At 43.0% G+C, this 142,011-nt stretch overlaps 1 protein-coding gene across 1 annotated transcript; it reads left to right on the top strand.

Moving 5' to 3' along the window:
* The first annotated feature begins 24,450 nt into the window (after window positions 1-24,450).
* On the top strand, window positions 24,451-123,068 carry SLC8A2 (solute carrier family 8 member A2). The gene is made up of 8 exons (XM_063431277.1): window positions 24,451-24,915; window positions 39,205-41,022; window positions 78,430-78,533; window positions 79,452-79,469; window positions 80,276-80,400; window positions 113,698-113,797; window positions 116,146-116,421; window positions 117,119-123,068. The coding sequence occupies exons 2-8, from the start codon at window positions 39,275-39,277 to the stop codon at window positions 117,493-117,495; spliced, it is 2,748 nt and encodes a 915-aa protein (XP_063287347.1). The 5' UTR covers window positions 24,451-24,915; window positions 39,205-39,274; the 3' UTR covers window positions 117,496-123,068.
* The last annotated feature ends 18,943 nt before the right edge of the window (window positions 123,069-142,011 follow it).

Here is a 142,011-nt window from a genome sequence, read left to right as displayed (position 1 = left end):
CCTCTAACATGTAAACTCAATGAGCAGGGCCCTCAATCCCTCTGTTACTGTGTCACTATACCCCACTCCCTCTAACATGTAAACTCACTGAGCAGGGCCCTCAATCCCTCTGTTACTGTGTCACTATACCCCACTCCCTCTAGCATGTAAACTCACTGAGCAGGCCCTCAATCCCTCTGTTACTGTGTCACTATACCCCACTCCCTCTATCATATAACCTCACTAAGCAGGGCCCTCAATCCCTCTGTTACTGTGTCACTATACCCCACTCCCTCTAACATGTAAACTCACTGAGCAGGGCCCTCAATCACTCTGTTACTGTGTAACTATACCCCCACTCCCTCTAACATGTAAGCTCACTGAGCAGGGCCCTCAATCTCTCTGTTACTGTCACTATACCCCACTCCCTCTAACATGTAAGCTCACTGAGCAGGCCCTCAATCCCTCTGTTACTATGTCACTATACCCCACTCCCTCTAACATGTAAACTCACTGAGCAGGGCCCTCAATCCCTCTGTTACTGTGTCACTATACCCCACTCCCTCTAACATGTAAACTCACTGAGCAGGGCCCTCAATCACTCTGTTACTGTGTAACTATACCCCCACTCCCTCTAACATGTAAGCTCACTGAGCAGGGCCCTCAATCTCTCTGTTACTGTCACTATACCCCACTCCCTCTAACATGTAAGCTCACTGAGCAGGCCCTCAATCCCTCTGTTACTATGTCACTATACCCCACTCCCTCTAACATGTAAACTCACTGAGCAGGGCCCTCAATCCCTCTGTTACTGTGTCACTATACCCCACTCCCTCTATCATATAACCTCACTAAGCAGGGCCCTCAATCCCTCTGTTACTGTGTCACTATACCCCACTCCCTCTAACATGTAAACTCACTGAGCAGGCCCTCAACCCCTCTGTTACTGTGTCACTATACCCCACTCCCTCTAACATGTAAACTCACTGAGCAGGCCCTCAACCCCTCTGTTACTGTGTCACTATACCCCACTCCCTCTAACATGTAAGCTCACTGAGCAGGGCCATCAATCCCTCTGTTACTGTGTCACTATACCCACTCCCTCTAACATGTAAACTCACTGAGCAGGGCCCTCAAACCCTCTGTTACTGTCACTATACCCCACTCCCTCTAACATGTAAACTCACTGATCAGGCCCTCAATCCCTCTGTTACTGTGTCACTATACCCCACTCCCTCTAACATGTAAGCTCACTGAGCAGGGCCATCAATCCCTCTTACTGTGTCACTATACCCACTCCCTCTAATATGTAAACTCACTGAGCAGGGCCCTCAAACCCTCTGTTACTGTGTCACTATACCCCACTCCCTCTAACATGTAAACTCACTGAGCAGGGCCCTCAATCCCTCTGTTACTGTGTCACTATACCCACTCCCTCTAACATGTAAACTCACTGAGCAGGGCCCTCAATCCCTCTGTTACTGTGTCACTATACCCCACTCCCTCTAACATGTAAGCTCACTGAGCAGGGCCATCAATCCCTCTGTTACTATGTCACTATACCCCACTCCCTCTAACATGTAAACTCACTGAGCAGGGCCCTCAATCCCTCTGTTACTGTGTCACTATACCCCACTCCCTCTATCATATAACCTCACTAAGCAGGGCCCTCAATCCCTCTGTTACTGTGTCACTATACCCCACTCCCTCTAACATGTAAACTCACTGAGCAGGCCCTCAACCCCTCTGTTACTGTGTCACTATACCCCACTCCCTCTAACATGTAAACTCACTGAGCAGGCCCTCAACCCCTCTGTTACTGTGTCACTATACCCCACTCCCTCTAACATGTAAGCTCACTGAGCAGGGCCATCAATCCCTCTGTTACTGTGTCACTATACCCACTCCCTCTAACATGTAAACTCACTGAGCAGGGCCCTCAAACCCTCTGTTACTGTCACTATACCCCACTCCCTCTAACATGTAAACTCACTGAGCAGGGCCCTCAATCCCTCTGTTACTGTGTCACTATACCCCACTCCCTCTATCATATAACCTCACTAAGCAGGGCCCTCAATCCCTCTGTTACTGTGTCACTATACCCCACTCCCTCTAACATGTAAACTCACTGAGCAGGCCCTCAACCCCTCTGTTACTGTGTCACTATACCCCACTCCCTCTAACATGTAAACTCACTGAGCAGGCCCTCAACCCCTCTGTTACTGTGTCACTATACCCCACTCCCTCTAACATGTAAGCTCACTGAGCAGGGCCATCAATCCCTCTGTTACTGTGTCACTATACCCACTCCCTCTAACATGTAAACTCACTGAGCAGGGCCCTCAAACCCTCTGTTACTGTCACTATACCCCACTCCCTCTAACATGTAAACTCACTGATCAGGCCCTCAATCCCTCTGTTACTGTGTCACTATACCCCACTCCCTCTAACATGTAAGCTCACTGAGCAGGGCCATCAATCCCTCTGTTACTGTGTCACTATACCCACTCCCTCTAACATGTAAACTCACTGAGCAGGGCCCTCAATCCCTCTGTTACTGTGTCACTATACCCCACTCCCTCTAACATGTAAACTCACTGAGCAGGGCCCTCAATCCCTCTGTTACTGTGTCACTATACCCCACTTCCTCTAGCATGTAAACTCACTGAGCAGGCCCTCAATCCCTCTGTTACTGTGTCACTATACCCCACTCCCTCTATCATATAACCTCACTAAGCAGGGCCCTCAATCCCTCTGTTACTGTGTCACTATACCCCACTCCCTCTAACATGTAAACTCACTGAGCAGGCCCTCAACCCCTCTGTTACTGTGTCACTATACCCCACTCCCTCTAACATGTAAGCTCACTGAGCAGGGCCATCAATCCCTCTGTTACTGTGTCACTATACCCACTCCCTCTAACATGTAAACTCACTGAGCAGGGCCCTCAAACCCTCTGTTACTGTCACTATACCCCACTCCCTCTAACATGTAAACTCACTGATCAGGCCCTCAATCCCTCTGTTACTGTGTCACTATACCCCACTCCCTCTAACATGTAAGCTCACTGAGCAGGGCCATCAATCCCTCTGTTACTGTGTCACTATACCCACTCCCTCTAACATGTAAACTCACTGAGCAGGGCCCTCAAACCCTCTGTTACTGTGTCACTATACCCACTCCCTCTAACATGTAAACTCACTGAGCAGGCCCTCAATCCCTCTGTTACTGTGTCACTATACCCCACTCCCTCTAACATGTAAGCTCACTGAGCAGGGCCATCAATCCCTCTGTTACTGTGTCACTATACCCACTCCCTCTAACATGTAAACTCACTGAGCAGGGCCCTCAAACCCTCTGTTACTGTCACTATACCCCACTCCCTCTAACATGTAAACTCACTGATCAGGCCCTCAATCCCTCTGTTACTGTGTCACTATACCCCACTCTAACATGTAAGCTCACTGAGCAGGGCCCTCAATCCCTCTGTTACTGTCACTATACCCCACTCCCTCTAACATGTAAGCTCACTGAGCAGGCCCTCAATCCCTCTGTTACTATGTCACTATACCCCACTCCCTCTAACATGTAAACTCACTGAGCAGGGCCCTCAATCCCTCTGTTACTGTGTCACTATACCCCACTCCCTCTAACATGTAAACTCACTGAGCAGGGCCCTCAATCCCTCTGTTACTGTGTCACTATACCCCACTCCCGCTAGCATGTAAACTCACTGAGCAGGCCCTCAATCCCTCTGTTACTGTGTCACTATACCCCACTCCCTCTAACATGTAAACTCACTGAGCAGGGCCCTCAATCCCTCTGTTACTGTGTCACTATACCCCACTCCCTCTAACATGTAAACTCACTGAGCAGGCCCTCAACCCCTCTGTTACTGTGTCACTATACCCCACTCCCTCTAACATGTAAGCTCACTGAGCAGGGCCATCAATCCCTCTGTTACTGTGTCACTATACCCACTCCCTCTAACATGTAAACTCACTGAGCAGGGCCCTCAAACCCTCTGTTACTGTCACTATACCCCACTTCCTCTAACATGTAAACTCACTGATCAGGCCCTCAATCCCTCTGTTACTGTGTCACTATACCCCACTCCCTCTAACATGTAAGCTCACTGAGCAGGGCCATCAATCCCTCTGTTACTGTGTCACTATACCCACTCCCTCTAACATGTAAACTCACTGAGCAGGGCCCTCAAACCCTCTGTTACTGTGTCACTATACCCCACTCCCTCTAACATGTAAACTCACTGAGCAGGGCCCTCAATCCCTCTGTTACTGTGTCACTATACCCACTCCCTCTAACATGTAAACTCACTGAGCAGGGCCCTCAAACCCTCTGTTACTGTCACTATACCCCACTCCCTCTAACATGTAAACTCACTGATCAGGCCCTCAATCCCTCTGTTACTGTGTGTCCAACTTGTCTCGTTACAAATACGTGTTTGTTAGTCCACATATTGTACATGTTGGCGCTTTACAAACAAACACAGAGCAGGAAGATCTGTATTATACACAGTGTAGGATTTATGTTCTAATTGTTGTTTGTAAGTGTATGATGTGGTGTCCACCAGAGGGCAGTACATGTACTTTTATTGTTGGCTTTTAAGTAAGGCCAACAGATTTGCAGCAATTCTAAATATTAAGAAGACTTTAGCAACAAGGCACAATATTCGACATTTTGATAGGAATATGTAATTTTTTTTTACGTATATAAAATGATATAAAATGTATTGGTCAAACAACGGTTTGTGTTATCTAGAGTAGAGCTCTGGCTCTCTTTATCATTAGAGATTGTATAAAGTCACCTAGCGGAGAGCTCCTGCTCTGTATCATTAGAAATTAGACATGTGCATTTGTTTTGCTCCGAATGCAATTTCGGATATTTGGACTTTGGATGCTTCGGAATGTCCGAAATGCCGTACCGAATTTCTGAAGTGCTTCGGATTTAACACTTTTAAACAGTTAACACTAACCCTAAACCAACCCTACACTTAACCCTACCTCTAACCCTACACTTACCCAAAGTGTCGAACCGAAGTCCTGAATTTCGGAATGCCGAACAGTACCGAATATTTTTCCCATGCACATCCCTATTAGAGATTATATAAAATCACCTAGCAAGGAACTCCTGCTCTCTATGTCATTAGAGATTATATAAAATCACCTAGCAAGGAGCCCCTGTTCTCTGTATCATTAGAGATTGTATAGTCACCTAGCGAGGAGCTCCTGCTCTCTGTGTCATTAGAGATTTTATAAAGTCACCTAGCTAGGAGCTCCTGCTCTCTGTGTCATTAGAGATTATATAAAATCACCTATCAAGGAGCTCCTGCTCTTTGTATCATTAGAGATTATATAAAATCACCTAGCAAGGAGTTCCTACTCTCTGGGTCATTAGAGATTGTATAAAGTCACCTAGCAAGGAGCTCCTGTTCTATGTATCATTAGAGATTGTATAGTCACATAGAAAGGAGCTCCTGCTCTCTGTCATTAGAGATAATATGAAATCACCTAGCGAGGAGCTCCTGCTCTCTGTGTCATTAGAGATTGTATAAAGTTACCTAGCGAGGAGCTCCTGCTCTCTGTATCATTAGAGATTGTGTAAAGTCACCTAGCGAGGAGCTACTACACTCTGTGTCATTAGAGATTGTATAAAGTCAACTAGCGAGGAGCTCCTGCTCTCTGTATCATTAGAGATTATATACAATCACCTAGCCAGAAGCTCCTGCTCTCTATGGCATTAGAGATTGTATAAAGTCACCTATCAAGGAGCCCCTGCTCTCTGTATCATTAGAGATTGTATAGTCACCTAGCGAGGAGCTCCTGCTCTCTGTATCATTAGAGATGATATAAAGTCACCTAGGAAGGAGCTCCTGCTCTGTGTCATTAGAGATTGTATAAAGTCACCTAGCTAGAAGCTCCTGCTCGCTGTATCATTAGAGATTGTGTATAGTCACCTAGCAAGAAGCTCCTGCTCGCTGTATCATTAGAGATTGTGTATAGTCACCTAGCAAGAAGCTCCTGCTACCTGTGTCATTAGAGACTGTTTAAAGTCACCTAGCGGGGGAGCTCCTGCTCTCTGTGCCATTAGAGATTTTATAAAGTCACTTAGCGAGGAGCTCCTGCTCTCTGTGTCATTAGAGAATGTATAAAGTCACCTATCAAGGAGCTCCTGCTCTTTGTATCATTAGAGATTATAGAAAATCGCCTATCAAGGAGCTCCTGCTCTTTGTATCGTTAGAGATTATATAAAATCACCTAGCCAGAAGCTCCTGCTCTCTGTGTCATTAGAGATTATGTAAAATCACCAAGCGGGGAGCTCCTACTCTCTGTGTCATTAGACATCATATAAAGTCACCTAGCGAGGAGCTCCTGCTCTCTGTCAGAGATTGTATAAAGTCACCTAGTGGGGGGGCTCCTGCTCTCTGGAGATTGTATAAAGTTACCTAGCGGGGGATCTCCTGCACTCTGTGTCATTAGAGATTGTATAAAATCCCCTAGCAAGGCGCTCCTGCTCTGTGTCATGCATAAAGTCACCTAGTGTGGAGCTCCTGCTCTCTATGTCATAAGAGATTGTATAAAGTCACCTAGTGAGGAGCTCCTATTCTGTGTCATTAGAGATTGTATAAAGTCACCTAGCAAGGCGCTCCTGCTCTCTGTATCATAAGAGATTATATAAAATCACCCAGCAAGGAGCTCCTGCTCTCTGTGTCATTAGAGATTGTATAAAATCACCTAGCGAGGAGCTCCTGCTCTCTGTGTCATTAGAGATTGTATAAAATCACCTAGCAAGAAGCTCCTGCTCTTCATGTCATTATAAGGCCACCTAGTGGGGAGCTCCTACTCTCTACGTCATCAGAGATTGTATAAAGTCACCTAGCTAGGAGCTCCTGCTCTCTATGTCATTAGAGATTGCATAAAGTCACCTAGAAAGAAGCTCCTGCTCTCGATGTCATGTATAAAGGCACCTAGTGGGGAGCTCCTACTCTGTGTCATTAGAGATTAAATAAAATTACCTAGCAAGGAGCTCCTGCTCTCTATTTTATTAGAGATTGTATAAAGTCACCTAGCGGAGGAGCTCCTGCTCTCTGTGTCATTATAAAATCACCCAGCAAGGAGCTCCTGCTCTCTGTGTCATTAGAGATTGTATAAAGTCACCTAGTGGGGGCCTCCTGCTCTCTGTATCGCTGGAGATTGTATAAAGTTACCTAGCGGGGGATCTCCTGCACTCTGTATCATTAGAGATTGTATAAAGTCACCTAGCAAGAAGCTCCTGCTCTCTGTGTCATTAGAGTTTGTATAAAATCACCTAGCAAGGAGCTCCTGCTCTCTGTATCATTAGAGATTATATACAATCACCTAGCCAGAAGCTCCTGCTCTCTATGGCATTAGAGATTGTATAAAGTCACCTATCAAGGAGCCCCTGCTCTCTGTATCATTAGAGATTGTATAGTCACCTAGCGAGGAGCTCCTGCTCTCTGTATCATTAGAGATGATATAAAGTCACCTAGGAAGGAGCTCCTGCTCTGTGTCATTAGAGATTGTATAAAGTCACCTAGCTAGAAGCTCCTGCTCGCTGTATCATTAGAGATTGTGTATAGTCACCTAGCAAGAAGCTCCTGCTCGCTGTATCATTAGAGATTGTGTATAGTCACCTAGCAAGAAGCTCCTGCTACCTGTGTCATTAGAGACTGTTTAAAGTCACCTAGCGGGGGAGCTCCTGCTCTCTGTGTCATTAGAGATTTTATAAAGTCACTTAGCGAGGAGCTCCTGCTCTCTGTGTCATTAGAGAATGTATAAAGTCACCTATCAAGGAGCTCCTGCTCTTTGTATCATTAGAGATTATAGAAAATCGCCTATCAAGGAGCTCCTGCTCTTTGTATCGTTAGAGATTATATAAAATCACCTAGCCAGAAGCTCCTGCTCTCTGTGTCATTAGAGATTATGTAAAATCACCAAGCGAGGAGCTCCTACTCTCTGTGTCATTAGACATCATATAAAGTCACCTAGCGAGGAGCTCCTGCTCTCTGTCAGAGATTGTATAAAGTCACCTAGTGGGGGGGCTCCTGCTCTCTGGAGATTGTATAAAGTTACCTAGCGGGGGATCTCCTGCACTCTGTGTCATTAGAGATTGTATAAAATCCCCTAGCAAGGCGCTCCTGCTCTGTGTCATGCATAAAGTCACCTAGTGTGGAGCTCCTGCTCTCTATGTCATAAGAGATTGTATAAAGTCACCTAGTGAGGAGCTCCTATTCTGTGTCATTAGAGATTGTATAAAGTCACCTAGCAAGGCGCTCCTGCTCTCTGTATCATAAGAGATTATATAAAATCACCCAGCAAGGAGCTCCTGCTCTCTGTGTCATTAGAGATTGTATAAAATCACCTAGCGAGGAGCTCCTGCTCTCTGTGTCATTAGAGATTGTATAAAATCACCTAGCAAGAAGCTCCTGCTCTTCATGTCATTATAAGGCCACCTAGTGGGGAGCTCCTACTCTCTACGTCATCAGAGATTGTATAAAGTCACCTAGCTAGGAGCTCCTGCTCTCTATGTCATTAGAGATTGCATAAAGTCACCTAGAAAGAAGCTCCTGCTCTCGATGTCATGTATAAAGGCACCTAGTGGGGAGCTCCTACTCTGTGTCATTAGAGATTAAATAAAATTACCTAGCAAGGAGCTCCTGCTCTCTATTTTATTAGAGATTGTATAAAGTCACCTAGCGGAGGAGCTCCTGCTCTCTGTGTCATTATAAAATCACCCAGCAAGGAGCTCCTGCTCTCTGTGTCATTAGAGATTGTATAAAGTCACCTAGTGGGGGCCTCCTGCTCTCTGTATCGCTGGAGATTGTATAAAGTTACCTAGCGGGGGATCTCCTGCACTCTGTATCATTAGAGATTGTATAAAGTCACCTAGCAAGAAGCTCCTGCTCTCTGTGTCATTAGAGTTTGTATAAAATCACCTAGCAAGGAGCTCCTGCTCTCTGTGTCATTAGAGATTGTATAAAGTCACCTAGTGAGGAGCTCCTATTCTGTGTCATTAGAGATTGTATAAAGTCACTTAGCGAGGAGCTCCTGCTCTCTGTATGATAAGAGATTATATAAAATCACCCAGCAAGGAGCTCCTGCTCTCTGTCATTAGAGATTGTATAAAATCACCTAGCGAGGAGCTCCTGCTCTCTGTGTCATTAGAGATTGTATAAAATCACCTAGCGAGGAGCTCCTGCTCTCTGTATCATTAGAGATTATATAAAGTCACCTAGCAAGAAGCTCCTGCTCTTCATGTCATTATAAAGCCACCTAGTGGGGAGCTCCTGCTCTCTACGTCATCAGAGATTGTATAAAGTCACCTAGCGAGGAGCTCCTACTCTGTTACTTAGCAAGGAGCTCCTGCTCTCTATGTCATTAGAGATTGCATAAAGTCACCTAGAAAGAAGCTCCTGCTCTCGATGTCATGTATAAAGGCACCTAGTGGGGAGCTCCTACTCTGTGTCATTAGAGATTAAATAAAATTACCTAGGAAGGAGCTCCTGCTCTCTATTTTATTAGAGATTGTATAAAGTCACCTAGCGGAGGATCTCCTGCCCTCTGTGTCATTAGTGAGTGTATAAAGTCACCTAGCAAGAAGCTCTTGCTCTCTGTGTCATTAGAGATTGTGTAAAGTCACCTAGCCGGGAGCTTCTCCTCTCTGTATCGCTAGAGACTGTATAAAGTCACCTAGCGGGGGAGCTCCTGCTTTCTATCATTAGAGATTGTATAAAGTCACCTAGCGCGGAGCTCCTGCTCTCTGTGTCATTAGAGATTGCATAGAGTCACCTAGCAGGGGGAACTCCAGCTCTCTGTATCACTGGAGATATGTTAGTAAATCAATAAACACTGCTGAACACTTCCTGGGTGTATGTGGTCCTAAAGGACCAATGTTTGACATCAATTCCTGTAAAGAATCACTCACTAATTCGGTAAGAATTCGGTGATGAATTTGAGCTGCTTACTAAGTGTTTGTTTTTTAACTCACTCCATGACGAATCCCAACTGGTTACAAGTGGTTTTGTTTCTTTAAATCTTTAATTTATTGAGACAAAGTGCAATATGGTACAGAAGAGAAAATTGGAGTTACCGCAGTAATAAACAGTAATCATGAACACCATTTGTAGGCTTTCTCCTGATTGTTGTCTCAGTTTTTTTTAAAGTAAATATGCTAATCGTACATGTAATTTTGACTAACCATAGTTGTTTGTTTTTGAACTCGCTCTGTGATGAATCCGAGCTGGTTACTAGTAGTTCGTTCTTGAACTCACTCTGTGATGGATCCGAGCTGGTTAATAGTTGTTTGTTTTTGAACTTGCTCTGTGATGGATCCGAGCTGGTTAATAGTTGTTTGTTTTTTAACCCGCTCAGGCCCTGGGGAGATAGCGCAGCTAAGCGGACAAGGGCACATGTAGGAGTGTGGGGATAGATGCAGGGGAGGGTCTTTGATAGTGGGTGTATTGTGTGGATGGGGTTAGGGCTATATGAGCTAGCAGGGGGGAGGTCTTACCTCAGTGCCACTTGGGATTCGGGCCAGTGAACAGCTTCCCGCCCGCCCACCCCGCGTAGGTTTAGTTAGTCACAGCGAGTCGGGGGTATGTCCTTGCCAATTAAGTTTGGTTATGTTAAGGATGGAATAAGTTCCTCATGTTTACAGGTCTCAGCCTCCCCTGCTTCAAAAGGTTTAACTTTAGGTTGCCTGAGGTCTCGTGCCCATCGAGCGTGGATAAGGTCGGCTGATGGCAGGCATTGGAATATGTTTTTTATGACGGGGGGAGGTGAGAGGCAGTGGTGTTTAGGAGCCACTGCAGGTTTTTATTGGCAAGGACGGGGGGTTCTCTGTATAGCACTGTATGTTGAGTTGTTTATATATATATATATATATATATATATGTTATTTATGTTTATTTGTTGCTAACAATTTCGTTACAGAAAGAAGAGTTTAATATATGGAGTTATGGGTGTGTTATACAGTAATTTATTTATGTTATAATAAATGCTGTGGCCTGTTCATCCATACCACGTTGTCTGTCGTTATTGGGGGAGGTTGAATGGGGTTAATTATGTTTATGCTTCATCGTAATTCCCCACTACGTACCTACATGTGATGGATCCAAACTGGTTACTAGTTGTTTGTTTTTGAACTCGCTATGTGATGGATCCGAGCTGGTTAATAGTTGTTTGTTTTTGAACCCGCTCTGTGATGGATCCGGGCTGGTTACTAGTTGTTTGTTTTTGAACCCGCTCTGTGATGGATCCAAGCTGGTTACTAGTTGTTTGTTTTTGAACTCGTTTTGTGATTGATCCGAGCAGGTTACTAGTTGTTTGTTTTTGAACTCGCTCTGTGATGGATCCGAGCTGGTTACTAGTTGTTTGTTTTTGAACTCGCTCTGTGATGGATCCGAGCTGGTTACTAGTTGTTTGTTTTTGAACTCGCTCTGTGATGGATCCGAGCTGGTTACTAGTTGTTTGTTTTTGAACCCGCTCTGTGATGGATCCGAGCTGGTTACTAGTTGTTTGTTTTTGAACCCGCTCTGTGATGGATCCAAGCTGGTTACTAGTTGTTTGTTTTTGAACTCGCTCTGTGATGGATCCAAACTGGTTACTAGTTGTTTGTTTTTGAACTCGCTATGTGATGGATCCGAGCTGGTTAATAGTTGTTTGTTTTTGAACCCGCTCTGTGATGGATCCGGGCTGGTTACTAGTTGTTTGTTTTTGAACCCGCTCTGTGATGGATCCAAGCTGGTTACTAGTTGTTTGTTTTTGAACTCGTTTTGTGATTGATCCGAGCAGGTTACTAGTTGTTTGTTTTTGAACTCGCTCTGTGATGGATCCGAGCTGGTTACTAGTTGTTTGTTTTTGAACTCGCTCTGTGATGGATCCGAGCTGGTTACTAGTTGTTTGTTTTTGAACTCGCTCTGTGATGGATCCGAGCTGGTTACTAGTTGTTTGTTTTTGAACCCGCTCTGTGATGGATCCGAGCTGGTTACTAGTTGTTTGTTTTTGAACCCGCTCTGTGATGGATCCAAGCTGGTTACTAGTTGTTTGTTTTTGAACTCGCTCTGTGATGGATCCGAGCTGGTTACTAGTTGTTTGTTTTTGAACTCGCTCTGTGATGGATCCGAGCTGGTTACTAGTTGTTTGTTTTTGAACTCGCTCTGTGGTGGATCCGAGCTGGTTACTACTTGTTTGTTTTTGAACTCGCTCTGTGAAGGATCCGAGCTGTTTACTTGTTGTTTGTTTTTGAACTCGCTCTGTGATGGATCCGAGCTGGTTACTAGTTGTTTGTTTTTGAACTCGCTCTGTGATGGATCCGAGCTGGTTACTAGTTGTTTGTTTTTGAACTCGCTCTGTGATGGATCCGAGCTGGTTACTAGTTGTTTGTTTTTGAACCCGCTCTGTGATGGATCCGAGCTGGTTACTAGTTGTTTGTTTTTGAACTCGCTCTGTGATGGATCCGAGCTGGTTACTAGTTGTTAGTTTTTGAACTCGCTCTGTGATGGATCCAAGCTGGTTACTAGTTGTTTGTTTTTGAACTCGCTCTGTGATGGATCCGAGCTGGTTACTAGTTGTTTGTTTTTGAACTCGCTCTGTGATGGATCCGAGCTGGTTACTAGTTGTTTGTTTTTGAACTCGCTCTGTGATGGATCCGAGCTGGTTACTAGTTGTTTGTTTTTGAACTCGCTCTGTGATGGATCCGAGCTGGTTACTAGTTTTTTGTTTTTGAACTCGCTCTGTGATGGATCCGAGCTTGTTACTAGTTGTTTGTTTTTGAACTCGCTCCATGAAGAATCCGAACTGGTTGCTAGTTGTTGCTCTTTAATGTATCTCTTGTACATTAAATGCAAGATCACTGAATCATTTATAGGACAAATCATGCAACACACTAAGGATGTTGCTGTGAAGCTTTGATTTTGCAGATCGTGTCACTTTGAAGACACTGAGATGATCTTTAAGATATAAATCGCTGGCATTTGTTGCATTAACTCTTTTTCTTGTTCTTGGCTGCAGAAAAAAAATTCATTTCCTTCACTTATAAGATCAACAGAAATATCTGACCCCCCCAACTTCCCAACAGGGAACCTTCCCACCAAGCAACTTCCCACTTTGCCTACCAGGAAACCCCCCTACTTGCCTAACAGGAAGGGTCCCCACATTCCACACATGGCAACCTACCAACCTATCCACCACAGATACTACCCACTTCCTTACCTGGGAACCTCCCTTCTTTCCGACCAGGGTACCTCTCAACTTCCCCACCAGGCAAACTTCCCACCACTGAAACCTAGCCACTTCCCCACCAGGAACCTCCCATCTTCCCCACCAGGGAACTTCCCACCTTCCAGACCAGGCAACCTACCTTTCCACCAGGGATACTACCACTTCCTTACCTGTGAACCTTCCCACCTTCCGAACAGGTCTCCAAATGGCAACCTACCTACCTTTCCACCAGGGATACTACCCACTTCCTTACCTTGGAACCTCTCCACTTTTCAACTAGGGAGCCTCCCAATTTCCCCACCTGGCAAACTTCCCACTAACAGGAACCTCCCAACTTTCCCACAGGGAACTCCACACCTGGCAATCTACCCTCCCTCCCATCAGGGGAACTACCCACTTCCTTACCTGGAACCCTCCCCACCTTCCCAGCAGGGGAACTACCCACTTCCTTACCTGGGAACCTCCCCACCTTCTCATCAGGGAAACTTCCCCCCTTCCCATCAGGGAAGCTCTCCACATCCCCACCAGGTCTCACATTAGCTTATCTGCCCAACCTTACTTGGCTCACCAAGTGCAGGCAACCCCCCTGCTTTAAAAAAATGATCAAACATTTATCCAGACAGATCCGAAAATTGCAGAACATAGGTGAAAACTAAGGTTGCTACCTGATTGCAATAATACCGGCGCCGACCAATAGGTGGCGCTGTGTGTATGGAGAGAGGCAGGTATAGGAAGGTAAACCATCTCCCTCCCTGCCGCTATCTATTTACTGATCCGCGGGGGAGCAGCACAGATAAGTGAGGGATGGGGGGAGACAAAGGCAGTCTATAACAGGTAACACAGGGGGATCAGAGACACATAGACTGGGGGACACAGATACATGGGGCACTGAAACACTGTTAGGCATGTGGAAACTGGGAGACATGGGGATCCTGGGAGACACAGACATGGGGACACTGAGACACTAGGAGAGACATGGGGCACTGAAACACTGTGATGCATGTGGAAACTGGGAGACATGGGGACACACATTGGGAGACTAGGGGACCTGGGGACACTGAGACACTAGGGTAGACATCGGGACACAGACTCTATTAGGCATGTGGAAACTGGGAGACATGGGGACACTAGGGGGATCCTGAGAGACACAGACACGGGGATACTAGGGGACACGGAGACATGGGGACACTGAGACACTATGGGACACTGGGGGACATGGGGACACGTGGCTTGCTCTGTATCAGAATTCCTCTCCCTGGTTTAGCAGAATGACGTCAGAAGGAAACTGCAACATTCCCATGAGTGATATCACGCCCTGTCTCTAAGACAATATTCTGGAAAATAAATTAGGTCTTACCTGGCAGAGTTCTTCCTACCTGTCAGAGTCAATTATTTGCCAGGTCTCTGGGGTAATTCTGATCTACAGCTTCATCGGCAGGTTAAATAGTTATAATATTTCATTAGACACCAGGCAATACCTTTTCATTTCTGCCACAGCCTACAGAAAACCCTTCACTAATGCCAACTTTCACCATAAACATATATAAGAGGCGCTCAACCCCAAATCATTTAACCTCACAAAAAAAATACATGCAGAAAATGTTATTTGAGAAAAATGTCATTGTCATAAAATAAGGTGATAGTAAGTGCGAGGGTCTACTTTAAGTCAAATATTGCTCCGAAGATTACAATTTCAAATGTATATTTCATCCAAAAACTAGCACTATTGGTTAACTCTACAAGGCGTCACAAAGCTCTACATTAATTCATTAACCTGAAACACCACTTTGGATACTGACAACCAATAAATATTGGCAAGAAGGACAAAGGAAAAAAAAAAAATATATATATATATAGCGAGAGAGAGGGAGAACTACAGAGAGAAATACTTTAGACTTGAGAAAGGGAGGTTCTCTTGAAAGCTTGTCATTTCAAAATTCTGTTGGTCCAATAAAAAAGTACATGATAGTAATTATCATATAATGTATAATTATTGAGGAGTGCTAATACAACAGTCCCATTATGTCTTGCCTGTTACCTATAAGTACTGTACAGATGGAATAACTAATTATCTAACTAATTATCCATTATTTTGTTGCATTTACAATAGATTAATTTCCAGTAATACCACCAGTTAGGTAAGATCTGCTCTTTATATTACCGATGTACCACATGAACAAATTCTCACTATATAAACAGTTTAATATAGTACCATTTGCCAATATTAAAATTTGTCATTGATTTTACATATACTTACCCTTTGATTTAGACCATGATGGGGGATGCAAGGGATGTTAACGTAACAGTGCATTCCAATTATCCAGAATTGTTTAAAGACTTTGGGTCTCTTTGGATGTCCATTCCTCGCGTTTTGCAATATAGCCTCCCAATGCTTTCCTATAACTGCGTTATATTGGCTTTAATTCCAGTGAGTAGTAGATTACTTTATAATTTATCTTTTTAAAGGATTCTAGTTTTGATAGTTTATAGTTTAAGAAGTGTTACAGAGTAATATTGGCATTTATATATATATATTTTTTAGGAAAAATGTCAGGCATCCGGATTTCTGAGATCAATCATCTTTTATAAATTGAAAAATTAAAGGTTATATTTAAAAACATAATTTTTCCCTTTGACATCCCACTTTTCAGTAAGTTACTCTAGGGGTTATCCAATTATTTAGGTGGTGTGTTAATGAAGTCATTAAACTATACAACAGTTGCAATCAAACTTATGCAACCCCCATTTGATATCGTTATTTTCGTTTTATATTTTCAGCTGTTTGCAATGAACAAATCAAACAAAATCAATTGAAATAGCTCAATACAACAAATGCTTTAAGTGGTTTCCCCAAATTCAGCTGAAAAATGCAACTTATGACTGCTCCAGTCTCAATAATCTCTTCTCTTAACTTTGTGGATATTTCTTTTGACTTATTTCTAACATGCAGTCAAACTTTACACTCTACAAACCCCTAGCCAATTCAGCTATTTCAAGTGTTCCTGCTCAAGCACACGTGGTGCGACTAATGAAGCCCTTGATTAGTTGCATCGGGTGTGCTTGAGACACCTGTTTTGTTTTGTTGTTTTTTGTTTTTTTTTTATATTTTTGTGGTGCATACGACTTGTACATACAAGCCTGAGGTACCCCAAAGGCAATCCTCAAGCGCGATATCATGCAATACAATTGGGGTAATAGGATTATCGTGCACCATTTTTTATATTATAGGAAGATTAACATGGGATGACTCTAGAACACAGACATGTTGGGTGTGCTTGTGCACATGGCCGTGTGTGGTGGGGCCTTGTGCGTCCTCCATCTTGGTTCCCTCGGCTCCCTTCACTGCAGGAATAGTACAGGGTCAGCTGAAACGCATTAGGCTGTGGTATGTCAGATCAACGGGGACCGAGATAAACCCCACCGGTCCATGGGGGGAGAGGGGTAAGTCTCGCACAGTTGCATTTTGAGTCTGCGGAAGGAAAACGGTCGCCTTTCCCCGACGCCGTCTCTGGTAGGCCGCAACTTACTGCCGTGGTTCCCGGGCTCTAAGGCCGTCTGCTGCGATGTTGGAAGTAGCGGGGTGATTACCCCCATTAGTAGGGCTCTTTGGGTCCCGGATTCCAGACCTCCAGCCCGGAAAATCTACGGTTTTGTCTCTGTGTCATGGGAGCTCATGTAAAACGCGTCTAGCTTGCTCTCTGGTTCGGCTCTGCCCCCCCCCCCCCCCCCCAACACCTGTTTTGCATATTTGTGCTGTTGTGAGGGATTCTAGTCAGGGGTTGAATAATTTTGAGACCGGAGAAATCTCTATAAGTTGCATTTTCAGTTGAATTTGGGGAAACCAGTTGAATTATTTGTTGCGTTGAGCTCTTTCAATTGCTTTTGTTTTGTTTGTTCTGTACATTTTGACAATCAACCTGATTTTCAATAGGGGTTGCATGATTTTTATTGCAACTGTATATGTGTGCAGCTTTTATTTAGTTCTCAAAAAAACATAAGATATCCAATATTGTTAGCTTACAAAGTGTCATATTAAGTAATACATGGTAAAATATATACACGGAATGAAGGTCCTTTGCGTGTGAAATGGGAATTATTGGCAAAATGTGCTTAACGAACCATCAGTTAACAGTGATTGCTGGCTCCCAAATGTGAATACAGTATATTGAAATGTTGTCAATCAGGATTATTCACTAAAGTGTATTTGGACTACAAACTCCAGAGTTCGGAGACATGCTGGGGAAACCCAAATTATATAATGGAAGGTGGACAGGCTACTGCACCCGCCATGCCCAGTGGGTGGGAGATATGTGGACTAATAATAAAAGATACGACAATGGGTTAGATATACCACTGTTTGAGCTTAGGGTTCCCCCGCCAAAAAATCCTGCCTACCCCTTACTCCACCCCATGGGAAGGGGGGGAAATAAATCTAGGAACCCGTAACAAAAATTCCACTTACCATCAGATGTTTTCATTTTTCTAAAGTCTTCATTTCTTCAGCCACCCTAAATCCATGATATCCCTATGCTGCTAATGAAAATAGTGAAAAGGACCAAACTGCATACATACCAGCAAAAAAACAATACAAATTTGACACACAAAAAATACATCCATCTGTGCAGAATGAAGTTTCAAACTGGATATGTCTTTATGAAGCCAACCAATCAGAGCACTGACGGCAAGTCTCCCCTCCCGCGATACAGACAATACTGATAAGTATCCCCAGCGTTGGAAGGTTTCTCATTTATAGTGTTCTATATTATAGGCCAGAAACCTTGGGGAGAGCAGGAACCTGCGGATTCCCCCCAGACTGATATAAGTGGATTTTTAATAGATCCCCTGCCGTACAGAGATGCCGTGGGATGTTGTAAAAACTCTACCGTGAGGATAACAAACTTGAATCCACCAGCAGTCACAGGCTGGCAAAGCATCCTGAGAGCTGAGGTTCTGGAGGCTTCCAGCTAAGCAGCCTGGGAGTTAAAGTTCTGGAGGCTTCCTGCTAAGCAGCCTGGGAGTTGAAGTTCTGGGGGTACCTGCTGAGTCTGTAACAAGAAGCTGTGGCTATAAGTGTCTCAGTCCTGGCCGCCACATGTTGCTATGGAGCAGAGATAATGTGGAGATATGTTAGTGAAACGGGAGAGTTTGGGCATATCATTACCTTGACTCGGATTTCTGCAGTCTAACGCACTCTCTTCGCTTTGTAATTTTACATAATGTATGGGAGAGGTCAGGGGGTCAGCGAGACGAGCAGATTTCTTCCCTATTCATAACCAGTGCATTTCCACAGCAAGAACTCATTATTATTACTGTATACCAATCCTCTCTATTACTCTATATATCCTCCATATAACCCTCCCTATAACTCCTCCTATTACTCCCTATAACTCCTCCTATTACTCCATATAACCATCCCTATAACTCCTCCTATTACTCCATATAACATCTCCCTATAACCCCTCCTATTACTCCATATAACCATCCCTATAACTCCTCCATTTACTACATATAACCCTCCCTATAACTCATCCTATTACTCCCTATAGCTCCTTCTATTACTCCATATAATCCTCCCTATAACTCCTCCTATTACTCCATATAACCCTCCCTATAACTCCTCCTATTACTCCCTATAGCTCCTTCAATTACTACATATAACCATCCCTATAATTCCTCCTATTACTCCATATAACCATCCCTATAACTCCTCCAATTACTACATATAACCCTCCCTATAACTCCTCCTATTACTTCCTATAACTCCTCCTATTACTCCATATAACCCTCCCTATAAATCCTCCTATTACTCCATATAACTCCTTCTATTACCCCATATAATCCTCCCTATAACTCCTCCTATTACTCCATATAACTCCTCCAATTACTCCATATAACCCTATTACTCCATATAACCCCCCCTATAACTCATCCTATTACTCCCTATAGCTCCTTCTATTACTCCATATAATCCTCCCTATAACTCCTCCTATTACTCCATATAACCCTCCCTATAACTCCTCCTATTACTCCCTATAGCTCCTTCAATTACTACATATAACCCTCCCTATAAATCCTCCTATTACTCCATATAACTCCTTCTATTACCCCATATAATCCTCCCTATAACTCCTCCTATTACTCCATATAACTCCTCCAATTACTCCATATAACCCTCATTATAACTCTTCCCATTACTCCAGATAACCCTCACTATAACTCCTCCTATTACTCCCTATAACTCCTTCTATTACTCCATATAACCCACCCTATAACCCCTCCTATTACTCCATATAACCCTCCCTATAAATCCTCCTATTACTCCATATAACCCTCCCTATAACTCCTCCAATTACTCCATATAACCCTCGTTATAACTCCTCCCATTACTCCATATAACCCTCCCTATAACTCCTCCTATTACTCCAGATAACCATCACTATAACTCCTTCTATTACTCCGTATAACCCTCACTATAACTCCTCCTGTTACTGCATATAACCCTCCCTATAACTCCATTTAACCCTCACTATAACTCATTCTACTACTCCATATAACCCTCACTATAACTCCTCCTATTACACCATATAACCCTGCCTATAACTCCATATAACGCTCACTATAACTCCTCCTATTACTCCATATAATCCTCACTATAACCCCTCCTATTACTCCATATAACCCTACCTATAACTCCTCCTATTACTCCATATAACCTTCCGATAACTCCTCCTATTACTCTATATAACCTCCCTATAACTCCTCTTATTACTCCATATAACCCTCCCTATAACTCCTCCTATTACTCCATCTAACCCTTCCTATAACTCCTCCTATTACTCCATATAACCCTCCCTATAACTCCTCCTATTACTCAATATAACCCTCTCTATAACCCCTCCTATTACTCCATATAACCCTCCCTATAACTCCCACTATTACTCCATATAACCCTCCCTATAACTCCTTCTTTTACTCCATATAACTCTCCCAATAATTCCTCCTATTACTCCATATTACCCTCCCTATAACTCCCCCTATTACTCCATATAACCCTCCCTAAAACTCATCCAATTACTCCATATAACCCTCCCTATAACTCCCCCTATTACTCCATATAACCCTCCCTAAAACTCATCCTATTACTCCATATAACCCTCCCTATAACTCCCCCTATTACTCAATATAACCCTCCCTATAACACCTCCTATTACTCCATATAACCCTCCCTATAACTCCTCCTATTACTCCATTTAACCCTCCCTATAACTCCCCCAATACTCCATTTAACCCTCCCTATAACTCCCCCTATTACTCCATATAACCCTCCCTATAACTCCCCCTATTACTCCATATAACCCTCCCTATAACTCCCCCTATTACTCCATATAACTCTCCCTATAACTCCCCCTATTACTCCATATAACCCTCCCTATAACTCCCCCTATTACTCCATATAACCCTCCCTATAACTCCCCCTATTACTCCATATAACCCTCCCTATAACCCCTCCTATTACTCCATATAACCCCTCCTATTACTCCATATAACCCTCCCTATAACTCCTCCTATTACTCAATATAACCCTCTCTATAACCCCTCCTATTACTCCATATAACCCTCCCTATAACTCCCACTATTACTCCATATAACCCTCCCTATAACTCCTCAAATTACTCCATATAACCCTCCCTATAACTCCTTCTTTTACTCCATATAACTCTCCCAATAATTCCTCCTATTACTCCATATTACCCTCCCTATAACTCCCCCTATTACTCCATATAACCCTCCCTAAAACTCATCCTATTACTCCATATACCCCTCCCTATAACTCCCCCTATTACTCAATATAACCCTCCCTATAACACCTCCTATTACTCCATATAACCCTCCCTATAACTCCTCCTATTACTCCATTTAACCCTCCCTATAACTCCCCCTATTACTCCATTTAACCCTCCCTATAACTCCCCCTATTACTCCATATAACCCTCCCTATAACTCCCCCTATTACTCCATATAACCCTCCCTATAACTCCTGTTACTCCATATAACCCTCCCTATAACTCCTCCTATTACTCCATTTAACCCTCCCTATAACTCCCCCTATTACTCCATATAACCATCCCTATAACTCCTCCTATTACTCCATATAACATCTCCCTATAACCCCTCCTATTACTCCATATAACCATCCCTATAACTCCTCCATTTACTACATATAACCCTCCCTATAACTCATCCTATTACTCCCTATAGCTCCTTCTATTACTCCATATAATCCTCCCTATAACTCCATATAACCCTCCCTATAACTCCTCCTATTACTCCCTATAGCTCCTTCAATTACTACATATAACCATCCCTATAATTCCTCCTATTACTCCATATAACCATCCCTATAACTCCTCCAATTACTACATATAACCCTCCCTATAACTCCTCCTATTACTTCCTATAACTCCTCCTATTACTCCATATAACCCTCCCTATAAATCCTCCTATTACTCCATATAACTCCTTCTATTACCCCATATAATCCTCCCTATAACTCCTCCTATTACTCCATATAACTCCTCCAATTACTCCATATAACCCTATTACTCCATATAACCCCCCCTATAACTCATCCTATTACTCCCTATAGCTCCTTCTATTACTCCATATAATCCTCCCTATAACTCCTCCTATTACTCCATATAACCCTCCCTATAACTCCTCCTATTACTCCCTATAGCTCCTTCAATTACTACATATAACCCTCCCTATAAATCCTCCTATTACTCCATATAACTCCTTCTATTACCCCATATAATCCTCCCTATAACTCCTCCTATTACTCCATATAACTCCTCCAATTACTCCATATAACCCTCATTATAACTCCTCCCATTACTCCAGATAACCCTCACTATAACTCCTCCTATTACTCCCTATAACTCCTTCTATTACTCCATATAACCCACCCTATAACCCCTCCTATTACTCCATATAACCCTCCCTATAAATCCTCCTATTACTCCATATAACCCTCCCTATAACTCCTCCAATTACTCCATATAACCCTCGTTATAACTCCTCCCATTACTCCATATAACCCTCCCTATAACTCCTCCTATTACTCCAGATAACCATCACTATAACTCCTTCTATTACTCCGTATAACCCTCACTATAACTCCTCCTGTTACTGCATATAACCCTCCCTATAACTCCATTTAACCCTCACTATAATTCATTCTACTACTCCATATAACCCTCACTATAACTCCTCCTATTACACCATATAACCCTGCCTATAACTCCATATAACGCTCACTATAACTCCTCCTATTACTCCATATAATCCTCACTATAACCCCTCCTATTACTCCATATAACCCTACCTATAACTCCTCCTATTACTCCATATAACCTTCCGATAACTCCTCCTATTACTCTATATAACCTCTCTATAACTCCTCTTATTACTCCATATAACCCTCCCTATAACTCCTCCTATTACTCCATCTAACCCTTCCTATAACTCCTCCTATTACTCCATATAACCCTCCCTATAACTCCTCCTATTACTCAATATAACCCTCTCTATAACCCCTCCTATTACTCCATATAACCCTCCCTATAACTCCCACTATTACTCCATATAACCCTCCCTATAACTCCTCAAATTACTCCATATAACCCTCCCTATAACTCCTTCTTTTACTCCATATAACTCTCCCAATAATTCCTCCTATTACTCCATATTACCCTCCCTATAACTCCCCCTATTACTCCATATAACCCTCCCTAAAACTCATCCAATTACTCCATATAACCCTCCCTATAACTCCCCCTATTACTCCATATAACCCTCCCTAAAACTCATCCTATTACTCCATATAACCCTCCCTATAACTCCCCCTATTACTCAATATAACCCTCCCTATAACACCTCCTATTACTCCATATAACCCTCCCTATAACTCCTCCTATTACTCCATTTAACCCTCCCTATAACTCCCCCTATTACTCCATTTAACCCTCCCTATAACTCCCCCTATTACTCCATATAACCCTCCCTATAACTCCCCCTATTACTCCATATAACCCTCCCTATAACTCCCCCTATTACTCCATATAACTCTCCCTATAACTCCCCCTATTACTCCATATAACCCTCCCTATAACTCCCCCTATTACTCCATATAACCCTCCCTATAACTCCCCCTATTACTCCATATAACCCTCCCTATAACCCCTCCTATTACTCCATATAACCCCTCCTATTACTCCATATAACCCTCCCTATAACTCCTCCTATTACTCAATATAACCCTCTCTATAACCCCTCCTATTACTCCATATAACCCTCCCTATAACTCCCACTATTACTCCATATAACCCTCCCTATAACTCCTCAAATTACTCCATATAACCCTCCCTATAACTCCTTCTTTTACTCCATATAACTCTCCCAATAATTCCTCCTATTACTCCATATTACCCTCCCTATAACTCCCCCTATTACTCCATATAACCCTCCCTAAAACTCATCCTATTACTCCATATACCCCTCCCTATAACTCCCCCTATTACTCAATATAACCCTCCCTATAACACCTCCTATTACTCCATATAACCCTCCCTATAACTCCTCCTATTACTCCATTTAACCCTCCCTATAACTCCCCCTATTACTCCATTTAACCCTCCCTATAACTCCCCCTATTACTCCATATAACCCTCCCTATAACTCCCCCTATTACTCCATATAACCCTCCCTATAACTCCTGTTACTCCATATAACCCTCCCTATAACTCCTCCTATTACTCCATTTAACCCTCCCTATAACTCCCCCTATTACTCCATATAACCCTCCCTATAACTCCTCCTATAACTCCATTTAACCCTCCCTATAACTCCCCCTATTACTCCATTTAACCCTCCCTATAACTCCCCCTATTACTCCATATAACCCTCCCTATAACTCCCCCTATTACTCCATATAACCCTCCCTATAACTCCTGTTACTCCATATAACCCTCCCTATAACTCCTCCTATTACTCCATTTAACCCTCCCTATAACTCCCCCTATTACTCCATATAACCCTCCCTATAACTCCCCCTATTACTCCATATAACCCTCCCTATAACCCCTCCTATTACTCCATATAACCCCTCCTATTACTCCATATAACCCTCCCTATAAAGCTTCCTGTTACTCTGTGAAGCCCATTCTGCCTTGCACGGGGTTGGTGAGCTGACGGCAGGTGTGTAAATGCTGCAGTAGTGAGTGAGGTTTGAGTGGAGCTGTCCCAGTGCTGAAATGAAGTGAAGAGAAACAGCTGTAGATTGAGAGCGGCAGTCAGAGGAGGTGGGTAACAAGTGGAGGGAGGCGACTGAAAAAGGGGGGAGGCAAAATGCAATCCAGACAGGCATGAGAGAGAGCGAAAGAGAGTGAGGGAAGAAGAGAGAGAGGGAAGGAGAGAGAGAGGGGGGAGAGGAGCTGGAGACGCAACAGCTTGAAGGAGAGCAGAGAGAAGGGTGGGTGTTGATGGTTTTCCGCAGATACTGAGACTCCCAAAGACCCTTCCTCACAACAAGCAACAACCCTTACTGGGTGAAAGGACAGACAGACATGTATTGGGGTGTGTGATCTCGTATCAGAGGAAGACAGAAGAGGAGCAGGTGGGAGATCTGTCTGTCTTTATCCATCCCCTGTCTCTCTTAATCCCGGTCTGTCTCTATCCATCACCTGTCTCTCTCTTTGTCTGTCTGTCTCCATCCTTCGCTCCATCCCCTATTCTCTCCCTTTTCTTGATGCCTTCTGCTGATTCTTTCTTCATTCAGGCTGATTACAATAGATTCAGTCTCTCCGTCCCCCTCCCAAACTCTCCCTTCATTCAGCGTTCGTTACACATCTGTCCCTTTATCCGCTTTACGTTCCCCCTCACCCTCCTCCTTCATCTAAATTGTTATAATTGCCTCCACTCCAGGGCTGCCTTCGTCTTTCACAAACAAAACATTGGCTCTTAATTATATAAATGCACTCTGCACTAAGCATTTACCAGAATATCTACGAGAAACACTAAATATACCCTAAATATATCACACAGGTACCCTAAATATATCACACAGGTACCCTAAATATACCACACAGGTACCCTAAATATATCACACAGGTACCCTAAATATAAGCACAGTTACCCTAAATATACCACACAGGTACCCTAAATATATCACACAGGTACTCTAAATATACCACACAGGTACCCTAAATATATCACACAGGTACCCTAAATATAAGCACAGGTACCCTAAATATACCACACAGGTACTCTAAATAAATCACACAGGTACCCTAAATATACCATACAGGTACCCTAACTATATCACACATGTACCTTAAATATATCACACAGGTACACTAAATACATCACACAGGTACCCTAAATAATCATACGGGCACCCTAAATATACCACACAGGTACACTAAATATATCACACAGGCACCCATAATATATCACACAGGTACACTAAATATATCACACAGGTACACTAAATATATCACACACGTACTCAGTATATTCTATATTACACAGACACATGATGTATTCTATATTACACAGGTACATAATGTATTCTACATTACACAAGAACATCGTATATTCTATATTACACAGTTACACAATATATTCTATATTGCACAGGCACATGATGTATTCTATATTACACAGGTACACCGTATGTTCTATATTACACATGTACACCGTGTATTCTATATTACACAGGTACACAATATATTCTATATTGCACAGGCACATTATGTATTCTATATTACACAGGTACACCGTATGTTCTATATTACACATGTACACCGTATGTTCTATATTACACATGTACACCGTATATTCTATATTGCACAGGTACACTATATATTCTATATTACACATGTACACTATATTCTATATTACACAGGTACATAGTGTATTCTATATTACACATGTACATAATATATTCTATATTACACAGGTACATAGTGTATTCCATATTACACATGTACACAATATATTCTATATTACACATGTACACCGTATATTCTATATTACACAGGTACACAATATATTCTATATTACACAGGTAGACCGTGTATTCTATATTACACAGGTACACAATATATTCTATATTACACAGGTAGACAATGTATTTCATATAACACAGGTATACGGTATATTCTATATTACACAGGTACACAATATATTCTTTTATTACACAGGTATATGTTATATTCTCTATTACACAGGTACACAGTATATTCTGTATTACACAGGCACATAGTGTATTCTATATCACACAGGCACATGATGTATTCTATATTACACAGGTATACAGTGTATTTTATTTAACACGGGTAGCCAATGTATTTTATATCACACACGTACTCAGTATATTCTATATTACACAGACACATGATGTATTCTATATTACACAGGTACATAATGTATTCTACATTACACAAGAACATCGTATATTCTATATTACACAGTTACACAATATATTCTATATTGCACAGGCACATGATGTATTCTATATTACACAGGTACACCGTATGTTCTATATTACACATGTACACCGTGTATTCTATATTACACAGGTACACAATATATTCTATATTGCACAGGCACATTATGTATTCTATATTACACAGGTACACCGTATGTTCTATATTACACATGTACACCGTATGTTCTATATTACACATGTACACCGTATATTCTATATTGCACAGGTACACTATATATTCTATATTACACATGTACACTATATTCTATATTACACAGGTACATAGTGTATTCTATATTACACATGTACATAATATATTCTATATTACACAGGTACATAGTGTATTCCATATTACACATGTACACAATATATTCTATATTACACATGTACACCGTATATTCTATATTACACAGGTACACAATATATTCTATATTACACAGGTAGACCGTGTATTCTATATTACACAGGTACACAATATATTCTATATTACACAGGTAGACAATGTATTTCATATAACACAGGTATACGGTATATTCTATATTACACAGGTACACAATATATTCTTTTATTACACAGGTATATGTTATATTCTCTATTACACAGGTACACAGTATATTCTGTATTACACAGGCACATAGTGTATTCTATATCACACAGGCACATGATGTATTCTATATTACACAGGTATACAGTGTATTTTATTTAACACGGGTAGCCAATGTATTTTATATTATACAGGTACACAGTATATTCTATATTACACAGGTAGACGGTATTCTGTATTGCACTCTCATGTTGTCACTCAACCTAGCTCATTGTGTCTTACAGGCACTCTCACTCACAATCTCTCTCTGTCTCTCCCTGGCACTCTTACTCTGTCTCTCCCTGGCGCTCTCACTCTGTCTCTCAATCTATCTCTGTCTCTTCCTGGCGCTCTCACTCTGTCTCTCAATCTATCTCGGTCTCTCCCTGGCACTCTCACTCTGTCTCTCCCTGGCACTCTCACTCTGTCTTTCAATCTAACTCTGTCTCTCCCTGGCACTCTCACTCTGTCTCTCCCTGGCACTCTCACTCTGTCTTTCAATCTATCTCTGTCTCTCCCTGGCACTCTCACTCTGTCTCTCCCTGGCACTCTCACTCTGTCTTTCAATCTATCTCTGTCTCTCCCTGGCGCTCTCACTCTGTCTCTCCCTGGCAATCTCACTGTCTCTCAATCTATCTATGTCTCTCCCTGGCACTGTCACTCTGTCTCTCAATCTATGTATGTCTCTCCCTGGCACTCTCACTCTGTCTCTCAATCTATCTCTGTCTCTCCCTGGCACTCTCACTCTGTCTCTCAGTCTATCTCTGTCTCTCCCTGGCACTCTCACTGTCTCTCAATCTATATCTGCCTCTTCCTTGCACTCTCACTCTGTCTCTCAATCTATCTCTGTCTGGCAATCTCACTGTCTCTCAATCTATATCTGCCTCTTCCTTGCACTTTCACTCTGTCTCTTAATCTATCTCTGTCTCTGCCTGGCACTCTCACGCTGTCACTCCATCTATCACTGTTTCTCCTTGGCACTCACATACTGTCTCTCACTTCTCTCTCTCTCTCTTCCTAGCGTTCTTACCCTCTCTCCACCTGTGAGTCTGTCCTATGTACTCAGTTCATACCGTCTCTCCATTAACCGCTGTCTTTCCCGTCACACCTTCTCTCTTCATCACTTTCTTGCTCTCTCTCTTCAGATTTCTCCCTCTCTTCCCCATTCTTGCTGTTTTTCTCCTCTTTCTTTCCCCCAATCCCTCTCCTTTCTCTCTCTCTCCCTTCAATCTTTCCTTCTCTCCGTCTCTTTCCTTCTGACTGATCATGTCCTCTCTTAATGTCCTACAAACTAGATTTGTATCTGGAGACGATTCTGAAATGTTAGAGCCAGGGTTGGTACGGCCACCAGGGTGAGATTCCCTTCCCAATATCATGTTGCCGTCCGACCCCCGAAGCCAGTTTACCGCTTCCTTAATTAATTCCTACTATCCTGTCCACGAGTGTAATGAAGAGCGCGTGCCATGTACGCAGAATCCCATTGGAAAGAGTTATGGCTCTCACTGAAGCAGTTAATTAAGACACATATTCCACCAGCTAGAACGGTCTCTGGCAGGAAGAGGTTAATTAGCTGTCAATGCCCAATGGGATGGGTTTCCCGGATGGAGGATGCTGAGTTGGTTTCTCTGTGCTGATGGATACAGAGATAGGCAGCCCAGCAGAGATGGTGCCAGGAGTTAATGTACTGATTAGATCCAAAACAGGAACTGGGAAGCACTGTCCAGAGAATTGCAAATTTTAGACAAAAATAACCAAGCTGGAAAAATTGCAAAATTGGAGATTTTTTACCAGCACATTTTGGGGGGTTCTCAAATTTGCAGTTTCATTTAAAATGCTCAAGGTTCACACGATTATTCAATAAACTTTTCAAATCTCAGGGAACTTCCAGAAAAGATGAATAGATGTGATATTCTGTACACGAAGCGTATGTTTTTCGTAGCACGTGAGTGTAGAATGATGTCAGATAGAGGTTAATACAGTGTGGAGGATGCACGCTGGTCCTCGTAGTGCTCACTATTTGAACAAACATGGCATTAACTATCACACTCACAGAGATGCTGTTAAAAGTATAATTGATACAACTTCCTAAAGAAGTCAGTTTTCAATGTTTTTTTTTGGAGGAGTGGAGACTGGATGAAAGTCTAACAGAGAGGGGAAGGGAGGTCCACATGAACTGTGCAGCCCTAGAAAAGTCATGAAGGTGGGCATCAGAGGTGTGAGTGCGAACCGAGAATAGACGCAGGTCTTCGTCAGAGTGGAACACACTGTGTATTAGTGAGGATGTGTTTGAAGTGGCTGGGACAGGATTTAACGATTGGCTGGGCATGAGGGGTGAAGGAGAGGTTGGAGTAAAAGAAAATACCTGCTCAGCAAGCCTGTGAGGTAGAGCTGATAGTGCCATTGACTTGGAGGGAGAGACGCAAGTTGTAGTGAATGAAGGAGGAAAGACGAGACATCTGTACTGGAGAGAATGAATTTGAGAAAAAGAGCAGCCATCCCATTAGAAATAGCTGAGAGGCAGTCAGAGACACGAGTCAAGAGGGACGGAGATCCGGAGAACATAGATAGATCTGAGTGTTATCAGCATGGGGTGCGCTGGGTGTGGCCAGGGACCCCCAGTAAAGCCAGGGTCAGACTGAACACCCTATTGCTGTCAGGCACAAATTAATGCAGCCGGGGCTAGGTTAATGCAGCCGGGGTCAGACACTACGTGCAAGCAGACCAACACACACACATATTCATTCACACACACTCACATTATACTTGGGGGAGGCAACTCAGCAATGAGGAATCCTGCGTGGAATGTCTGTGAGTGAGTGTTCAGTTATGTTTTATATTCTTTAGTTTGAGGAATGAAAAAAAAAATGTCCTTCATTGTTTGCCTTCAATAATCCAGGAGTTAACCCTAATAAAATGTGCTGTGCATGAATATGGTCATCAGTATGAAAGTGATAGCCAATGGAACAGCTTAGTTTACCATGAGAGGCAGGACCTTGGGAAGCGACGACAGAGAGACTCTGGAGGAGAGAACGGGCCAGAAATGCAGACGCTGTAATTGCACTGGGAGAGGCAGGGGGAGAACCAGAAAACAACAGAGTCGTGTAGGCTAACATTATGGAGAGTGAGACCCTAGGATTGTGCAGCAGTGGAACATTCTCCATATTTACACAACTCTATCTCCATACCACTATTTGATAGGGATAGGGCATTAGTTAGATGGGGAGTTTGGGTCAAATGGAAGCTTTAAGGCAGCACGAATGACCAGAGTAGTTGGAGATTGAATACTGTAGCAAAAGCCAAAACAAGAGAAGGGGACGAAGTATGATGTGAGGGAGTAGGATCGAGGGAACAGGTGGTGGGACAGGAGGACAGAAGAAGATTATTTTTGGGGAGTGAGTTTTAGTCACCTTAGGATAGAAGAGGACATGGGTCTGAGGGGAGTTTGAGAAGGAGACAGTGGTGAGATCTCTTTCCCTGATCGCGTCAATCTTCTCAGTGAAGTGATCTGTGAGGTCTGGAGTGGTCAGGTTATAGGAGGGGGAATGGGGATGGGGAAAACCAGAGTGTTGTAAATGTGAACAAGGTGTCTGCGTTCTCGGGAGAGTGTTTATAGTGGAGCTATATTGACACTCCACAGAGATAGAGCATATTTGGAGGTATCTTGGCTAGCTTAGTATGCAGAGGTTGTAACTGAGATCAATTGCAATAGTGAAATGTAGAAGTTGCCATGCTTTCTAGTCTAGAGGAAAGGTCAGGATTACAAAGGGAGATTGCAGAACTCAGGCAGGTGAGGTGTGAGATTGGTAAATTTCCTGCAAGGTAAACAGTGTGTTTTACGTAAGGTATAAGGTCCATTGATATCACAGGTCAGTAGACGATGGTCCGTCGGAGGATAATGAATGGTGGAGAATTTAAGGATGGGACACAGGGTAGTGCAGATGAGGTCTAGAGTGTTGCTAGATATGTAAGTTGATGAATGAGTCTATCTTTATACACAGTTTTGTTCTAACACTACCTGCAGCATGTATGTCTGTCTCTGTACACTGACCTTCTCTACACATCGGCCTCCTTGACGGCTTTCTGGATAAACTGATTGTTTGATATGTAAATTAATATGTAAATTAAGATCTAATTGCTAAACAAAGACCTGCTAAACCTGCTAAAGATCTAATGCTAAACAAAGACCTGCTTTAATTAACCCCAGATATCTGTGGATTCACCCTGAGAACCTACCTGTTCCCCCTGAGAATCTGCCCATTCACTTTGAGAATCGACCCACTCACCTGAAGAATCTGCCCTTTTAACCTAAGAATCTGCCCATTTACTTTGAGAATCTACCCATTCACCCGGAGAATCTGCCCATTCACTTTGAGAATCTGCTCCTTTATCCTTAGAATCTGCCCATTCACTTTGAGAATCTACCCATTCACCCCCGGAGAATCTGCTCCTTTATCCTGATAATCTGCCCATTCACTTAGAGAATCTACCCACTCACCCGGAGAATCTGCTCCTTTATCCTGAGAATCTGCCCTTTATCCTGAGAATCTGCCCATTCACTTTGTGAAGCTACCCATTCACCTGAAGAATCTGCTCTTTTATAATGAGAATCTGCCTATTCACTTTGAGAAGCTACCCATTCACCCGTTCCCCCTTTGAATCGGGCCCTTTATTCCGTGAACCTTATCACCCTGATAATCTTCCCCTTTATCCTGGGAATCTGCCCATTCACCCTGAGAATCTGCTCTTTTATCCTGAGAATCTGCCCATTCACTTTGAGAATCAAACCATTCACCTGGAGAATCTTCCCTTTTATCCTGAGAATCTGCCCATTCACTTTGAGAATCTACCCATTCACCCATTCCCTCTTTGAATCTGGCCCTTTATTCTGGGAATCTGCCCATTCACCCTGGGAATCTGCCCATTAACCCTGAGAATTTTCCCCTTTATCCTGAGAATTTGCCCATTCACCATAAGAATCTGCCCATTCACCATAAGAATCTGGACATTCACTCTTAGAACCTGCCTATTCACCCTAAGAATTTGCCCCTTTATCCTGAGAATCTGCCCATTCACCCTGAGAGACTGCTCAGTGTTGTATATTTCTATTTGTAGGTTTGTAAATATTCTTTGTAATAATAATATATTAATATACATTCATTATCCTCTCCCTTTCAGGGTTTTTGTAGTATACTTTACAGCGTACATTTGTAAGTGTTCTCTCACCCTGTCTCCCTCCTTATTCACACATGCCTGTGCCCTTTAGTGACATAAACCAAGTGTGAGAATTGAGGCGGCTGTCAGAGGGATGACAATCTTACAAACATGGCTGGTACGAGTAATGAATGGGATATAATAGAAAGACAATTCACTAAGCAGTGATATGTTGAAGAGATACAGCTTGGACATCAGTTTATATATATATATATATAAAGCACCAACCTATTCCACAGCGCAGTACAAAACTTAGATCATTTGAAGTATACAGGTGAGACGATACCAACCAAAAGAGCTCACAATCTAAAGGAATCATAACTAGAAGAGTAGTCAGTGGAGGAAAGAATGAATTTATATTTTGGGGCTAGGCTGGGCACTGCATTAGAGTTAATATCATTGAATAGGTGTGTGCCAGGCTGGACATAGCATTAGAGTTAATATTGTTAAATAGGTGTGTGCTAGGCTGGGCATATTATTAGAGTTAGTATAATTCAATAGATGTGTGCCAGGCTGGGCACGGTATTAGAGTTAATATCGTTAGGTGTGTGCTAGGCTGGGCATGGTATTAGAGTAAGTATCATTGAATAGATGTGTGTCAGGCTGGGCACGGTATTAGAGTTAGTATCGTTGAATAGATGTGTGCCAGGCTGGGCATGGCATTAGAGTTAATATAATTGAATAGATGTGTACTAGGCTGGGCACGGGATTATAGTTAGTATCATTAGATAGGTGTGTGCCAGGCTGGGCACGGTATTAGAGTTAGTATCATTGAATAGATGCGTGCCAGGCTTGGCACGATATTAGAGTAAGTATAGTTAGATATGTGTGTGCCATGCTGGGCACAGTATTAGTGTTAGTATTGTTAGATAGATGTGTGCCAGGCTGGGCACGGTATTAGAGTTGAGTTTGTATTCTTAGATAGGTGTGTGCAAGGCTGGGCACGGTATTAGCGTTAAGATCTTTTGATAGGTGTGTGCCGGGCTGGGTATGGTATTAGAGTTAGTATTGTTAGATAGGTGTGTTCCAGGCTGGGCATGGTATTAGAGTTAGTAACGTTAGATAAGTGTGTGCCAGGTTGGGCACGGTATTAGAGTTAGTATCGTTAGATAGGTGTGTGCCAGGTTGGGCACGGTATTAGAGTTAGTATAGTTAGATGGGTGCGTGCCATGCTGGGCACGGTATTAGAGTTAGTATCGTTAGATAGGTGTGTGCCAGGCTGGGCACGATATAAGAATTAGTATCGTTAGAGAGGTGTGTGCCAGGCGGGGCACGGTATTAAAGTTAGTATGGTTAGATATGTGTGTGCCAGGCTGGGCATGGTATTAGAGTTAGTATCATTGAATAGATGCGTGCCAGGCTTGGCACGATATTAGAGTTAGTATAGTTAGATAGGTGTGTGCCATGCTGGGCACGGTATTAGTGTTAGTATTGTTAGATAGATGTGTGCCAGGCTGGGCACGGTATTAGAGTTGAGTTTGTATCGTTAGATAGGTGTGTGCAAGGCTGGGCACGGTATTAGAGTTAGTATCGTTAGATAGGTGTGTGCCAGGTTGGGCACGGTATTAGAGTTAGTATAGTTAGATGGGTGCGTGCCATGCTGGGCACGGTATTAGAGTTAGTATCGTTAGATAGGTGTGTGCCAGGCTGGGCACGGTATAAGAATTAGTATCGTTAGAGAGGTGTGTGCCAGGCTGGGCACGGTATTAAAGTTAGTATGGTTAGATATGTGTGTGCCAGGCTGGGCATGATATTAGAGTTAGTATTGTTAGATAGGTGTGTGCCAGGCTAGGCATTGTATTAGAGTTAATATCATTTGATAGGTGTGTGCCAGGTTGGGCATGGTATTAGAGTTAATATCATTTGATAGGTGTGTGCTAGGCTGGGCATATTATTAGAGTTAGTATCATTCAATAGATGTGTGCCAGGCTGGGCACGGTATTAGAGTTAATATCGTTAGATAGGTGTGTGCTAGGCTGGGCATGGTATTAGAGTAAGTATCATTGAATAGATGTGTGTCAGGCTGGGCACAGTATTAGAGTTAGTATCATTAGATAGGTGTGTGCCAGGCTGGGGACGGTATTAGAGTTAGTATCGTTGAATAGATGTGTGCCAGGCTGGGCATGGCATTAGAGTTAATATAATTGAATAGATGTGTACCAGGCTGGGCACGGCATTAGAGTTAGTATCATTAGATAGGTGTGTGCCAGGCTGGGCATGGTATTAGAGTTAGTATCATTGAATAGATGCGTGCCAGGCTTGGCACGGTATTAGAGTTAGTATCGTTAGATAGGCCTGTGCCATGCTGGGCATGGTATTAGTGTTAGTATTGTTAGACAGATGTGTGCCAGGCTGGGCACGGTAAAGGAGTTGAGTTTGTATCGTTAGATAGGTGTGTGCCAGACTGGGCACGGTAATAGCGTTAAGATCTTTTGATAGGTGTGTGCCGGGATGGGCATGGTATCAGAGTTAGTATTGTTAGATAGGTGTGTGCCAGGCTGGGCACGGTATTAGCGTTAGATAGGTGTGTGCCAGGCTGGGCACGGTATTAGCGTTAGTATCGTTAGGTGTGTGCCAGGCTGGGCACGGTATAATAATTAGTATCGATAGAGAGGGGTGTGCAAGGCTGGGCACAGTATTAAAGTTAGTATCGTTAGATAGGTGTGTGCCAGGCTGGGCATGGTATTAGAGTTAGTATTGTTAGATAGGTGTGTGCCAGGCTGGGCATGGTATTAGAGTTAATATAATTTGATAGGTGTGTGCCAGGCTGGGCATGGCATTAGACTTAATATAGTTAATAGATGTGTGGCAGGCTGAACACGGTATCAGATTTAATATCGTTAGATATGTGTGTGAGGCTGGGCATGTCATTAGAGTTAGTATAGTGAAATAAATGTGTACCAGGCTGGGCATGTGATTAGAGTTAATATTGTTAAATAGATGTGTGCCAGGCTCGGCATGGCGTTACGGTTAATATTGTTAAGATAGATTTGTGCCACACAGAGAATGACACTGTTTGCACATCTCGGTAACTCACCCACTAGAATTGCTCTGCAGTACTGTTTCTGTCTAGCAGTCAATGTGTTAAGGCACAATATACTGTGCTTTATATAGCACATTCATGCTATATTTGTATTAAATAAAGAACACTAGATGGGAGCAGAGCCAAGGAGAGCGATTGGACCCCTAGTTATAGCACGGAGGGGAGGGGCTGTCGCTCTGCCTGATCTCTATGTAATAAAGTCACGTGAAAACGAGTCTCCAAGACAACACTAAATCTCCAAAAATAAACATGAATCGAATAGTCTGCAAGTCTTTGCAAAATGAAAGAAGATGCGCATACAAACTAGGGATTCCAATTTCTCAGTATTGTTAGTATGGAAAGACCCTCCTCATCCTGTAGAGAATAGTGACACTAAATGCCCCAACATTTGGGAGAGAAAAGATTCTATAAGATCACAGAAAACCCCACCCCCCTCATATTGGAAAAAGGAGATAATAAAGCCCCCCTCCATGTTGGAGATAGGGGATACTAAATCTTGGAGATAGAAGATACAAATCGTAGAGCTAGGGGATACTACATTTTGTAGATAGAGGATCCCCTCCATCGTGGAGAAGAGATAGGGGGTAAAAAGCCCCACATTTCAGAGATAGTGGATAGTAAAGGAGATTGGGATACTAAAGGGCCCCATCGATCCAAAATTATTATTATTATTATTATTATTATTATATTATTTATAGAGCGCCGTCAAATTCCGCAGCGCTTTACAATGGGTGGACGAACAGACATGTAGTTGTAACCAGACAAGTTGGACACCCAGGAACAGAGGGGTTGAGGGCCCTGCTCAATGAGCTTACATGTTAGAGGGAGTGGGGTATAGTGACACAGTAACAGAGGGGTTGAGGGCCCTGTTCAATGAGCTTACATGCTAGAGGGAGTGGGGTAAAATGACACAAAAGGTAAGGATAGCATTAGACTAGTGACAGTTGCAGAAGAGGAAAATGTTGCAGAAGAGGAAAATGACAGTTGCAGAAGAAGAAAAGAGGAAAATGACAGTTGCAGAAGAAGAAAATGTTAGTTTTGGAATCACATGCATAGTTACAAAATATTTCATAGCTTTCCAATCTCTTAGTTCTGTGCCATTATGAATTTTCCGTGAGTAGTTGGTTTCACCTTTTCACCGTTCCTACCGGTTCCAGCAGCCGGTGTCTTACTCCCACGTCCTGTTCAGCGCAGAAGACATTCTCAAGTGTCTCCAGAGCTTTGCCTCTCTGAATTAGCAGCTGATCTCCAGCTCTGCATCTTCATTTTCTCCAGCAATGGCCTCCTGACGATTCCTTTGATGTATCCATAAGCTTATTTCATGTCTGTCTTCCCTCCCACAAATCGCGCACAGAGGTCCTACAAGTCCTGTCCCAAAAGACCTTTAATGCAAAATTCTGCTCTGTTTTCCCTCTATCCCATGTTTCTCAGGTTTAATTATAGTCTCTCTCGTTTTTTTTTTTTAAAGTGAGTTTAGGTGATTCTTTTTCCCTGTGAACTTATTGTATATATTTCCATATAAATACCAAGAATCTGTGACTTGCCGCATTAATTAACGTGTAGTCTGTTAGGAAGACTGCTGATAGATCCCTTAAATTAGCCAAAACAATTATAAATAAATAGATGTATTACAATATCTCTATAGCTTAAAAAGTGAGGACTACTTAATTGATGATGATAGCACAGCATTATGGGAAATGTAGTCATCAGCTTTTGTTAGTGGTGGAACTAAAGTAGAGGACCAGGTGCAGGGCCGGTGCAAGGATTTCTGCCGCCCTAGGCAAAGATCCATTTTACCGCCCCTTCATGTCACACACTCACTGACAAACACACACACCTGACACACATACACTCACTCACTGACACATATACACACACACAGAAACTCACTGATAGACATACACTCACTCACTGACACACACAGAAACTCAATGACAGACATTCACTCACTGACACACACACACAGACATTCACTCACTGACAGACATACACTCACACAGACACTCACTGACAGACACACACACTCACTGACAGACATGCACTCACACACTCACTGACAGACATACACTCACTCACTGACAGACATATACTCACTCACTTACAGACACACACAGACACTTACTGACAGACAAATGAGAAATGGAGTGACTGCAGGGGAAGGGATTGGGGAGAGTGAAATGGAGGGGCTGAGGGGAGAAAGACATGGAGGGGAGGGGGAAGAGAATAATTGAGGAGTTGCAGGGGAAGGGGGAGAGAAATGGAGGGTCTGCAGGGGAAGAGGGGGGAAAAATGTAGGGGCTCCAGGGGAAGGGGGGGAAGAGAAAAAAATGAGGGTGCAGGGGAAGGCAGGGAAGGGGAGAGAGAAATGGAGGAGCTGCAGGGGAGGGGGGAGAGAGAGAAATGGAGAGAATGCAGGTGAAGGGAGGGGAGAGAGAGAGACATTTGGGGGGCTCTAGGGGAGGAGGGAGATAAAAAATTGAGGAGCTGCAGGGCGGGGGGGGGGAGGAGAGAAATGGAGTGGCTGGAGTGGGGAATGAGACATGGGTGAAATGAGACAAATGGAGGGGAATAAGACACATGGAGGGCTGGGTTGGAGGGAATGGGACACATAGGGGAAATGAGACCCATGGAGGGGCTGGGAGGAATGTACACATGGGAATGAGACACATCGAGGGGCTGGGGAGAAAAATAATGAGACACATCGAGAGGCCCCATGGCAATTTTGCACCGGGGCCTTGGGGTTTCTAGTTACGGCTCTGCTTCTGACTCTCCCATACAGCCCCCCACTCATACACCCGCTGACTCTCCCATATAGGCCCCCACTAATATATCCCATGACTCTCTCTCCCTCATATTCCCATAATTTCCATAAAACCCCTTATTCATATACCCTCTGACTCTCCCATATAGGGCCTCCCATATTCTCCAGTACAACCTGTCCTTATGGGTTTCATAAAGCCTGATGATCTTATGTAGCTGGCTATGTTAGTGTGCCAGGTTGACAAACATGGGTGGCCCTGGGGAGCCCTCAGTCTAACGGCATGAAACCTGCTCTGAGCCGCACCTGGCCAGATTCCTGTACGTCTCCGGCTGTTGTGGAGGGAGCTCTCCCAGGGGCCCTTGATGTATAAATAGGGCAGACGCTCAGTCTATACCTGTTTGACATCTCTCCTGAGACAAGATCAGACACTATGTTACTACGAGTGAGACAGGAGGAAAGGGATGACAGTAGCTTAAATGTAATCAGAGATCATGTCCACAATTTAAAGAGTGGAACTAGCGTTATTACAAATACAGGTTGGGTTGTAACCCTTTCCTGTCTCATTGGCTGTTTCCTCCTCTGATAGTGAAGGAATTCAAATGTATTTATTTGGAGAGCAGGGAGTTTGGCTAATTATAATTCAAATGTAATATTTTGAGTGCTGCAGTGAATGCTGCTCCATCAGTTAATTAAGTAACTCTGCGTGGCTGTACAAATCTGAGACAAAAAATATACATAATATTAGATGACTTACCTACATTTTTCAAGAGGTCAGTAGATTTGATTAACTATGTCTACTTTCTCCTTTTCCCAAAGGCTTCATAGTACCCTTTTGTGACAATCTGACCATCACTAAGGACAGAACCATCCAGAAGATTCCAACAACATGGCGGATATCATAAAAATTACAGTCCTGGTTGCCCTTGCTGTGGTGGTTTCAGCTTCCACAGAGGAGTCGGGAAATAGATCTTGTGGAGCAGTTCAGCCGAGTAAATGTGAACCAGGCATCCTACTTCCAGTCTGGCATCCTCACAACCCATCGACAGGAGACAAAGTTGCCCGGGCGGTGGTGTACTTTGTTGCCATGCTTTACCTCTTTCTGGGAGTGTCAATAATCGCTGACCGTTTCATGGCTTCCATTGAAGTCATCACTTCGCAGGAGAAGGAGATAACGCTCACCAAACCTAATGGAGAAACCAGTGTGGCTACTGTAAGAATATGGAATGAGACTGTCTCCAACCTGACACTGATGGCCCTGGGATCTTCTGCTCCTGAGATCCTTCTTTCAGTTATTGAGGTGTGCGGTCACAATTTCCAAGCTGGGGAACTTGGTCCAGGAACAATTGTAGGTTCTGCTGCATTTAACATGTTCGTCATCATTGCCATATGTGTATACGTCATACCAAATGGCGAGTCACGGAAGATCAAACATCCAAGAGTGTTTTTCGTAACAGCGACATGGAGCATTTTTGCCTATATTTGGCTCTATCTGATTCTTGCTGTAATATCCCCAAGCCGTGTACAAGTGTGGGAAGGACTGGTAACCCTCTTGTTCTTCCCAGCATGTGTGCTCTTTGCTTGGGTTGCAGACAAGCGACTTCTCTTCTACAAATATGTTTACAAGAGATACCGAGCAGACCATCGAAGAGGGATCATCATCGAGACGGAGGGTGAGTTTCCCAAAAGCATTGAGATGGATGGTAAATTGGGGGCTGCAGCAGTGGTCACAGGAGAGACCAAGGATGTTTCAGTGCAGGATAGTGAAGCAGCGGCTGCCGAAGCCAAAGAACTAGATGAGAGTCGCAAGGAAGTAATCCGTATCCTGAAAGAATTAAAGCAGAAATATCCAGAACGAGAGCTGGATCAACTTGTAGACATGGCCAACTACTATGCCCTGTTGCACCAGCAAAAGAGTAGGGCATTCTATCGGATACAAGCTACACGTATGATGATTGGGGCAGGTAATGTACTCAAGAAACACGCAGCTGAACACAGCAAAAAGCCGACAAATCTGCAGGAAGTGGCAGCTGATCCAGGAGAAGAAAATACCAGCAAGATTTTTTTCCAGCCTTGCAACTATCAGTGTTTGGAGAATTGTGGTATGGTGACACTCAATGTTGCTTGTCATGGAGGAGATGGTACAAGCACTTTCTATGTAGACTACAAAACGGAAGATGGGTCTGCGAATGCAGGTTCAGACTATGAGTACAGCGAAGGAACACTGATCTTCAAGCCAGGGGAGACACAGAAGGAGCTAAAGATTGGGATTATTGATGATGATATCTTTGAGGAAGATGAACATTTCTTTGTGCGACTGATGAACTTAAGGGTGGGAGATGCTGAAGGAATGTTTGAGCCAGATGGAGAGGGTAATCCGAAGGCACGTCTGGTGTCTCCACTCATTGCAACTGTGACCATCCTAGACGATGACCATGCTGGGATATTTACATTTGAGGAGAAGCTGGTCCATGTCAGTGAAAGTGTGGGAGTCCTGGAGGTTCGAGTGGTGAGAAACTCGGGGGCGAGAGGAACTGTGGTCATACCATATCGGACAATGGAGGAAACGGCCAGGGGAGGAGGAATTGACTATGAAGATGCATATGGAGAACTGGAGTTCCTTAACGATGAAACGGTGTAAGTACAGACTTCCTGCCATGTGTTATTGTGACTCATGTACTCATCACCCCAAACCCCATAACAGTTCTGCAATGGCAGACTTAAGAGACATGTAAAGCCAGAAAGGTTAATTTATTTATGTATTTATGGCATTTAAAAAGCGCAACATAGTCTACAGCGCTATACAGTTAGGGTAGAACATACAATATGAACAGGCCAATACAAAGGGTAAAGAAGGTCCTGCCCGTGAGCTAGGATCCAGCCATTGAAGCTCTTTTATAAAAGTGCTTAGATAGACAACATGTGAGCTTACAATCTAAAGGATAATATTGGGATTTGAGACAAGAGATAGCAGGAGAATATTTGGAGACAGCCTAAGGAAATTGACGGAGAGGTTTAAGAAAGAGATATAACTACAAACAATGCACATATATCGTGCAGGTTTCTGATGTGGGCAAATACTGCAGTCACTTAGATTCAGTAATAAGGAGCCCACGGTTATCTTGCGAGAGAGGCTAAATGTGCTATAAGAGAACATAATTCACTCTATCAATATTTACAAAATGCAATCAGGATGTGCTAGAAGTACAGAAAATAAGGTCCATCTAAGCATACTCTTGTGCAAGACTACAGAGCACACCGGTCTTTCAAAATGTCCTCAGTTTATCGATTTAAGTGGTTATAACACACAAGTGGGGCCTTCTAATGAGCAAGCTTTTAAAGTAAATGTATATGGCCAAAGTGGCTCCCACATGTTGTGATGCAAGATTGGCTTGTGCTTGCTTGTTCTCTCTGCCCTTTATACCACACCAACGGCCTCATGCTGACTTCACCCACTACCTCACGCTGACCCTATGCATGCTGACATCTATAAGGAGGTTTGCATGGAGTGCAGGAGAAATGGGATTATGTAAAAGTCGCACTACTGAAGGCAACAGAAAATTGCATTAGGCTTGTCAGTAAGAGCAAACAAGTGAAGAAACCACTGTGGTACACCGCAGAAGTGGACAAAATAGTAAAAAAAAAAACGTTAGCATTTAGTAATTATAAAAAAGAAAACAGGTTAAGAAAGATAGACAAATCTATAGGATTAGGCAGAAAGAGGCTAAGCAAGTTATAAGAACCTCCAAAGCACACACAGAAAAGAGAATACACCAGTCAATACAATAGGGGGATAAAACATTTTTTCGATACATAAATGAGAAAAGGAATGTAAAACAAGGATTAGTTAGATTAACAACAAAAGAAGGAAGGTATGTATAAGAGGATAAAGGTCTGGCTGACTGCCTCAATGAATATTTTTGTTCAGTATTTACAGATGATACTGAAGGAAAGGGAACTCAATAATGAAATAATATTGTTTGCAGCAAGTCATAACAGCAAAATGGTGCACTACTAAGTCTAAAACATGCTTGCCATGAAGGGGTTGAATAATTTTAAAAGTGGAGACGTCATTATAAGTTACATTTTCAGTTGAATTTGGGGAAACCACTTGAAGCATTCCTTGTTTTGAGCTATTTCAATTGCTTTTATTTGATTTGTTCATTGTAAACGGTCTGTAAAATTTGACAATGACCCTGATTTTTAATGGGGGTGGAATAACTTTGATTACAACTGTATAGTGGAATAGGCTGGAATATCACAGTTCCCCACTGTACGCTCAGATAAAGGCTGCAGGACTGCTGGATGTTGTAAATTCAGCCGAAGCTCCTAGCTGTGTTTCGGAGACGTTGATAAACCTGTCAGGAGGAGACACATTGCAATCTGCCGCCCACCTTTTTCCCTGAATCAAAAGAGAGGTTTTAGCACATTTTAATCATCCAAGAAAGGGCTCAGGAGGAGTGTTTCTGTGTGAGTGGGCGGAGGGGTGACCGGCTCAATATTTATTGGCACATAGGCCGTACAGAGAGCAAGTAATACGCATGTCCAATACAGAATTACCAGGTCAAATACCTCTCATCTTCTAATACAACATACCAAGACCTCTGTCTCTCATCTCCTAAAACAGAAAAACAAGGCTACATACCTCTCATCTCCTAATACAAAGACATCAGGACACATACCTCTCACCTCCTCCTAATACACAGGCATCAGGACACGTACCTCTCACCTCCTCCTAATACACAGACATTAGGACACCTACCTCTCACCTCCTCCTAATACACAGGCATCAGGACACGTACCTCTCACCTCCTCCTAATACACAGACATCAGGACACCTACCTCTCACCTCCTCCTAATACACAGACATCAGGACACCTACCTCTCACCTCCTCCTAATACACAGGCATCAGGACACGTACCTCTCACCTCCTCCTAATACACAGACATCAGTACACCTACCTCTCACCTCCTCCTAGTACACAGACATCAGGACACGTACCTCTAATCTCCTCCTAGTACACAGACATCAGGATACGTGTCAGTGAAGTGGTCAGGATACATACCTCCAAATATTACTGAATTTGAGCCTAAAAACATGACATTTAAATAGAGGGCTTGAAATCTTATAGACAAATCAACCAATATGTAAGCACTAAAAATATGCAAAGTTTAAGGAAACATCAATAATTAAATAAGTGTCAAGACATGGTGTGTCGAAGGAAGAATTAATCACAATCTCCATTATAGGCTCTCATTTCAAACAAGCATTCATCTAAATAGTTTACACCACCGGGTTAAAAGACAGAATGACTTGTCGTATGGTAAAAGTCTTTATCTCAGTCTGTCTATCCCGGTCAGTGCTGTGATTACGTGACTCCCCGTGCTCTGTATGTGCTGCTATATATTGTACAGTGCTACGGAATTTGATGGCGCTTTATAAATAATAAAATAATAATATACAAGACCGTAGACAGGATCTAAATTATGGGAAGTTTACCCTCATTAAATCTGTCTGATACCAGCTCATGCTCTGACCCATGATACAAGTATTCATCTATACAAAATCCTTTCTTTCCCCAGAAATGTCACCCTGCAGTGGGAGAGACAGACTCCATGTCCCATAGCTCCTTCTGTCTGTGTCACCCCGCAGTGGGAGGGACAGACTCCGTGTCCCATAGCTCCTTCTGTCTGTGTCACCCTGCAGTAGGAGGGACAGACTCCGTGTCCCATAGCTCCTTCTGTCTGTGTCACCCTGCAGTGGGAGGGACAGACTCCGTGTCCCATAGCTCCTTCTGTCTGCGTCACCCTGCAGTGGGAGGGACAGACTCCGTGTCCCATAGCTCCTTCTGTCTGTGTCACCCTGCAGTGGGAGGGACAGACTCTGTGTCCCATAGCTCCTTCTGTCTGTGTCACCCTGCAGTGGGAGGGACAGACTCCGTGTCCCATAGCTCCTTCTGTCTGTGTCACCCTGCAGTAGGAGGGACAGACTCCGTGTCCCATAGCTCCTTCTGTCTGTGTCACCCTGCAGTGGGAGGGACAGACTCCGTGTCCCATAGCTCCTTCTGTCTGCGTCACCCTGCAGTGGGAGGGACAGACTCCGTGTCCCATAGCTCCTTCTGTCTGTGTCACCCTGCAGTAGGAGGGACAGACTCCGTGTACCATAGCTCCTTCTGTCTGTGTCACCCTGCAGTGGGAGGGACAGACTCCGTGTCCCATAGCTCCTTCTGTCTGTGTCACCCTGCAGTAGGAGGGACAGACTCTGTGTCCCATAGCTCCTTCTGTCTGTGTCACCCTGCAGTGGGAGGGACAGACTCAGTGCCCCATAGTTCCCTTCTGTCTGTGTCACCCTGCAGTGAGAGGGACAGACTCCGTGTCCCATAGCTCCCTCTGTCTGTGTCACCCTGCAGTGAGAGGGACAGGCTCTGTGTCCCATAGCTCCTTCTGCCTGTGTCACCCTGCAGTGGGAGGGACAGACTCCGTGTCCCATAGCTCCTTCTGTCTGTGTCACCGTGCAATGGGAGGGACAGACTCCGTGTCCTATAGCTCCCTCTGTCTGTGTCACCCTGCAGTGGGAGGGACAGACTCTGTGTCCCATAGCTCCTTCTGTCTGTGTCACCCTGCAGTGGGAGGGACTGACTCTGTGTCCCATAACTCCTTCTGTCTGTCACCCTGCAGTTGGAGGGACAGACTGTGTGTCCCATAGCTCCTTCTGTCTGTGTCACCCTGCAGTAGGAGGGACAGACTCTGTGTCCCATTGCTCCTTCTTGTTACGCTACTAGGGGTGATTTGGATTGGAACTCAACTGCAGCTTGTAATCTCCCTTATTACAATAGTGAAGAAATGGAGAATCCTTAAGTATCAATACAGTTCATAGTGAATAAGCATGATGGGAGTTGTCCTTCATGAGATTAGTGACTTGAAGCACTGAATGTAATTGCAAAGCAAGAAACAGTTCATAGTGAATGAGCATGATGTGAGTTGTCCTTCATGAGATTAGTGACTTGAAGCACTGAATGTAATTGCAAAGCAAGAAACAGTTCATAGTGAATGAGCATGATGGGAGTTGTCCTTCATGAGATTAGTAGATTGAAGCACAGAATGTATTTGCAAAGCAAGAAACAGTTCATAGTGAATAAGCATGATGGGAGTTGTCCTTCATGAGATTAGTAACTTGTAGCAATGAAGATTTGAGTAAGCAAGCATTAGTTCATTAATAAATGATATTGCAGACAAATAGCTGAAAGATATACTTAAGGTTAATATGGGTAGTCCTCCAATAGTTCAGAGATATGGTCCACTTGTAAAGTAGCAAAGTATCCGTTCTCCAGTAATCCTTTATGGCATGCAGCAATCCTTGCATTTGCTCAAAGGCTGGAACGGCTTGTCTGAGCTTGTAGAGAGGTAAGTCTGGTGGAAGTAGCTCCCAGTAGCTGAGCCTGTGGAGCCCGCGGTCTCGCGGAGGCAGCTCACACGTTAGCTCACACAATCATTCACCAAGCACCCTCTCTCTGGCCCAGTCTCCCTAAATACCGTCAGAGCTGTGTCAGAGAGGGGCGGGGTCTGGCTTCTCACCGCTGAGTGCCGAACCCGGAAGTGTTACTCCATGACACTTCTGTCTGTGTCACCCTGCAGTGGAAGGGAGAGACTCAGTGCCCCATAGTTCCCTTCTGTCTGTGTCACCCTGCAGTGGGAGAGAGAGACTATGTGCACCATAGTTCCTTACTGCTTGTAAGGGATATTTAAAGTCTGTTTACATGCAGGGCTAATCTGTGGCTTGCATGTTATACGCTGCTCAAAAACATAAAGGGAACACAAAAATAACACATCCTAGATCTGAATGAATTAAATATTCTTCTGAAATACTTTGTTCTTTACATTGTTGAATGTGCTGACAACAAAATCACACAAAAATAAAAAAAATGGAAATCACATTTTTCAACCCATGGAGGTCTGGATTTGGAGTCACATTCAAAATTAAAGTGGAAAAACACACTACAGGCTGATCCAACTTTGATGTAATGTCCTTAAAACAAGTCAAAATCAGGCTCAGTAGTGTGTGTGGCCTCCACGTGCCTGTATGACCTCCCTACAACGCCTGTGCATGCTCCTGATGAGGTGGCGGATGGTCTCCTGAGGGATCTCCTCCCAGACCTGGACTAAAGCATCTGTCAACTCCTGGACAGTCTGTGGTGCAACGTGACGTTGGTGGATGGAGCGAGACATGATGTCCCATATGTGCTCAATTGGATTCAAGTCTGGGGAACGGGCGGGCCAGTCCATAGCATCAATGCCTTCATCTTGCAGGAACTGCTGACACACTCCAGCCACATGAGGTCTAGCATTGTCTTGCATTAGGAGGAACCCAGGGCCAACCGCACCAGCATATGGTCTCACAAAGGGTCTGAGGATCTCATCTCAGTACCTAATGGCAGTCAGGCTACCTCTGGCAAGCACATGGAGGGCTGTGCGGTCCACCAAAGAAATGCCACCCCACACCATTACTGACCCACTGCCAAATCGGTCATGATGGAGGATGTTGCAGGCAGCAGAACGTTCTCCACGGCGTCTCCAGACTCTGTCACGTCTGTCACATGTGCTCAGTGTGAACCTGCTTTCATCTGTGAAGAGCACAGGGCGCCAGTGGCGAATTTGCCAATCTTGGTGTTCTCTGGCAAATGCCAAACAACCTGCACGGCGTTGGGCTGTAAGCACAACCCCCACCTGTGGACGTCGGACCCTCATACCACCCTCATGGAGTCTGTTTCTGACTGTTTGAGCAGACACATGTCTAGCTGTCACTATAAACCATGGCTTGAGAGCGCTCCTAAAAGCCAATTTTTAAGAATGCGAAGGAATTGCTCTCATATCAATGATTTTAACGAACAATCATTGCTTTTAAAAAATCAATTCATTGAGAAAAACTACTCACCCACAAAACTGGAGAACATTATAGCAACAGTAAAAAGTAAACCTAGAGAAAATCTCTTAACCTATAAAGAGAAAGACACCTCTAAAGCCCCTATTCTTCCCATAATTTTTAATTTTAACAATAAAAGTGGCTTTATCAAAAAAACGATTAAGAAACACTGGCATCTTTTAAAACAAGATGACCTCCTTAAAGAAATATTACCAATACAGCCTAAAATTGTTTTTAGAGGTGCACCAAATTTTAGATCAATTTTAACTAATAATTACACCAGAGAAGTAAAAGAAACACAATCTACTTTTTTAAACGGGATGACGGGTTTTTATAAGTGCAAACGCTGTGTTGTATGTAAGAGTACTAATCCCACTATCCAGTCCAAAATCACTAGTTTTAAATCAAATACAACCAATAAGAGTTATACTATTAAAGATTTTATTACATGTCATACCACTAATGTCATTTACCTATTGGAGTGCCCATGTGGCCTCCAATACGTTGGTATGACAACCAGATGCCTGAAACAAGATTAGCAGAACACTGCCGCAATATAAAAAATGGATATGCTAATCATTCCGTATCAAAACATTTTGAAAAACATAATCGGGACCCTAAACTTCTTAATTGCATAGGTATAAAAAAATGCAAAGTTCCCTGGAGAGGGGGAAATCTTAAAAATATCTTAGGCAGAAACGAGATGGAATGGGTATTCAACCTACAGACCCTAGCCCCCAAAGGTTTAACCCCTTTAGGACCAAACTTCTGGAATAAAATGGAATAATGACGTGTCAGACATGTCATGTGTCCTTAAGGGGTTAAATGCAGACTTTGATTTATTTAATTTTTTATAATTAAAAAAAAAAAAAAAAATACTTTTAATAAATATGTGGTTTAATTCTCCTATTGTGGTCATTTGGGGGTTATCCTATTCATAGTTGTCACCTACGGCATTATTACTCTAGGATACCCCCAATATGACCACCAAGCAGATAGATATTCTTATCCTCATTTTATCATTATTGTGATATTTTTTATCTTGATACTCTTATACTTGTCTGTATATATATGTTTTCACATATGGTTTTATATAAGCAAGTGTTGCCCTTTAAGACATTTTATATCTATCTTATTTCTTAATATTTAAAAATAGAACATTATGCTGCTAGTTCACTTTGCACTAATGTGATGAATACTATCCATGCTGCTATAGTATACATATCTAACATTAATATGATTATCACTATATATACTGTTTATGCCTGCCAATAACAAGTTAATTTCTATATGTTATTCTCTTACTAACTTTATATATGGCTACTTATTGCTATCCAGCATTTTAACATGCATACTAATCCTTTTGCTGATATTATACATGCCTATGCTAGCTATTTCTATTTAAAACCCATTTCGGGTTTTCTGACTACATCTCCCAAGCTCCTGAGCGCCGATCACAGGACTCCTGTGTCACACTGCTCTTGTGTGACGCGGACCATGTGACGCGCGCGAGCACCGCCCTCCCAGGATGCTCATTGGATGTGGACTAGTGCGATCACGTGGCCCGCGCACTACATTTCCCATAACCCCGCGCGGGTCACATGACGCGCTAGTGTATATAAACAATATAATATTATTCAAGCTATATAGCTTCGTTTTCTATTTTTCTTTCGCCTATTATGTCTGGTACACACCAGACCTTTAGAATATACCTATTCCTAACAGTATTATAAGTTTTATCTCTCATGTATTATGCCTAACTGTGATTGGCTTATGTTAATTGATGCTATGTTTGGCGCCGTTTTTAAAGTAACAGTGCACCTATATATATTTTATTCTTGCCAGGTTTTAATGTTATTCCATTTTGATAAAACCCTAGTGGTGAAACGCGTTAATGGATTTTATTATATACTTTTAATAATAAATTACGTTTGGCTTTATCTCTGTGCCATTCATACTTTTATTATATATTTTTATCACTCCAATTTTATATTTTCTTTTCCTGGCATTTTATATATCCTAAGGTGGGGATTATACCGCCCACGCCATATCTCAAGTGCAGTGTCATCTGCACTTTATACTGTGAGTATATTTATTTTGTTTTGTATCTATACCACATTTTATCTTCGGAGAGCACTATCTGTTGTCTATATATTTTTCTCCCTTCTCCTGAGAATTGGACAGCACCAGACCCAAAGTGGATCAGAATTTCGTGATATCCTACTAGCAGGGATTATACTGCAGAACGCCTATTCCCCCTGAGCTGGTCATAGCTCATGCAAATGTGAGTTCATTACATTTTTATTCTTCATCTGCCACGTACCCCACAACCTGCACCATTGGTCCTTTTCCCTTTTATATTTTACATATCACGGGAGGATCTAAAGCATCATAAGAAGAGAGAACATTCTACCAGTGCAACAAACATTGACATTTATCCTTCTTTTATTTTTATATTTATATTTTTATTGGGACTTATTTTATTGTATTTTTAGGTCTCTTTTGGCGCAGCCTTTTTCTCCCTTTACCTGTACATGCACATTTGTGGCCTGCAGGAAGTCATTTTGCAGGGCTCCTTGCACAAAGGCGAAGTTAGTGGTCCTGCTGCTGGGTTGTTACCCTCCTACGGCCTCCTCTACATCTCCTGATGTACTGGCCTGTCTCCTGGTAGCGCCTCCATGCTCTGGACACTACGCTGACAGACACAGCAAACCTTCTTGCCACAGCTCGCATTGATGTGCCATCCTGGATGAGCTGCACTACCTGAGCCACTTGTGTGGGTTGTAGACTCCGTCTCATGCTACCACTAGAGTGAAAGCACCGCCAGCATTCAAAATTGACCAAAACATCAGCCAGGAAGCATAGGAACTGATAAGTGGTCTGTGGTCACCACCTGCAGAACCACTCCTTTATTGGGGGTGTCTTGCTAATTGCCTATAATTCCCACCTGTTGTCTATCACATTTGCATAACAGCATGTGAAATTGACAGTTTGATTTCACAGAAGTTGGAGTTGGAGTTACATTGTGTTGTTTAAGTGTCCCCTTTATTTTTTGAGCAGTGTATTTTAGGCTCCTTACTGTGCTGTTAGTCTCCTAATTGGAATGATGATGCCCTGGGGTTGTGCTTGGTTAGGGTCTTCGTTACTCTGGTCATTTGTGAGACGAGGGTGAGACAGCTTTCTGCAATTAGCATTCCATAAACAGAGTAAAAGAATTAGGGCAGACATGGGATGTCCTTGCTATCAGAGATGTGTGGCTACTGAACCCAAGGCCAGGACCCATTAAATGACTCATTTTCTAGAGTAAAGTGCCTTTTTCTATTTGCAGTTAATTGGAAATTATTGCTTTGTTGCATTTCTAGAAGAATGGGGGAGACTGTGTTTTGTACAGAAAAAGAGTGATTTATGTAGATTTTTAAAGTGAACCAAATTGTGTGGATGAATTCAGATCAGTAAAGGTGTAATGTATATATTGTGCTGCAGTGATTACCAAACTAAGGTACACATTGAGAGATACACTTACCTCTACACTACATCAACATTGCCACCAGAAATGGATGGAAAACATGGTATCCTAACACTAATTCCCATCAATCTCAGGCATTATATGACATTTATGTCACAGTATTTATATAGCACTAAATAAGTCACAACTGTAATCCCTAATCCTAGCACTACCCCTAATACTTAGCCCTATCCTAATGTCAACCTTTAATCCTACTTATCCTAATCCTCACTCTCCCTCTAACCCAATCCCACTCCTTTTCCTAACTCAAACTCAATCCTTTATTCTAACCTAAATATCCCTAAATCTATTCCTAGTCCTAACCACAGCCTTCACCTAATTTATAATAAAATATGACGCTACATAAGCATTGCATAAAGTGAGTATTACAGGACAATGATGCCATCTCTGGATTCTGGAGAAACAACCTTCAGTCTTATATTTACTGTGAGTTTGTATATTGTGACATTATTCCTCTAATACAGGGTATACTGTTCTGTAACACATTTGTGTGTGTGTACATATAATGCTTATCATGCCAGTAATGTAGCTATATTCCCTGCCAGATACTGTTTATTGAATAAAACAAGATTTGACTATTTCTTGTGATATTTTTGTGAATTAACTGAAAACAGCTGGATCAACATAAATACAGCTGAACTCGCTTGGATGCGACACGATTTATAAATATATCATGTAAAATTATGTTTTTTCCCTGAAAGTCCAGACAATGAAATTGGATTGACTTGCACATTTTCAGACCTTGTTAGTGTAAATTGAGCATTTTTTTCTGAAATCCACAGAACAAGGTTTCAAAGCAATACATTGGGAGTAAAGTGCTGTCAGACTAGTGCTGGTGTATCTCACAAACACCATTAATTAAGGTAAATAAGGTAAATAAAAGGAGCACACCCAAGATTCACAGAATCAAAAAAAAAAATCAATGTTTTGACCCTCCTGGGTCTTTATCAATCTTGCCAGTCATTATTTAGTTCCCCAAAGCAGCATGTGAATAGTTGATTGATTTTCAAGCAATCCCAAAAGCTTACATCACAAAGCAGAATTCACAATGCATCATATTGACGGCATCCAACAAGTCACAAATATACAAAAGTAAGTCCTGTGCTCAAACTGCCACTACTCCTGGGCAGCAGCAATGACTCTATTACACACTAACTCCAATACATACAATAAAAAACAAAAATAAGAGTTACTTGCCACTATCTCAAATTCCTATGCACATTTAAATAACTGGTTTTTAGTATCACTCCATTCGCCATTTAATTGTAAGCACACTTGCTACGTCAAGGCAAAATGTTTAAATATGTATAGGTATTTAGGGTACTGCTCAAGTAACTTTTCTTTGTTTTTTTAACAAGTCACGGCTGCCATATGGGGTCCACTTGTGAGAACTTCCTGTAATGACAGAGTCTTAGGGCCACCATAAAAGCTGTGACTCTGGGGATCTGTAGTCTCATACAGCACAGTGACAGCCAGACTAATGGAGTACCGGAATTCAAGGCTGCCTGGGGGGAAATGGTGCAAATGCAAAGAAAACTGAAAATAGGAATTAAATGGACCTATGCTTTTTAAAATAGATGGGGAAAAAAAGACAGTTGACTCTGTTAAAGGGGTCTTCTCCGCAACTCCGTCAATAAAAGGCATGTTGGCTGCAGTCAGAAGCAGTAATGATAATTGACTTTGGAGACCTTTGAATGGGAATTGGACGAAATGTTCCCAGGAAGCAGACATTATGGGCAGGGGGGGAGGTGATTGAAGCAGCAACAGAGACTGCAGATTATAGCCCAACCACCCATCATCCAATATAACCCTTTCTCTGCAACATGTGAAACACAACATACAAACACGAAAGGCATTTAAAAACAAGGTTTTACATTTCTGGATAGAATTCTTATTGTCTGTATGTTAACCATCTGCACATTTTGCTGTCCTGTGTTGCTACAAATACATTACTGGGGGCTTATTCAATAACACTCACAGTACGACCAGAATCGAGGTTCTTTATATTCCGGCCTCGTTCAAATTTAGAGGGTTGTGCCAGAGGGAGCCCTGTTAGTGCCTGTTTGTGAAAAAAAACCTTCATATCTCACTGCCAAACATTAGGAATTCAATCACCTATCCTGTAATAGGTTCCAAATCAGGAGGAGGCATTGTGAAAACATGACACTGGAGCTTAGTGCTCTGGGAGGTTCAGGATCAAGATCAGGGGTAAGATTTTATTTAGAGGGGGATTAGTGTTAGGGAGGTTCAGGATTAAGATCAGTGGTAAGATTTCATTTAAAGGGGGATTAGTGTTAGGGAGGTTTAGAATCGAGATCTGGGGTAAGATTTCAGTTAGAGGGTGCATAGCATTATAGGGTGTAGGCTCGAGATCGGGGGTAAGATTTCACTTACTGGGGTTAACGTTAGGAAGGTTTAGGATCGAGATCGGGAGTAAGATTTCAGTTACTGGGGTTAACGTTAGGAAGGTTTAGGATCGAGATCGGGGGTAAGATTTCAGTTACTGGGGTTAGTGTTAGGGAGGTTTAGGATCGAGATCGGGGGTAAGATTTCAGTTACTGGGGTTAGTGTTAGGGAGGTTTAGGATCGAGATCGGGGTTAGGATTTCAGTTACTGGGGTTATTGTTAGGGAGGTTTAGGATCGAGATCGGGGGTAAGATTTCAGTTACTGGGGTTAGTGTTAGGGAGGTTTAGGATCGAGATCGGGGGTAAGATTTCAGTTACTGGGGTTGGTGTTAGGGAGGTTTAGGATCGAGGGTAAGATTTCAGTTACTGGGGTTAACGTTAGGGAGGTTTAGGATCGAGGTCGGGGGTAAGATTTCAGTTACTGGGGTTAGTGTTAGGGAGGTTTAGGATCGAGATCGGGGGTAGGATTTCAGTTACTGGGGTTAGTGTTAGGGAGGTTTAGGATCGAGATCGGGGGTAGGATTTCAGTTACTGGGGTTAGTGTTAGGGAGGTTTAGGATCGAGATCGGGGGTAAGATTTCAGTTACTGGGGTTAGTGTTAGGGAGGTTTAGGATCGATGTGGGGATAAGATTTCAGTTACTGGGGTTAGTGTTAGGGATGTTTAGTATCGAGATCGGGGATAAGATTTCAGTTACTGGGGTTGGTGTTGGGGAGGTTTAGGATCAAGATCGGGGGTAAGATTTCAGTTACTGGGGTTAGTGTTAGGGAGGTTTAGGATCGAGGATAGGATTTCAGTTACTGGGGTTAGTGTTAGGGAGGTTTAGGATCGAGATCGGGGGTAAGATTTCAGTTACTGGGGTTAGTGTTAGGGAGGTTTAGGATCGATGTGGGGATAAGATTTCAGTTACTGGGGTTGGTGTTAGGGAGGTTGAAGATTGAGATCGGGGGTAAGATTTCAGTTACTGGGGTTAGTGTTAGGGAGGTTTAGGATCGATGTGGGGATAAGATTTGAGTTACTGGGGTTGGTGTTAGGGAGGTTGAAGATTGAGATCGGGGGTAAGATTTCAGTTACTGGGGTTAGTGTTAGGGAGGTTTAGGATCGATGTGGGGATAAGATTTCAGTTACTGGGGTTGGTGTTAGGGAGGTTGAAGATTGAGATCGGGGGTAAGATTTCAGTTAGTTGGAGTTTATTTACGGATTGTATAGGGTTAATGGTATTTAGAGTTGGAATTAGTGGGTGAGATTTAGTCAATGGGTGTACTGTCTTATTATTAGTAAGGAGGTGCATTATCGGAAAATTAGTTTTATTACAATTCGTTATTTTTCTAATTTTGGTTTATCCGAAATATGGGAATTATCAATTGGTAGATAAACTAAATTTGAAAATATAATTTGTTTTTCAAAATTGGCAATCCACATCAGGATACCAAATTAGGGAGTTGTACACTAAACACAACTGAAGATCAAATTAATAGAAGGGCTTTTTCTTATTTTTGATCATTTAGTTGTTTAGTAGATACATCCCTAATTTGGTATCCTTAATTATGGCAATTCCACATAAGAATACCATTTTAGGAATCTACCAACTAAACAGTAAAAATAAGAAAAGGCCATTTTCTTAATTTTGCGGTTTCAGTTGCTTAGTAGACAACTTCCTAATTTGCTATCCTTGTGAAAACAAATGGATCCAAAATAATTTCATTTAATTAATTTACAAATGTTCCTCACTTACCGACTGGATGGTAAGAGAGGATGCACTAGAGAACAGGTCTATGTTCGGGGGACTTCCTCCAAACATAGATCAGCTCATTAACGCAGGTAATTTCCTGAACTTAGACCATCTCTCTAACGTAAGAAGTCCCTCGAATCCCTTCGCTAGAGAGCTGGTCGCAAGTCTGAGCTGTCGTAAAGTAGGTAAGTCACAGAGTGAGGACTACCTGTAATGAATAATAATGATGTTTCCAAATTCATTTGAATTAGTTCAAATTTGGAACTAATTGCATGTCTATTTATAGGATTTGGGTTAAGTTTAGGGGGTCGGGTTAGAGTTATTGGGTGTATAGGTTTATTCATTTAAAGGAATATTTACTCACCAAAACAACTTTAGCTTAATAAAGCAGTTTTGTGCATAGACCATGCCTCTGAAGTTTCACTGCTCAATTCTCTGCCATTTAGGAGTTAAATAATTTTGTTTCTGGGGGCGGGGCCTGACAGCTAAGATGGCCGAATGCACATTTTGAGAGCTCCTGCTACAAAGGGCAAAAGTGTGAAACTACAGATCGAACTAATGATGTTCGCGGCAAACTGTACCTGAGAACGGACGCAGAACGACACTGCGAACACAACGGTACCAGTAAGGCACCAGTGCGCCGCAGAAAAACTTAAACCGACCATGCGGCCTACACCTGAGCGGGGCCTGAGGCCAGGGAGAAGCGGACGATCTCCCGGCAGGGAACGTGCTCATAAGCAAAATCCCACTACAGCCCTGCTGCCCCCCCCCCCTGGACTGGCGGGGGTCATCCCGGTCCTCGCTGGGGACGATTACCCCCACCTACATTCCTGACCAAGCGGCAAAACCTTCAAGTAAACGGGACTTACAAGGCCCACCCAAGATGGCGGCACAGATGCAGCCGAGGACCAAGCACACACCTATTAAACCACCCAAGCATACGCTGGACTTTCTCGACCGGCTGCGTTTGTGCCTATGGATAAGGCTCAAAACCTGGAGACAATCCTACAAGCAGGCGATGAGGGAGGTGGCGGCGTGGATCCGCCCGGCTATCCGGCGCGACATGCACTGGAATCCTCCTAGCAACTCAAGAGCACCCTTCAGATTGAAACGGAGTCGCAGCTCACAAAGGCGGGAAACAGCGCCGGGTTCCTCGCACGACGACACTCACGACTTTAGGCCGCTGAGCAGCACCCGACCCACCTCACACTCACCGGTCCCAGCGACCATCGACTGGCAAAGCACAACCTCGCAAACAAATAAACACGAAGCTAGCTGTGATGCTGATCGAGATGCACCGAGACTGAATGCAGACGGACGATATCGGCGAAGAGATCCTTCAAGGCCCACCGGGGAGAGAACCAGGAAGGGACACCCACTCAGCCGCATAGGCAGAACCACCAGAACGGGCATCGGGTGAAGCAACCCGGACACATGCACTCTAAGGCCTACGGCCAACAACCCTGCTCGGGCCGCAGAGACTATCACCCCCCACAAGCCGGAGACACAAAGAATTACGGACTATAATGCATGCCACACACCTTGTTACTCAGAACCAACCGTAAGCAATGTATAGTCCATAGTCGATCCCTACTCGGGGAGTACACACACCCTACACAGCTCGCTGCACACAGGCACTACACACATAAAACCAATACTATCCATGACAACTGCTCAGCAACTACAAATACACCACTACAACCATACACCGACACACACACTTGGCCAGACAATCAACCATTACACCAGACATGGATGGTACAGCTCCTTCCTTACAAACCATTATCGTGTCATAGCATGTTCTTATGCCACACCAAATGTCTGTGCTGCTTCCCTTTACCACGCAATGTTTTGCTTTGTTATCGCCTGTAACTGTAACCTTTATTTTTAAAATGGTAACCTAGCCTATGCCACACATATGTAACTCACCTTTATATAACAACTAGTCTAAGCCTGTACCACACAGATTGAATGTTATTTTAGGATGCTTAAAGGGACACTCCAGGCACCCAGACCACTTCTGCTCATTGGAGTGGTCTGGGTGCCAACTCCCACTACCCTTAACCCTGCAAGTGTAATGATTGCAGTTTTTTTTAAACTGCAATAATTACCTTGCAGGGTTAAGTCCTCCCCTAGTGGCTGTCTATTAGACAGCCACTAGAGGACACTTCCTGCTTTATAGCACAGGTTTTCTGTGCTAGAGCGTCACTGGACGTCCTCACGCTGTGTATCTACTGCGTATCTATTCAGTAGTTAGTCATGTTAAGATAGGACATGAGTAGGCCCATGTAGAGGTGTTTAGAACCACCTAATCGGATAGCGCGTATTATAATGTATCATGAATCCTATATAAAGTTGCCAAAGGGGCATAGCGATTTCAAAAGTGAAATTAAGGCAACTTGGGGCATGGCTCATTGTGTAGGCATTTTGGTCGCTGGCAGCCTGTGCTATTAGTACAGTGATATTGGTGTAAAATTGTCGAGCTAGTGAGACATAATGGGGGTGGAGTGCTAGAGAGTGCAATGAGTCAAAGTCTGCCTGTTTGGAACTGAGGAAAGTTCTCTTTAAGTGACAGACCGGATCATGTCCTCCGACCATGCTGTCAGCCGATCCCCGTGCTTGGCAAGCAGGAAGCTGATGCTTGAAGATCTCAGAGCGTGGTGGTAAACTGAGGGCAGAAAGAGGCCTCTCTCCAGCCCTAGGCCTGATATGATGTCGGCATTTGTTTCCGGCTGACTCGGGAACTCCGTGGGACTGAATCTCTCCCTGTGTGGGCACCGTGGGAGGTCCTGATCTTCTTCCGCCGCCTGCTTGGCTGATGCCGCTGAGAGGGACTCCAGATGACCCTCAGCCCGGGTAGGTTTTTGATGCGTGGGACATATGCTGGGCAAAGTGCTGTGCCTAAAGCAAGCCCATTCCGTCTCCTTGTCTCCGGTCCCTCTCCTTTCTTTCCCCGGTCAGGAGGCAATTGAGCCTTGGAACGCTCCTCCAGCTTCTCCCAGAATTGGGTGAGTATTGAGTCTAGTCGTGTGAGTGCTGCGTGGGCACAGGCCTTGATGAATGGCTAGTGTCCGCCATTTTGTGCGGCCCGGTGTAGTCAGAGCCCACGACGCAGCAGGCAATTGGAGCTTGATTCTTTGTGAGTGCCGGGTCGGTGGGGACCGGGATGACCCCCGTCGGTCCATAGGGGGGGGGGAACAGGAGCCCAATCCGGAGTCTGCAGTGAGCTGTGCCGGCGGGAGAGCGGCTGTCTCCCCCAGGCCGACCATGCTGCTAGGCCGCAAGGTTTGTCTGCTTGTAGACAGCGAGGAAATCCACTTGTGTGGTATCAGCTTGGAGGGCCGAAAGTCCACGTTCATGAGTAGGTAAGATTGTGCCGGTTTGTGGGCTCTGCTCTGTGAAAATTAGGTATAGTTAGCGGTATAATGCAGGAGCTGTTGCAGCTTGCGTCTGCTCCGTTCCGCGGTCAGGCCCCGCCCCCCATGCTGAGCTTTTTCAATTGCTTTTGTTTGATTTGTTCAATGCAAACAGCTGATAGTCTGTAAATTTTGACAATAAAACACATTTTTAATGGGGGTAGAATAATTTTGATTACAACTGTATATCTGATAAGTTGGAGATGTGAATCTCTGTATAGAGCACTTATCTCAGATTAAATATGTTTTTATTAAGGTTTCACAAACAAATCCATCTCGATTAGCACTAATTAACTGCCTGCACATCAGAGCACTGAGAGCAAACACTGTGAATGTATAGTGTATTCTAGATAGAATTGATTGTCAGCCCTAGGTATCATGGGGGGGTCAAGGATCACTGACCTCTGGACGAAGGACATATTTCAGTGCCGTACATGGATGGAGCAAAGTTTCTCTTCTCTTTCCACATCTTGAATCTTGATCCCCTCCCCTTATCACAATAAACGGTTTTATGGGAAACAAGGCCTTCAAACACCTATGGAAATAAGGTCACTCACAATTATGGTTGGTGGAAAAGTTGAAGAATTTGCCTGTGATGGTGAATAAATATTGTTTGATGGGTGGTGGGAGCTATGTGACTGGATGGGTTGCTGAGTATTGTTGACTTTACGCAGTATTGCTCGTTCATGCTCTCATTATTTACAGATAATATTCATTGTGACATTGTCATCTTGCTGCCAAGAGAAATGAGGGTGTCTTGGGGTTTTTGAGGCCTAATTAGTTGAGTTTGAGTTGTTTGAAGTTTGACGAGTTGGGCGAAGTTATTGGGTAGGGGAAGATAGGCTGTGAAGGTGACTGTATCATGGCTGTATTGATAGGCTGTACTGTGGATATCTATATAAAATAAGGTTTAAAGACAGCCCCTGTTTTATGATCAGCCTGCCGCTCTCCCAGAATGCTCTGTGCTGTGAGATCATTTGAATTCTAGAAATGTGGTTATACTGTTTTCTGCGTGGAAAGCCAGGCATTGAAGCGGGTATGATGCGCATGCCAATATTTGTCAGACTTCCAATTTTTGTATCATCATTTACACATGTTCCATCTCTTTGGAAAAATAGAATTTCTAAGATTAATGGAACACTACAAATAATCAGTACTTTCCATGGCAACAATCCAGGACACACGTTGCCCATGTGCAAGGGTTAACGGAAGTAGCCAGTAGGGTGCCCTTTGACACTTATAGAAACATAGCGAACTGTCCACACAATCCAAAAACTAGCATTTAAAAAAAAAAACTCAATAATAAGTAAAGAAGATGTGATGAGGGAAGATTTGTTGAGCTGCAAGAGGTTGTCAAGGCCTTTCTGCAGCATCTCAGGGCAAAGATTATCCCGATCTTGCCAAACGAACATCTTTTCTCTGTGCTCAGCTAGCTCCGGAGCAGCAAAATTTCTGAAGGTTAACAATGGAAAGATAAAAACTGCTTGTTTGTCAGTTTCCAAGATACAACGAGCTCTATATCAAAATACATCAATTTCTTATATTTGATTTCAATGTCCACTGCAGAATATGAATATAAACACTGAGATTTAAGATTTTGGTATTTATGTTTCTATTGTTTTGGAAGCTTTAAAAAAAGTCAGTTTTATTTAGTCAACAAAGATGTGCAACAAGAATTTAGTGATCATCACTTTATAGATCCCCGGTAAGATCTCCCCTACATTATTGTGTCCAGTTCTGAAGAGCAGATCCCAGGACATAGAGAGGTTGTGATCGCAATCCAGGAAGTACTTGGAAACCAGAGTAATCTGAATGTACCTTTCCTGGTTAAATACGTTGTTATTATTATTTATAGTTACCCGGTAGGATCTCACCTAGAGTATTGTGTTCAGTTCTATAGAGCAGATCCCAGGAGGACATAGAGAGGTAGTGATAGTACTTTATAGATCCCGGTAAGATCTCACCTAGAGTATTGTGTTCAGTTCTATAGAGCAGATCCCAGGAGGACATAGAGAGGTAGTGATAGTACTTTATAGATCCCGGTAAGATCTTGCCTAGAGTGTTGTGTTCAATTCTAGAGAGCAGATTCCTGGAGGACATAGAGAGGTAGTGATAGTACTTTATAGATCCCTGGTAACATCTCAACTAAACTATTATTACAGTGTAATGATGCATCTAACTACACACAATGTGTAAAGATTTCACCATTTCCTTTTATCCCCTGTGTAGATTTGCATTAATTTGCAGTGAACTTGATGTGATTTTTATATTTTTGGAATGTGCTATTAATTGCGAACTGTGTTTTTTAAAGAGACACTATAGTCACCCAAGCCACCACAATAAGTAGCTTATTTTATCTCCAATCAGGGTAGGGCCGATACTGGTACTCCAGCACTATAGTGTTAGGAATATATGTTAGTACTACTAACACTATAGTTTTCCTTTAATATATATATGTATATATATAAAAAGGATTGGATTTTATATTTTTGGATAAGCTTTTAATTCCCCCCCCATCCCCCCCAAAAAAAATATATTAAAATATCAAAAAATATATCATATATAAATAAATATAAAAATATATTTGTAAAAATATGAAATCATTTTAAAAGCTTATTGAAAAATATAAACTGAGGCCAAATTTATTTTTTTCACTCCTCCTGGGTGGTATGTTAAGTCCTCAACCAGAGGCCTAGGAGTCTGAGGATTCTGTGCAGTATCTTAGCTGTTCCTAGAACTGCACTCTTCTTGACAGCGATCTCGGATGTCCCACCTTTAATCTGATGTAGCTACTCTCCCAACTTGGAAGCCAAAGCCCCGAGTGCTCTTATCACTACTGGGACTACTATTGCCTATACTTTCCACATCCTTTCTCGCTCTTCTTTCAGTCCTTGGTATTTCTCCACCTTCTCATGTTCCTTCTTCCTGATGTTATAGTCACTGGGTATTGCCACATCCACCACGACTGCAGTCTTCCATTCATTGTCTACCACCACAATGTCAGGTTGGTCGGTCAGCACTTGCTTGGCTGTCTGGATCTGGAAGTCCCACAGGATCTTAGCCCTGTCATTCTCAACTACCGTTTGTAGTATCTCCTATCTGGACGTTGGCAGGTCCAATCCATATTCTGTGCAGTTGTTTTGGTACACAAAGAGAATAAAGGGTGTATACAGTGTAAACAATGCAAGCGAGTGTGGTAGCTAGAGTGCTACAGACCACCTGAGTGGGAAACCCCTCACACCACTCTACATAACATAAATAAATACATACAAAAGGTGGTAATTCACACTTCCGGTTATATCTGTAAAAAATAAATATAACACACACAATAGTGTAATACAGTAGGTGTAGCTGGACAATGCCGAATTCTCAAAATGAGGTACTCACAAACGTGGAGCCAATGACGTGTGGCTCTCACTGATATCGCCTTGGGACGTTTTTTGGAAGGATGTCCCTCTCCTGCCTGGCTCACTGCTCCCACTTGACTTCCACACAATTCCACGATGGGTTGGTATACTCAATTACGTAGGAACAATAGCGAAATAAATCAGGCTCTTGGCTGAGTTGAAAATGGCATAGGAAGCCAAAAAATTTATTATAAGAGCAAAATATGAAAACAAACTATAAAAACATACTGTATAAAAATAGCATGTAAAATAATGTAAAACTTTTAGCTAAAATCTGCTAAAAGATAAGGTAGCCAAATGGCTAATAAGTAGTCCGAAACGCGTTTCGCCCCTGTTGGGGCTTTTTCAATCGGTAATAGAGTCCAAAATCTTCTCTGGCGGCTTTTTCTCGCATTGCGTCTTTTTACTTCCGGGTTCCGGCTGGGTTTCACCGTGGAACGCACTGTGCGTTCCAAATCACTTCCGGGTTCGGGATTTTTCTCTTTTGGAACGCAGTGTTGCGTTCCACTTCGTTCTCCACATCACTTCCTGGTTTCAGACCTCGGTCATTCACAGCACTCAGTGTATTTAACCATACACAAACCAGTCTCTTACTTTAGTATGGAGGAAACAGTCTCTTTATCACCTCAATTAAACAGATAAATATCCTTATTGTTATATCATAAAAAATATATATGCACTTCTTGTTTGTTTGACCATAATAAAAAGAGGGAAGGAAGGGGAAGGAGAGACCTTAAAATATATATGTGATAACCATTAGGATGTGTCAGATCTATCTGATGTATAACCAATAGGGGTATAATAAATACAAGGATGATATATAAAAAACAAGGATGATATATAAAAAAAGGGGAAGTCTTCTTAACTGCTACTCATTTGAAGGGGGCAAAACATAAATAAACTCCCCTTACATTGTGTGGGGGCTTATAACAACATGCAATTAAACACACATTACATGCATCTAAAGAAAGTGACACACCTCAAAATCAGAATTCAGACCGTGGGGTGCGAGTGTGTTAAAATTATATATAAATTGCATCTCTTCTTTACCTATTTTTTGGTTAAAATTGCCTCCCCTCCAATCTCTTTTAACTGTTTTCAACGGACAGAAAAACAGATTCTCGGGATTATTTTGGTGATGTCTCTTAAAATGATTAGACACGCTGTGTGTTTCTATCCCATTTTTGATGTTTCTTATATGTTCTGAGATTCTTATGTGCAGGCATCTTATAGTCCTCCCTATGTATAGTAAATTGCAGGGACATTGTAATACATAGATCACTCCCTTTGAAAAACATGTCAGTTGGTCCCTAATGTTAAAATCCTTATTAATATGTTCTTTCAAATTAGTGAGGTGTCGTTTCTTACTTTTAGTGCTCCTACAAGCTAAACATGTTCCGCATCCATAAAAACCTTTGTTCTGATTTAAAAAATGCGTACTCGTGGTTGGACCCTCACTACTGTGAACCAAGGTTCTTTTGAAATTGGCCGCACCTCTATAGATTATATTAGGTCGAGTAGGTAAAATGTTTTTTAAAATGGGATCTTCATGTAAAATGTGCCAATATTTTTTTAAAACCTTATTTATACCTCTATGATTGCCGTTGAAGTTGCAAATAAAGGGAATTTCTTTAGAGTGTGTTTGTTTATTAGGTTTTGGTTTGTATGTCAGAAGTTCTTTTCTCGTTATATTTTTGACGTCCTCTATGTCTTTCTCCAAGGTTGTTTTCTCATACCCTTTATCTTCAAACTGAGCTTTTATTCTTCCTGCCTGTGCCAAATAATCTTCCTCATTGGTGCAATTCCGCCTAATTCTCATGAATTGCCCTTTTTGGTGCATTGTTCAACCAAGGCCTGTGGTGACAACTCGATTTCTCTATATACCCATTGGCATCCACTTCTTTAAAATAATTTCTAGTTTTGATCTGAGCATCTTCTATAAAAATTTGTAGGTCTAAAAATTGTATTGCTGTCTGATTGTGCGTAGAGGTTAATAAAATTCCCCATTCATTGTCGTTAAGATAAAATATAAAATTCTCTAAAAACTCTATAGGGCCATCCCAAATAAACAAGATGTCATCAATGTATCGATGGTAGGACACCAAATTCGACACCCAGGGCTGGCAGGAAAAGATATAGTGTTCTTCCCAATACGCCATGAAGAGATTCGCATAACTGGGTGCGAATTTGGTGCCCATAGCCGTGCCTCGGATTTGGAGATAAAAAGTATCGTTGTACCAAAAAAAATTATTGGTTAAAATGAGGTGAATTCCTTCTATAATAAAATTTATTTGTTCCCTCCTAAAATCAGCTTTAATTAAAAAGTGTTCGACCGCTTTTATCCCTTTCTCATGCGGAATGATAGTATACAGCGATGTGACATCGCTTGTGACTAAACTGTATCCATCTTTCCATTGTGTTGATTCCAAAATTTGTAGGGTGTGGATGGTATCTTTGAGGTGAGCTTGTGTTTTTGTAACTATGGGCTGTAATAGTATATCGATATATTCGGAGATACGTGAGGATATTGAATCTATACCGGAGATAATTGGGCGGCCTGGAGGGTTGGCTGGATTCTTATGCACCTTTGGTAGGTAATAAAAGACTGGAATTTTTGGATGGGCTATTGATAAGTATTTTCCTTCTTTCTCCGTGAGAATATTCTCTGTTACTCCTTTCTTAATATATTTATCGAACAGCTCTTTTACTCTCTCAGTGGGATTAGAATTTAATTTTCTGTATGTTGTTGTATCAGATAGGATTCTCTCGGATTCCTTCATATATTCTACTTTCGACAGCACCACTATCCCTCCCCCTTTATCAGCTGGTTTTATTATCAATTCTTTGTTCTTCTGTAAATTTTCCAATATTTTCTTTTCTTTTATTGATAAATTGTGCTGAAATTTGTTCAACTTTTTCATTTTGTTAATTTCTCCCATCACCATGGTCTCAAAGGTTTTCATCTTGTCTGAGGCCATGTGTTTTGGGTAGAAAGTTGATTTATCTTTTAAATGGGTTTGTATGTACCTTGTACTTGTGTTTGGTTCTTCTACACTAATGGTGCTGTATTCTTTTTCATTGAAGAATTTTTTGAGACATAGACTCCTCATGAATTTGTTCATATCTATGAAAAAGTTGAATTTATTCATTTCAGCAGTTGGAGCAAACTTCAGCCCTTTTTGTAGGACTTGTATTTCTCCTTCTGATAGTGGACTGTTTGTGAGGTTGAAGATTCCACTGGAATCTACATTCGTCCCCTCTTTTCTTTGTTCCCCCCTGTTCCTTCCTCCGGTTCTAATTCCCTTGATCTCTGGCGTTTGCCTGGAGACTCCCACAGTATGGGTTCTTCTTGCCATTTGAGGTTTTCTATTGTGGGGTCCTTCTGAAAAACCGGTGGGCATTCTTGTCTTCTCTTAGTCTGTCGTTGTTCTAAAGGGGGTTCTCTTCTGTCTCTGCCTCTCTCTTGTAGTGTGTCTGCTCTTCTTTCTTTTTTATATATCATCCTTGTTTTTTATATATCATCCTTGTATTTATTATACCCCTATTGGTTATACATCAGATAGATCTGACACATCCTAATGGTTATCACATATATATTTTAAGGTCTCTCCTTCCCCTTCCTTCCCTCTTTTTATTATGGTCAAACAAACAAGAAGTGCATATATATTTTTTATGATATAACAATAAGGATATTTATCTGTTTAATTGAGGTGATAAAGAGACTGTTTCCTCCATACTAAAGTAAGAGACTGGTTTGTGTATGGTTAAATACACTGAGTGCTGTGAATGACCGAGGTCTGAAACCAGGAAGTGATGTGGAGAACGAAGTGGAACGCAACACTGCGTTCCAAAAGAGAAAAATCCCGAACCCGGAAGTGATTTGGAACGCACAGTGCGTTCCACGGTGAAACCCAGCCGGAACCCGGAAGTAAAAAGACGCAATGCGAGAAAAAGCCGCCAGAGAAGATTTTGGACTCTATTACCGATTGAAAAAGCCCCAACAGGGGCGAAACGCGTTTCGGACTACTTATTAGCCATTTGGCTACCTTATCTTTTAGCAGATTTTAGCTAAAAGTTTTACATTATTTTACATGCTATTTTTATACAGTATGTTTTTATAGTTTGTTTTCATATTTTGCTCTTATAATAAATTTTTTGGCTTCCTATGCCATTTTCAACTCAGCCAAGAGCCTGATTTATTTCGCTATTGTTCCTACGTAATTGAGTATACCAACCCATCGTGGAATTGTGTGGAAGTCAAGTGGGAGCAGTGAGCCAGGCAGGAGAGGGACATCTTTCCAAAAAACGTCCCAAGGCGATATCAGTGAGAGCCACACGTCATTGGCTCCACGTTTGTGAGTACCTCATTTTGAGAATTCGGCATTGTCCAGCTACACCTACTGTATTACACTATTGTGTGTGTTATATTTATTTTTTACAGATATAACCGGAAGTGTGAATTACCACCTTTTGTATGTATTTAGTTTTGGTACACAATCCCGGTGACTTGGTTGTGTCTCTCCGTGTAAGCTGTTCCTGCTAACACCTTGCATCCAGCTACTAGGTGCTCGTCTCTTTGCACAGTCTGCACCTTGGGTCTTACCTGGTGTGATAAACTCCAGCTTCTATTGAACTGGTACTGATTGCCTGTTTCTGTGCTGCTAAGATTAGTGCTTCAGTGCTGTCTTTCAGTCCTGCCTTTTCCAACCATTGGTAGGATTTTGGCATGTGAGCCACATCCACTATCTGACGGTGGTACACCCACTGGAGAGGTTTGTCTTGCCATGGAAAGTCCTTTTCAGCATCCTCTATTTGTTGTTGTCCCAAGCATTTCCTTAGCAGTTCATCTGAGAGCCATCTTCTTGATGTACTTGTGGACGCTCTGTGTTTCATCCAGGACTGTGGCCTTGACACTCATCAGGCCCCAACCTCCTTCCTTCAGGCAGGTGTACACGTCTCTGGGTGTGGGTGCTGGATTTTGGGTGGAATCCTCCATTCACAGTGAGTACTTTTCTGGTCTTGACATCCACTCTTGGCCAGGTTATTATTCCAGCTGGGTATCTGATGACTGGTAGAGCACATGTGTTATATTATTGCATATAAATAAATAATAACAAATAATAACATAATAATAATAATAATGTGTTAATTGCTTGGATCTTGTTCTTGCCATTGAGCTGGGACTTCAGGACCTTTCTGACTTATTAGAGGTACTTGGATGTTGCTATCTTCTGCATGGTTGCCATGCATTTGTGCTACCCCCAGGTACTTGCAGCTGTTCTCTACATCTTCTATCTGGCCTTCTGGAACTTGAACTCCTTCTGTCCTGATCATCTTCCCTCTTTTTACTATCATCCGCCCGCACTTCTCTAGTCCGAATGATATTACAATGTCCTTGCTGTATATCCTAGTTAGGTGGATCAGTGAGTCAATGTCTCTCTCATTCTTGGCATGCAGCTTAATGTCGTCCATGTAGAGAAGGTGACTGCTGGTAGCTCCACTCTTGAACCTGTATCCGTACCCACTCTTCTTGATGATCCGGCTTGAGGCCTATGCAGAACAGCATTGGGGATAGTGCATCACCTTGGTATATGCCACATTTGCTGTTCACTTGTGTTATTGCACTGGAATTGGATTCTAGAGTTGTTTTCCACTTGTCCATCGAGTTCTTGATGAAGGCTCCTATTGTCTTGTTGACCTTGTATAGAGCCAAGCATTCCAGTATCCATGTGTGTGGCATTGTGTCATAGGCTTTCTTGGAGTCAATTCAGGCCGTACACAGATTGGTCGGTCTGATCTTAGAATCCTTGTAACTGCTTGGTCTACCAGTAGTTGGTGTTTTGATCCTCTGGAACTGTTTCCAATCCCCTTCTGAGTATTGACTCATATGCTCTTGGATCTTGGAGGCTAAGATGCCGGTCAGGAGTTTCCATTTTGTGGGTAGCTAGGTAACTGGTTGGTACTAGAATGGTGTTGTTCCCTTGTGAGGGTAATTCATGACCTGTATTATTCTGCCTTGTGTTAGCCAGTCAGAGTGGGAGCCTGGTGCCAGTAGCTGGTTCGTTTGTGCTGCTAGGCGTTCATGCAGCGTGGCTAATTTCTTTATCCAGTAGGTGTGGATCATGTCAGATCCTTGGGCTCGCCAACTCGTCATGTGTGCTACTTGTTGTTGGTTATCTTCAGCTGTGATGATGACTGGTTCTGGTAGCATGCAGTGGTCTGCTTTCAGGTCTAGTAGCCACTGGGCCTCAGTGTTATGAGACACTTCTTTCTCACAGATATTCTTCCAATACTGTTTAGTCTCAGCTCTGGGTGGGTCTTGGGTGTGGTGGGTACCCTGTAGCTGTGCATATATCTTGGATGGTTCTTTGGTAAAGAATGCATTGATTCTCTTCGCCTCTGCTTCTCTGGTGTATCTGCTCAGTCTGGTTGCCAGTGCTATCAGTCTTTGCTTAGCTGTTTCCAGCGCCTCTGGTATGGGCATATCCTTGTACTTCCGCAGCAGCCAGGATCTCTCTTTGATCTTTCCACCTCTGTGAAGTTGATCCAGCTTACCAACTTCCTTCCGTGTTGTCTTGGCTTCCAGTTGTAGTCTCTATGGTGGGCATTGCTTCTCTTTGAGCCTGATCTTGTAGTCAAGTAGCTGGAGGACCACTAATGCTTTTGCATATATGAGCCTGTTGGTCTCTGTGATGGTGCAGGTTGGGATTGTAGACAGTGTGTCATTAACTGTAGCTAGCAAGCTGTCTGGTGGTAGTTTTCCAGTGTTCTACAGTAGTCTTGTCTGCTGGTCAAGGACTTCTAGCTTTTCCAGGATCATTTTTCTTATATCTGTTGTTAAGCCATCTTGGGGTAGGGATTCAGGGTGGCAATTTCCTGCAGGTAAGAATGTGGGTATGGGAGTTTCTTCCTCCTCATAGTGCATGGTTGATGTTTTCTTGAGAGAGAGAGAGAGAGAGAATTAACTCACTATATGACATCATACAGTTATATCTTATTCTCTGACATTGTACGGTTATACCTTACTGTAGAATATTGCATATTCTATGTTTTTATTGATTATTTATGGATGTCTGGATTGATATAAGTAACAGATGGTATCAATAAGTCACAAGGTTTTCTTGTATGAGAACTCTGGAATGTGAATTGGGGGTCTTGTCCTTATATGGCTAGAGTTATACTCTGACATCAGTATGGGCACATCTATATAGTAACTGAACAAAGGGACACGAGATCTCTCTCGCTCTCTCTCTCGGCTCTTCAACCTGTACAGCTATGTAATGATGTAACTCTCCCTTCAGAAGTCCAGCAATTATCATCTGCTGTTGAACATCCATGATCATGTAACATCCTTTCTTGTTTTATTATGTATCAGTAACTAAGAATAAACCTGAAGAAAGCGTAAGTCAGATTGCATTTTAGTACTTTCCATTAATATAGACGTATATTAATGTAGCGAGCCTTTGACCCAAGACTATATATACAAAAGACATATATATTAATCAACTGGAAAAAGAAGAAGCGAAAATTATTACACTTACTGTGTGACATCAAACTGTTATATCTTACTATATGACATCATACTATTATAACTTAATGTTATATCTTTGTATATGACATCATACTGTTATATCTTACTATATGATATCAAACTGTATGACATCATACTGTTATAACTTACTATATGACATTGTACGGTTATACCTTACTGTATGACATCATACTGTTATATTTTACTATATGATATCATACTGCTATAACTTGCTATATGACATAGTACTAGTATAACTTAATATGTTAAATCTTAGTATATGACATCATACTGTTATAACTTACTATATGACATTGTACGGTTATACCTTACTGTATGACATCATACTGTTATATTTTACTATATGATATCATACTGCTATAACTTGCTATATGACATAGTACTAGTCTAACTTAATATGTTAAATCTTAGTATATGACATCATACTGTTATAACTTACTATATGACATTGTACGGTTATACCTTACTGTATGACATCATACTGTTATATTTTACTATATGATATCATACTGCTATAACTTGCTATATGACATAGTACTAGTCTAACTTAATATGTTAAATCTTAGTATATGACATCATACTGTTATAACTTACTATATGACTTTGTGATAAGCTGTGTCACTTTAATAGTTTGTGGTATGACAGTTGACAAAAAATTCCCCCATCGCAGTTTTTTTCAGTTCACAGACTATATATAATGTAATACAATATAATGTCTCATAATATAATGTAATATAGCATAATATGACCATCCTGTGCAGATCTAATTGCTCCCCCATTTCCAGATTTAGGGGGAGGGGGAATCGTGAGACAGAGATAGTGTAATGGAAACAGATTTCATCTTGCGCTAACACCCACGCAGACCGAGCACTGCATTCCCACGCAGGATTCAGCTTCATGGACCTTGAATCACATTTGGCAGCCGTGAGAAAGATATCTTACTATGAGGGAGGCAATCTGTTTATCTATGCAACATGAGGCTTTAAAGGGCAACTAAAAGCAGGAAACACTGGCTTTTGATGTGTTGTGGCAAATATTAATATCGGCTACTTTGCAGAGATGTAATGTCCTTATCTAGAGAGCAGTTACATTGTAATGTCCATATCCCTTTGATATAAAATATATTGGGGAGGGGTCAGAGGGTTAATTGCCCCCTCCAGTGTGAGCTGCTGAGTTCCCTGAGTATTCTACAGACAGCAGTTATATTGTAATGTCCGTATCACTTTAATATAAAATATATTGGGGAGGGGGGTGGGGGGGTTGGTTAATTGCTCCATCGAGTGTGAGCTGCTGAGTTCCCTGAGTATTCTACAGACAGCAGTTATATTGTAATGTCCGTATCACTTTAATATAAAATATATTGGGGAGGGGGGTGGGGGGGTTGGTTAATTGCTCCATCGAGTGTGAGCTGCTGAGTTCCCTGAGTATTCTACAGACAGCAGTTATATTGTAATGTCTGTATCACTTTAATGTAAAGTATACTGTTTTATTTTTTTGTTAATTGCCCCCTCCAGTGTGAGCTGCTGTATCCCCAGAGTATTCTACAGACAGCTGTTATATTGTAATGTCTGTATCCCTTTAATATAAAATATGTTGGGGAGGGGGGTGGGGGTTGGTTAATTGCTCCCTGAAGTGTGAGCTGCTGAGTTCCCTGAGTATTCTACAGACAGCAGTTATATTGTAATGTCCATATCCCTTTTATATAAAATATATTTTTGTGAATTGCCCCCCTCCAGTGTGAGCAGCTGTGTTCCCTGAGCAGGGCCGTCTTTAACGCGGGGCAAACGGGGCAGCTGCCCCGGGCCCAGTTACTCCTGGGGGGCCCAAAGCAGCTGCCCCGTGGCCCCGCCGCCCATAGCCTGCATAAGAAAAATTCCCTCCCTACCCATGGGCCCGCGGTGCTTGTATTGCGGCTGCACCGGGGCCCATACTCTAAGGGTGCTCACCGGGTGGCCAATACACTTAGGGCCACCCGGTGAGCACTTTTCAGCACGGGCCCGGTCGGATGCTGTGGCCGTTTAACAGCACGACCGGGCCTCCTGCTTTACGGCAGCCTGGGAGGAAGTGACGTCCGGGAGTCACTTCCTCCCTCAGAGATGATGACCCGCGCGGGAGGGAGGCTGAGCCAGGAGGCAGCGAGGAGGGGGACTGAGCAAAGAGAGCCAGTCCCCAACTCCCAACCACCCAAGGCAGCACACTGAACCCCAGGGAAGGTAGGAAACTGGAGGGGGGCTTTACAGTTTGCCCATGTGTATTTACAGTTTGCCCATCAGTATGTGTGTGTTTATGTCTGTCAGTAGGACTGTGTGTGTCAGTGTGTGTGTGTGTGTGTCAGTCTGTCTGTCACTAGGTCTGTGTTTGTGTCTGTCAATAGGTGTGTGTGTGTCAGTCTGTGTGTGTGTGTCTTGTCTGTCACTAGGTGTGTGTTTTTGTCTGTCACTAGGTCTGTGTTTCTGTCTGTCACTAGGTCTGTGTTTCTGTCTGTCACTAGGTCTGTGTTTCTGTCTGTCACTAGGTCTGTGTGTGTGTCTGTCAATAGGTCTGTGTGTGTGTCTGTCAATAGGTCTGTGTGTGTGTCTGTCAATAGGTCTGTGTGTGTCAGTAGGTATGTGTATGTGTGTCAGTTTGTCTGTGTGCCTGTCAATAGGTCTGTGTGTGTGTGTCTGTCAGTAGGTCTGTGTGTGTGTCAGTGTGCCAGTATGTCTGCCTGGGTATTAGTATGTCTGTGTGTGTGTGCCACTATGTCTGTCTGTGTGTATGTCTGTGTGTCTGTCAGTAGGTCTGTGTGTGTGTCTGTGAATGTATGTCAGTATGTCTCAGTATGTGTCTGTGTGTGTGTCAGCATGTCTGTCAGTGTATGTGTCGGTATCCATATGTCAGTATGTATGTGTCAGTTTGTCTGTCTATATGTGTCTGTATATCTGTGTGTCTGTATGTGTATCAGTGTGTATCTGTATGCTGTCTTTGTGTGTTTCGGTGTATCTGTGTGTGTGTCTGTATCTGCATGTGTGTATATGTGTCTGTATATTTACATGTGTGCCAGTGTGTATATCGGTGTGTCTGCATGTTTTTCAGTGTGTGTGTGTGTGTGTGTGTGTATAAATATCTATGTGTGTGAATGCGGAGATGTATGCACATATACAAACACTACATACAAATACACCCCTGCATTCAAACTCCAACAGTACGTACAAACACACACCAAAATTATATGTAAACACACCCCTGCATTCAAAAACCAACACTACACATAAATACATGCATGCAAGTACGCCAACACCACATACATTCCATACAAAAACCTGTTTACATTCAAACACATAAAAACAGCTTAGTGCTAAATACAAACCTTCAAACATGGGTAAATGGTAGAGCCCAGCTGTCAATGCATTGCTGGAGTTGCACGACAGATGGGGAACTACCTTTTAATCACCCGTGCGATAGGGAGGCTCAAAAAAATTCTTGCACCTCTCTACATTAGGACTGCCACTGCGTTGGGGTGGAGGACGGGATTGCACACCTGGGGAGAGGGTACCAGGGGGCCCAGGCAAATGCTTTGCCCAGGGTCCAATCAATATTAAAGACGGCCCTGTCCCTGAGTATTGCACAGACAGCAGTTACATTGTAATGTCTGTATCCCTTTAATATGAAATATATTGCGTTTTTTTTTGGTTAATTGCCCCCTCCAGTGTGAACTGCTTTGTTCCCGGAGTATTCTACAGACAGCAGTCACATTCTAATGTCCATATCACTTTAATATAAAATATATTGGGCGGGGGGGGGGGGGGGGGAGGGCGGTTAATTGCCCCCTCCAGTGTGAGCTGCTGTGTTCCCTGAGTATTCTACAGACCGCTGTTATATTGTAATGTCCATATCGCTTTAATATAAAATATATTGGGGGGGGAGGGGTTTCGGTTAATTGCCCCCTCCAGTGTGAGCTGCTGTGTTCCCTGAGTATTCTACAGACAGCAGTTACATTCTAATGTCCGTATCCCTGTAGTGTAAAAGATTCTACACACAGCAGTCAGTCTGTGTAACTGTTTGGATCAGTGGCCGCAATAGACAGGGTGGGGGTGCAGGAATAAAAAAGCCATTATCTTTTATACTAACGTGCTAGGAACAGTACAGCTCTGCAAAACAGAATATATTAATATATAATACAACATCCAATTCAGCAAGATTCCAGCTGCTCCCCACACTCCTCTCGTAAGTAACATATATCCCAGTCTGGCACACAGTAACCCACTCACCTTGTTCTCGTTCTGTGCTGACAGCAGGATTTGCCAGCTTCCTGAGATACTACCTACCTGCCTCTTTAAAACTCAATATAAATATATATATAAATATTGCAAATGTTCTTTAAATCTCTCTGCCATCAGGTTCTTATACCCCATACAGTCTCCTTCCTCCAGTCCACATTAAAACTTCTAGATTGTATGCTGTTGAGCTGTCCTGTTTTGCACATTGTATAAAAGTAAGTGCTTAGTATATGACCAGCTGGGTCCTGCATGCCTCCCACACTGCCTGGCAGCCTCGCTTGTTTTCTCTTATTATACATCATCGCTGCACGACAAGTTGGTGCTTTATACAAAATCAATGATAAAAATATCAAAAGGCAGATTTTTATGATTTGCCCTCTAACAGTGATGTGTGTATGGTCTCGCTGAAGGAACGTTGATATGTCAGCACACCAGGACCTGATCTGACCCGGTGTAAGGGCTGGATGTGGCTTGACATCGACCTAAAGACATAAACAGGATCCTTTCATGACCTTACACTAAAGCTGGACCCAGTTTTGGGGGGTTATGGTATAGAAAAGGAAAACATATTAGTCTATAACAACTTCATGTGAACAACCTTTAGTGAATCCAAATCATGTTCAGTGAGCAGGCACTGTATCCGTTCCATCCACCATCGTAACACCTGACTCCACTGTCTGGAACCTGGTCCTGTTTGGACCAAGCTTTTAGATGAACACCATAAGATCACATTGCTTTTCCCAAGATCGAGCACAGAATTCTTCCTCTACAGGAAGAAGACCTCGGGCTATTCATTATACTGGGAATTATGATGAATTGACAAAGGTATTGCAAATTTTATGACAATATAAGATAATTGGATAAATAGCTGTGCTGGGGAATTGTTCCAGTTTAGATATTTTCTAATAATTTTGAAATTCCCCACAATTTTCTGCTTTCTTGTGGTTGGGTTTTTATGAGTCTCTGAAAATAAATTCTTTGGGAGTGTTTAGCCAGCCCCCTACTTCAATTTTCTGGGAGAGGATTTCCTGATCTTTGTCTCAGTAATGGATCTATTATAAGCAAAGAGCAAGAGATGCTTTTCAGTGACCTCAGGGGACAATAGTCCATGAATATAGGGTTTAAATTATTCATTGGTTTAGTATACTTCTCTGCTCATCCTGCACACATCGCCCCTTCTCCTTTGGGTATTGGGAAAGATAATCAATAAAAGAACAATTCTTCAACCCTCTCCAGTTCAATCTCACCCCATCAAACCACCCAAACCTGTCTTTATCCAAATCAGCCCTCTCTAGTTCATTCTCACACCATGCTAACACACTGACCTCTCGTTATTCAGAGTGACCCAATACAGCACTATCCTCTTGAAATAGGACCAGCTGGATGGCAAAAACAGTTCTAGTAGTTTCTTCAAACATAATGAGTAAAATAAACAAGGGTTCAATTCTGGCTTTACTGGCAGAGGGATACAACAAGCTTCTGGTTGCTTCAATCTTTAAATAAGGCGGTTCATAAGAACAAGGCTTCATCAGCAGACATTGCGGACAACAAAGCTACAGACCGGCAGAGGGCGCAAATGACTCTACACCGACCGGTATAACTGCCAACTCCTTTGAATGTCGCTCAACAAGTATTGTGGGTTGACACCAAGTGACGAACATAAAAAATGGCAAATGCCAGCTAGGGTGAAGTGCATGGCAGAGATGGTTTGAATCAGGCTGCTAGGGTCAGGGCTAAAGTCATGCAAAGCTAGAAAAAACCCTTCATAAACGAGAGGCAAAGAAGAGTCAGGGTGATTTTGGTTTAAGACCATAAGGATTGGACTGCAGTAAAGTAAAGTAAAGTTATCTTCTGTGATGAGTACACTTTTCATCTTTGTCCAATACCTGGCTGTCTAATGGTTTAAGCATGCGTGGGATAGGCATAAGGCTATCCTAACTATAAGATAAGGCCAGGGACTAATGAAAGTATTTAGAAAACTGGGCAGACTAGATGGGCCGAATGGTTCTTATCTGCCGTCACATTCTATGTTTCTATGTTAAACAAAAAGAGGCCTGCTAGTAACACTGTGAAATTTGGAGGAGGATCGTGACAATCAGGGGTACTTCAACAAGGTTGGAATTGGGCGGATTCATTTTTGAGAAGGAGATATTAATTAAGTCACATAGAAAGTTATCTTGGAAGAAAGCTTGCATACCGTACTTCTGCTCTGACAATGTCCCCCAACAGTGAGGATTGTTTTTTCCAGCAGGACAACAGCCAAGTCAATCAAGGTGTGGATGGAGGACCACCAGATCAAGACCCTGTCATGTCCAGGCCAATCTCAAGAAATGAAGCCCATGGAAAACCTCTAGAATATGATCAAGAAGAAAATGGATGGCCATAAGTCATCAAACAATGCTGAGCTGCTTGGATATCTGCTCCAGAAGTGGCATAAGGTCACTCAACAGCAATGTGAAAGACTGGTGGAGGCACGCCAAGACACATGAACGCTGTGATTAAAAGTCAGAGTTATTCCACCAAATATTGATTTCTGAACCCTTTATAAAAATATTTCTGCATTTGTTTTCTTTGCATTATCCGAGGTCTGAAAACACTGCATCCTATTAGTTACATTGTTGTAATTTTCTTCAAATAAATGCTCACAATGACATTATTTTTATTTGAAGTTTGAGAGAAATATGGTCCGTATTATATATATATATCTACCGTGTTTCCCCGAAAATACACCCTACCCCGAAAATAAGCCCTAGCTGGATTATCGGGGTGGGCTGCAATATAAGCCCTACCCCGAAAATAAGACCTAGGCAATCTACCGGTACGTGGAAAACTTGTTTGCACCCACCGCTGCCCCGCCGGAGGTCCTCTTCTCTCCTCCCGGCTGATAATTACACTGTCTGAGGTGAGTGATGTGAGCTGCATTCCTAGCTGCCGTATGACAGTAGTGTTAGCAGTCCCAGTCAGCCAGTTTCCATGGTATGAAGGTGGAGGGCTGTCCCAGGTATAATTACTATACACTGAGTGATGTGAGTTGCAGTCCTAGCTGCTCAGGGTTGCTTACCTGCACCTGTTTCAGGAAGTGGAGCCGCTTGGCCTCTGCCCAGAGCCAGTATGATGCAGAGAGCGAAGCCCAGAGGGCGCAGTGCCGGCTGCCGTGCCATGTCAGAGCCGGGCGGTGTAAGGGTCTCTGCGGGGGGTTACACAGCGCGGACACCGGCTGACAGACTGGCTCTATAACGGGGGCTGCAGCACCAACACAGTCCAGGGATTCAACACCGCCCGCCGCTGTCACCCAGACACCGCCACAACATCCTCCCGGGCCTGTCCGTCACCATAACCCCCAGCGTTCTCATAGCGAACCGGCCCCCGGGCCAAACACTGCGACCAGCACCCGAACCCGCTTCACCACACAACGGCCGCCATGTTCTGTGACATCGCACTGGGTGAAGGCGGGAGGGGGAGGCGGCTTCCGACTGTGCGCGCGTCAGTCAGGGATCTTGGCTCTTCTTTTTCCGATGCTCCTCCCGCAGACATCTGCGCCCCCCTCCCTCTTAAGTGCACGGAGCGGGCTGACATCATCACAGCCGAACTTCTTCTTCTACCGGTACGGTAATCATCAAAAAAGAATAAAGCAGTTTGTTTTTTGTTTTATGTACCGGTATTTGAAGAAAAGTTCTTTAAATGTTGTTCAATGTACATACCGGTACCGTAAATAAATAAGCCCTACCCTGAAAATAAGCCCTAGTGTGTTTTTTGTGACTAAAATTAATATAAGACCCGGTCTTATTTTCTGAGAAACACGGTATATATGATCTCTTACTGATTTGCCTGTGCGTGCAGATTTGGTACTGGTGAAGTACTCAGGAAATGAATGGACCTTGAGGGAGGTGTACAATGCGCTGATATTTAATGCTCCCGCCATGTGCTGACTTGGGTTCCCCAGGTGTGAGATGTGAAAAGCACCACAGTATGAGTTACAAGGCAGGGGGATCATGTTTTATGAAGTGCTTCTGTCTGCTATCTAAAAGAACAATAGAAGCCTTGAGAATATCTTAACACCTCATTATGGGCTCTTTATTATGGATTCTTGTAGCTATCTGTTTGGGGCCCCATGCCAGCTAGTCCTGGAGATTTATAAACCCCTAATGACCAATGACAGACCAGGCATAAAATAATATAAAAGGATTAGCCTGACTGGGGTCATTAAGGGGTAAATTCAATATGACCTGCAAAGTGGAATTTACCCTCCTATGTCGAACATTAACAGCTAGGAGGCCACGTACGGCGCTGTGGAATAAGTTAGCGCTTTATAAATGCCAGTAATGTTATTATTAACATGGAGGAAGGCACCAAGGTTAAAGGGACCACAGAACAGACAGCCTGGTTACTGCCCTGTTCAGGAATGTGGGAATCCTAAACCAGAGAGGAGGCCATGGGGTATAACTATTACAGTAATAATATATCACTATTTAACCAAGAACAACAGATTCCACATCTCAGATGTTACTATTACCCAACTTAATGGAACTCTTTTAATTGAATGTGTGAAGATAACAGGTTGTGCTGTCCCTGCAAGGAAATAGGTTTACCAGAATTCCTGCAGCTGGATCCCTATCCACTGAGCTATCTCACCTGGCCTGCCATCTTCTTCATAATTTAGCTAAGAAATTTGCCAACTAAACTCTATTTTTAGGACACTTTGTACTTAGAAATGTTGGTGTTCCCATGAAGTGTAAGATTTGATTCTGCCTATGATTACCATGGTAACCTGCAGCCTGCACGTTTCGAGGCGAAAGGCTGACACGTTTCACCCTCTTTCTCTCTTAGAAAAACACTGCAGGTGAAAATCGTGGATGACGAAGAATATGAAAAACAGGAGAATTTCTTCATAGTCTTGGAGGAACCACGGTGGATGAAGCGTGGGATTTCAGGTAACCCTAAATATCTAGCTGGCCCACAACCAACACATCCCCAGGTACCCCATCTGTTGCAGACTAATAAGCCTATGTGTGTGCTGTCTGAGCAGCATGAGAGTGGTAGTCCACTGCATTAGAAGTGTTAGAAGCTGTCTACGCCTTCCAGGGTGTCTGTTGAAATGCTGTTTATTCAGGGTTTGGCAGAGAAGGTGTTAACAGCCATCCAAAAATAGCATCTTAATTGGGAAAATCCGCAGCTGAATAAAACGGAATAAAACGGTTGATAATCCGCTCATATCATCTGCACCAGACGCATCGATTTCCTTGGTTACTCTGTTGCTAAGATACTAGCAGACGATTACACTTGGCTTAGTAACATGTTTCATCTGTTGCTTAGCAACAAATATCCGTGTTGAATTGTTGCTACACAGGGTTACCTTGCAATGAAGCAGTTGCTTAGCAACAGAATGACGGACAGGAGTGACCATAAAAAACACACCAAAAAACCTGATGGCTCACCTTGACAGTTCAGATGTTTGTGATGTACATTTCCCATGATGCTCTGTGATGGGAGGCTGGAGATGTTTCTAGTTATCTCAGTGACTGTGAATGCTGGCAGAGATAGTTTAACTCCTCGAGGGGATAACAGCCTTGTTGCATGCGGGGGGTTAATCCATAAAGATTCTTCCTGCCTCAGTCTAGCTCCGGGCCACACGCCATCTGTGCATTTAGTATAATACCCTACATGCTAATTCTATGACACTGCCTTATACCAACAATGGGTGTAGCGCTGTACATGAAATACATCAGGGCTGTAGTTTATATACCTGCTTTATATTCATTTAATATTCTATTAGTAATAGTGCTGTTTAAAAGGCCTGATATGATTTACTTGACATTCTGCTCACACTCTCTCTCTCTTTCTCTCTGTAGCTCTGCTTCTCACTCAGGGTAAGGAATATTCATCGCTTGCTTTTCTTTCAATGTTGTTTCATACATCATGCTTCCCAAGTGTCCCTATTTAGGAGGGGCAGTCCCTATTTTGAACCCAATCCTCTCTGTCCCTCTTTTCTCCATATTGTTGGTGTGTTTGAGTGTATAACAGAGACCCAAAGCAATAATACTCACAGGAATGTGTCTTTAAACTACAATAAATGTGTTTGGAAATCAGTCTGTGTAAATAAGATGCATTGTCCTTCTTCTAAATTACATTTTAGTTGCAGTAATTGTTATTTGCAAGTCACCTAAATTTTTTCAGAACAGCCTCGCCCCTGGACACACACAACTAAAATTAAAAAGAGTCCCTCTTTGTCCATGTGAAATTTTGGGAGGTATGTATGTCATTAAAATATACCAAGGCGGGACATTTGTGAAGGGCTGTGGAGTATGGGTAATAACCCGCCTTATTCTATAATCACAAAGAATACAGAGCGCCCCCAGCAACTAGGGATTCTGGGTAATAATTGTTTTACCCCATAATTACACTGTATATTAAGCACCCCCTGCAGCCAGGGATTCTGGGTATTTGTCACAGGAAAATAGTCCATTACAAAGAAGGGATTTTAATTCTGTGCTTCTAAGCATTTAAAGCCGTATCTCTTTTTCAATTTCCATGATAATACCGCTCAGATCTCATGTAATGAGACAAGTTTACAACCGACTCAGCGCCCTAGAGATAACTGGAGAAACCTTAGACAGTGAGCATTTTTTTTTTGAAACGCAGACACTATTTGTAATCTGTCTTCTGCCGTGACTAGATGAAGATGACAAGAAACTGACAGCGGAAGAAGAAGAGGCGAAACGCATTGCGGAGATGGGGAAACCAATACTGGGGGAACATTCCAAGATGGAGGTGATCATTGAAGAGTCGTATGAGTTTAAGGTAATCTTGTCTGTAAAACTGTAAAAAAACGAAAACAATACATTTATCGATCTTTTATGACATCCTCAAAATACATCTCACAGCAGCCTTTGATCACGTCTCCCTGTCCAATGCCATCCTATAAACACCGTCTATTCCAGCAGATCATAATCTCGATCTGCAGCCATTATCCTTAAAGCGCTTGGCGCAGATTACCAGGAGGGTTTATGTGCGTTTTACTGTAGTAAACCCATAAAGAAGGAAAAACACCATCTAATCCTTATTTAAGCCTTCAGAAGCATGTCTCACAGAGGGAGATGAGAAAATGTTTCTGGATAAGTGCTGCCTGATTTGCCGGGTAAGGGTAGTAACAGGGGTAATGATACAGGGACTGGCAGTAACAGGGGTAATGATACAGGGACTGGCAGTAACAGGGGTAATGATAGAGGGACTGGCAGTAACAGGGGTAATGATACAGGGACTGGCAGTAACAGGGGTAATGATAGAGGGACTGGCAGTAACAGGGGTAATGATAGAGGGACTGGCAGTAACAGGGGTAATGATAGAGGGACTGGCAGTAACAGGGGTAATGATAGAGGGACTGGCAGTAACAGGGGTAATGATAGAGGGACTGGCAGTAACAGGGGTAATGATAGAGGGACTGGCAGTAACAGGGGTAATGATAGAGGGACTGGCAGTAACAGGGGTAATGATAGAGGGACTGGCAGTAACAGGGGTAATGATAGAGGGACTGGCAGTAACAGGGGTAATGATAGAGGGACTGGCAGTAACAGGGGTAATGATACAGGGACTGGCAGTAACAGGGGTAATGATACATGGACTGGCAGTAACAGGGGTAATGATACAGGGACTGGCAGTAACAGGGGTAATGATACAGGGACTGGCAGTAACAGGGGTAATGATACAGGGACTGGCAGTAACAGGGGTAATGATACAGGGACTGGCAGTAACAGGGGTAATGATAGAGGGACTGGCAGTAACAGGGGTAATGATAGAGGGACTGGCAGTAACAGGGGTAATGATAGAGGGACTGGCAGTAACAGGGGTAATGATAGAGGGACTGGCAGTAACAGGGGTAATGATAGAGGGACTGGCAGTAACAGGGGTAATGATAGAGGGACTGGCAGTAACAGGGGTAATGATAGAGGGACTGGCAGTAACAGGGGTAATGATAGAGGGACTGGCAGTAACAGGGGTAATGATAGAGGGACTGGCAGTAACAGGGGTAATGATAGAGGGACTGGCAGTAACAGGGGTAATGATACAGGGACTGGCAGTAACAGGGGTAATGATACATGGACTGGCAGTAACAGGGGTAATGATACAGGGACTGGCAGTAACAGGGGTAATGATACAGGGACTGGCAGTAACAGGGGTAATGATACAGGGACTGGCAGTAACAGGGGTAATGATACAGGGACTGGCAGTAACAGGGGTAATGATAGAGGGACTGGCAGTAACAGGGGTAATGATAGAGGGACTGGCAGTAACAGGGGTAATGATAGAGGGACTGGCAGTAACAGGGGTAATGATAGAGGGACTGGCAGTAACAGGGGTAATGATAGAGGGACTGGCAGTAACAGGGGTAATGATACAGGGACTGGCAGTAACAGGGGTAATGATAGACGTACTGGCAGTAACAGGGGTAATGATAGAGGGACTGGCAGTAACAGGGGTAATGATAGAGGGACTGGCAGTAACAGGGGTAATGATACAGGGACTGGCAGTAACAGGGGTAATGATACAGGGACTGGCAGTAACAGGGGTAATGACAGAGGTACTGGCAGTAACAGGGGTAATGATACAGGGACTGTCAATAACAGAGGGCAGTAATAGAGGTACTGTCAGTAACAGGGGGCAGTGATAGAGGTACTGGCAGTAACAGGGGCCAGTGATAGAGGTACTGTCAGTAACAGGGGGCAGTGATAGAGGTGCTGGCAGTAACAGAGGGCAGTGATAGAGGTACTGTCAGTAACAGGGGGCAGTAATAGAGGTACTGGCAGTAACAGGGGGCAGTAATAGAGGTACTGTCAGTAACAGGGGGCAGTGATAGAGGTACTGTCAGTAACAGGGGGCAGTGATAGAGGTACTGGCAGTAACAGGGGGCAGTGATAGAGGTACTGGCAGTAACAGGGGGCAGTGATAGAGGTACTGGCAGTAACAGGGGTAATGATACTGGCAGTAACAGTGGTAATGATAGAGGTACTGGCAGTAACAGAGGGCAGTGATAGAGGTACTGTCAGTAACAGGGGGCAGTGATAGAGGTGCTGGCAGTAACAGAGGGCAGTAATAGATGTACTGTCAGTAACAGGGGGCAGTGATAGGGGTACTGGCAGTAACAGGGGGCAGTGATAGAGGTACTGGCAGTAACAGGGGGCAGTAATAGAGGTACTGTCAGTAACAGAGGGCAGTGATAGAGGTACTGGCAGTAACAGAGGTGCTGGCAGTAACAGAGGCAGGGCCGTCTTTAATATTGATTGGACCCTGGGCAAAGCATTTGCCTGGGCCCCCTGGTACCCTCTCCCCAGGTGTGCAATCCCGTCCTCCACCCCAACGCAGTGGCAGTCCTAATGTAGAGAGGTGCAAGAATTTTTTTGAGCCTCCCTATCGCACGGGTGATTAAAAGGTAGTTCCCCATCTGTCGTGCAACTCCAGCAATGCATTGACAGCTGGGCTCTACCATTTACCCATGTTTGAAGGTTTGTATTTAGCACTAAGCTGTTTTTATGTGTTTGAATGTAAACAGGTTTTTGTATGGAATGTATGTGGTGTTGGCGTACTTGCATGCATGTATTTATGTGTAGTGTTGGTTTTTGAATGCAGGGGTGTGTTTACATATAATTTTGGTGTGTGTTTGTACGTACTGTTGGAGTTTGAATGCAGGGGTGTATTTGTATGTAGTGTTTGTATATGTGCATACATCTCCGCATTCACACACATAGATATTTATACACACACACACACACACACACACTGAAAAACATGCAGACACACCGATATACACACTGGCACACATGTAAATATACAGACACATATACACACATGCAGATACAGACACACACACAGATACACCGAAACACACAAAGACAGCATACAGATACACACTGATACACATACAGACACACAGATATACAGACACATATAGACAGACAAACTGACACATACATACTGACATATGGATACCGACACATACACTGACAGACATGCTGACACACACACAGACACATACTGAGACATACTGACATACATTCACAGACACACACACAGACCTACTGACAGACACACAGACATACACACAGACAGACATAGTGGCACACACACACAGACATACTAATACCCAGGCAGACATACTGGCACACTGACACACACACAGACCTACTGACAGACACACACACACAGACCTATTGACAGGCACACAGACAAACTGACACACATACACATACCTACTGACACACACAGACCTATTGACAGACACACACACAGACCTATTGACAGACACACACACAGACCTATTGACAGACACACACACAGACCTAGTGACAGACAGAAACACAGACCTAGTGACAGACAGAAACACAGACCTAGTGACAGACAGAAACACAGACCTAGTGACAGACAAAAACACACACCTAGTGACAGACAAGACACACACACACAGACTGACACACACACACCTATTGACAGACACAAACACAGACCTAGTGACAGACAGACTGACACACACACACACACACTGACACACACAGTCCTACTGACAGACATAAACACACACATACTGATGGGCAAAGCATCAGCATAATGCTCTGCGTATCACTCTGCACAGTCTAAAGGCAGAATGCTCTGCGTATCACTCTGCACAGTCTAAAGGCAGAATGCTCTGCGTATCACTCTGCACAGTCTAAAGGCAGAATGCACTGCGTATCACTCTGCACAGTCTAAAGGCAGAATGCTTTGCGTATCACTCTGCACAGTCTAAAGGCACAATGCTCTGTATCACGATGCACAATATAAAGGCCGAATGATCTGCATATGACTCTGCACAGTATAAGGGCAGATTGCTCTGCTTACCACTATGCACAGGATAAAGGTACAATGCTCTGCATATCACCCTGCACAGTATAAAGGCCAAATGCTCCGCATATCACTCTGCACAGTATAAGGGCAGATTGCTCTGTGTATTACTATGCACAGGATAAAGGTACAATGCTTTGCGTATCACTCTGCACAGTATAAAGGCAGTAAGCTCTGCGAATGCACTCTGCACAGTATAAAGGCAGAATGATCTGCGTATCACTCTGCACAGTCTAAAGGCAGTAAAGCTCTGCATATCAGGCTGCACAGTATACAGGCACAATGCTTTATGTATCACCCTGCACAATATAAAGGCAGATTGCTCTGCGTATCACTATGCACAGGATAAAGGTACAATCCAGATACAATGCTTTGTGTATCACTCTGCATGGTTTAAAGGCTCGACTGCTCTGTATAATGGTGTGCTCTGCAGGAACAGAAGCCATCAGCGGCTGCAGACCCCAGACCCTGTAAGGATTCATCGTCTCTGACCCAATAACTGCCTTCTGATTAATCAGGTAGATAACAGGCTGCTCAGCATGAATTAATGATTATAACGCAGCGTCCAAACAGCAGACAGGTGGCGCCATCCACAGGTGGATCAGGGACAGGCAGCAAATTGTATTTTGTGTATGATCATACTATATATAGTGTCTGTGATGGACATCTCTTTACTGAAAATACGAACGCTCTCAATCCTGCAAAAACAAGGGATACAATAGGGTTTCTCCTGAAAACAACCTTTGATTTGTTGGATATTATGATATCTGTTAATATGTCCATAGCACTTTAATATAAAAGATATTGGGCTTAGTCAGTAAGTGAGGGTCAGTGCCCTCCTCTAACCAATACATTTCAGGCTGATTTTAAACAGTTAGACAGACCAACTGCTGTTTGTACAATACTCGCACTGGAGGAAGCAATGAACCAAACCCCCCCCCAATATATTTTATATTAAAGTGATACGGACATTACAATGTAACTGCTGTCTGTAGAATACTCAGGGAACACAGCAGCTCACACTGGAGGGAGCAATTAACCAAAACACCCAATATCTTTTACTCTAAAGCAGGGGTTTCCAATTATTTTTTCCTGTGGAACCCTTTGACATAGTATATCAACATTGTGGAACCCCCCCCCCAAAAAAATCCTTTTAATAAGCGGCTTTTTATTATCATATTCAAATATTTTGCTCATAAACTGTTACGTCTTATGATACTCCTGAAGCTTTCGCTTAAAAAAGGCAATGTCTTTATCTTTGTACTCTGCGTGGTTTTGCTCAAAATGACGATGTAATTAAGCAGGTGCTAACGAACTGGTTGGCAATATTTTCTTGCAAAGTAATCTTGAGGAATATCTTTATTTCTGGCACTTGTAAATCCAAATTCTAAGTAGCTGCCGTCATATTTTCTTTTCTTTGTTTGAGAAGAAGATTGGGTAGCATTGTGTGCTTTTATTTTTTTCTTTGACTTGTCACTTGTCTCTGCTATTTGAGGAACAGTAGATTCAACTATTTTGGACATGTTTTCTTGATTTCTTGTTGTATCGTCTTTCTCAGTTTCTATAAGGTGTCGAACAGTTAGAAGGAGTAATAACTTTTCTCTTGATAGTTCCTTGTTTTAACCAGATATCCAGATTCATGGTTGTTGGTTGGTAAAAAAAACAAAACACTTCTCTCCTGAAAAAATACAGATCTCACTACCTGACTGCAACTGATGCTGTTTTTTATAATGCTCTTAGAAAGAACTTAACCCCTTAAGGACCAAACTTATGGAATAAAAGGGAATCATGACATGTCATGTGTCCTTAAGGGGTTAAAGGATCACTAAAGGGTCAGGAACACAAACATGTATTCCTGACCATATAGTGAAAACCTAAAAACGAAAAAAAGAAAAGAAAAGAGTCTGGAGTATAATATCCGACATGTTTATCGTGACCTAGGTGGACGGGGAGACATTGAGTAATACGCTTTAACCAAGAAATGTTTAATTATATTGAGACACAGCAGACATAGCCTCTCTATATACGTGACAAGAAATAGATATTAATTTATCAGGCAAATATTAATACAGGCTATACAAAATTGTTTACTGTACATGGTAACAGTGTACAGGAAGATAACTGATTACCATTGTGGAATCAAACTGTTATTTGCCATATTTTGGATTAATGGTACAAACAGATGAGTGGATGCATGGACTTGATTCTTTTTTCCATCTAGATGACACTGTTAAAACAGAGGATATAGGTCGTGCCAAAAAATGATATGATATAATAAAATCGATACGTACTTACATAAAATGGATACATTAGAATAAAGTCCTAATAAACGGTATGTGGATAAAAGTAGTCCAAGTTGATTGAAGAGATGAGTAATTTTGGTAGGTCTTGTAGGTTCTGAGGTAGTCAGATGTCCAGATGACGTGGAAGCATGCAGATAAGAGAAAGATTCCAATAGTGTAAAACTGTTTAACGGTGGTGTAGAGACGAAGATAATGATGATAATAATCCTCCTACTCACCTATTATAGAGCTATGGCCAGCTCAGGTGTAAATAGCATTCAGTGGCGTTGATCCCCCACTGGTAGGATATAGGTGTTGGTAGGTGGTGAAGGTCCTCGGTATGGGGAAAGAGAAAATAAAACCAAATAGTGCTCTCTGTATGCAGCAATGAATAGTTGGTATGTGAAAGGTATAATACTCACATGTACGTGAGCAGGATATACTGCTCACTTTGTTAGCGTAGGTGGTATAATCCCCACCTAGGATTCTTGAGTGAGTGGATATTCCAGAGTACTTAATGACCAGGTTCAAAATGAATAAAATACTATATAAAAAAGGTATATGGCACAGGCAAAATATAAGGGGCCAATATTCCTTTAATGATGTATCTTAAAAAAAAGAGTAAAAATAGTAAAAAATAAACCAGCCAAACGCGTTCACCAATATGTGGCTTCATCAAGTGGCAATAAAAGCAATAACCTGGTACATAGTGGTTTATATAGGTACTAACATTCACTTAATTAATCAAACTTTGGCGCCAAAATGACATCACAATTAAATGTCACATAAGATATAAAACAGATCAAAATCCATATATGAGAAAGATATATAAATTGTACAAAGTCTAAATATGTAATTTGTTTATTAAAACGAAGGGTTTAAAAAGCTTAAGAATAGACATAATGATGAACATGTTAATGAGCGGTCACGTGGTGTGCGATAGGGGTATGACGCGCTAAACCACGTGACTCGCCGAGAGTGCTTTTGGGAAATTAATTTCCTCTCTCACCGATCAGGCAAAGTAGCTGTCCGCTCCGCCCACATCAATCCGTGCCTCAACACTAGCGAGTGGGCTTACCAAGTCGCAACATACATTTCCCAAAAGCACTTTCGGTGTGATTTATAGGCCCTCTGGACAAATAGAAGAGTTACCGTATATACTCGAGTATATACCGTACATAATCTACTAGCTGAGGAAATAGATTTAATGAAATTGAAGGGGGAAGTTATCATCATAGGTTAATCTTCCTGATGTGAACTGGAAAACCAAAATAGTTGCTTGTGCCAGGAGTACACAATCTAAACTGTCTACTGGGGGCCATACTAGATTTAGTGTTAAACGGAGATTTGGTATCAGATATTATTGTAGGTGAAAGTTTAGGATCTAGTGATCACCAGTCGGTATGATATACTATAAAAACAGTTTTTTGACTAAGTCACACCACACAAAAAACGAAATTCTTAGATTTGAGAAAAACAGACTTTTCTAAAATTAGAATATGTGTAAAGGAGTCATTAACAGAATGGAGCGGTTTGAATGGAGTCCAGGAGAAATGGGATTATTTAAATGTGCCCTACTGAAGGCAACAGAAAATTGAATTAGGCTTGTCAGGAAGAGCAAAAAATGCAATAAACCACTGTGGTACCCTGCAGATGTGGCCAAAATAGTAAAAAACTAAGTTAGCATTTAGTAATTATAAAAAAAAAAAAACAGAGTGAGGAAGACAGACAGATCTATAAGATTAGACAGAAACAGCCTAAGCAAGTTATAAGAGCTTCCAAATCACAAACTGAAGAGAAAATGGCACAGTCAGCAAAAAAAAGTGGATAAAACAATTTTTAGATACATAAATGAGAAAAGTAAAGTAAAACAAGGATTAGTTAGAATAAAATCAAAGAAGGAAGGTATGTAGAAGAGGATGAAGGTCTCACGGCCTCAATGAATATTTTTGTTCAGTATTTACAGATGAAAATTAAGGAAAGGGACCTCAATTGGAAAAAAAAAAAAAAAAGAGTATAGCTATTGTTCTATTTCACCTGTATAAAGTAAAGACAAATAAGTCGATAGGGCCTGTGGGGTAAGTACACCACTAAGTTCTTTTAATAACTTTGGGGGTATCCATGTTTTACTGACAGCCCCTAGAGGCCGCTTCCGCTATTCTCACTGAGAAAATCACAGTAAGAAGATGCTGACGTCCATAGGAAAGCATTGGGTAATGCTTTCCTATGGGTGGTTTGAATGTGCGCACGGCTCTTGCTGCGCATGTGCATTCGGCGCTGACGTCGGCAGGAGGAGGAGAGTTCCCCAGCACAGAGGAAGCCCGGCGCTGGAGAAAGTGGCTGTAGGTTTTTTTTACCCCTTCAGCCCAGCGGGAGGGGGACCATGAGGGTATAACACCTCCCTCTTTGGAGGAATTACATTCAAATGATATAGCCCTAGAAGGTTCTAAAACCCCCATAGAAACTATAACAAACCAAAGCTTAACTAAAATGATGGCTGATCTCTATGGGAAAATCAAAAATGATATTAATCAGAATATCTCTGAGGTAATTAAAGAGATATCTATTCTGAATGTTAAACTGCTTGAACAAAATCTAGAATTCGAAAAGATGAGATCGGAGATTACTTTACTGCAAACACAAAATACTATTCCAATCAGGTTAAAGAAATGGATAATAAATTGACAGAATTTGAGGACAGACCCTGTTTAAATAATATAAGATTTAAAGGTGTTTCCAGAACTTGTTGGTTTTTCCTGATCTTTCCCAGGCAACCAGACTAAATAAGAGTCGCTTTAAAGATATTACTCTACAATTTAAAACTTAAACTATTAGCTACAGATGGGGCTTTCCTACTAAATTGTTACTCTCCCATAATGGGAAAAGTTTTACCATTAAAGACCCCACAGAAGATCTTTCTAAATTAAAGGGACACTATAGTCACTAGAACAACTACAGCTTATTGAATTTGTTCTGGTGAGTAGAATCATTACCTTCCGGCTTTTTGCTGTAAACACTGCCTTTTCAGAGAAAATGCAGTGTTTACATTACAGCCTAGTTATAACTTCACTGGCCACTCCTCAGATGGCTGTTAACGATCCTTCCTGGGTCATGGCTGCCTAAAATGCATCCAAACATTCAGTATCTCCTCCCTCTGCATGCAGACACTGAACATTCCTCATAGAGATTCATTGATTCAATTCATCTCTATGAGGAGATGCTGATTGGCCAGGGCTGTGTTTGAATTGTGCTGGCTCTGCCCCTGATCTGCCTCCTTGTCAGTCTCAGCCAATCCTATGGAGAAGCATTGTGATTGGATCAGGCCACCACTTCTGATGATGTCAGCAGAAGCCTTTTTTTATTTAGGCAAACCGCATGCAGATCTACAGCTTCTGGCTTGAATACAGTAAGATTTTGCTATATTTATGGAGGCATGAGTGGTCCAGGGGGGCTAGATGGTGATGTTAACACTATAGGGTCCGGAATACATGTTTAAAGAATTTTGGCTTAAAGGGAAACTCCAGTGCCAGGAAAACGATCCGTTTTCCTGGCACTGGAGGGTCCCTCTCCCTCCCACCCCCCAATCCCCAGTTGCTGAAGGGGTGAAAACCCCTTCAGTGACTTACCAGGGGCAGCGACAGGTCCCACGTCGCTGCTTCCTCCTCCCCCGCCGCTGCTCCTTCTACTTACGTCGGCCGGTGGGCGAGACTGATCTTGCCCGCCGGCCGAGGAGACCTAATGCGCATGCGTGGCAATGCCGCGCATGCGCATTAGCGCACCCCATATGAAAGCATTGCAAATGAATTTTAATGCTTCCCTATGGGGAATATAGCGACGCTGGAGGTCCTCACACAGCGTGAGGACGTCCAGCGACGCTCTAGCACAGAAAACCTGTGCTATGAAGCAGGAAGTCCCTCTAGTGGCTGTCTAATAGACAGCCACTAGGGGAGGACTTAACCCTGCAAGGTAATTATTGCAGTTTAAAAAAAACTGCAATAATTACACTTGCAGGGTTAAGGGTAGTGGGAGTTGGCACCCAGACCACTCCAATGAGCCGAAGTGGTCTGGGTGCCTGGAGTGTCCCTTTAATTGATTGAGGTAAATAAACTCAGGTATAAGTTTGAATGGAATGGAGACTATGAAAGGGAGAGAAAGAAAATAAAGATAAGAGAATATAGAAAACTTTTTGGAGACCTATCGTATTAAAAAGTTATCAATTTATCCTTGAAGCTATTTACATAGTTTTAATAACTCATGACAACTATTGCTATTTACTAAATTAAAATGTTTTTTTGTTTATCTTTTTCTCTTTTAATCTAAACTTCACGATATAAAGTATGCACTGCTGTTTTTTGAAAATAGTTCAATAACTGACTATTTGTTATAATATTAAAGTAAACAAAATATAGTATTCAACACATAATTAAGATAGCTAAGAAAACAAAAATAATATATTAAAGGAGTTATTCTTCTTTTTCTTTATTCTCTAGAACAGTCACGTGTGTATGATTCACTACGATGATAAATATATCACAATTGAATAAAATAGTAAGATATTATGAAACAAACACTATTGCACAAATTTGGATCTAGTCTTAGGACTGGAGAACCGAGTTAAAAGGAAATGTTTTTTTTTACAATATTGAATATTGGATTGCATAAATTACTTAACTTAGATAATGAGGGGATATTTATTGAGTATATTTATTAATTTATCATCATAACCACTTTCAGGAACACCTCAGATCATTATTGAGGATGTTGTGTCCCTTTAGAGATTTATACTATACTATTTATTAATGTCCTGGCTACTAAAAGCTTCTCTCTCCTTCTGTTCAAAGTCTTACTCTCCTGTAGTCTTATATATTCACACTAGTGTAAATAATTTTAGGCCCTATTGCAACTCTCATGGTTTATGCTTAAATATTGATTTGTTCAATGTCTCATGCCTGGCCACAGATAGCCACCAGTGACTGATTATCCCTGAGATAAAAAAAATGTTTTATTTTCTCAAAGGTTTTGTATGTTTTGATCTCTCAGGGTAACCCCCTGTAAGTTATGTATTACCTTGTTATGGTGGTGTATTGCTTGTGTGTTATGTTATATTATTGTTTGTGTAGTATGTGCAAGGTCATCTATCGAGAATGGGTATGGACGAGTCCACTAGAAAATCTTAGAGCCATTTTTTGGAAAGACATTAGTTACCAAGAGTAATAATATTAATTAAAATAGCATCTATAAATGCACAGGGTTTGAACTCTCTGGTAAAAATAGGTCTTCTTTATAGAATGCTGTTAGAAGATAAGATTGATTTACTTTTTGTTCAAGAAACACATTGTAAAGATAGGGAAAATAATTTATGGAATTATTCTAGATTTTCATATATCATGAATGCTAGTATAGAAGAAACCTTAACACACAAAGTGCAAGTGAGGTGAGGTATTTTAGTTGCTCTCTTAATAGGTGCGACTTCCCCAGTGTTTAAAAACCACTTAAAAAACACAAGATTAAAATATAAAACAAAAACAGATAGGGGGCGCTCCAAATAGTAAATCAAGGCAAAGAATACTTATACAGACTGGTTCTTCAGTTCATATGTACACCACCTAAATATCAAAGATAATAGCACATAGCATAATACTGCATGGTGGAAAACTGATTAAAACAGTGTATCAATTGCCAACTCACAATCTGCAGAGCCACGTATAGTAGGCTCTGACTATAATCGCATGCTCTGTTATCTCAGGAAATACACCTCCGCTCTCAATGCCCAGAACTCGACTGATCCCAGGAGTCAGCAAAGAAAAATAGTCGGTAGGTCCGGAGTATTCAAAATGCTAAAAATAGCTATTTAATCAAAAGTATTTTAAAATAAACAATAAAAGATATATTGTATACAGCAAAAAACACTAACGCGTTTCGACCCGATGGTCTTTTTCAAAGTGTATTGTCCAACTGTCCGGACGTCCTTTAAATATCCTGTCCAGATCATCATCTTTGGCGCCAAATCGATTTTCCCGCCAATCGTTCATTCACTTCTCTGTGTCGCCTTCATTTCCGGCTCTCAGTGATGACGTCTTTCCGTTTCCTGTTGCGTACGGCGCTTTCCTTTTGCATCCGCCGGTGGCATTATGGTCTTAGTCGCCATCTTTGAATGTCCACACATCGGGCAACACTAAGTTTTGTTCACTCATTCATATTGCAAAAAAGTCCCGAAATATGAGAATACTTAATCAATAATCATTATTGCACCACATTTACAGTAACATGATAAACTCATCCTGTATATCCCAATACTATAGCATATATATCCCATCATAATTAAAAAATATAATTCACTATATACAAATATTGTTGTTAAAACATATATCTCAAATATGTATAAAATATATGTAAAATATATATATTCTCATTTCAATCAGGAAAGGAGGGGGGAAGGGAAAAAGGAGAAAAGAGGAGGAGAATGTTATTATCATAGATATCTTAACTCATTATTTTCATTTCTTATATTAATGCGCTCATTTCGAAGTCGCAGTTTAGCCCTTTCGGTGCTAAAGTATCTAAATTGAAGATCCAGCCCATTTCACATAAGCTAAGGGCTGCATCAATGTCCCCTCCTCTCCAATGACGTGTAATGTTTTGAATTGCATAGAATTTCAGCCCTTTTGGGTTTTTATCGTGATACTCTAAAAAATGCAGCGAAACACTGTGATTCCTAAAGCCTCTTCTGATGTTATACATGTGCTCTCGTACCCGAGTGGCCACACATCTAGTGGTTTAGTGGCCACACATCTAGTATTAGTAGAGAGTCTGCCAAAGGTTTCAATTATTGTAAAGATTGTATGGGGTGTAAATCATTAGGTAATTTAACAAAGAAAATTACCACTTTTTCCTCCCAGTCCAGTCCTAAGGAGTATGGAATTAGATCATTTATGACGTGTAAAACCAAAAATGTTGTATATGTGCTCGAATGCCCGTGTGGTCTACAATATGTGGGTAAAACCACTAGATGTGTGGCCACTCGGGTACGAGAGCACATGTATAACATCAGAAGAGGCTTTAGGAATCACAGTGTTTCGCTGCATTTTTTAGAGTATCACGATAAAAACCCAAAAGGGCTGAAATTCTATGCAATTCAAAACATTACACGTCATTGGAGAGGAGGGGACATTGATGCAGCCCTTAGCTTATGTGAAATGGGCTGGATCTTCAATTTAGATACTTTAGCACCGAAAGGGCTAAACTGCGACTTCGAAATGAGCGCATTAATATAAGAAATGAAAATAATGAGTTAAGATATCTATGATAATAACATTCTCCTCCTCTTTTCTCCTTTTTCCCTTCCCCCCTCCTTTCCTGATTGAAATGAGAATATATATATTTTACATATATTTTATACATATTTGAGATATATGTTTTAACAACAATATTTGTATATAGTGAATTATATTTTTTAATTATGATGGGATATATATGCTATAGTATTGGGATATACAGGATGAGTTTATCATGTTACTGTAAATGTGGTGCAATAATGATTATTGATTAAGTATTCTCATATTTCGGGACTTTTTTGCAATATGAATGAGTGAACAAAACTTAGTGTTGCCCGATGTGTGGACATTCAAAGATGGCGACTAAGACCATAATGCCACCGGCGGATGCAAAAGGAAAGCGCCGTACGCAACAGGAAACGGAAAGACGTCATCACTGAGAGCCGGAAATGAAGGCGACACAGAGAAGTGAATGAACGATTGGCGGGAAAATCGATTTGGCGCCAAAGATGATGATCTGGACAGGATATTTAAAGGACGTCCGGACAGTTGGACAATACACTTTGAAAAAGACCATCGGGTCGAAACGCGTTAGTGTTTTTTGCTGTATACAATATATCTTTTATTGTTTATTTTAAAATACTTTTGATTAAATAGCTATTTTTAGCATTTTGAATACTCCGGACCTACCGACTATTTTTCTTTGCTGACTCCTGGGATCAGTCGAGTTCTGGGCATTGAGAGCGGAGGTGTATTTCCTGAGATAACAGAGCATGCGATTATAGTCAGAGCCTACTATACGTGGCTCTGCAGATTGTGAGTTGGCAATTGATACACTGTTTTAATCAGTTTTCCACCATGCAGTATTATGAATGCTAGTATGTTGGATAAAAAGAAAAGAGGAGTTGCCATTATTTGCTCATCTAAGCTTAAATTTGAACAAATCTACAAAGAAAAAGATCCACTAGGAAGGTTTTTAATTCTTGTTTGTAAACTGAACGATATTACTTACACCATGGATATTTTATATACCCCAAATGTATTCTCACAAATATTCTGTAAGAAACTCTTCAGAAAGATGGAAACATTTTTTTAAAAAAGGTACTATTAATTGGAGGGGATTGGAACATCATCCGGGACCCAAAAATGGATAGAAGATCTAGGGATCCTCACAAAACATTTAGTTCCAGGATTTCCTTGCTGAATCTGGGTTATTTGACATTTGGAGGGTACAACATCCGAATGAAAGAGATTTAACTTTTGTATCTAAAGTCCATCTAAGCTACTCTAGAATAGATGATTTTTTAATAGATATGGCAAATTTGAGAAAAATAGTAAGCTCTGAAATTGGCCCTATTGTTTGGTCAGATCATGCCCCTATAGTGTAGTATTGGAATAGAATCTAGAATATAACCTCAGACCTTTGATAATAGACAAATCAATTATAACATTCGAAAAAAACAGGATGCACCTTGAAAACATGGCAAAAGAATTTGTTAAAATTAATGATAATGGACAAGTTTCTAGCGAAACTTTATGGATAAATTTTAAATGTGTCATGAGGGGGAATTTAATTCAAATGGGGGCAAAAATTAGGAAAACCAGAGGAGCAGACCTTTATATACAATTGTCCAAACCTGAACTCAGTAACAAAGTAACCCAAATTCCCTTAATGTAACACATATGTAACATGTAACACACAGCGTGAGGACGTCCAGTGACGCTCTAGCACAGAAAACCTGTGCTATAGAGCAGGAAGTTCCCTCTAGTGGCTGTCTAATAGACAGCCACTAGGGGAGGACTTAACCCTGCAAGGTAATTATTGCAGTTTAAAAAAAACTGCAATATTTACACTTGCAGGGTTAAGGGTAGTGGGAGTTGGCACCCAGACCACTCCAATGGGAAGAAGTGGTCTGGTGCCTGGAGTGTCCCTTTAAAGCATGAATATAGATGTTGTAAGGATGGAGGCGTAAAGTTCTAATAATGGTTGGTGTGGTTGTTACGGGAAAGTGATGATATAATCCAGGATACCATTTGTTTTGAGTAGGGAACATTTTTAGGTTAAGGTGGCAAAAAGAAGTGTACACCAAAATAGAAACCTAAGTAAACATCACTATTCTGAGACAAAGTGGCCGGGTACTGGTAGGCTAGCAAGATGCCAAGCGGTGAAGAATTATGCTATTGAGGACATGCCAAGCGGCATGAGAGGCGCTACCTATGCGTTGGCCCGAGGGAAAATATGAGGCCACCGAAACATTGTGGCGGGGTGGCGGCCTCTCGGTGATAACTAAAGCATAAGATAGAAGGGGAGTGACCTGGGAGGCCCTCTCTATGCGACCATGCGAGGCAGCTAACTATGATTTGGCCCGAGGGATGTATACCTCAGAGTATGAGGATTGGTGTTGGCCTCGCGGGACCACTAGCTAATGGATTAAGACCAGAAACAGAAACCTAGTTGGACAACCTAAATCTCAGGAAGCCAGTACCACTCAAAACATAGAAAATGCACAGGATTATGACATTATACCTGATAAAATTTGAGTCAGGCTGATGCAGGGCCAGCGCTTCCTATAAGGCGAACTAGGCAGCCGCCTAGGGTGCCATATAGGAGGGGGCGCCCTGCGCCCCCATCGCCGGCCCTTTAACCCCTTAAGGACACATGACATGTGGGACATGTCATGATTCCCTTTTATTCCAGAAGTTTGGTCCTTAAGGGGTTAAATGCTGCAGCCGCCTGAGCGCTCTATAGAGAGCGCTCAGGCACCTGCCGCAATGCCTAACCTCCCCTTCCCTGTAGCGTGGCCGAGCTCCTCTCCGGTGTGTACTTCCTGTCAGTCCGGCCGGTCACGGACCGAAGAGGAGCTCGGCCACACTACAGGGAAGGGGAGGTGAGGAGAAGAAGATTACAGGGAGGGGGAGTGGAGAAGATTGGAGTGGGAAGGGCGAGGGGAGTGGAGAAGATTACAGGGAGGGGCGGGGAGAAGATTACAGGGAGGGAGGGGGGGAGAAGATTACGGGGGTAGAAGATTACAGGGAGGGAGGGGGGAAGAAGATTACAGGGAGTGGGTGGGAGAAAATTACAGGGAGGGGGGAGTGGAGAAGATTACAGGGAGGGGGGAGTGGAGAAGATTACAGGGAGGGAGGGGGGAGTGGAGAAGATTACAGGGAGGGAGGGGCGGAGAAGAATACAGGGAGGGAGGAGAGTGGAGAAGATTACAGGGAGGGAGGTGGAGAAGATTACAGGGAGGGGGGGAGGGGAGAAGATTACAAGAAGGAAGGGGGGAGGGGAGAAGATTACAGGGAGGGAGGGAGGGGGGGAGAAGATTACAGGGAGGGAGGGGAGAAGATTACAGGGGGCAGAGTGGAGAAAATTACAGGGAGGGAGGGAGTGGAGAAGATTACAGGGGGGGGAGAAGAAGAGAAGATTATGGGGGGAGTAGAGATTACAGGGAGGGAAGGGGGGAGAAGAAGAGAAAATTACAGGGGGGAGGGGAGAAGATTACAGGGAGGGGGAGAAGACGAGATTACAGGGACAGGGGGGAAAAGAAGAGGAGAACACAGTGAGGGGGAGAAGAAGAGGAGAACATGGGGGGAGATGAGAACACAGGGAGTGGGGGTTGAGACCACTAAAGGAGGGAGGGGGTGTTGGAGAGACCATTATGGGATGGGGTGAGGAGAGACCGCTAAGGAAGGGGGGGTGGAGCAGAGACCACTAGGGGAGGGTGGGGGGAGAGGAGAGACCACTAATGGAAAGGGGGGGGGCAGAGGAGACCATTAAGGGAGATGGGTGGGAGAGGAGAGACCACTAAGGGGCAGGGGAGATCTCTAAGGGATGAAAGGGAGAGCTCTCTCTCTAAATCTTTCTTTTGCCTAGGGCGGCAAAAATCCTTGCACCGGCCCTGGCCTAATGCTAAGCGGAAAAATATGAATGAGAGGGTGGCAGTAGATGACAAGCTGCGCCCCTTGAATAGGAGTGCATGAGTATCTGTGCGTATGGGTATATTGTAGTGGGCCAGATCGTGGGCCCGAATTAAATAAAGGAACCTACCAGATACTGTTGGTGAGCAGTGAGAATATGACAAAGGCAGATGACGGGTTTTGTGTTTGTAAAGCAACTGTCAGTATGACCAGGGCACCTAGGGAAAGTGAAATGTCAATGCCCACGAAATACTAAGTTATAGTAGTAAAACCTAGCATGGTAATTTAACCACATCATTAACCGAATAAGGCAAATATTCTGACATAGTTTTCAAAATCAAGTTATTTGACAATCATAAGCTAAATTCCGGTAATGAAACCTGTGTAAACAACAACAAGACAAAAGTAAGATATATATATATATATATATATATATATATATAAAAAAAAAACAGTCTAAAATGTATACAAAAGCCACCACTCATATAAGAAAAATCCGCCACAAGAGTAAAGCAGAGGTTGCGTGATTGTGTAAAGTGATACGTGATGTGTCTGAGGTGAATTGTGGGAATAAAGATAGCAACGAGAAAAGAAGGATCTACCCTACGGGATGATTCCCATGGCAAAATTGAGCGACCCCAGTAGCGATTGAAGTTCCTTGCGGTTGCAAGGACCTAGTTAAAAGTAATGTTCAATGCTTGATAAGGTGCGCTCAATCTTATTCTGGGGAAGGATAGCTTGCATGTGGATAGAGTCCAATTGGTTCCCCAAAATTGCATGCTGGTGGCAGGACCTAAGGTCTTGTGAGGGGAGACCAGGTTAGCCAGGGATTTAAAAAGAGCCAGTATGTGTGTAAGGCCGCTAGGGAGGAGGGTATTGTTTCAGATCGTGAGAAAATCATCCAGATAGTGTATAACAGTTGGACATCTGCACATATTAAGCAATAACCAACACAAAGTTCCAGCAACCGTGTCAAATTTATTGGGCTGCATTATGGAGCCAAAAAGTGAGTCGTGAGAAAAATATAATAAAGCCCCTGCCATTTAAATGTCGTGCAGATGCCCCAGTGAAAGGTGAAATGAGAAGCAGCTTAAAAGCGTTGCCAATGTCTGTTCTACTGAGTCATGCGCCTGTACCCGCCACCAAATAGGCCCAAATGGCATTGTCGATAGTGACATATGTAAGGAAATCCGTCGGAGGGTATGAGGGAATTAAGGCTGGGAATGGTGTAGGAATGCAGTCCTGATAAGTCTATGAATAGTCTGGGTTCCCCGTGACAACCCCTATGGGTTGGTTTCCCTGTGGTGAGTTTTAGGAAAACTGTATTTGGGCAAATTCATTTTTGCATTAGCCCGGAAACCATGAGAACAAGCATGTAACAACCTACCTGAACTGAAGCCACAATTGCCTCAGGAACTTGATACATAACAGAAAATATATATAAGCAACTTAATTATAAGTGAGATAAAGAGATCGGGTACTGGCAGGCTAGCAAGAAGCCAAGCGGCGAAGAATGATGCTATCTTAACGTGACAGATGAGTCCCTACTAATTGCCAAGCGGCGTGAGAGGCGCTAACTATGCGTTGGCCCAAGGGGAGTTTGAGACCACCGAAAAGTTGTGGCGGGGTGTTGGCCTCTCGGTGGTAACTAAAGCATAAGATAGAATGGGAGTGACATGGGAGGCCCACTCTATGCGACACTGCGAGGCGGCTAACTATGATTTGGGCCGAGGGACGTATACCTCCGAGTATGAGGATGGGTGTTGGCCTCGCGGGACCACTAACTTATGGATTAAGACCGGAAAACAGAAACTTAGTTGGACAACCTAAATCTCAAAAGCCAGTACCACTCTTAAAATAGAAAAGGCATGGGGTTGTGAAATCATACCTGATAACGTTTGAGTCAGGACGAGATCTTATGCAGAAATATGGGAACGAGAGGGTGGCAGTAGATAATTGTTGCAACCTAATAAGTGCTGCAACCTATAGCTTAAGATGTGATGAGTATCTGTGCGTATCTATTTATGTGAGTGGGCCAGATCGTGGACCCGAACAAATAAAATAAATCTACCAGCAACTATAGATGAGCAGTGAAATATTTACATAGGCAGATGACGGAATTGCAGTGCTTTTAAGGCGACCATTTATTTGAGCAAGGCACCTAAGAACTGCGATATGTGTATGCCCATAAAAGTAAACTTCAATGAGTACATCATTGCTGGCCCCAGTACTTTACCAAGTGTTTACTTAAAACGAGACTACGACCAGGATTTGTAATATCCTTAAGCAGACCGTCAAATGAAATAAAAGTATCTATGGAATAAGACACCCAAATGTATACGCTAAACTACTATATATGTATGTTTGTGTGTTATAGATATACTTTGTTGATAAAGCCTAGGGCTACTGAAAATAAAACCACAAGGAGGTGAAGAGGGAGATGGTAGAGCTGGGACAGGAAAAGGCTCAAATATGTACATCTAATTTGACAGTACAATACTCTCCCCGTGTTCTTAGGCACCACTATGGAACTGTATGTGTCCCCCACCCAAGTGACAGCAGGTACCTGAAAATTAATTTATCTCTCCATAGTTAAAAAATGCTCATGCTTAGTGGTGGCTTTCAAACAGGATAAATTATACAGATTTAAACTCTCACATACCATTTGCAACATATATTTACATGATGTCCGAGTAACCTATGAATGAACGTTCCGGTTGGTGTGCCAGCGAGGAGACCGTGGGTGGTCCCAGCTGACGGATACCGTGAGTCCACTTGTGTTCCGGCTTCCCCCAGTACTACCATTAGCGTAGTGGAGGTGGAAAAAAGGGGGGGTGGATTATAGATTGCCAACTCACAGTTTCTCTGAGTAACAGACAAACGCTGGAGACAGGCAGTCTGTAAGAACTGTGCTCGCAGCTTGAGTATGAACAGCTGTTCGTCTGTTTCACATATATAAATCACCCGATCCGTATGAATGCATACGAATACTGAGCGTTTTAACTGTGAAAGAGCCGAACTGAGGAAGGGGGGAGGGGTTCCCGACCATACGGTAGATAGGAACAAAATATTTACAGTAATGCTGCATTACAAGCGTACATAAGTAATGCCATATAATTTGACGAACACATAATTTGAACGAAACAGGTAAGGGAAAGAGATAGAGAAAACAGTGACCTACACCTTGATGACGCTATCAAAAAGCGACTGTGGGGCGACGGTGTGGGTCTGACTTACAGTAAACCGAGCAGTTCTGAGCCAGCATGAGGGGTAGTGGTACAGTACCGTTTAGCCAGCGGTCGGATAAGTGGAAATATAAACGGACACTGGAACTATTAATCAGGACACGAGGAACTGCAGGAGACAACAAAAATGGCGACTGGAAGTAGTCATGTGACTTGCCAGACAATCCACGATAAGGTGGGAGTGGATTGGCAGCCCTTTTAAGGGGAATTCAAGCCCCTCCCACAACTACAGGCCAAGCCTTACCATATATGAAAGGAGATGAGGCACTTTTGACCCTTTTGGCCTTTTTTGGGCAGATAAGAAAATTTTGAAATACCTGCATATCGATAATCTAATTATCTCTCATATTTTTCAATCTATAAAGCCGATAAAGAAATATTTCTTCTCCAGTAAATCAAATCTCTTCAAATGCTCCGTTGGAAGTCTTGAAATTTTATATTCGAGACCTTAACCTATCTGGATGGCTAGATAGAGAAAATTATAGATAGTAAAAATTCTAAACCTATACGGTATTTCTGGGATTAGTCGTTTTTCGTACCTTCAAGAAAAAAAAAATCGGATTATCGAAAAAAGAGCATTTTACTTATTTAAGAATATGGGACTTTCTCTATAAGACATCTATAAGTAAAGACTCACCTTTGAATAAGATCCTCTTTGGAGAGGCTAATAATAAATCCTCAGTAATTAAACCAGGAAGTTAAACACAATACTGTCATCAAATGGGAAACTGAGCTAGATAAATCCTTTTCCTGTCAGGATTGGTTAAACTCATTTGAAGCATTAAGGAAAATGATCCATTGAACAAATTTACAAGAAACATTCCTTAAACTTATCCATAGATGGTACATGGTCCCCACGAAAATATGTAAATTTCAAACAAACTCCTCCAATGTTTGCTGGCATTGCAATAAAGAACGTGGCTCACGTAAACATATTTGGTGGGACTGTATTGGTTTGGACACTCTTAAATTAGGAGTATCTAAACCAGGCTTCCTCAAACTCCGGCCCTCCAGATGTTGCTGAACTACAACTCCCATGATTCTATGAATGAAATAGATAGGCTGAGAATAATGGGAGTTGTAGTTCAGCAACATCTGGAGGGCTGGAGTTTGGGGAAGCCTGATCTAAACTCTTTGTTGATATAAATTGAATATGATTGTCCCCAGAAAGATTCTTATTCTATTTAGACTTGCCAAAAATGGATAAATCATCCCAGTTTTTGACCATACATATCCTGATGGCTGTTAAACTTTGTATTGCCAGAAAGTGGAAACAGAGCGTACCTCCCACCTTAACAGAGATTAAAGCCCAGATCCAATATCAAGGTTTAATGGAAAAGGCGGTTTATTTTAAAGATAACAATATTGGTTCTTATAATAAGATATGGACAAAATGGCTTGACTACTATAAAGAATGTCTAATCTCTAGAAAACAAACCCGTGCATAGCTTCTCTCACCTGGTAAACGTATTGTGTTGTATGTATTATTTATGTTTTATAGAGTGTGTATTATATACGCTTTGGCAATTCAAATTTTGATAAGGAGTTCAACTCAGGATTAAAGCAATTTATTAGAAACTAATACTCAAAGACTATTTAATTGAGAAACCAACTATATGAGAACATGTTGAAATATTTTAATATACCATTGTGGTTTGTTGTGATCTGAAAGATAATGTTGAACACATATGTTTATTACTTGTTTAACACTTGTTTAAATTTGTAAAATTATAATAAAAATTAATTTATTATTAAAAAAAGTTAAAAAAAAAATAAAATAAATATAAGGTAATACATTTTGTAAAAAAATATATATGATAGATATATGTGTGTGTATATATATATATATATATATATATATATATCTTATATATATAACGTCATACTAAGTGTATTTTTTTTATTTATATATACAAATATTAATATAAAAATACACACATATAGTTATATAATATATATAATAACTATATATATTGTGTCTATATATCTTATGAAAAAAATAATAATGAAAAATAAATAAGAAAACTGTAAAAATAATTTTAACCCCTTAAGGACGGCGAGCCTATGTACTTACCTGGTCGCCGGCGATCCCACACTGAAGATCGCGATGTGGGGACTTACATGGGAGCCCGGGGAGTCCCCCTCCTTCCTCTTTGGCCGCCCTGGGCCATGTGATCGCGAGGACCTCGCTATCACATGGACGGCATAGCCGCCCATGTTAGTGCCAGCAGGGGGAGTGCCTGTAATAACAGGTACTCCCCCTGCTGCCTGATATTTGTTTTAAAACTATTTAAAACTGTGTAAAATTAAATTATATATACTTAGATCATATATATATTTATTATATCTATATAATCTAAGTATATATATATGTAACGGAGCTCCATGTACTCCGACCGAGTACCCTCCGTTAATGGACGCTTCCTAGCTTGCGCCGAGGACCACAAGCACCGCACTGGACACCACAACCACCGCACACTCCACAACCGCCGTAGCTTAACTACAGACGCGCCGTCTTCCTTCCACCCTGGATCAGTTTCTGTCCTCCAGGACCGTGTGGGGAAGACCTCTCCTCCAGGAGAGCGTATCCGGAACAAGCTCTTAAAAGAGCTAAGTGATTAAAGCTCAGGGGAATATGCAGAGCATAGCAATCCCCAGTGTGATACAGCAATTCCCTCCAATAACGAGACGAGGCTACGTTTTGAAGGGTCAAGAAGAACTGAGGTGCTGGCAGACCAGGGGTTCAAAAGTTAAGGGAAAGTCCTTTGTGACTAAATGAAGCATGGCTTTCCGGCTTAGACCGGTTTTACAGAGCCCTCTCTCCTGGAGAAGTAATCCAATTACCTCCCAGGGTAGAGACAGACTCCATTGAGCACATGGTTGCAAAAAGACATAAAACACTTTAAAATACATAAAGTCCCCTTTTACACATAACACACAGACATTTCACATATCCCCAGATAGCTGGGATCTGAGCGCACAAAACTACCGAATAGCGCGCAGATCCTATTCATACAGTTCAATTGCCATGGAGCTAAAGTCTTTCCCATAGTCTTTCATTATGTGAATAGGCTCCATGGCATAGCTATCTGGGGTATCACTGCTCACACAGGGCAAGTACCGAATGACCCCACTGTATTTAAAGGGCCAGAATGAGTGACATACACTCTGTTAGGGCCGAATACTGTTTTTAAAGGGCCCAATCTTCCAGGGCCATAGTCGGAGGGGAGGAGGCAGGCAAGCAGGCCTCTCCAGGACAAAGTGGCGAAGGGCACTTCGTCACAATATATATATATATATATACACACACACACACACACACAAACACTGTCTAAGTGTATTTTAATATTAATATATATATATAACTCTATATATATATTAATATCAAAATACACGTAGAATGATATTAATTAAATAAGTATATAATTATCATTATATATATATTTATATATAATATAAAATAAATTTGTAAATACGTTAAAAATAAAATAAAAAATATATATAGTGTAATTTCGTTCTAACTGTATTTTAAAATTAATATATATATATTGATATCAAAATACACATAGAATGAAATAATAGATATATCTATATACATAAGTATATATAGTGATATATATATATACATATATATCACTATATAAATACATATATATATATATATATATGTATATATAAATAATAATCTAAAAAAATTATATATATATATATATATATATATATATGCACACACACATATATATAATAATTCTACGTATATATATCTTTCCAAGACACCATAATACCTGTACATGGAGGGGGGGGGGAGAGGAGGGGGGTACTGTTTTACTCAGAAGACTTCGCTGAACACAAATATTAGTGTTTCAAAACAGTTAAATGTATTACAACAATGAAAGTGACTTTTTTTGCATTTTTCACACACAATGAGAATGAGAATAACCCCCATGATGGCATACCATTTGCAAAAGACTGAATGATCTATAAGATTAGGCAGAAAGAGGCTAAGCAAGTTATAAGAGCTTCCAAATCACACACACAAGAGAAAATAGTCAGTAAAAAAAAAGGATACAAAACATTTTTAGATACATACATGAGAAAAGGAAAGCAAAACAAGGATTAGTTAGATTAAAAACAAAATAAGGAAGGTATGTAGAAGAGGATAAAGGTCTAGAGCTGACTGCCTCAATGAATATTTTTGTTCAGTATTTACAGATGAAAATGAAGGAGAGGGGCCTCAGTTAGGAAAAAGGACAAATTAGTAATTTGTTACATGTGAGTTTACAGAGGAAGAGGTTCTATTTCAACTGTCAAAAGTAAAGACAAATAAGTCAATGGGACCTGATGGAATACACCCAAAGTTATTAAAAGAGCTTAGTGGTGTACTAGCAAAACTATTAACAGATTTATTTAACCTATCATTGTTAAAAGGAGTAGTCCCAGAAGATTGAAGTTAGCAAATGTTGTGCCCATTCACAAGAAAGGTAGTAGGGTGGAGTCAGGCAACTATAGGCCAGTAAGCCTTACTTCAGTAGTGGGGAAAGTAATGGAAACCATGTTAAAGGATCAGATTGTTGAACATCTAAAAACACATGGATTTCAAGATCAGAGACAACATGGGTTTACTTCAGGGAGATCATGCCAAACTAATCTTACTGATTTTTTTGATTGGGTAACTAAAATAATAGATCAGGGTGGTGCAGTAGACATTGCTTACCTAGATTTCAATAAGGATTTTGACACTGTTGCACATAGAAGCCTTATCAATAAACTGCAATCTTTAAGTTTGGATTCCAATATTGTTGAATGGGTAATGCAGTGGCTGAGAGACAGGCAGCGTGAGGACGTCCAGCGACGCTTTAGCACAGGTTTCCTGTGCTAGGGACACGGAAGTGCCCACTAGTGGCTGTCTAGTAGACAGCTACTAGAGGTGGAGTTAACCCTGCAAGGTAATTATTGCAGTTTATAAAAATCTGCAATAATTACACTTGCAGGGTTAAGGGTAGTGGGAGTTGGCACCCAGACCACTCCAATGGGAAGAAGTGGTCTGGGTGCCTGGAGTGTTCCTTTAAGCATGCGTGGGATATGCATAAGGCTATCCTAACTATAAGATAAGGCCAGGGACTAATGAAAGTATTTAAAATAAATTGGGCAGACTAGATGGGCCGAATGGTTCTCATCAGCCGTCACATTCTATGTTTCTATGTTACACAGAAAATATAATTGTTGTGATACGTTTTAGTGTTTTGAAACACTAATATTTGTTTTCAGCGAAGTCTCCTGAGTATAACAGTAACCCTCATGTACAGGTTTTATGGGGTTTTCAAAAGTTACAGAGTCAAATATAAGGCTTGCGTTTTTTAGCAGCCACTTAGTCACAAACACTGGCCAAAATTGGTGTTCAAATTAGTTTTTTACATTTTTCACACATAAACAAATATGAACACTAACTTTGGCCAGTGTTTGTGGCTAAGTGGCTACTACAAAAGACTGCAAGTACCCCATTTTGAATACCCTGGGTTGTCTACATTTGAAAATGGTATGCCATGATTGGGTTATTTCACATTCCTAGACTACCATATGGTCTCAAAAGGCAACACAAACCCAGCAAACAAATCTGGCAAACTGAATTGTGCAAGCCCTATATCAGTGATGGCGAACCTTTTTGAGCCCGAGTGCCCAAACCGCAATACATGCCAACTTTTTTTTCCTTAAAGTGCCAACACGGCAATTGCGTGTGTGTGTGTGTGGGGGGGTGCGTGTGTGTGGGGGAGGGTGCGTGTTGTATGTGTAAATGAGGGGTGCTGTGTGTGTGTGTATGAGGGGTGTGCTGTGTGTGCGGGGTGCTGTGTGTGTGGGGGGGGGGTGCTGTGTGTGTGTGTGGGGGTGCTGTGTGGGGGGGTGCTGTGTGTGTGTGTGTGGGGGGGTGGTGTGTGTGTGTGGGGGTGGTGTGTGTGTGGGGGGGGTGGTGTGTGTGTGGGGGGTGGTGTGTGTGTGGGGGGTGCTGTGTGTGTGGGGGGTGCTGGGTGTGTGTGGGGGGTGCTGGGTGTGTGGGGGGTGTGCTGTGTGTGTGGGGGGTGTGCTGTGTGTGGGGGGAGTGCTGGGTGTTTGGGGGGGTGCGGTGTGTTTGGGGGGGGTGCTGTGTGTGTGTTTGGGGGGTGCTGTGTGTGTGTTTGGGGGGGTGCTGTGTGTGTGTTTGGGGGGGTGCTGTGTGTGTGTTTGGGGGGGTGCTGTGTGTGTGTTTGGGGGGGTGCTGTGTGTGTGTGGGATGGGTGCTGTATGTGTGTGAGAGGGGTGCTGTATGTGTGTGAGAGGGGTGCTGTGGTGTGGGGGGTAAGGGGTACTGTGTGGGGGGTAGGGGTACTGTGTGTGGGGGAGTAGGGGTACTGTTGTGGGGGAGTAGGGGTACTGCTGGGGGGGTAGGGGTACTTCTGGGGGGTAGGGGTGCTGCTGGGGGGGTGGGGTGCTGCTGGGGGGGTGGGGTGGGGTGGTGCTGTGGTGGGTAGGGGTGCTGCTGGGGGGGTGGGGTGTTGCTGTGGTGGGTAGGGGTGGTGCTGGGGGGGTGGGGTGCTGCTGGGGGGTGGGGTGGTGCTGGGGGGGTACGGTGCTGCTGGGGGGGTGGGGTGGTGCTGGGGGGGTGTTGCTGTGGTGGGTAGGGGTGGTGCTGTGGTGGGTAGGGGTGGTGCTGGGGGGGTGGGGTGTTGCTGTGGTGGGTAGGGGTGGTGCTGTGGTGGGTAGGGGTGGTGCTGTGGTGGGTAGGGGTGCTGCTAGGGGGGTGGGGTGGTGCTGGGGGGGTAGGGTGCTGCTGGGGGGGTGGGGTGCTGCTGGGGCGGTACGGTGCTGCTGGGGGGGTGGGGTGATGCTGGGGGGGTGGGGTGGTGCTGGGGGGTAGGGTGGTGCTGGGGGGGTGGGGGGGTGCTGTGGTGGGTAGGGGTGGTGCTGGGGGGGTAGGGTGCTGTGGTGGGTAGGGGTGGTGCTGGGGGGTAGGGTGGTGCTGGGGGGGTAGGGGTGGTGCTGGGGGGGTAGGGGTGGTGCTGGGGGGTAGGGGTGGTGCTGGGGGGGTAGGGTGGTGCTGGGGGGGGTAGGGTGGTGCTGGGGGGGGGTAGGGGCGGTGCTGGGGGGGTAGGGGTGGTGCTGGGGGGGTAGGGTGGTGCTGTGGGGGGTAGGGGTGGTGCTGTGGTGGGTAGGGGTGGTGCTGGGGGGGTGGGGTGCTGCTAGGGGGGTGGGGTGGTGCTGGGGGGGTAGGGTGCTGCTGGGGGGTACGGTGCTGCTGGGGGGGGGTGGGGTGGTGCTGGGGGGTAGGGTGGTGCTGGGGGGTAGGGTGGTGCTGGGTAGGGGTGGTGCTGGGGGGTAGGGTGCTGTGGTGGGTAGGGGTGGTGCTGGGGGGTAGGGTGCTGCTGGGGGGGTAGGGGTGGTGCTGGGGGGGTAGGGTGGTGCTGGGGGGGTAGGGGTGGTGCTGGGGGGATAGGGTGGTGCTGGGGGGGTAGGGGTGGTGCTGGGGGGGTAGGGTGGTGCTGTGGGGGGTAGGGGTGGTGCTGTGGTGGGTAGGGTGCTGGGGGGTAGGGTGCTGCTGAGGGGGTGGGTAGGGTGCTGTGGTGGGTAGGGTGCTGGGGGGGTAGGGTGCTGCTGTGGGGGGTAGGGGTGGTGCTGGGGGGGTAGGGTGGTGCTGTGGGGGGTAGGGGTGGTGCTGTGGTGGGTAGGGTGCTGGGGGGTAGGGTGCTGCTGGGGGGGTGTGTAGGGTGCTGTGGGGGGTAGGGGTGGTGCTGTGGTGGGTAGGGAGGGTGCTGCTGGGGGGTAGGGGTGGTGCTGTAGGGGTGGTGCTGGGGGGGTAGGGTGCTGCTGGGGGGGTGGGGTGGTGCTGTGGGGGGTAGGGGTGGTGCTGGGGGGTGGGGTGCTGCAGGGGGGGTAAGGGTACTTCTGGGGGGGTAGGGGTGGTGCTGTGGTGGGTAGGGTGCTGTGGTGGGTAGGGGTGGTGCTGGGGGGGGGGTAAGGGTACTTCTGGGGGGGTAGGGGTGGTGTGTTAGTATCCCACCCCCCTCCTTCTTACCTTCAATGAAGTGTGGGGGGGGGACGGGGGACACAGCCATCCCTGGTGGTCCGGTGGTGGTAAGTACTGCAGGGGGAGGGATCTGTGTAGCAGCTCCCCCTGTCCTCCCGCTGTGTGGAGCGTTGCCATGGTAACGCTCGGCAACGCTCCACACAGCATCGCGCGGGAGGACAGGGGGAGCTGCTACACAGATCCCTCCGCCTGCCTCCCGACCCGGAAGCAGAATAGGCGCCTACCGTTTCGGGCAGGCAGGCGCCTATTCTGCAGTGATGGCGGACCTGTGGCCGCGTGCCCACAGAGAGGGCTCGGCGTGCCACCTGTGGCACGCGTGCCATAGGTTCGCCATCACTGCCCTATATTGACCATGTAACATTCCAAAACATCATAAAACCTGTACATGGGGGGTATTGTTATACTCGGGAAACTTCACTTAAAACAGTAAAACTCATCACGACAATGAAATCAGCAGTAAAATTGCAGTTTTTGTGTAAAAATAAATGCAAAAAACAAATATGAACTCTACCTTTGGCAAGCGTTTGTGGCTAAGTGGCTACTACAAAAGACTGGACATACCCCATTTTGAATACCATGGGTCGTCTAATTTTACAAATGGTATGCCATGATGGGGTTAATTTTCATTCCTGGCTGCTATACGGTCTCAAAGGCAACATAGGCCCAGCAAACCAATCTGGCAAATTTCAATGTGCAAATATGGAAAAGCCCTACATTTAACCCCTGTAAGTTTGCAAAAACCCATAAAACCTGTACATTGGGGGCACTGTTGTACTCGGAAGATATTGCTGAACATAAATTGGGGTGTTCTTTGTCAGTAACACATAACAGGAACTGAGAATCCATGCCTAAAGTACAATGTGAGAGAAAAATTACACAAAAAAATGACTACCCAAAAGTTTGAAAAAGACTGGTGGTAGAATTAGTGCATGGAAAGTGTTAAAATACCACCATTTAAAATACCCTAGGGTGTCTACTTTTCAAAAATATATGGTTTGATAGGGGTAAATTACACTGGCCAGCTTCAAAAATGTCCCAAATAGGACATGGGTGCATGATGACCAGCTGTGAAAATTCCAAGTTGGAAAACTGGAATGTGCACCCTCCAAATAAGGTCTTTTAGCCCCTAGAGAAACTGACACACCTATACGTGGGGGGTATCACAGTACTCAGATGTTGTTGAACACATATTGGGGTGTTCTTTGGCAGTAACCCTTAAAGTTCATTGTACATGTATTCTTAAATTGCTATGTGTGGCAAAAAAATCACCAATAATTTTAATTTTTTTTTTTAAATTTGGCTTAGATTGGTGGTAAAATGGTTGCATGAAAAGAGTCAAAATACCCCAAGTTTAATACCTTATGTTGTCTTCTTTAAAAAAAATATATACATGTGAAGGGTTATTCAGGGATTCCTGACAGATATCAATGTAACTTAATTTTGAAAAAAAAAATGGTTTGGAAATAGCAAAGTGCTACTTGTACTTATAGCCCTATAACTTTCCAAAAAAAGCTAAAACCATGTTAACATTGGGCATTTCAAAACTCAGGACAAAATTTAGAAACTATTTAGAAGGGGTGTTGTAGATGCGTAACAGATTTTGGGGGTCAATGTTAGAAAAAGTGTGGTTCTTTTTTACATTTTTTCATCATATTTTTTTTATTTTATTTTTTTATATCAAGTAGGAACATGAGTAAAACATGGTGTAATATAAATTCAATAGCCTGCTTAGAGAATAGAGTGTTGTGGTTTGAACGTCTAGGCATTGATGTGGTTATGCTTTAGCATGAGTGAGAGACATATGTTTTGTACATTTACGACATTTAAGTCTGGGTAGATACAACACATGCTTATATCACAGATTTATAGAGCAATCCTGTACTTTGTTAGTCCTAGGCAATTATAAAAAGAAAAACTTAGTCAGGTCGCTATTAACTCAAAAGAAATATCTCTGCTTCAGGTTAGCGACTTAAGAAGCACAATTACTCTGGTTGCTAGCAGGAGAAGTAAAACAGTAAAAAATAATAGAAAGTACAACTGCAAACAAGAGTGGGATTGTCTTGTCTTCGAAGTGTGAGGGCAAGACGTGGCTCGGAGGTATATATATGTGTAGGTAGGTGTGGGAAGAGTTCTCACTGCTATTCTTGCTGCATGCCTCAGGAAGAAAGTCCCTTATCAACCTACCCCCCCTGCTTGGGAGCGTTACATTGTCGGTGAGGAGTGCCGCAAGGAAGTAAGCATAGCACAGGAGAGTCCATCTGCGGCGCGGTGGTGAGAGGCTCCACTTGCCTGTGGCCTGTTCTGGAGCTTGCTTCTCAGTGCCGTGTTCTCGTGGACTCGCTGTGGCCCAGGAGTTATCATCTGGGTGCTTGTAGGTTGCCACCCCCGGTCGGTACTTGCGCTGGCGTGTCGTACTCCTCCGTTTGACTCTGAGGGTGGCTCTTTTTTGCTCACGCCCGTTGTCGGGGTGACACACTTTGGGGTGAAGTGGGGGTGAGGCGTCCCCCCTGCTCCGGGGTTTTGGGGTAACTGGTACCTCTTGGCAATGAGCGTGGGACCTTCTTGGATTCGGGATTGTTCCGTACGGGTGGGCTTCGTGTGAGTTTTGTTTGAGATGTCTCGTGCGGTTCACAGTCATCAGTAAGTTTGGCTGGAACTTGTGGGTCAGGATCCTCTGCGCTCTCCTTCTGTTTGTGTGAGCTTGGGACTTCTGTCCCCTCATTGGGATACCCCCACCTTTCGTCTTGCTGTGAATGCCATCGCCTGCAGGTGACTCGTGTGCAGCTACCGTTTGCCATGTTCTGTCTGCTAGCTGTGCCCAGAATCTGTCAAAGATCGCCTTGAGTGTGTCAGTCGCTTTACTTGTAGGGCCACCCACCTGGAGTTGCGATGTTTCCAGGCCACGTGTAGTGGAGTCAGGCATGTCCGCTATCTTGGGTATCGCCGCTTCTGCTCTGCTTGAGATTTCATCGGCTTCTGACGATATGTTTAAGGTTGTGACTTCCCATTCTGGTGGGGACCGGCATATCCAGATGCGGGAGCTCTCGCCATGCACGCCTGGCTCGCTCAGCCGGTAAGCTCCGCCCCCTTTTAATCATATTTTATGAAAAAAAATTTAATAGTAAATTATATGATATGATGAAACTAATGGTATCTTTAGAAATACCATTTAATGTCGAGAAAAACGGTACATAATATGTGTGGGTACAGTAAATGAGTAAGAGAAAAATTACAGCTAAACACATATACCACAGAAATGTAAAAAGAGCCCTGGTCCTAAATGGTAACGGGGTTAAACATGCGTGGGATAGGCATAAGGCTATCCTAGCTATAAGATAAGGCATGGGACAAATGAGAGTTTTTAGAAAATTGGGCAGACTAGATGGGCCGAATGGTTCTAATCTGCCATCACATTCTATGTTTCTATCTGCTGCTTGTCTAGTGGGAGGAGACTATGGTAACCCATAGCAACGTTCTGATTCTGTAGTTGGACAGAGAACTTGGTTCAGTCCAATTTTCTCTCCTACCCCGATTACCAGGGTGCCTGATCTCCCCACTGGCCGATCGTTGAACTCGTCTCTGCAGGGACCAACTGGGATAACTGACAAACCCATCTTGGTTTCTTGTAGGTGGTCACTGGTTGGTCTTACCAACCAATGAGGTTTATTCACTAAAGTGGCCCCTTGGTATGGCCTTCCCCAGAAATGATGTAGGTGTACTACAATGCAGATATGGGGTATCAGAAACAGAGGCACACGCTGTGTGGTCACAAATTCAGCTTAATTCTTGGATGGAACATTGTCAATGATAGCTTCAAGAGAGCTCTCAGCACCCCAATAATTAAAGGGACACTCCACTGCCTGAATACAAAACAAATAAAAGTTTAGTATATATGTACCCAATGAAAACAATGAAAACATGCATTAATTTAATTGTGCACTTTGTTATTGGGAGTTTTTCTAAATACAGCTTGTAGATCTCTTATCTGCAGCCTTTGCAAGCCCTTCCCATTCTAAACCAACCCAGGCATTTTTGTGGCTATCCAATCAAAGACTTCTCAATGCATTCCAATGAGAAATCTTTGCAAGGCTGGTGCATGGTGCATGCCTCTTACGGTAAGTTTATCTCCACTGAGCAAAACAAACCAGGAAGTAACAGGGACGATTGTCTGAATGACAGCTAGGGGGGTTGTAACAAGATTTGTTTAAAAACAGTGTCAATTTCTTTTGAGCTAAAATGCTTTAGTTGAGTGGAGTGCTTCTTTGATGGTATAGATTTAAGTGTTGGTGAAACCCTTATCACTAGCTTTTGGGGGATGTACAAGGTACATATTCAGTGATCAACCTGTAAAGGGGTTCACAGCCTGCAAAGGGGTACATTTCCTGAGGTTCTAGGTTAGAGCAGTAATAGGCAGAGTTACGTTTTATTAATTCTCCATAGCCTTTTTACAGAGCACGGTGGACAAACTCATAAAGAAGACCAACCTGGCGCTGGTGATTGGCACACACTCCTGGAGAGAACAGTTCATGGAAGCAATTACCGTCAGTGCCGGTGAGAGACCCTCCACTATGTTTCAACTCTCTGACCAATTCTACTGCACTTAAAGGAGTTAACATTCACATATACTGCACACAGAGAGGTTAATATACACATATAATGTACACAGAGGGGTTAATACACACATATATTGCACACACAGAGGTTAATATACTCATCTACTGCACACAGAGAAGTCAATATACATTTATACTGCACACAGAGAGGTTATTATACACATATATTGTGCACAGAGGGGTTACTATACACATATACGACACACAGAGAGGTCAACATACACATATACTGCACACAGAGAGGTCAACATACACATATACTGCACACAGAGAGGTCAACATACACATATACTGCACACAGAGAGATTACGGTAATATAAACATATATTGGACATGGGGGGTTAATATACACATATATTGGACAAAGAGGGGTTAATATACACATATTTTACACACAGAGAGGTTAACATACACTATACTACACACCGGGAGGTCAACATACACATATACTGCACACAGAGAGGTCAACATACACATATACTGCACACAGAGAGGTTAATATACACATATATTGGACACGGGGGGTTAATATACACATATATTGCACACAGAGGGGTTAATATACACATATACTACACACAGAGAGGTTATTATACACATATACTGCACACAGAGGGGTTAATATACACATAAACTGCATACAATATACACATATACTGCACACAGAGGTTATTATACACATATACTGCACACAGAGGGGTTAATATACACATAAACTGCATACAATATACACATATACTGCACACAAAGGTGTTACTATACTACACACAGAGGTGATTAAAATACACATTTTTTGTACACGGAGAGGGTAAATATACACATATACTGCACACAGAGGGGTTAATATATATTATATATATTGCACACATAGGTGATTAAAATACACATATATTTAACACAAAGGGGGTTATTATACACATATATTGCACAAAGGGGGGTTAAAATACACCTATTGTACACAGAGGGGTTAATATACACATATTGCACACAGAGGGATAAATATAAACATATATTGCACACAGAGGGGATTAAAATACACATATATTGCCCAAAGAGGGGATTAAAATATACATGTATTGCACATGGAGGGAATTATTATACACATATATTACACACGGGGGGGTTAATATACACATATACTGCACACAGATTGGTTAATATACACATATATTGCACACAGAGGGGGTTAATATACACATAAACTACACAGAGAGGTGATTAAAATACACATATACTGCACACGGAGAGGGTTAATATACACATATACCGTAGACAAAGGGGTTAATATACACATATACTGTACACAGAGGAGTTAATATACACATATATTGCACTCACAGGGGGCTAATATACACATATAGCACACGGAGGTGGATAATATACACATATATTGCACAAAGAGGGGGTTAAAATACTCATATTGCACACGGAGGGGTTAATATACACACATATTGCACACAGAGGGATTAATATAGACATATATTGCACAAAGAGGGGATTAAAATATACATGTATTGCACACGGAGGGAATTATTATATACATATATTACACACAGGGGGGTTAATATACACATATATGGCAAACAGATAAGTTAATATACACATATATTGAACATAGAAGGGATTAATATACACATATACTCCACACAGATAGGGTTAGTCCAATGCTTTTCCGTAGGGTTTTTTTCCAGCAGGTAGGCGGGGCCAAACGCCATTTGGCTAATCAGCACCTCCTCATTAAGATACATTGAATCGGTGCATCTCTATGAGGAACATTCAGTGTCTCCATGCAGAGCGTGGAGATGCTGAACGGCGTTATAAGGTAATCTTACGGTGAATATCTTCATCCTTGGCACCATCACGTACAGTATGATGTCAATGCTGATACTGAATAGGATTCAGCTCTGCTCTATGAGAAGCATTGGATTGATGATGTCATCGTGGTCATATCTGGCGCTGTAATACAGGTAAGGGTTAACTGATATCGTCCACTTGTTTGTTTTTTTTTGTTAAACAAGGAGGGCCCAAAATCTAAACTAAACACAGAACACAACTAATTTTAAAAGAAATATACTTATTTTTAACATTGGAGGGTTCCTTTAATTTTATTATACCCCATGTCCACTGGAAGATTACAAACTGGTGTGAATTCATCCTACAGCTAACTTTATCTTGTTTGTCAGAATTTGTGTAATTTATTTTACAGTTCTAGTGTACTGCGCCGCAGAAGATGTTGACGTTCTATAAATGATAGTAATAATAGCCCGGTCTGTCTGTGGCCCCCAGGTGATGAAGACGAGGATGACGATGGGAGAGACGAGCGCCTGCCATCGTGCTTTGATTACGTCATGCACTTTCTTACCGTTTTCTGGAAGGTTCTGTTCGCCTTTGTCCCTCCCACGGAATACTGGAACGGCTGGGCCTGCTTCTTTGTCTGCATTATTATTGTGGGATTACTGACAGCCGTTATCGGGGATCTGGCTTCGCACTTCGGCTGTACCGTGGGCCTGAAGGACTCTGTCACCGCTGTGGTGTTTGTGGCTCTTGGAACTTCCATACCAGGTACGGCAAGGTATACCGGATCAGCGACGGTAACAAGTCACTCCAAGGAGTAAACTCCGCTGTCCACCTCTTAAAATACAATAAATACGGTTTTGTAAAGTCTAAAGCACAAAACTAATAGCTGTTTCCTGCTTTCTATTGTTCCGGTTTATCCTGCAATTAAAGTCCGCCAATAAACTATTATGATTTACTGGAAAACGCATGTAGCTGCAGAGTATACACAAACTAGCATTCGTGGTGTTTACTCACTGAGTTGGAATTTGGGAGGAACTGATAAAATTACTAATTATTATTAAGTGAAATAATGCTCCCCCCCCAAACATCCTGTCTGGGGTTTCATTCTGCACTTTTTTCTCCCAAATCTTTGCTTAATTTGGAACATGAATATAGTGGTTTAAATATAAGCCATGGGTGTGTAACCTGAAAACTATTTTAGGACAAATCACATCTTAAAGATTCACATTAAGAATTTTGGGGCATTTGGGGTTATTTTATTCAGTAAATGGCAAGTTGCACTAATTTAAAATCAAATTACAAAATGTATCAGAGTAGCATATTTTTCCCAGTTTAGCTGCCGGCCCACACAATATGCGTTGATTGTCTAATCCTTCAAGGTGAGATTTATTCATGGTGAGATTGAAATTAAATGTCATGTCTCAGAGTATAATCTGTGTTCCGTTTCCTCTCTCTCTGACAGACACGTTCGCCAGTAAGGTGGCAGCGACGCAGGACCAGTATGCTGATGCCTGTATCGGCAATGTGACAGGCAGTAATGCAGTTAACGTCTTCTTGGGTATTGGTGTTGCCTGGTCTGTAGCTGCGATCTACTGGGCCATTCAAGGGAAAGACTTTGAGGTCAAGACTGGCACACTAGCATTCTCCGTCACTCTCTTCACCATCTTTGCTTTCATTAGTATCAGCGTCCTCCTGTACCGCCGCCGACCCCATATAGGAGGGGAATTGGGAGGCTCCAAGCTTGCGAAGACCCTTACAGCCCTTCTGTTCATTGGTCTGTGGTTGCTCTACATCCTGTTCTCCAGCCTAGAGGCCTACTGCCATATCAAAGGCTTCTAAAACTGCAGTGAAAGGTGGGGGAGAGCCACCCCTCCTCGAACTCAAGCCTCAAACATTCCACTGGCTCTCGCGTTGGCAGTGATAAGTTTCTTAGAACTGAATTAAGGGCAAAAAAATTGGATATTTAAATATATTAAACCCCTTCCTCGTTTCGCTTGCCCCGACCAACAACCCATAGCACAATTCTGCCAAACGAGGGAATAATAAAAAATCAGTATTGTAACGAGGTCTTCAAAGCAAATTGTTGTAAACAAAAAGAAGAAAGAAACAAACAGATATAGCACATTAAGGAGGGAGCTTGGAAATGGGAAGCAAGCAGCACAGACAGTAGGAAGGATTTTGTCTGTTTCAGGGGACAGTAAAGGGAAAAAAATACCAAGTTTATCATCCTCAGCACTTCGAAAGAAAACAAACCAAATCCTCCTTTTTTTGTACAATACAGGAAGTAAAAGTGTAAAGTGTGATATAATGTTGCTTTATGCGCATATCCATTTGGCAACATTGCATCAATTGCTATTGAATTATTACAAAAGGTTTGGTCCCTACAGACACCCTTCTATTCTGATAATTACTTCCTATATTTCTTAAAAAGGGTTTGTTTATATCTCTGCTTGGGTTTGTAGTACACTTTAAAAAAACAAATGCTTTTCTTTCTTTACTGTTGCCTGTAAATTGCCATCATTTTGTAATTCTGTAAAATAATGGGGTGAGACAGACCATGCAAATAGAGTCCTCTATAATGATATAAGTATGTACAGACAGGTTACGTAACTCTTTCCTAATCAGTTATTGCCATTGTATCTCAATTGAAAGAAATTCTCTAACTGCTCTCCACTAATAGGAAATCAAATCTCTAGCAAATGCTGTAATTTTTCTACAGAGTATTAAATCCAACATCATCAGAGGAAATCCATTTAAAAAAATGATTCTATGGGACATAAGCAATACAGGAAAGCTGCAGGGTGTATAATTTACATGGGATTATCACTTAAATTTTGTTAGAAGATTGGAAGGAGAGATTCCCTCACCAAATACTAACACCATAAAGAGAGATAGTATCACTTTCTGTCATCCTGCAGTGGGAGGGACAGACTCTGTGACTCATAGCTCCTTCTCTCTGTGTCACCCTGCAGTGGGAGGGACAGACTGTGTCCTATAGCTCCTTCTGTCTGTGTCACCCTGCAGTGGGAGAGACAGACTCTGTGTCCCATAGCTCCTTCTGTCTGTGTCACCCTGCAGTAGGAGGGACAGACTGTGTCCCATAGCTCCTTCTGTCTGTGTCACCCTGCAGTAGGAGGGACAGACTGTGTGTCCCATAGCTTCTTCTGTCTGTGTCACCCTACAGTGGGAGGGACAGACTCCATGTCCCATAGCTCCTTCTGTCTGTGTCACCCTGCAGTGGGAGGGAGAGACTGTGTGTCCCACAGCTCCTTCTGTCTGTGTCACCCTACAGTGGGAGGGACAGACTCTGTGTCCCATAGCTCCTTCTGTGTCACCCTGCAGTGGGAGGGACAGACTGTGTGTCCCCTAGCTCCTTCTGTCTGTGTCACCCTGCAGTGGGAGGGACAGACTCTGTCTGTGTCACCCTGCAGTGGGAGGGAGAGACTGTGTGTCCCACAGCTCCTTCTGTCTGTGTCACCCTACAGTGGGAGGGACAGACTCCGTGTCCCATAGCTCCTTCTGTCTGTGTCACCCTGCAGTTGGAGGGACAGACTCTGTGTCCCATGGCTTTTTCTGTCTGTGTCACCCTACAGTGGGAGGGACAGACTTAGCTCCCTTATGTCTGTGTCACCCTGCAGTGGGAGAAACAGACTCTTTGTCTCATAGCTCCCTTCTGTCTGGTCCACCCTGCAGTGGGAGGGACAGACTCTGTCTATGTCAAACTGCAGTGGGAGGATATTACTCCAGGCGCCTTGTCTGTTAGGCCAAATTAAGGTTCCTTCTCTGTTGCACAGCTGATCCCCTTTCTGGGCCAGGGGTGATCCTGTGAAAGCCATAGGAATGCACATTCAGCTTCCACTGCCCTCTAATTTGGCTGCTAGCTATATAAGGTGGATCCCAGTTACTCTTCCTCCTTTTCTAAATTTCTGTCAGTTTTAAAGCCCTATCGATTGGTTCAGGTTCCTTAAACTAGCCAGTCAGGATTAAGCCATTTGCCAGCTCCTTTTCCTAAATGATATTTACATATTTATTAATTATTAATGTAATGTAATTACCTGATTACACTGCCAGAGGCCAGTCTTGTCTATACTGCCACCAACTGTTTCCTGTCCACCACAGATACGCCCAAAGGTGGTGATGGTGTTTCTCGATCACCGTGAGTTGATGATTGGTATTATTATTATTTATAAAGCATCAACAAATTCTGCAGCTCTGTACAATAGATAACAGAGAAGTATTTACAAGGCGAGATTGACGCACAGGAACAGAGGGTGCCGAGGACCCTGCTCAAACCAGCTTACATTCTAGAAGGATTTGGTAAAGTGACACAAGAGGTAAGGTTAGGTTGTATTTCATGTACGGAAAAGTAGTTTACTAGAATAGTTTACAAAAAGGTTAGTTTATTGGATGACACAGTTGCATGAGAGCCCACAGTTTGGCTTTTTTATAATTGGGGGGAAATATGGCAGAGGAAGGGAAGAGATTGAATATTTTTGTGAGAGTCAGAGCAAGAGAAAGAGCGCGAGTGAGATGTGAGGGAATATGATCGAAGGAACAAGTGGTGAGACTGAAAGACCGAAGCAGAGCAGAAACCTCTGATGGCATAGCGGGTGGAAGTGAGCAAAGAACTACAGAGAGAGTGGGGTTGGGATAAGTATTCATAGGGGTAGGAAAGAGAATAGAAATCACGGAAATCTTCTCAGTGAAGTGAGTTGCAAAGTTTGTAGCAGTCAAGTTAGTAGGAGGAGGAGCAGCAAAAGGACGAAGGAGAGAGTTAAAAGTGTGAAAGAGGCATTTGGGTTCTTGGGAGAGGGTGGTTACGACGTTAATGAAGTAGTTTTCTTTTGCGGAGGAAAGCACCAAACTGTGCGAGCGTTGCATAAATTTATAGTGGAGAAAGTCTGACACAGAATAAGACTTTCTCCAGCAGCATTCATCAGTTCTAGAGTATTTCTGGAGGTAATTGGTCAGCTTAGTGTTTCAAGGTTGTAACCGGAATCACTCAGATTGTTTAAATATAGGAGGCACTATGATATCAAAGTCAAATACCTAAACGGCCTCCTTTACAGGAGTGTGGGAGAATTGTAGGTCATCAACACATGAAGAAGCAGGAGTAGTGCCCTCAGAAGGGGGAGCCAGGTCTTAGTAGGGTAGTGAGTGCTAGTAGGGTGGGAGAATTTGATGTGAAGAGGTCGTGTAAAGCTGTTGTTTTCAGATTGCTGCAGATGGAGCGGGCGTCCCACAGTGTGCATGGAATGTTGGTAGATGAGGATAAATGGCAGGCTACTTGGGTGAGGTTTGAGTGGTTTCTGATTATCTTAGTGCGCACAGAGAAGGTGAAGATCTCTGGGTTGGGAGAGCCATCACCAGCTGCTAGAAATAGGAGAAGAGATAGTGACAGGGGATGTGATTGGGTTTTGTATGGACAGGGTCTATAATGAGATTGTTTAGGAGTAGGAGAGAGAGAGAAGTGGGGAGTGTGGCAGAGAGGGGGGAAATGGGAGGTTGGAGGGTAAGGAGTAAATTTGATACTAGAGGAGGAAAGGGTAAAGAAGAGGAGCCTGCAGGATTTAGAGTAATTGCTTTCATTCTCTGCAGGTGAGGGGAGATTATAATGTAGGGAATCCCCTGCAGAGCACAGGTGATTAATGTCTGGCTAATTCTCCTACATCCAGTAGCGCATCTCCCAAACCTGGCATAAATCTCTGCCCAAAAAGCCATTGCCGTCTTTACAGCTTCACCTTACAAAAGTTATGTTTGAATATAAGGAATGTATAAAACACAGATGTATAAGCTGAACAGTTTCTAAATGAATGAATCTGTAACCATTTCAGCTAATTGTAAGTCTTCCAGAGAGCGCTGGTGTAGGACGCCGCAGCCTGTCGAAGCAGTAAACACGAGCTGTAAGTTTTGCAGCAAATATTCATTGTGTGGTTATGTGATGCAATTCAGATGTGCAAATGCTGCAGGAACATTTCCTAAGTCAGTAGCTGCCCTGTCTGCCAGTCAGAGAACGCACACTGACGTGGGACCCGAACATGGCGATTAACAACCATCCACAGCACAAATGATCGCATTCATTCACAATAATGGAGATGGTTTTCCGGATGTCTGCTGATCCCCAAATCATCATTATTCTCAACACACTTATTCCAGCCACCACTCACGGTGATCGGACACCATTTTCTGATGTGCGCTATAAGCAGCGGAGACTGTGCTGCCCATGGACCCCTGGGTTTCATCCCGATGGGATGCGTCTCGTACAAGGGTGGAAAGGACTTTAATAAGCACATCGCTGACACTTTCTGCATCCCCAGGCAAGCGCAATTACGAAAAAGTGGCGGGTTAATAGATGGAGATTTACATTTAAATGTTTACCAAAAAGTAAAAAGAAATATTAAAAAACTGGGGGCAAATATGTCCCACTTTCTTAGGCAGATGGGGCTCAATGGACTGTGAGGAGAGCTCTTACTGCACACGAACTGGTAGTCCCCCCTGTGGCTGTTTTTATCTGTAATGCTGACCCTAACCTATGGCCCCTGTGTATGAGTCACATAACTGTTGATCTATCTCCTTTATCCTGTGTTACTTTCCTTGTCCAGTTCACCACTTCTACCCATGTCCACTCATCATCTCCACGTTCTTTTTCCTTCCTCTGTCTTGCTCTGTTCATTCCTATCCCCCATTGTATTATCCCATCTGTGCCATCCATTCAACCTCATTCATTATATCCCCAGTTGTCTCTCTCCCCATCTCTCTATTCCAGCTCCCTCTCTCCCTACCTCTCCTCTCCAGCTTGCTTTCTCCCCATCTCTACTTTACAGCTCCCTCTCTCCTCACCTCTCCTTCCCTGCTCCCTTTTTTATTTCCAGTTCTATGTCGTTGCACTTCTTCTCCCCAGAAGACTATTTTTCCCCTCTACTATTTTGATGTCTTCCTCCCAACATTTTTCTCCTCACCTGTTTTTCTCTCTCCTCATGTCCCCATTTCTCTTCCCCCTTCTGTGTCCCTCTCTTGACATCTTTATTCCCTTTCCTTCTGTCTTTCTCTTATCACCATTCCTTCCTCCCACACACTGCATCTCTCCTACCATCTCTTTTCCTTTGTTGTGTCTGACCTATCTCTCTTCCCTGATTTCTCTCTCCTACCATCTCTCTGCCATCACTGTCTCTCGCTTACCAATTCTTACCAATTCTTTATGTCTCTCTCCATCTCTCCTCCCCTGCTGTCTCTATCCATCTGTCCTCCCCTGTTGTCTTTCCACATATCTCCTTTCCTGCTGTCTCTCCCAATCTCTCCTCCCTTGCTGTCTCTCCTAAGTCCCAATCTGCCTGTGCTGATAAAGAATGGTCCCCAGCATGTCTAGATGAAATCTATAACTTTATGAATATAATTATTTATTTATTTTGAAACTGTCCTTTTGTTGTCATTCTTTGAGCCAGTTATACAGTGATTACATTGTGTTCAGTAAATCTCAATGACCCAGTCAACGATGTGGGTAAGTTATACAAGGTAAATGAGGTGTCTCAAAGGTCCACAACTCGAGAGGTCTTGGGACGCCATAGCAAAGAGTAACAGTGACAATTCCAAGAGAATTTCTTTTTTTTACACCAAAGTAGCCAAATGGAGCATAGCTGATAAATATTTTTCCAGTAAATCTATTTACAACTGAAGTTGGATACTTACTTTACTTTAGTAAATAACCCAGATAGTGTGTGGTCATACCTGGAGGAAGCATTATATCTGGGAATTAGGTAACACAGATAGCAACTATTTCCCTTCCTATAGCATTATAAAACAAACATGTATTCCTAACACCTCTCTAGGTGGAGTTAAAGGGAAAGTGTAACGAACCTCAAGTACCCAGAGTGGTACGTTTGTCTGAACGCTCCTTAATTCCTGCAAGATTCCTGTGGTTAAGCCGTTCGTTCTATTGCATCCCCAAACATCAGTCGAGGCTAGATAATGGGTACAACTGGAATGCTTTATTGGTGGCCTGCTTATATACACAGACCCCCAGCATGGGGTCTTCAGAAAAAAACATAAGTAAACCCTCCCAGGCATCTCGGTGTCTGGAAGATAAGTGAGTTTGATTTGCTTAAAATAATTATCTCCCAGGCACTAGAGGTACCATGCACAAAACACCTCAAAACACACACAATATTAATAGGAACCCCCACAAGTCTTATATCCCTGGATAGCCTGGATCTGAGCACCCAATTATCTCTCAGATCCTTATAGTACAGCCGAATCGCCACCGGGGTAAAGTTTTGACCGGCCGCACACGTGGCGGCTGCCCAAATTAGTTCCATAAGAAAAGGGGTAGTGGCCGGTCAGCCTTGGGGAGTTCTTGCACGAAATTAAAATAATGTTCCCCTGGCTCGTAGGGAGTGAATGTTCACCTTGTTCGGGTGTGTCTTTTCTCGAAACAGCGCTCTCATGGCTTGTCTGGGAAAGAAGCAGGCAACGGTACAAAGTTACTGGGGTTCGCAGTTCTAGAGTATCCACCGGATCAAAGGTATCAGTTCTAGAGTTCCATGCACTTGATGACCTCGTACCACTGCCTGCGTTCGGGAGACAAAATAGCCACCATTTGCCAGAGCATGTGTTATCGGTTATACGAATGGTGGCCACCCAGAAAGAGAATTTGAGTTTGTGGTTTTCTTTGAAGATAAAGAGCCATGGGGGTGGTTGGTGTTCGGTAGAGAAAAGTACTGAACCAAGACGAAACAACTTGGGCTCGGAGAAAATGAAAATAGTTCAGGGCAGTTTGTCACAGAGAGCTTGCAAACTTTTATTTTTTTCTTCATAAAACTAAAAAAAAAAAAAAACATACAAATATATATATGTATGTTTTCTTTGGTGATATATCTACTACTAAATAGAGAAAATAAATCAGTGGAGTGTTCCTTTAAAATTAAGTAAACCGCTGGTTGGTTTAAATCAATGTATGGACAGATCTCTATCAGAAAGAGCTTGAATCCTTCGTAGAACTGAATCCTTTACCAGGATTCTATCCTATTGATTCCTCACAATCTGCTTGTTCTCTCAGGGATGGGGTAGGAAACGGCTGATATTCACCTAGTGATTGTGAGGGTGACTTTATAGGGGGCTCCTCTCTCCAATGATGTGCTCCTCACATGTGTAGTCCTCATGACTGGTTGAATATAAGCCCTACCCCTAGCATGAAGATCTTGTCTCTCATCGTGGATTTGACAAATTGTATCCTGGAGGGGAGCCTTATAATTATCCTGCATCCTCCAATTCATACACAAAGCAGATCTGGTCCTCTCTGCAGGACTCTGTAGGGGTACATTAGAAACCAGAACTATTTAATTTGCTGACCAACTAGGTGGCGGATTTTCCTTCTGTAAGCGTGTCGAGTGGGCCTTGATTACTCAAACTACTAGGAAATGAGTGAGAAATTGATTGCACCGGAGTCAGGTAATGCAGAAATTTCCACTCAAACGGTCCCTATCAACCGTTCCCTGTCTGATAAAGCCATGGCGCACTCTAGTGGATACCTGGAACATAGCGACACAGCACATGCAATAACAACACACAGGTTTATTCGCTATGTTTGAATTGTCAAAAATTCTAAGTGAATTTCAAATGTTAGGATTAAAAAAAAAAAAAAAAATTAAAAATCAAAGCTGACCAAATGTTTCTAATTCAGTTACTTTGCCCCAAGATCTGAATTCCCAAAAACTCACATCTTACAGAGCTTTCACTAAACTCCCAAGTATAGCAAATCGAAATCCAAATGGCAAAATCAAGGCTAAATAGCCAAATTGAGACTGCAGATGGGTTGGAGAATGTATCGGGATCAGCTATTACTGGCTGCATTTTGTCAATCAAACCTCAATTCGCTACAGTATGGAGTTTGGTGAATAAGCCTGGCAGACATCTTAAACTTAAAAATTAATAACAAAAAAAATACCTTGTATAAATTTTATTACTTGGGTATTTTTTTTTAATAAAGGAGCATACTTTTTTATTTCTAGTAAATCTGTGCTTTGGTATAGGCATTCAAAAACTTGGAACATAAAATTGCTCCTAAATATCTGATGTAGAGTGAGGGGAAAAGTATTTGATCCACTGCTGATTTTGAACGTTTGTCCACTAACACATAAATTATTAGTCTATAATTTTAATGGTAGGTGTATTTTAACAGTAAGAGACAGAATAACAAAAAAAATATACAGAAAAAATCATGTCAAAAAAGTTATAAGTTGATTTGCATGTCAATGAGTGAAATAAGTATTTGATCCCCTATCAGCAAAATTTCTGTTTCCCAGGTGTCTTTTATACAGATTTAGAGAGTGCTCCTAATCTCCGCTCGTTACCTGTATAAAAGGCACCTGTACACAGAAGCAATCAGATTCCAAACTCTTCACAATGGCCAAGACCAAAGAGCTGTCCAAGGATGTCAGCGACAAGATTGTAGACCTACACAAGGCTAGAATGAGCTACAAGACCATCGCCAAGCAGATTGGTAAGAAGGTGACAACAGATGGTGCGATTATTTGCAATTGGAAGAAACACAAAATAACTGTCAGTCTCCCTTGGTCTGGTGTCCCATGCAAGATCTCACCTTGTGGAGTTTCAATGATCATGAGAACGGTGAGGAATCAGACCAGAACTAGACATGAGTATCTTTTGAATGCTCTCAAGGCTGCTGGGACCATAGTCACCAAGAAAACAATTGGTTACACACTAGGCTGTGAAGGACTGAAATCCTGTAGGGGCCTCAAGGTCCCCCTGCTTAAGAAATCACATGTACATGTACTGGCTTGTCTAAAGCTTTCCAATGAAGATCTGTATGGGTGAAAGTGTTGTGGTCTGATCAGATCAAAATTGAGCTATTAAGCCATAGAAAATCTGTAGAGGGAGCTGAAGATGCAAGTTGCCAAACGTCAGCCTCAAAACCTTAAGGACTTGGAGAGGATCTGCAAACAGGAGTGGGACAAACTCCCTCCTGAGATGTGTGCAAACCTGGTGGCCAACTACAAGAAACGTCTGACGTCCGTGATTGCCACCGAGTACTAAGTCGAAGGGGTCAAATATTTATTTCACTCATTGACGTGCATATCAATTTAGAATTTTTTTGACATGTGTTTTTCTGGATTTTTTTTTGTCATTCTGTCTTTCAGTTAAAAAACACTTACCATTAAAATTATAGACTGATCATTTCTCTGTCAGTGGGCAAACGTTCAAAATCAGCAGGGGATTAAATACGTTTTACCCTCACTACCTATACATGCCTGATTTCGTCAAAATTTGGTGAAATAATATAACCTGTGTTATAATTCGATAACAAAATATACCTGTAACAAATCGTTTGAAGAAGTGCAGTAGAGGTGCTAGTTTTGATTACTGTGAGAAAAGTAATTTAACCCTTTGCTTCTCAAAAGTCTGGTAAAGCTATAAAAGATGGACATTGCCCTGCTCAAAGGTTTTAGCTAAATACGAAAAAATGAAATAAAAAAAAAAAAGGGGTATTTCCCGGTGCCAGCAGGAATTCAATGCAGTGTTAAAGAAAGCAGTGAAAAGCTCTGGCGAAGTAAGTCTGGTAAAATGTCAAGACACGCTTGCACAACATACCACACGAAACGCCACGCTGTCTACCTTTGTTTAGAAATTTCATTATGATGACTGAATGAATTTCCCCGAACATAGACGAGTTCAATAGAGCATGGAATCCTGCAAATCTATGTTTGGGGAAAATTCCCCGATTAGCAAACAACTAGATCGCTATCAGAAAGAGCTTGAATCCTTCACCAGGATTCTAGCTTATCTTTTCCTCCCAATCTGCTTGTTCTCTCAGGGATGGGGTAGGAAACGGCTGATATTCCCCTAGTGATTGTGGGGGCGACTTTATAGGGGCTCCCAGAGGGTTGTACACAGTAACTAACAGTTTAACATTACAGTGGGGGCTCCTCTCTCCAATGATGTGCTCCTCATATGTGTAGTCCTCATTACTGGTTGAATATAGGCCCTACCCCTATTTTCGGGGTAGGGCTTTTATTAGGAACATCCCCCGAAAATAAGCTAGGGCATGTTTTCGGGTGATGTCCTATGTTCGGGGAAACATGGTAAATATCAGAATTATGACAAGTCTTGTTAGATTCCCCACAATAGCTTGCAGATCCATCATAGATTAAAGTATACTGTCATCTATTGTGATTCACAGTGTGTTGAAAAAATTTTTATTGCCAACTTTGGCTACAAATACAACATAGTAAACACGGTATTACAGGGGCAATTCTAACTGATGGCTTCTTACATTGCGCCAAACATGGGCCCATTACGCCAATTTGGGAAAAAGTGCATTTCGAAGACTAAATAGACAGGCACCTAATTTGCACCTAATTAGAACTTTGTAAATCTTTTCATGGAGGGCAGTTTTCCCACTCCTCTCAAACTGATTTTTGCTCACTCTCTTTTGTGTTTATACCCAGGTTTAAGTGAAGCTCATTCTCCCCCATATATAGTTGAAATAAAATAAAATGCATATTTAAAATATATATATATATTAGACACGTGCAATTCATTTCGGTCCGAATTTAATTCAGCCAAATTTCAGCAATTTGGACACTTGTATGCTGTCGAACTTAACTGAATTGCTGAATTACGGAAGTGCCGAAGTACTTTGGATTTCTGAAAAGTGGCAAAAACAGGAGAGGGAGGGAAAATTAAGGGAATGATAACAGGAATCTAACCCTAACCTAACCCCAACCCTAGTAGGGTTAGGGGTTAGTTTAGGAGTAAGGTTAGGGGTAAGGCTTAGTTTAGGGGTAAGCGTTGGGGGTTGGTTTAGGGAATTGCTGAAGTCCAGAATTTCGGAAGTGCCGAACCGAAGTAACTAATTTCGGAAGTGCCGAACTGAATTTTTTGCCCAAGCACATCCCTAATATTTATTGAATGAAACAATTCAGAAAAATAGAGCAAGATTTACTAAACAGGAAACTGCTATGAAATATGCAAAAGCAGAGTGTAAAATGCATCTTTGCCGAACCGCTCTCTCCACATAAATTAAGCAACATTTTCGGAAGCAAATCATGAAAAACACCCTTTTTCTGTCTTGATATGAACCTTACATCTATAGACTCTTTATGTTGCGTGTGGGCACCAGTTGCAGAAACGTATGGTTGGATCACTGTGATTGACACGCTCATGACTCTAACTCAGTGCCGGTTGAATATTGTTGTAGGCAGCCTAGAAATTACTGTGCACCGTCGAACCTAGATGCACCACTCGTCAAATACTAGGAAGGAGAGATCCAGCACTTCTCTTAGGAACAACTTCCATATACCCAACAGCTGGTGCTGTTGCCGTGTCCACAATCTCAAAGACCCATATTTCGTGTTCCGGGGCACGAGCGCGATGGTGCTCATCACCTTGAACATACCGTATTTATTCGAGTATAACGCACAAAATTTTGTACCGATTTTTAATCGAAAATTAGGGGTGCGCGTTATACTCGAATAAATATTAGCCCAGCAGAAGAGGGAGGGAGTGGGTGCTCCGATAATACCTCCCAGGAACGCCGGGCTCATTACAAGCCCGGCGGTCCTGGGGGGCGGGCAGCAAGCGTTTACTCACATCCCTGCAGCTCCTCCAGCTCCCCAGTGTAAATCTCGCGAGACCCGCGGCCACCTCTGACGGCCGCGGGTCTCGCGAGATTTACACTGGGGAGCTGGAGGAGCTGCTGGGAGGTGAGTAAACGCTTGCTGCTCCCCCCCCCCCCCTCACAGCTAAGCCAATGCCACTGGACCCCCCTCCCTGGCAAGGCAACAAACAGGGAGGGGGTACAACAAAAAATAAATAATAATAATTAAACATATAAAAAAAATTTAAACCGATTTTTAATCGAAAATTAAGGGTGCGCGTTATACACGATTGCGCGCTATACTCGAATAAATACGGTAATGACGAGGCTACCGAGCAAAACTTGGTTAGTACGGTAATAGACACTACATACTTCACGATAAAAGCTATAAATGTCAACAACATTGTATTCATATAATTCAGCCAGTTGTGCAGCTTGGTTTTCAGAGGTTTCCAAACACCAGAGGTAAGTAACACATAGCCACTTTTTCAGTGAGATGTGCAATTTTTCAAAGAAAAAGCCCTTTCTGATGGCAACACACGATGACACATAATTCTTGGTATTATTGTAACGGATCACCTGGCTCCCCCGACTGTGTACTTCCACAAAGGACCACTTGCTAGCTGGACAGGGGACAAACCAGAGCACTTCTTGCCCTCAGTCGCCATAGCTTGAGTGGGGCCCTGGAACCGCCACCTCCCTCCTGGAGCCAAAGGGGAAATTAGCTCTGACACCTCCAGGCACTGGACGACACTCAGTCCTGGGAACTCTGGAACCAGATGGGGAATTAGCTCTAGTCCTTACAAGGACTTTCCCCGTTGACTCTCCTGCAAGCTGGAACAGCAGACACAGGAGCAAATCTTCTTTCCCTCCAAAAACTGGATGACACACAGTTTTGGAGTGTAAGCAGGAATCTCTAGTTTAATGGGACACACTGGCCTTTTATACAATTTTCCAGGCCAGAGGAACACGCCCTGGACCTGATGGAGCACAGGAACACAAAAGACATAAACCAATCAGAACAAACATACATTCTTGCCTCGTTTCCACTGAGCGGATCGGTTCGGGTTGGTACAGTTTGGAAGGTTTAGAATGGACCAGCCCATTCTGGTGAGCGTTTCCACTGCAAGTCAGACCTTCAGGGCCATGCAGGGTTTAGAAAAAATGCTCTTCCTGTCCACCAATCAATGGATTGTATAGTAGTTCCGCCCTAACCGAACCGTTCCATTTTCTATGGCCCTACATCTGAAGCAGGACCCTGAATGGATTGGTACGGTTCGCTTGTATGGACCACTTTCATAATGGAAACACCCAAAATAGCGAACCGTACCGAACTGAACCGAACCGATCCGCTCAGTGGAAACGAGGCATTAGTGACACACCCATGTACAGCACACAATCCATCCCCTCTTTTTAGGAGATAACTGAGTAAAGTCCTGTAGGTAACTCAATTATATCCAGGCAGAAAAAACAAATTTTCACAAAGATCAGAAAGTACCCCAAAATCCAACATATCCCCATAAATAGTCACATCCCCTGATAGCCCCGATCCGGGTGAACAACATATCCAAAAATCACCCAGATCGGTTCAGGAATTTCCTGGAAGTAATAGTTTTAACCAACCGCAAGCATGGCCCCATGCCCGAAACAGTTCCAGGGAAATCAGTGCTAACAGTCGGTCAAGTTTGGTAGTCTTTTACAGGTTTCCCTGCAGGGCCCATAATCTTTGGGCAGGAGGCTGGCAAGCAGGCTCCTCCAGGAGCTCGTGGCAAACTCACTTTAAAAGGGGATTGTGTGACACACTTACATTTCCAGGAATATCCACCAGAACATTGGCTACGAGCTACCCAACGCAGAGATTGATGACAGTTTTCACAGTCCAGATTGTTTGCAAGTAAATAGCGCTGTTTCATGAACTTGATATACGTTGGTGTTATTCGTACATGCTATTATAGGATGGAGTGTGTTCTCAAAGATGTGTCGATCAATATTAATTTAAGTGCAAAAAATAGGTAATTTATATACCCTAAGAGTGACAGTGATGGTTGATCTCAAAGAGTGACAGATGACGGTTAAGGTTGGGGGGGGGGGGGGGGGGGCATAATCTTCACTTGTTAAATCAGAGGGACATAACCTTAATTTGATCCTATAACCCTTCAGATGTAAAATGTTGTTCTTGTTATTATAAAATAAATTGTTCAGTACAGCTTTCTTTGGCCATGAATTTGAAATTCACCTTGAATCTGTGGCAATGCTCACTTCAGTAAATAACCCTGAGAGGTAATATGGTGGATTATAAGGCTTTTGCAAATGAGAGAACAAAACAAAATATTGGCGAAAGCAGAGAAGGACAGGAGGATGCAAACTGCGCAAAGCATGTTATTACAAACTGACCAACAGTAAACTGTAATAATCCGCTAAACGGAAACCAGCGATAGGTAACCTGGCTAATGGAGGAAGGTTGCCGAATGAGCTGCTTGTTAGCCCCAGTTGGTGCTGTGGTTAGGACACGAACAGTCAAACAATATTTGGTCAGGACCATGTGCAGATATGAGGTGATTAACAAGCTGGCTAGTGAGGGTGATGGAGACTGGGTAATTTATTAGTCGAACCAGAAACCTGGCTAGTGTTATTAGGTTCTGCGTAGTGCTGGCACCATAGCCTGGCAGCTTGCCAAGTGATCAGACCTGGTTTTGGCATACTCCATAAACAGGGCACCGCTTTCACGGAGCTGTTTGAAGTCTCAGAGTAACGGGAGCCGGACACAACAAAGTGCGTTCAGGGCCACGTAGCCCACTCAGTCAGTGCCACAGATCCACGAGAAAGCCTGCTGGGAAAAAAGCAGACAACAGTCCGGAAATTGGGGATACCTGCGCCCTGGTGTGTGTAACACTATATATATATATATATATATATATATATATACAGAAAGTGGTAATTTGTACCCCTCCAGCACACGCCCATGTTACACTACGATGCAACAGAATTTACATAATATAATAATTCTCTCTACTTCACTTTAAAAAAAAAATAAAAAAATGCCAAGGGGAAATAAAAAAAGACTAGCAGTTATTGTGCATGAACCATTAGATCACATAATTTACTTAATTTAATTTTTTTTTTTTTTTAAAGAGTGTTCTGCTTAGCGAACAGTTTTGTTTTATCCATAATTCATTAGTTTATAAATATTTCAGAATTAGGGAAACATATTGACTCATGTTTATATTTAATGTCACCTTTTATCCAGTCTCCTCTGTCTCTCTGGTGGTTTTTCCCCGGGTTTCTCACACTGCCTGGGCCTGTTGTTTACCTTCCCTGGCATGTTCCTCCCGGGTTACTCCTATAGCGTGGCGGCCATTTTGACTCTGTTTTCCCGCCTTTTCCCTGAGCAGTGTGTGAAGGCGCGGCCAGGCTGCGCGCGGTGTGAGTGTGAGTGTGCAGTGTGCAGTGTGTGAGTGAAGGAGCGGCCAGGCGGTGTGAGTGTGAGTGTGAAGGAGCGGCCAGGCGGTGTGAGTGTGCAGTGTGTGAGTGTGAAGGAGCGGCCAGGCGGTGTGAGTGTGAGTGTGAAGGAGCGGCCAGGCGGTGTGAATGAAGGAGCGGCCAGGCTGCGTGCGGTGTGAGTGAATGAGCGGCCTGTGTTTATATGTTTATATCAGCTTTGTTTCTCAGGTGAGCTCCTAGTACCTAATTGAATATGATTGTGGAACGTTGGAGTAATAGGAGGGATGGCTGGGAGTGATGGAGGCAGTTGTGGAGAAGAAAGGGTGAGCTGGAGTAATAGGAAAGTGAGGAGGGATGGCTGGGAGTGATGGGAGTCGGTGGTGGAGAAGAAACCAGTGCTTTGGAGTAATAGGAGGGATGGCTGGGAGTGATGGGAGCCGGTTGTGGAGAAGAAAGGGTGAGCTGGAGTAATAGGAAAGTGAGGAGGGATGGCTGGGAGTGATGGGAGTCGGTGGTGGAGAAGAAACCAGTGCTTTGGAGTAATAGGAGGGATGGCTGGGAGTGATGGGAGCCGGTTGTGGAGAAGAAAGGGTGAGCTGGAGTAATAGGAAAGTGAGGAGGGATGGCTGGGAGTGATGGGAGCCGGTTGTGGAGAAGAAAGGGTGAGCTGGAGTAATAGGGAAGTGAGGAGGGATGCCTGGGAGTGATGGGAGCCGGTTGTAGAGAAGAAAGGGTGAGCTTCAGTAATAGGAAAGTGAGGAGGGATGGCTGGGAATGATGGGAGCCGGTTGTGGAGAAGAAAGGGTGAGCTGGAGTAATAGGAAAGTGAGGAGGGATGGCTGGGAGTGGTGGGAGCCGGTTGTGGAGAAGAAAGGGTGAGCTGGAGTAATAGGAAAGTGAGGAGGGATGGCTGGGAATGATGGGAGTCGGTGGTGGAGAAGAAACCAATGCTTTGGAGTAATAGGAGGGATGGCTGGGAGTGGTGGGAGCCAGTTGTGGAGAAGAAAGGGTGAGCTGGAGTAATAGGAAAGTGAGGAGGTATGGCTGGGAGTGATGGGAGCCGGTTGTGGAGAAGAAAGGGTGAGCTGGAGTAATAGGAAAGTGAGGAGGTATGGCTGGGAGTGATGGGAGCCGGCTGTGGAGAAGAAAGGGTGAGCTGGAGTAATAGGAAAGTGAGGAGGGATGGCTGGGAGTGATGGGAGTCGGTGGTGGAGAAGAAAGGGTGAGCTGGAGTAATAGGAAAGTGAGGAGGGATGGCTGGGAGTCGGTGGTGGAGAAGAACCCAATGCTTTGGCGTAATAGGAGGGATGGCTGGGAGTGATGGGAGCCGGTGGTGGAGAAGAAAGGGTGAGCTGGAGTAATAGGAAAGTGAGGAGGGATGGCTGGGAGTGATGGGAGCCGGTTGTGGAGAAGAAAGGGTGAGCTGGAGTAATAGGAAAGTGAGGAGGGATGGCTGGGAGTGATGGGAGCCAGTTGTGGAGAAGAAAGGGTGAGCTGGAGTAATAGGAAAGTGAGGAGGGATGGCTGGGAGTGATGGGAGTCGTTGGTGGAGAAGAAACCAATGCTTTGGAGTAATAGGAGGGATGGCTGGGAGTGATGGGAGCCGGTTGTGGAGAAGAAAGGGTGAGCTGGAGTAATAGGAAAGTGAGGAGGGATGGCTGGGAATGATGGGAGCCGGTTGTGGAGAAGAAAGGGTGAGCTGGAGTAATAGGAAAGTGAGGAGGGATGGCTGGGAGTGGTGGGAGCCGGTTGTGGAGAAGAAAGGGTGAGCTGGAGTAATAGGAAAGTGAGGAGGTATGGCTGGGAGTGATGGGAGCCGGTTGTGGAGAAGAAAGGGTGAGCTGGAGTAATAGGAAAGTGAGGAGGTATGGCTGGGAGTGATGGGAGCCGGTTGTGGAGAAGAAAGGGTGAGGTGGAGTAATAGGAAAGTGAGGCGGGGTGGCTGGGAGTGATGGGAGTCGGTGGTGGAGAAGAAAGGGTGAGCTGGAGAAATAGGAAAGTGAGGAGGGATGGCTGGGAGTGATGGGAGTTGGTGGTGGAGAAGAAAGGGTGAGCTGGAGTAATAGGAAAGTGAGGAGGGATGGCTGGGAGTGATGGGAGTTGGTGGTGGAGAAGAAAGGGTGAGCTGGAGTAATAGGAAAGTGAGGAGGGATGGATGGGAGTGATGGGAGTCGGTGGTGGAGAAGAAACCAATGCTTTGGAGTAATAGGAGGGATGGCGGGGAGTGATGGGAGCCGGTTGTGGAGCAGAAAGGGTGAGCTGGAGTAATAGGAAAGTGAGGAGGGATGGCTGGGAGTGATGGGAGTCGGTGGTGGAGAAGAAACCAATGCTTTGGAGTAATAGGAGGGATGGCTGGGAGTGATGGGAGCCGGTTGTGGAGAAGAAAGGGTGAGCTGGAGTAATAGGAAAGTGAGGAGGGATGGCTGGGAGTGATAGCAGGGTGAGAATATAGTTATAGACTGGCTGCCCACTGGTGATGTCACATGAAGTGGGCATAGGCTGGGGGCTGACTCCTAAAATATGACGTCACGTGGAGCACTGGTTGCAAGACCCTCACAGTGACGCTGGTTACAGGATTCTCAAAGATGAGCCCACTTGGCTTCCTTCTCTGGCAGTGGCTGAGCATGGTGAGAAACACTAAATATAAACATTAAATACCTACATATAGCTTGTATGAGGGCAGTAATTTGTAAAAAAAATTATATTATAGTATATGATTCAATTATCCTATAGTTATAACATACTATAGTATATATGATAGCTAGTATTATATAGTGATAACATATTATAGTGTATATTATAAATAGCATTCTTTAAGAAATGGTATGAGTTTGTGGGGTAGTTTGAACATAATATTGTAAAGCACTTCGGAATTAGTTGGCACTATATAAATACCAATAATAATAACCAGAAAGTGCAAAAACAGAGTGGTTTTTGCACTTTCTGGTTATTAGCAGGTTGGGAAGTCCTGCTGGTTCACTGCTGCCGTTTATTTGTACTATTTTAGTGAGCGCCTATTACCTGCTTTTTTTGTAATAATAATAACCAACCTGCTCATCTACTCCAAAGTGGGACTTGGACACAGCGTAAAAAGTTTAAAAAAACCTGATACGTCTGTGTCTCAAATGTCCCTTTAACGTCCACATATACCTGGTATAGGTACATACGGGGGTCTTGTTGTACTCATAGCTGAGCAACATGAAATATTATACAGCTGTAGCACACATAAGGTTTGCAAAATATACTGTGCAATAAATATACCTGTGTCAAAAAGGCAGAAAAAAAAAATCTTATTACCACTACACATGGTGCAAGCTAGCGAAAAAATTATCCCATACCAAGGTTCGAAATATGCCTTTCGAATTACCCTGAGATGTCTTTTTTTTTTTTTTTTTAATTCTTTATTTTTGTTGTGCAGGTGTGTACAGAGCGTTGTCGTGTGCCACAACAGCGTACCTTGACATACAAATACAGATAGTTTAGACAGTGGCATGAAAAAACTTGCACATTTTTGTTTTAAAGACATAGTAGGCTAGACTGATATGTTGAAATGTTAATAAGCTGATAAAGAAACAAGAAAGAAGAAAGCTTGCAGCGCCCTGTCTGCGTTAGTCCTCAAAATTGCTCATAAGAAAGAAAACAGTGGTATTCATAACTGTAGCAGGCTAATCTTTAAGTATTAAAGCTAGCATCTTACGAATCATGAATTTTGCTCGCATGTTAAAGTAATGACTAAAGATGCTATAGATGACTCGTAGATAGTAATATGGCTTTGCGCATAGCTTGACATTTTAAACGTCCTACACAAAACAAGATGGGAGAACTAAATCAAAAGAACTAACAATGTTAAAACGGCAGGATCTGACATGTATTGAGTTTACTTGTTAGCAATGGCAATAAGAGCGTCCCAAGTCCCATTGTGTATCCAGGCTGTTAGCTGGGCAACGGGTATTTGTAAGTCCTCACCCGATGCCGCTGGTGTCCTTCTGGGGGTAATCCTGCATGGTGGTTCGCAGTGGGAACCGACCCTTTCGTTCCTCACCATGCGGTCTGCGCCAGGCTGGGGTAAGGGCTGAGGTCTTGCTGTTCTGGCGGTTGGCTAAGCTGCACATGAAAGACCGCTCTGAGATTGCCGTGGCTTGGAGGCTGCGGTGTTCGGAGGACGCTAGTGCTGCTAAGTGGTAAGCGGGTCGGGTTTGCCTGGCAGTCCCGCTCAGTTGTGTGCGAGGGTGAGTGATGGTGCTTGTGGAGTTTGCCTCCTCTTCCCGCCATCCGGCTCTCCGGCACAGTCTCCGTCTGGCTGCTGCTCTGGGGGCGCGATGTGAGTGTCTTCACAAGCGGCGCCGGGTGGCAGGGCGGATCCATGCCGCCATCTCCTTCACTGCTAGTTGGAATGACCGACCCCTGTTGCGGTATTGTGCCCATAGGTTGGTGCAGAGCCTCTGAAAGAATTCTTGGACATGTTTAGGTGGCTTTGTGAGGGTGCTTTGTGTCGCGGGTCTCGTTCGGGCCGCCATCTTGCTTGGGCCCTTGCGGGCTTGGTTGACCGCTGGTTTCGTTGCTTGGTGAAGCCGAGTGGCTGGGGTAGTCGTCCCCATCGAGAATTTTGGTGCGTTTAATGCTCGTTTCAGGCTGTTGCTGTCGTTTGTGATCCAAGTTGGATTGTGAGACATGCTGATTGGGACCGGAATAACCCCCACCGGTCCTAGGGGGGGGGGGGGGGGAGCGGCCGTCTCTCCCTTGCCCTGTGCAGAGTAGGCCCCCAATACTCTGTTCCGGGAGTTCTGCCGGCATTCAGGCTTGCGAGGTGTCCCCCGGTTCCCCAGACTCTGTAGTACACAGTGAGGCAGGTAAGAGTTCTGGGTTGGGTGTTTTACCCCCGATTTTTTGGCAAGAATCCGGATCAGGCTCAGGAGCTCACAGAAAGCATGTCTGCTCAGCTTCCTGGTCAGGCTCCGCCCCCGAGATGTCTTCTTTAAGAAACTGTATGTCTTTATGGGATAGTTGGAATATTTTGCATGATAAAGTGCTCCAAAATGAAGCACGGACCCATCAAAACCATCTATGAAAATTCACACTTGAACTTGTCATGTCTCTTTTACAGCACTCTAACTTCACAAAATAGTATCTAGGTGATACAGTGGGCATATTGTTTTACTCAGAAGATGTAACTGAGCATAATTTGGGGGATTTTATGACAGCGGCACATATCAAGTGTAAGAAATACCCTGCAAAAATTCAACATGTTTGTAAGAAATTCAATATTTTTTCCTCACCTCAAACATTGACATAAATTGGTGAAAGAATGGTGGCAAGTTAAGGCACAATATACGCCATATAAGTTACTCTGGAGTGTCTGCTTTTTCAAATGGAAGCCCTTTGTGGTGTTATTTGAACATCAAACTGCTATAATGCCACAAAATGAGACATAGGCCCATCAAATCCATCTATGAAAATTCTAACGATAGGAACTTAAATAGCCTTATCTCTTATATGGCATTTTTAGCGTCACAGAATAGTGCCAAAGGCATACAATGGGGATATTGTTGTACTCAGCAGATGTAACTGAACACAATATGGAGTACAGGAATTGCACACACCAGCTTTACAAAATACGTATTACAAAAACCTTGTTATATACGCATATGCCAAAATAGAGAAAACAATGAATTTTACTCCAATATTTAGCAGAGGTTGGCGATGAAATGGCTACGTAAAAACTGTCAAAATAACCTTAGGTAAATAGCCTGTGATGCCAACTTTAAATAAATATATACTTTTGTGTGGCACTTTTGTTTTTTGTGATGGCACAAAACTTACAAGAAAAACTTACCAACTTCTAAACTTGTTTCACATTGAGACTTTATTTTAGTCCTTGTATTTTGTGACCTGTAACTTTCAAAATAAGCTGAAATCCTATACATATAATGTACTCTATAAATCAAGACACAAATGTATTTTGAAACACTTTTCCTAAGCTGGACATATTATGCATACGTTATTATTGTCAAAATTGAAGCGACATTTTTTTGTTAAGATTTTCTCCCCGTTTTCTGGCATTTTTTTTTTTTTAATTAAAGGGACTCTCCAGCCAAGCAGTTTTACTCACCTGGTTCAAAATTACGAAATAGGCGGGCACGAGCAGGGAGCAATCAGACGCTTCCATTTGGAAGCGTCATTGCTCCCTTGTGCGCATGCGCGGCTTCGCCGCACATGCGCACATACTTCAGAGGTCGACTTTCATGCCGCCCTCTGATGTCCTGAGCGCACTACCGCGCATGCGCGCGGTGTGCGCGGCCGCGAGCTGAGCTGACTGACAGCTCAGCTCGCGGTCTTTGCCCGCCCCCTCTCCTCTCTGACAGGCTGGAGAGAGAAGGCGCGCACACAGTGCCTTCTCTCTCCTGCACACGTCAGACGTATTTTCAAACGTCTGACGTGTACAGGGCCTTTTTAAGGCCCTGCATGATATGAAGTCCCTCTGGTGGCCATCTGAGTGACGGCCACTGGAGGTATTCCTATCAATCAATGTAAACACTGTATTTTCTCTGAAAATACAGTGTTTACATTAGATTGCCTGCAGGGAGCTATAGATCTCACCTGAACAAATACATTAAGCTGTAGTTGTTCAGGTGACTATAGTGTCCCTTTAATGAGAATTTCTATATGTTTATGTGACATCGAATTAAAGCCCTTTTTGCCCTCTAAAAAACAGTATACAATATGTGCTGGTGCAGTAAATGAAAGAAATGCAAATTACGGTTGAACACAAACAGCAAAAAATGCTTGTGTCCTTATGGGTAAATCCAGCTTCTGAAGCTGAGTCCTTAAGTGGTTAATGTTTACCTACCTTTCGGAGTCCTGGATGGTTCCTGATCCATGGTGGTAGCTACAACACTAAGAAGAGGATAGTCAGCCTCCCATCTACTTATTCCACTCCCATTATCTTGTGAGTGCAATCTATAGCAAAGTGTGTCTTTTGTATTTTACTATATCACACTATGTTTTGTTCATTTTTTTTCTTTTAGAACTACGGGCTGTATCCCATGTGTATTTTGTAATTTTCTATAGCGCAGTATATGTGTATTATTATTTAATTATAACACAGCATTATACAGTGCAACATACCGTATTTATCTGCGTATAACACACACCTTTTCTCCCTGAAAATAGGGGGAAAATCGTGGGTGCGTGTTATACGCCGATATCCCATAATTACTTACCTGTCTTGAAGCGTGGGCCGGCTTCACAGCGCGCACCGCGGTACTGGAACTTCAATTTCAGGTTCCGGTTTCCGGCTGGACTGAAAGGAAGTGTGCACACTTCCTTTCAGTCCCGCCGGAAACCGGAACCTGAAATTGAAGTTCCTGTACCGCGGTGCGCGCTGTGAAGCCGGCCCACACTTCAAGACAGGTAAGTAATTATGGGACAAGGGAAAGTGCACTAGGGGACACTATGGGAGGGGGGGGGACACTATGGGAGGGGGGGGAGACACTATGGGAGGGGGTGGAGAATACTATGGGAGGGGGGGGAGAATACTATGGGAGGGGGGGAGAATACTATGGGGATGAGGGGGGGCACTATGGGGATGAGGGGTGGAGAATACTATGGAAAGGGAGGGGAAATTTACTGGAATTTCCTTCTTAAAATGAGTTGCGTGTTACACGCCGATAAATACGGTAGTTATATTATTTTACAATTATAACATACAGTATATATTGTAGATATCATTATATAGTGCAGTATAGTTGTATTATTATATAGTTATAACATATTATAGTATATACGTATTAAAGATAGCATTATATAATGCAGTATAGTTAAACTATTGTATAGTTATAACATACTATAATATATATTATAGATAGCATTACTTAATGCAGTGTAATGATATTATTGTATAGTTACCGTATTTTTCCATGTATAAGACTATGGTTTTTTTTCTACTTTTTTTAGTCTAAAATTGGGGGTCGTCTTGTACATGGAATGTGTTTAAAATTAATGTAAAAAAAAACAAAAGAATTTGGGGCGGAGCTTAGCCGGGAACCTGGACGGTCACATGTTCCATGAGCTCCGTATAGCGCTGCCCTAAAATGCTGGTTTTGGAGATAAAGAATATACCTAATCCTGCTAGAGATGTTCTCTTGGCTGGAGGCTACACCATGTGCCGTAAAAATAAACCCAAGCCTGACAAGAGTCTGTTAAGCCAGAATATCGGCGACTTGTTCAGGAACTCACAGAGGGCTGCATGGGACAATATGGCGCTCATAGACGAGGGCTCTTCCTACTCCTCGGAAGACATGTCTTATGGCCCCACAGAGGACGCCTCGCACACCAGGAAAAAGAGAAACCCCCGTCCAGCTGAGGCGGGCCAGGATCCAGTCACAACGGCCCTACTCTGGGTGATGCTGGACGAACTCCGCAAGAACATCGCAGACGACCTGGCCCCCTTCAAGAAAGCCGTGGAAAACACAACAACTAAAGTGGTACAACTGGAGGCTGCCCATGCCACTCACAAACGCCGTCTTGCAGCGGACCTGAGCCAGCACCAACAAAGTACTGACAGCAGGATTGATGCCCTGGGGTATCAACGACGCAGGTACAACCTGAAGCATAGGGGAGTGCCGGAATCGGTGGAACTGCCAGACCTCCCTCACTTCGTCAGACGGCTCTTTGCAGCCTTCTTACCACCAAAGCACGAGAAGGCTGTGAAACTAGACGGCATGTTCCGTATTCCCAAACCGCCTTCCACTACTCCAGACCTGATCCTGCGCTTTCAGTCTTTGCAAGACAAAGCCCTCCTTCAGGTGGCTGTAAGAGGGAAGGCCCCACTCACTTTTGAAGATGCCACGCTACTCATATTCCCGGATCTCCCGCGAAGTACCCTCTTGTGGCGATGATCCCTGCGACCGTTACTTCAATTGCTCCGTGCAAAAGATATACCATATAGATGGCATCTACCCCATACAGTCCTGATCACAAGGCGCCACTCACCTACCTAATCAGGAGTTAGAATATCTTCTGAAGAAACTGGGACTCGACCCACCAACCAATGGTGGGAGAAGGAGCCTGTCCATTATAGACTTGGCTAGGGTTCGGGAGTTCCTGCACGACACACCTCACCTACCGGTGCCGCAACGTGATGGGGAGTAAGTTGAGCCAAGGAGGCTGAGGTTTTCCCCTGCCAAGATCCCAAATGAGCAGGGACTTTTCAAGTACCACCGTTTAACAGTTGATATCATTTTCTTGTTGCTTTCTCTCCTTTACTCTTGTTTCCTTTTATTTTTTTACTCATTAACCCATCT

Source organism: Pelobates fuscus, chromosome 9 (genome assembly GCF_036172605.1).
Source record: "Pelobates fuscus isolate aPelFus1 chromosome 9, aPelFus1.pri, whole genome shotgun sequence".
NCBI lineage: Eukaryota > Metazoa > Chordata > Amphibia > Anura > Pelobatidae > Pelobates > Pelobates fuscus.
The sequence above is the reverse complement of the archived record's forward strand: the minus strand, read 5'-3'. Positions and strand labels throughout refer to the sequence as shown.

Bases quoted from the DNA above. Each gene is read 5' to 3' on its own strand.
- SLC8A2 (XM_063431277.1), top strand. From the start codon at position 39,275: ATGGCGGATATCATAAAAATTACAGTCCTGGTTGCCCTTGCTGTGGTG. The intron at 41,023-78,429 runs GTAAGTACAGAC...TTTCTCTCTTAG, and splicing joins TTCCTTAACGATGAAACGGT to AAAAACACTGCAGGTGAAAA. The intron at 116,422-117,118 runs GTACGGCAAGGT...TCTCTCTGACAG, and splicing joins TCTTGGAACTTCCATACCAG to ACACGTTCGCCAGTAAGGTG.